The sequence below is a fragment of the Amborella trichopoda genome, chromosome 3 (assembly GCF_054954075.1).
Source record: "Amborella trichopoda isolate Santa Cruz 75 chromosome 3, AtrichopodaSantaCruz75HAP2 v2.0, whole genome shotgun sequence".
NCBI lineage: Eukaryota > Viridiplantae > Streptophyta > Magnoliopsida > Amborellales > Amborellaceae > Amborella > Amborella trichopoda.
Window position 1 is genome coordinate 47,086,389 of NC_142338.1, and position 138,385 is coordinate 47,224,773.

At 33.7% G+C, this 138,385-nt stretch overlaps 4 protein-coding genes and 2 long non-coding RNA genes across 9 annotated transcripts; 5 read left to right on the plus strand and 1 right to left on the minus strand.

Moving 5' to 3' along the window:
* The first annotated feature begins 6,178 nt into the window (after positions 1-6,178).
* LOC148782913 (uncharacterized) lies at positions 6,179-9,870 on the plus strand. The gene is made up of 2 exons (XR_016051357.1): positions 6,179-9,212; positions 9,527-9,870. It is a non-coding gene; the product is annotated as an uncharacterized LOC148782913 (long non-coding RNA).
* Positions 9,871-17,720: 7,850 nt separating this feature from the next.
* Positions 17,721-18,827, minus strand: LOC148782914 (uncharacterized). Its single transcript, XR_016052201.1, has 3 exons — positions 18,454-18,827; positions 18,175-18,257; positions 17,721-17,894 (listed from the first exon to the last, which is right to left on the minus strand). It is a non-coding gene; the product is annotated as an uncharacterized LOC148782914 (long non-coding RNA).
* A 24,279-nt stretch (positions 18,828-43,106) lies between these two features.
* Positions 43,107-51,563, plus strand: LOC18443862 (early-responsive to dehydration stress protein (ERD4)). Its single transcript, XM_006854043.4, has 11 exons — positions 43,107-44,039; positions 44,608-44,760; positions 45,119-45,254; positions 45,602-45,703; positions 45,949-46,071; positions 46,223-46,303; positions 46,506-46,846; positions 46,983-47,228; positions 48,288-48,612; positions 49,755-49,988; positions 51,094-51,563. Exons 1-11 carry the CDS (start codon positions 43,726-43,728, stop codon positions 51,319-51,321), a joined length of 2,283 nt encoding a protein of 760 aa, XP_006854105.1. The 5' UTR covers positions 43,107-43,725; the 3' UTR covers positions 51,322-51,563.
* Positions 51,564-84,746: 33,183 nt separating this feature from the next.
* LOC18443861 (AMP-dependent synthetase and ligase family protein) lies at positions 84,747-94,804 on the plus strand. Of its 2 annotated transcripts, none has more exons than XR_002282541.2 (6): positions 84,747-86,048; positions 92,199-92,388; positions 92,523-92,676; positions 93,056-93,123; positions 93,727-93,829; positions 94,586-94,804. XR_002282541.2 is itself a non-coding variant. In XM_011628702.3 (6 exons), the coding sequence occupies exons 1-6, from the start codon at positions 84,993-84,995 to the stop codon at positions 94,697-94,699; spliced, it is 1,677 nt and encodes a 558-aa protein (XP_011627004.1). In that variant the 5' UTR covers positions 84,747-84,992; the 3' UTR covers positions 94,700-94,804. The 2 variants fall into 2 exon arrangements, 1 of the variants encoding a protein (XP_011627004.1); XM_011628702.3 differs by having other exon boundaries at positions 92,531-92,676.
* Positions 94,805-98,629: 3,825 nt separating this feature from the next.
* On the plus strand, positions 98,630-103,788 carry LOC18443860 (Tetratricopeptide repeat (TPR)-like superfamily protein). 3 transcript variants are annotated; one of them, XM_006854041.4, is made up of 2 exons: positions 98,630-101,219; positions 103,311-103,788. In XM_006854041.4, the coding sequence occupies exon 1, from the start codon at positions 98,892-98,894 to the stop codon at positions 101,076-101,078; it is 2,187 nt and encodes a 728-aa protein (XP_006854103.3). In that variant the 5' UTR covers positions 98,630-98,891; the 3' UTR covers positions 101,079-101,219; positions 103,311-103,788. The 3 variants fall into 3 exon arrangements, with proteins under 3 accessions (XP_006854103.3, XP_088717099.1, XP_088717098.1); XM_088860973.1 differs by having other exon boundaries at positions 98,637-102,155; XM_088860972.1 differs by having other exon boundaries at positions 98,637-102,151.
* Positions 103,789-124,158: 20,370 nt separating this feature from the next.
* On the plus strand, positions 124,159-132,423 carry LOC18443859 (choline-phosphate cytidylyltransferase 2). The gene is made up of 8 exons (XM_006854040.4): positions 124,159-124,749; positions 126,888-127,001; positions 127,216-127,311; positions 127,610-127,652; positions 127,787-127,942; positions 128,138-128,218; positions 131,012-131,122; positions 132,069-132,423. Exons 1-8 carry the CDS (start codon positions 124,484-124,486, stop codon positions 132,162-132,164), a joined length of 963 nt encoding a protein of 320 aa, XP_006854102.1. The 5' UTR covers positions 124,159-124,483; the 3' UTR covers positions 132,165-132,423.
* Positions 132,424-138,385: the final 5,962 nt, after the last annotated feature.

The following is a 138,385-nucleotide window of genomic DNA, read 5'->3' on the forward strand; positions in this document are numbered from 1 at the left end:
ATCTTAAAATCTATTTTCATATCTAATTAGAAAATTTTAAATTAAAAAAATGCTTAAAATCAAGTAGATCTATAAATACATGAAAATCTTGAAAATTGACGGTCAAGATAATGTGTTGCAAGATGTACTATTTATAGGATTCAAAAACTTTTTTTTTTTCATATTCACACATCTCGCTGTCGAGATGATCAATTAGAGGGTTTTCCAAAATTAAAACAACATTTTCAATAGATTTTTTAGGTGCATTTGTGATTCTACATTTTAAGGTTGCAACCTCATATAAACATTTCCCTAGATAAAAATGTTATACAATATTCGATAATTTTTGTTTTAGACTTGTATGCTTAACCTCAACCACCTAATTTCATATGTAATGGTAAATGATAATTGCGACCTCTATATATTAAAGTAAGGGGTTTTGTTAGGCTACGCCACTTGTCGTGTAGACCTTTTAAGTACTCAACATTTTCAGACATTTAGATGCCTATAGTAACTTTTTGTTTAGGGGTATTTTAAGTAATTAGTCAAAGATAAACTATAAATTTTTAATAAAAACAAAAGTATTTGTTAACAATAATAGACATTGACATCACTGATATGGTGTGTGCCATCACCCAAAAGATGCATTAATTGTTTTTAACTACTAATAGAATGCTACTATTTTTTTATGAAAATATACATTCTACCATTCTAAATGACAAAAAATACCCTTACTTAAAAAATTTTGTATTACAATTCAAGGGTATTTTAGTGTCCAAAAATGCTGAACACTTTAAGGTTCTACACCACCAAATGATGTAGCCTAACCCTTAAGTAAATAGTCTCATTCTGTACAATTCCAATTTATCATGGAGTAGGATCCACACAAGATTGTATATGATGAACTTATAGGTAGTTTTATGTATAAGTTTATCTCTTAGCATAGGGTGCACCCTCAAATAGTAAAGTGCACCCTCAAATAGTATTGAAGTAAAGCGTACCCTCATATAGTGTCGAGAGATGTCGAGACTATTTAAAGCGTACCCTCAAATACAATCAAAGTAAAGCGCACCCTCAAATAATGTCGAGAGATGTGGTTTCAATACTGGAAATCTTTGTGATAATCTTAAAATATATTGTTAGTTTTAATTATAAAATTTAAAGCTTCAAAAAACGTATAGATCAAGCAAATTTATGAAAATTTGAAAATCTTGAAAATTGACGATCCAAAAGTGTGTTACAAGATGCATTATATCCATAACTTGAAATCCTTTTTTTTCTCTCATGTTCATGCATCTTGATGTCAATATAATCAATTTGAGGATATTTGGACATCAAAACAACCTCTTATAGTAAAAAATTTGAGGCAAGATCTACTTTGATTGTTTAGAGCCTCGGCTCTATGTAAACTTTTTCCTTTTGTTTCTAGTTTATTCAAAGTAATTTGTTGAAATTCACATATTTATAATTAACCAAAAATGATGAAAAAATTCCAAAAGAAGTTAGATAGTTAAATAATAAGATCCGGTTTTGGCGAGTTAGCCAACTTGTTGAGTGAGTGTGTGTTGGTACGTGTGTGTGGCCATGGGGCCTTTAAACGTGTAATATTTCTTTCTCTTATAATTTAATGCTTATCTCTAAAAAAGAGAGGCTTCTTAGAGAGAGAAAGTGCCGTTATCTAATGGCTAGAAAGTAACTACCTACTTCCCAGGGTTATAGGGCCACGTTTTTTCAGAGATTTCAAGAGGAATCCGAACGTTGAGAACGACCTACTCCATCCCTTTTTAAGAAGGGTTTCATGGCCATGGAGAGGGACACAAAAATTTACAGAGTTTTCACAGTTCTGGTAAAAGCCTAATCTTTGCAATCGATAATCGACACTGCCCCTAATCCTAAGACTGGGTCCATCTCTTCCCTCAAGTTTAAGGGAATGAGGAGAAATTTTAAAAGTCAAAAGATTAAGGTTGAGAAGACCTGTTTTTATTGTAATAAAATTGGGCACATCAAGTTTAATTGTCCAAAGCTAAAAAAATAAAAATAGGAACCAAAATAACAACCTTGTTCGAAATAATCAAAATAAGAGAAATGACTTGATCTGCGTAGTCTTAGAATCAATAGTTACCGATCATGACTTGAGAAATTGGTGAGTCGACTCAGGCTCCACTTGACATGTCTCGAGGACCAATGTTGGATTCACAGAATTGAAAGAGATTGCAGTCGGTAACCAACGGATTTATATGGAAAATGACACATAATGTGATGTGTTAGGTGTTGGTACTTTCAAACTGTGTTTATCAGGAGGAACAAATCTCTTATTGACTGATACATTATATGCACTCAATATGAGGCGCAATTTGATTTCTGTCCCAAGGCTAGACGGCAAGGGTTATGAAACAAGGTTCAGGTCTGGTCGGGTTACCCTTGGGAAGCATGCTAGAGCTTTGGTGTACGGTACTAAAGTTGACAATTTGTACCGACTGAATATTAATGAAAGTTCATCATTTTCTGATTATATTGATGCTTCTTTTGATGCTTTTATGTGTATGGATGATCCATATTTATGGCACTTAAGATTAGGACATATAAATAAAGACAAAATGAATCAAATGGTTACAAGACACTTGCTCTCTAATTTAGGAGAAATTGTGTTCAAAACATGCGAGCCATATATTTCTGGTAAATTAACTAAAAAGCCTTTTCTTAAAGGGAAAATGTCGACTGAACTACTTACTATTTGTTCACTCTGGTATATGTGACCCATTAAATGTGAAAACACATAGAGGTATGGAATATTTCATAACATTTATAGACGATTATTCACGTTATGAATATGTATACCTAATTAGTAAAGGTATTGGCTTGAGGAAAGCATGAGAAGGCTTGTGTTATTTTGGTATGCATAATATTTTATTTAGAATTATTTTATTTAATTTCTATTGATAGAAAAATGGTTTAGAAAAAGAGGATAAAAGTTATAGCACCTTTCATAAAATTGATGGCCCATCTATAGAATGGATTTTTCCAATCTCTCACCCCACAAATTACCCAAGATCGATTGTTCATATTCAATCTCATAAGAAGATGCAAGCCAAGGAAAACCCTAATCTTAAATCCTATAAAAAAGAGATTGTCTCTACCCAAAATCTTTACACCTTATATTTCTATCTCTTTCATAAGAAAGTTTATCTCACTCTCTCTCATGAAAGCCTAAAGGGGGTACGTCCCACTCTTTCATCTTTGATCTTTATCTCTCTCCCACATTGTAAAAAGGGGGTAAGGGTTTAGGCGATGGGGTTCTTCTCTCTCTCATCTCTCAACTATAGATTTATGACTAAGGGTTTTCGGGTATAGCAAAAGAAAAATTCATCTCTCTCAAACTAGGTTGCTAAGGGAATTCACTTAGGGTTTGAGTTTTTGATTAAAGAGATTCATGTTCTATTAGTGTGGCTTGCCCTAAAATTACTTTCCCGATTGAGATTGAAGGTTGATCATTGATCCTGCATCAGCGGATGGTGGTGACTCGGTATGAGGTGCAATAAGCCTGGTTGAGGTAATCTCCGACACTCTTTTTTTTTTTTTTTTTCTTGATATATTTACTTATATGGTTTCTATATTCCTAAGTATAAGAATTGTGGATTTTTTCTTTGATTAAAAGAAAATTGGTTTAGCGGCATCAAAGTTTTTAAGATATTAGATTTGTTATTTTTATTTTTCTTTTTGAAGCAAGAATTATTGTACTAAGATTACTTGTAAGTGATCTTTGCCAAAAAAAAAGAAAAAAAGACAAAAAAATGGGTGAAAAGAAAAAAAATATAAAAATATACTCCCCAACAAGTTCACATTAGTATTTCTTTCTCAATTCACCAAAACATGTGCATCCTCTTATGCATTAGATGTTCATCTTGGAGATAGATGTAAGAAGAAGGTACCTCCACTAAAGGTCAACATGGTTGGTGGAAAAAAAAAATAATAATAATAATAAATATATATATATATATATATATATATATATATATATATATATATATATTTGTTTATTTATTTATTTATCAAAGAAAGAAACTCCAGGTTCATTATCATCGTCATAATTGATATTAACAAACTCCAAAATTTTAGATCTAAAATAAAAATGGATTTTGAAGGGGGAACACACATCAACAATTGAGTCAATTGACTCACCAAAACCTTTTCCTAAAATAATATTAAAAAGAAGTTTATATAAGGTTAACACATTAAAATGTAGAATTAAGGTACAACTCTAAAAATATAGTGGTCTTCCATCCATCCTTTGTAGGCTTCATTTTGCTCCTAGGTGGAATTTTCAGATGGTGATGGTGGTGGTGGTGGTGCATGCATAGATTTGGTGACTATGTAAGCCACTTTGAGAGTAGTGAGTAAGAAAATGACCTTATATTGAATGACCTTATATTGGCATCTCTAAAAATTCATTCCATTAAGAAATCGTGGCTCTTGACTTTCAAATAAGTCATGATAGTCTCCTTGTTTTTACACATGAATATTGTTTTGAGTTATTGGAAATCAATTGGGTGAAAACGGGGATAAGAATGAATGAAATAAGCAAAAACCTTGTTGTTTTCGGATACTCATGAAGGCTTTTTTATAATGATATTTGCCTCCCTTCGATATTGTAATATGTGTGTATAAAAAGGGTAACTTGTCCTCATGATATAAGAAAAACAAAAGGTCTAATTCTCAAAGCGCTGTAAACACCAGAGTCTTATGTTGTTTAGAGAGATAAAAAGAGAAAAACAAATAGAGAGAGAGGAATGAGTGTTATGTTATGCTCTATAAAAATTCGTAGAGAATGGTGTAAGAACGTGTATTTCACGAATGGGGAAAAGGACCCCTTTTATAGAGTGCTTAGGGATTGCAAATGTGCTATTCAAGTGAACGGTTTCATGTTGTTGCACTTCACAAAGTAGTTGTTCGAACACATAAAAGCTTTTATCAATGCTTTTTAGCCGTTGAATGTAAACTATTACATGCATCTCAAGGCTGGTATCAATTTCAGGTGCCTTGAGGCTTAGACGGTTAAAGACTGTTGGCATATTTTCAAAAAAGATATCAAACATCGAGCCAAATTGTTACATGCATATCAAGGCTGGTATCAGTTTTAGGTGCCTTGAGGCTTCGACGGTTAGAGATAGTTGGTGCCTTGAGGCTTCGACGGTTAAAGACTATTGGATTTTCTACATATGCCATATTCATAAGATGTCGAACATCAAGCCAAATCGTTACATACATCTCAAGGTTGGTATCAGTTTCAGGTGCCTTGAGGCTTCAACGGTTAGAGACCGTTGGATTTCCTACACATGCCATGCTTACAAAAAAGATGTCAAACCTCGAGCCCAACCCATATGTGCACTCGGTCGATAGTCACCTCATGCATTGATGCGAGTGTGCGAAGTGTGCCATCAAGCGCCAAGCGCCTCATGTGCTCTACACATATACTATTTCTCACCTTTGTTCTAAGAGTATAAGACATGAGAGCGCCCACATGTAAAAATCAATCAATCTACACTCTCATATTTAATATGGGACTAAAAACCCATACATTTCTCTCTATAAAATAAAACTTAGAAAAAACACACAAAACACTATGTTATTTTGAAATAAGGAAAATTACAAAAAAACCCCAAGACTACACTTTTTATGCGACTTACTCCCAACCTGACTTTTTTTCTCACTTTTTTCTCCAAAACAAACTTTCTATGTAAATACCCCCTAAGGGAAAAAGTTCAATTTTTTTTAGATGGAAATACCCTTCCCATACACAAAAATCATTTTGGCTAGATTTGACGTTGACTTTTGGACCCAGTAGCACATTGCCGGACCCCACCATCACACTGCCATAGTGCACAAGTGCCAGACCACCCTAAGATAACTATCGGACTGAAATTGAGTACTGCCGGACCATCCTTTACATAGTGCTGGAGCCCTGGAATCCAGTAATATCTAGTGCCGGACCGCCCTTTGCAACTGCTGGACAGCCTTTTGTAACTGTCGGACCGCACTTTGCACAATGTTGGGGCCCTACTGCCTGGCCGCGCTTTACACAGTGCTGGAGCCCTACTGCCAGATCGTACTTACACAGTGTTGGAGCCCCTATTTTGGCGGGATAGAGAAGAGAGAGGTGTGGGTAAGGTAAAAGTAAGGGAGGGTAGTTTAGGTATTTTTTTATTTCTATTTGGTTGGGGGTATTGGCATAGAAAGTGTATTTTGGGAAAAAAAAATGAGAGAAAAAGTTAAGTTGCAATTAAGTTGCATAAATAGTGTAGTCTTTTTTATAATTTCCACACCTGAGTATTTTTCAAAACAAAAAATACTAACATAATCTTTGTATAGCATCCTCCTAATTAGTTTGGCCAACCCCAGCATCACTCTTGGATTTCATCTTAGGCGCATCCACCCATACCACTTGCTCTAATGTTGGTTTTTTCTAACATAATATTGTCTATTCCCATTCTGCTCTCCATTCTTCATAGAAGGCCCAATATTTGTTTCCTCTACCGCCTTCCCACTGCTCTCATCCACCAATTATGCTCATTTACATTGTTTGCTATGAAATAACTTTCTATTCTTGTCTCCTTCTTTTAGTCATTGTACCCTTTATCGTTGATTTCAATATATCCCTTTTATATTTTGTTTCCAATATATCTCTTCTATATTTAACATTCTTAGAGAAATGAATTGAGCCGCTCTATTCTGTATGTATTGCATTCCTATAATGGTAAACTAAAATTGTATAACAATCATCTCTAACCTTTTCACCTTGAACCATAAGTGCTTGAATCGGAATGGCAGTGACCCAACTCTAGTTTTTCTTATCGAAGAAGATAGGGAAATAAATGTACTCAGTGAGGGCCTCATATTTAGTCATTAGGACTCTTCATGATTTTGGCTGTTTGAGGATCCAAAACTCTGTAAATCCATTTTCTTGCCCACCTTAATCATTAATTTATATAAAAAGAGATTTGGAGCCTTAGATGGTTTCATTATTTGTTAGATGGTTTGTATTTCAAATTGTAAATCCCTACAATCAAGGGATCGCATTTGGCATGTATAATTATCCTTTTTTGGATCAATGAAAAAAAATTGATTCTCCTAAACTGACATGGTATCAGAGCGATTCTAAGCCCATCTTGCAAAACCTAACCCTAGCCTCTGTTTCCTGAGCTTCGTCTATCTGCAAGTCAGGTACACGCCCAATCCTCCATAGACGACAATATATGAAGCCCACGATACGTGTCTGCGTGTTCTCCATCTTCTTGTATCGCTCTTCCACGTTGTTTTTTGGTTAAACTCTGCAACCTCAAATATTTGTTTTTCTTTCCCTTTATGAAAGAGATCAATAACGCCCTTTCCCTTCTGTTTTCTTCTCTGCGTGCTTGTGTGTGATGGACAAACATGCACCTCTCTCTCCCACTCTCTCTCTCTAGAAACAGCTGCCCAACATTATAGCCTCTATCTCCTTTTCAGAAAGCAGAGTGCATTTGGGCTAGAGCGAAGCTTTTCCTCAAACAAATGTATTACTTGGTGGAAGAGAAACATTAAACTGAGATGAGAGTTTTGCATCTTGTGCCATTTCATAAGGAGAAACAGTCTTTTTGGGAGGATCCACTCACCTGCTTCTCCTCCATAGCACAATTGCCAACAGCAAACCCCATGCAGAGAACGTTCTTAAGTTGGAATTTGACAATGGCCTTTGTCTCATTCACCTTTGCCTCTAGTGATTCTTGGTGAGAAACCAGAGTGGGAAACTTCCGTGCCTTGTTGAGACCAGGACCCAAAAGCCTTGGGTTCTGCTTGATGATTGTTTCTGATGCAAGAAAGGCGTGGTAGTTCTTGGCGAGTTTCTTCATCAGCTTCTTATTCTTATTCATCTTCTTCAACCCTTCCTGCATCTGAGAATTGAGAGAAGATAAAGTCGGGTTTTATTGGAGTTTTGGAGTGCCTTTATGGAAATTTGGAGTGCCTTTGTGCCATCTCTCTCCCTCTCCTTCTCTCTCTAAATTTTCTTGTGCCTGTCTTTTGGCGTGAATGTGCCTCCATGTGAGAAGTTGGAGTCTCCAATAATAAAAGAAAGAAGCTCCAGTGAGAAGGGCCAGAAAACACTCGTTATTTTGGTGATTTCACCGCGACACTAGACGACACTTGTAATCTATTGACACAGTTCCATCAAATTTCCCTATTCCTTGCTATTGTCATGGACAATCAAATACCTCCTCTTTTGAAGACTCAACCAATGTCATCTCTGATGGAAACACTATGACCAATGGTAATATTTTTTGTTCCTCTGTTATTGATTTCACTAGCCTTTTTCATTTGACCAACAATGACAATCCTAGAAAGATTCTTGTCTCTCACATCCTTGAAGGTGAAAATTATATGGAGTCGAGCTATAACCACTGCTTTGAGTACCAAAAATAAGCTCTCATTTGTGGATGGTTCTTTAATCATACCTCCCATCTCTTCTTCTAATCATCTTTTATGAAAAAGATGCAATGACATCGTCCGATCCTGGAACCAAAATTTTGTCAATAAAGATATTGCTAATAGTATTTCCTATGAAACCATTGCTTAAGGCAAGTGGGATGACCTAAAAGATCGTTTTTCTCAAAGCAATGCACCTCGTCTCTTCAAGTTATGACGAGGCCTTGCACTTGTTTCTCGAGGTTCTTCCATAATTTCAGCTTATTATACCAAACTTAAATCTCTTTGGGAATCCATGAGGCTTATCATCCAATTTGAAGCTAGATCCTTCTTATGGACCCTCTTCCTAATGTCAATAGAGCTTTTTCTCTTCTTCTTCAAGAAGAAAAGCAGCGGCAGGTGGCTACAAAAACAACTCCTTCGGAAGATGCAGTTGTATTTGTAGTCAATACTGCTACACCTACTACAAACCGGCCGGCCCCAGCATCCTTTTAACAATACAAACAAAACAAAAGGTCATCGCAAACAACGGCCGAAGTGTGATCATTGTGGTTGGGTAGGCCACACCATTGACACATGTTATGTTCTTCATGGTTATCCACCGAGCCATCGATTGCACCAATCGAGCAAAGAGACATCTTCTAAGCCTACAATAAATGCAAAAAACACAATTGCTGCAAATTCAAATCAAAGTAGCCCACAATTTACACAGGATCAATATCGCCGCTTGCTTTCTATGGTGACTGAAGGTAATGCACAGCCAATGGTCAACTTTGCAGGTAACTCCACATCCTCTCCATCTTCTATTCCTCTCCATACTTGGATTGTTGACACATGTGCTTCTGATCATATGATTTTTGACACATCTTTGTTTCATTCATCTTACACCTGTTTCTCAAATAGCACATGTCAAACTTCCAAATGGCTCATTTTCTTCAGTAACTCATATTGGTTCTGTCTTTTTAACACATACACTCTGCTTACATCAAGTATTGTGTGTTCCTTCTTTTGGATTCAATTTACTTTCCATCAGCAACCTTACTGCATTCTATTCATGTTTAGTGACATTTATCATGATATATGCATTTTTCAGGACCGGTATCAAAAGGCGACGATTGGAACAGCTAAGCAGCTTGGTGGTCTCTACTATTTTGAAGCCCCTCCACTGAGTCGTACTACTCTTTCGTCCATTTCAGTTGGTTTTGATTTATGGCATAGATATTTAGGACATGTTTCTTCTACTCGTTTGAATTTGTTAGCTAAGACTGTTGATGGGATCTTTGTTTTCTCTCCTAGTCATTGTGATGTCTGTCCCTTAGCTAAACAAACAAGATTACATTTCGTTTCGAGTTCTATTTCATCTACTGCACCTTTTGATTTGATTCATTTTTGATATTTGGGGAGGTTATTCCACTCCTTCCCATTGTGGAGCTCATTATTTTTTAACTCTTGTTGATGATTTTACTTGTTTCATGTGGGTATTTCTTATGCAAAACAAAATTGAGACTTCATCCTTATTAAAATATTTTTTTTTCATTTTTATATACTCATTTTAAATGCTCTATTAAGCACATATGAACAGATAATGGCTCCAAATTATTTTCTAGTTCTCTTCAACATGGGGTCACCCATCAACATAGTAGCGTTTACACACCGCAACAAAACGGTGTTGCCAAATGCAAATATCGCCATATACTTGAAATGGCACGTACTTTGCACTTTCAAAGTAATCTTCCTCTTACCTTTTGGGGAGATTGCATTCTTACTGCCACATATTAATAAACCGGTTACCAACACCTTTATTATCGAATAAATCCCCATTTGCGAGTTTTTTGTTGCCTTTGTTACGCTTCTACCATTACTTCAAATCGAGATAAGTTCGACCCTCGCACACGTAAATGTGTTTTCCTTTGTTATCCCCAAGCTCAAGAGGGCTACCGTCTTCTTGACATTTCCACCAATTCTATTTTCACTTCCCGTGATGTAGTATTCCATGAGAACATTTTCCTTTTTCAAAATATCCCTTCTAACGATTCCTCTGTCATTTTACCATTACAATACTTGATGACTCCCCACCCCTTGATTCATATGATACGCCAAACACTACTGATCCCATCACTTCCCTACCTAGTTCCCCTCTTTCTCCTCATCAAGACCAATCTCATGACCCCCCACCCACCCCTGTCCCAGCACCAATCTCTATACCACCCATTCGGCGTTCTCAATCACCTTCTTATTTGAAAGACTTTCACTGCTCCTTCCACATTTTCTTCTAGCACTGGTTCTACCAAAGGTACACATCATCCTCTGTCTCATTGCATTTCTTATCAACACTTGTCTTCCTCTCATCAACATTTTGTTTTAGCCCTCTTTTCTATTCAGGAGCCAACCTCCTATTCTCAGGTATTCAGGAGCGTATGTCCTATTTTCAGGCTGTGCAAAACCCCAAGTGGCAAGAGCCAATGCAATGTAAGCTTTAGGCACTTGAGAAGAATCATACCTGGACCCTTACAGCTTTACCTCCTGGGAAAACTCCAATTGGATGTAAGTGGGTATATAAAGTCAAGTACCGATTTGATGGTTCCATTGAACGCTACAAAGCCTGTCTTGTTGCCAAAGGTTATACCCAACGTGAAGGATTGGACTATCATGAGACCTTTGCACCAGTTGTAAAATTGGTCACTGTTCGTTGTTTATTAGCCATTGCTTCAGTTCGTAACTGGTCTTTGCACCAATTATATGTGCATAATGCATCTCTTCACGGTGACTTGGAAGAAGAGGTATATATGAGTCTTCCTCTGAGATTTTCTCGACAGGGGGAGACAAGGGTTTGCCGGTTACACAAATCCATATATGGCCTCAATCAGGCATCCCGCTAGTGGTTTGCCAAGTTCTCCTCGGCCCTTATTGATGCTGGCTTTACCCAATCTAAAGCGGATTATTCCTTGTTCACTTAGAAATCGTCATGATGGCTTTGTGATCATTTTGGTTTATATTGATGATATCATTGTTACGGGCACTAATTCACATGCCATACAGTCTCTCAAATCCTTCTTACATCTCCACTTCCACCTGAAAGATCTTGGCCCTCTCAAATATTTCCTTGGTCTTGAAGTGGCACGGTCTAAACAGGGTTTATGTATCTCCCAACACAAATATACCCTTGAGATCATTGAAGAAATGGGCCTCCTTGGTGCCCGACCTGTTCACCTCCCTATGGAGCAAAATCTCAAACTACGTCATGATCATGACATACTCCTTTCTGATCCCACCATGTATCGTCGTTTTGTGGGTCGTCTCATTTATCTGACTCTAACTAGACCCGACATCATTTATGTTGTTCATATCCTTAGTTGGTATATGAGTCAACCGTAGCGGCCGCATTATGAAGCAGCCCTACGCCTTGTTTGATACTTAAAACTTACACCGGGACAAGGTTTATTTTTTCCCTCAGACAGCTATCTTCAGCTTCGAGTTTTCTGTGACTCTGATTGGGCAAGTTGCCTTGATACCAGCCACTCTACCACTGGATATTGTGTTTTTCTTAGTCATTCTCTTATATATTGGAAAACCAAAAAGCAACATACCATTAGTCAGTCTTCCGCTGAGGCTGAATACCAAGCTATGGCTACTGCCAGCTGTGAGATCACATGGTTACGCTCCCTGCGGTGTGACTTAAGAGTTCCTCAAGCACCACCTATCATTCTCTATTGCGACAATCAAGCTGCATTATATATTGCTGTCAATCCTGTGTTTCATGAATGGACAAAACACATTGAGATTGATTGTCACAACATTCGAGAAAAGATCCAAAATGGAGTTCTTCGGACCTCCTACATTTCAACAGCACGGCAGCTTGTTGATGTATTCACTAAAGTTCTTGGCCGAAACTAATTCAATTTTTTGATTCGCAAGTTGGGTGTTCTCGATATTCACCCTCCAACTTGAGGGGGAGGGTTGGACAGTTTTATTATTTGTTAGATGGTTTCTATTTCAAATTGTAAATCCCTACAATCAAGGGATCTCATTTGGCATGTATACTTATCCTCTTTTGGATCAATGAAAAAAAAATCGATTATCCTAAACTACCATTAAAAGTAACCAAAGTTAGTTTTTGGATTCAAAAATTTGGGGATGTAACCTCTTCCATCCTTGGATTAACCATAATAACTATAATATAAAGAATCTCCTAAATTTACCCTCTACGTAATTGAAAAAAATAAGTTCTCAAGATTTAATAGAGACCAACCAATTTTTAGATGGTGAGATGAAGTGATAGAAAACTCAAATTTCAATTTTTTTTAGAACAATCAATTAAATAATTCTTAAGTGGTTTCCAAAATTTCAAATTAAAAAAGTCTTCCCAATTAGATCGTTAGATCGAGGAAGTACAAGTAAAGTAAGCTCTTAAGGGAGCATTGTATATGCGCCCTAAAAGTAAATAACACACTAAACATTGTATTGTAGCATCCTGCCACCCTTACTACCAAGCCTATAAACCACCCCCAACACCCTACATTTAGAGCATTCAAAGAGCTCCAAAACCATTTTCCTTATGGTGGGGGTCAGGTTGGTAGACAATCGGGTTTGGGTCCTAGTGCATGTTTTCGACCTGACGCGTTGGGCCTAGGTCCAAATGACTTGGACCTGACCGGGGTTGGGTCCAGTTCCGGGCACCGTTTCGACTTTATCAGGTTTATAAAAAGTATAAAATATGGAAAATACTTACTACAAGTAAAAGGTCTGGTTTGCATAAGGTTGCAACCTTAAACAATCCAATTAAGGCGCATCTCTAAATTTTATTATAAATATAATTTTGATATAAAAAATTCTTAGGGTGAATTGAGAATTTATTTTCATATTTAATTATAAAATTTTAGACTCAAAAAATGATTCAAATTAAATAGATCTATAAACACATGAAAATCTTGAAAATGGATGGTTCAGATAATGTGTTGCAAGATACACTATTTTGTAGACCCGAAATCTTTTTTTCTTTCATATTCAAACATCTCAATGCCGACATGATCAATTAGAGGGTTTTCCAACATCCAAACAACTTTTTATAATGGATTTTTAAGGTGCATATTTAATTCTACATTTTAAAGTTACAACTTCCAACATCCAAACAACTTTTTATAATGGATTTTTAAGGTGCATATTTAATTCTACATTTTAAAGTTACAACTTTATGTAAACTTTTTTTAAAAGTAAATGGTATCTTTTAATACTTTTTTCATATAGATATATTTATATGTATAATCAATTATTTTCATTTTTTTTATTTCTAGAGATTGAGTCTAAAACTAGGTCCGGGTTAGGTTGCGTCCAAGTGACTTGGCAAAGTTAGGGCGTCACCAAACCCGCATCCATATATAAAATGTAGCCATAAAAAATGGACGGACCTACGGTGGGGTCAAAAAAAATAATTAAAAAAAAAATGCACGTTGTTGCACGCCAACTCCTAAAAGCAACTCCCATTTGATAAGACTTTTCATGATTGCACTATCGAATCCCATTTTATAGGTTTATTGGAATCCAATAAAGGAAGTGAATAGTATGACCCTCCCAAACCTATGTGTGTAAGACTTTAAAGGATCGTCATTAAATTTAATATAGATCTTTAAAAAAGTTACGTTTCACACCCATGTGATAACTTTTCTAAAGATCTGTATCAAATTTAATGGTGATCCTTTGGGGTCCAACACACATGGGTGTGGGAGGGTCTCATAGGATCATTACTCATTATAAAAACCTCCAAACTCTTTCTAAGGATGTTTCTTTAGTATTTTTTATAGGGAAAGTTTCTATACGTCCCCTACAGCATAGAAGATCTATGCTTCCCCTACCATCCACGCGTCCAATTTTGATCAAGAGAGCCACTCACCTTTTGATCTTAGATTCGACGTCTCAAATAATTTTATTTTTAGTTTTTTTATAAAAATTGTATTGAATATAAAATTTGGTACGTGCCATCTTCTCATTGGGGCGCACCTATAAAAAATATTAAAAATAATGTTTCCATAAAATATAATGACCAAATACCCCTTGAATCTTTTAGGGGTATTTTGGTCATTTTATTTCATTGAAAATATTTGTTTTATATTTTTCACTATTGCAAGTTTAATAGAGGATTGGATGTCAAAAATTTGGTGTCAAAATAATTTATATCAAATAAATTAAAAATAAAATAGTGTAGAGACGTGACATTGTGATTGGGACAATCTTAGCTCTCTATTTAGAATCGACGGTTGGATAAGGGGAAGTATATAAATTTTATATTGTAGGGAAATTATCGAAAGCTTGCCTTTTTTGATATCCCATCACTAACTCTAAAATTATTATTGTTATTATTATTATTATTATTATTATTATTATTATTATTATTATTATTATTATTGCACTCCCTCAAGTAAAAAAAGTAACTTTTATTTATTTATTTATGAAATACCTCTCTTAGGTATTCTTTTACTTTTTTTCTTATTGAAGTCGGTTGGCATACATTGTGCCAGAATGACGCACAGTTAATGATGTCTATTCGGCACTGTGAGAAACTGTATTTTTGTATAATTGGGCCTTAAGCCCCCCATAAGAGGTGTATTATTAAGCTTCTCAAAGATGTGAACAAGAGCCCCAATTTATGGGGTTAGAAAGTTGTGTAGTACTATAAAAACTAACATATGTAATGAACCACCTTCTTAACATGGGTACATATAAAATGAATGAATTATTATTCCTAAAGATAAGTGTAAGTTTCTATAGTTCCACATTCCCCCTCAAACTCAAGATGAGTTAAGAGAGAACATCTTGAGGTTCGACATCTGAACAAAGGCCTTAGTAAAGAAGCAGGAACAGAAGAAGCTTGAGCTGCAAATTAATGATCCACAGAAACCGACATCAAGTCTTCCGGTGCAAGGCATGACCGATAGAAGTAGATATCTTCATGCTCAGATTGCTTGAACAACAAGCACAGAAAGCGGCCGATCTCAGGAATAGACAGCCTTAAGAAACAGACGGCCTCAGGAATAGACGGCCTTTGATCATCAAACAGGAGGCCCATGGAAGAGCCAACATAAATCAGCAACGGATCAACAATTGGACATTAGATTTGGAGTTGAGAACAGTAAAATCTAAAATACATTAGATAGTCGACACACGACTTAACAGAGAGATAGATCAGAGAGTCGACACACGACTCAACAGAGAGATAGATCAGAGAGTCGAAACATGACTCAGTAGAGAGACAGATCAAAGAGTCAAAACACGACTCGACAGAGAAACAAAAATAAAAAGTCGAAACACGGCTTGGCAGAGAAACAAAAGCAGAGAGTCGAAACACAACTCGGCAGAGAAAAAAAACAGAGAGTCGAAACACAACTCGACAGAGATTTTTGCAGATAGAGTAAATCGACCATTTTCATAAATGAATTTAGAAGCAGTTTCAGATCTCGCTCACCAAGGGTCCGGCATTAGAGGGGAGCATGACAGCAATGGTTATCATGGGAAAGTTTCTTGGAAAAGCACACAAGTTTTTTTTTTTTTTAGAATGAAAAGAAAGCAAGGGAGAATGGACATGAAAACGAATAGGAAGCAGCAGGAGGTTGGCAGCCATCACTTCATGGGCCCTGATGGTGGCCGAATGCGAGTGGCCAGGCAAAGATGGGGAGAAGTGGAAAACAAGCCAAACAAAGACCAGAAGGTGAGCTCTTTTGACAAAGTTTCCGGTTATGGCGATCACTAAGAAAGTAATTTCTCAGAGGTGGAGTATGAAGCAAAGCTTGGAGAACCGAATTCATGAAACAAGTATTGCCCAGATTGTTCACACCCCGTAAACCCCATGGAAAACATGAATTACCCAAAGGGCTGGAACCCCGTTGCATCAAAAGCAGCTCTCGCGAATTGGAAGACTTACCAAAAGAAATAAAAAAGAGAAGGGGGTTTTCAGAGAATGACTCCATAAAAAGAGGAAGACTTACCAAAGAAATAAAAAAAAAGAGTGGAGAGAAAAAGAGGCTAGAGATATCAGACACAAAAAGAGAAGAGCAGAGATGGAGAGAAAAAAAGGAGAGCAGATATAGTGAGGGATTAGATGAGTGAAACAGAGGGCTGCCAAGGGCATTGATGACAGCGGTCAAAAGTTGTAGAGAGAGAAAAGACAGTAATTCTGTTTAGTAGAGGGAGAAAGAGGCTAACAGTCAAGATGAAGGCATGGAACAGAGAGCGGGGAAAGGAAGAGCAAGAGAGCGAGGGGCCGTAAAAAGAGAGGCCCGTGGAAATATAGAAACTTACACTTATCTTTAGGAACTACATTTCCACAGGCACAATGCTCACGGCCCTTGTTAAAAAGTCAGTCCAATACATATTGTGCTGAACCGGTTATGTGCCCGATTGGCATCATTGTTTTTAATGAAGCTGGTTTGATACATATTTTTGCCGAACCGCTTGGATAAGGATTAAAAAAACAAAAAAAAACATGCAATTAGAGGATGTTTTTGTCAAAAAAAACAAAAAACAAAAAAATCATGACGTAGATGCCAAAAAAAAAAAAAAAATCAAAGTTAGTGACGGGGTATCAAAATTATTTTTTCTAACGGGTTACTTGTTCATTGCAAATGGCTGTGACACAAATAAGTCTTCTCTTCATCTAATATCCAAGTGGACATGTGACTTTTTGAGAGTTGAAACCATATTCGTAATTACTCTGATGCTTTTTTGTTTTGACAAGGGTTAACTAATATAATCATATGCCTAAAGATATTGGTCAAAAAAATAAATGCCTAAAGAGGTTTGGGTGTTCCTTTTATTCAATTTGTGGTTCCTTTTTTCCTCTAGTTTCAGTTAATCTAGCAGGAGATTGTACGAGAACCTACTGATCGCAAAAATTGTGTGTATGAGTACAAAAAAAACTCATTATGATGCCTAATTCTGGACTTTCATTTAAATTTTTTAATGATTGTATTGTTGATATACATTTTTTTTGTTGCTACAATCACCCATGCTTTGCTTCCATTTCTACCCTATATTACTTCCAAAATTCAAATTAAATTACAAAATGTTCGAATTTTAATTGCAAAGGGGTGTGTTAGGTTGGCAACCAAGGCTTCTTCAATCGCCAATCGTTGCGGTGAACCCCATAACAACAATCTCCAATAACTTGAGACCTAATTGTCTATCACGAACAAATCAATTTTACGCAAAATAACCAAAACCTATATTTGGTGGTGGGATTCCAAAATTGCAAGAATACACTACAAAACACAATGCAATTTACCACAAAGACACAAGTGTATATGGTTGACAGACAACCAATAAGGAAATGACATTATTACCATGGAATATTTATAAAATTTCGTAAGTACAAAGGTTAGCTCACAATCAGCAACGCAGCACCGATTCCCATTTCCACTACCACAAAATAACCATCGAACCAACCCTTATCGATTCCATCATCATCGCTATATCTATAATAAAAAATGGTGATGAAATGAAAGTTAGTCTATGTGATCAAGTGGTGTATATAAATTAAAACTTTTTTATTTTTACACTGGCAAGATCACTGATAGTGTCCAATTACAAATAAATAACTCTTGAAAAAATAAATAAAAGAAAAGAAACGCAGTTCTCACTTCCTATCAGTATTTAATACAATTCCTTAAATCAAAACCTTAACTCCTTGCTTTTTGGGAAGAGAAGATCAAATCATATATAAAGATTTAAACAGGTAAAATTGCTCGAGATTACCTCAATCGGGCTTAGTACAGTAAGCCCCCCGTCGAGTCTCCTTCCGATGATGCTCGAAATCTATGATCGGTATCTTGATTCTCCTATATATGGCAAAACCCTCTCAATAACATATCGATCTCAATTTAGAACCAACTAACTAAGGCATCAATGCCTTAGTCTTGCTCAAACCCCTTTGGGGTGACTTTTGAGATAGATAGATTAAAGAGAGAGGGAGAGATCTATTAACACGGGGATCATCCCCTTTGCTACTCAAAAATTAAATCACTACAAGCTAACCTTAACTTGGGTGTGCGTTAGCTTGTGGTGCCACCTATAAACGAGAGAGACGACGTGGGCATGATTACTTGGGCGTGGTCCCTTGGTTTGAGAGAGATTACTTGGGCGTGTCCCCTTGGTTTGAGAGATATTTTGGTTGGGGCATGCCCCTTTAGAAAAACAACTTGGGAGAGATCACCCTTGGTTTGAGAGAGATTTTAGTTGGGGCATGTCCTTTTAGAAAAACAACCAACTTGGGAGAGATCTTGAAGCCCTAGGTGGGACGTGCCACCTATAGATAGATCTTTGAGAAAAACAACTTGGGAGAGATCTTGAAGCCCTAGGTAGAACGTACCACCCATAGATAGATCTTTGAGAAAAACAACTTGGGGGAGATCTTGAAGCCCTAGGTGGGACGTGCCACTTATAGAGAGATCTTGAAGCCCTAGGTGAGACGTGCCACCTATAAAGAGATCTTGAAGCCCTAGGTGGATCTTTGAGAAAAACAACTTTGGAGAGATCTTGAAGCCCTAGGTGGGACGTACCACCTATAGAGAGATGTTGAAGTCCTAGGTGGGACGTGCCACTTATAGATAGATCTTTGAGAAAAACAACTTCAGAGAGATCTTGAAGTCCTAGGTGGGACGTGCCACCTGTAGATAGATAGATCTTTGAGAAAAACAACTTCGTAGAGATCTTGAAGTCCTAGGTGGGACGTGCCACCTATAGTTAGATCTTTGAGAGAGAGATAAACCTTTAGAGAGAGAAGAGAAAATAGGTGTGGAGATTTTATGAGGTGGGATAGCTTTTTTTTATAGATTTTCTATGCTTTGAGGTTTACCTTAATTCGTAGGGTCTTGACCATTGATTTAGGGAGACAGTGAGATATTTGAATCATCCATCTCTTTGATCAAGAGATGAGCTAGAGCCTTATTCTCCATTTTTTATATTTATTCTCATCAAATCTTTAAATAAATGAAGTATATCTAATTTTTACTGATGGGATCAAGCAATCTACATTTAAAGATTCATTAAATATTTCAAATATTCAACTTTATCATATAAGTTGGCTATACCCAAAAGATAAGCCAACAAACAACGGGATAACTTTGACCCCAATTTTGGTGAACACGTTATCCCAATGGGTGGGGCGTGCCACTTGGCCACACGTAGGCCCCACCCAATCCATACGTTTTGAATTTGGGCCCCTATATTTTATGGAGGGTCCCATATATTTTTAGAAAATATTTTATTTTGTATTTAAAATTTTTAAATCTTATATTTTGTTTAAAATATTGAAAAATTAATTTATCTTAATTTATAAATCTAAATGATAAAAATAAAATATCAAAAGATTCACAAAATTTTAAATAAACATTATAAAAATCACATAATATAAAATTAATTAATTTTAATGGGAATCAAATCCATTAGATCTAGGAACTTATCAAGAGCACTTCACCTTCAATTGCGGACCACAATCCACTTAGCTTTCTCAAACTGACCCAGCAGTTCCCATGACCCACAGTCTACTACAGGGACTCATGATTGGACCACCAAAGTCAGCCAGCAGACTAGAGAACGTAATCCCAGTTTATAGATTTCAGATTCTCCCTTAGAGACAAAAAGTCATGGTCCTCCAGACCATAATATAATCATAACTCTACGATGCATAGGATAATCTATCGCACATGTAAACGCTTCACCCTCATAGGTGAATCGCATTATGGCTATCTATGTCCATCTTGTGTGATGATATAACGATGATGTTTTTAACCATGTCTTTAAAGGCTATTCATCACACGCAATGACCACACAGTCCCTCGGCTCTCATCTAGGCATACACCGACCTCATCAAAGGCTAACGTATTCAACCCTTTTCGATAGATCTCTATACCCAGGTATCTTGGGTTTTTCCAAACTCGTCTGGCCTAACACATCGAGCCTGGTCCAAGTATCGGTAAATCGCATTTGCCTAGTATGGTCCACAAGAGGACCATACTCCCACAAAGTTTATGTTTCACTATATAAAATGCTCTTTAAAGGCCACATAAACCCAACAGAAATGTCATTCTCGGTACTGAGCATCATAACTACGTCTAGGTACTTGTACGCATATATGTTAAAAGAGAGATTGTTTGTCTTTAGTAGTATTGTATAGGACAATTATTTTATTATTTACTCTCAAGGGTAATTTTGTCCAATGTGAGTGTGTGTGTGTATATATATATATATATATATATATATATATATATATATATATATATATATATATATATATATATATATATATATATATATATATATAATACTACAAAATGCCTATAGGCAAAAATGAACAGTGATTTCGTCTATCCTCAGCACTGTCCAAAATTCATCATACGGTCACGTTTGTCCGGTAATTTTTTATTTTTTAAAAAAATCAAAAAATGATCTGAAATTTGGAACGTGTGTTCATAAAAAATAGGTAAATCTAAAAAATATATAAAAAAAATATTTTACATGAAATAAATTAATCAAAATACCCCCTAAAGTTTCAAGGGTATTTTGGTCAAATATTTTTTTGCAAATTATTTTTTTTAATATTTTTATTAGGTGGGCCTCACTAAAGTGTGCACGAGCTCCAAATTTTAGTTTGTAGAAAAAAATGGAAAATAAAATACTATTGGATAATCATGATCATGCGGTGAACTTTGAACGGTGATGAGAGTAGAAGAAATCATTGTTCATGTTCGCCTATAGGCGTTGGGAAGACTTTTCCTATATATATATATATATATATATATCTGTGTGTGTGTGTGTGTGTGGAAAAAGCTGGGGTTAGCCCAATAGCTCATATAAACATATGAGCCAAACAGCCCAAATTGAATCATGGCCGATCTGACAATCACGGATGTCTGTTAGTGTTTAAATTTTATTTATTTTTTTATAAATCTAAATCATTTGAAATTTTATACGTATGTTCATCAAAAACAGGTTAATCTCTGAAAAATATCAGAAAAAATATTTTACATGAAATAAATTGACCAAAATAACCCCAAAAAGCTTCGGGGGGTATTTTGGCCATTTTAATTTTTACAAATAATTTTTTTATATATTTTTATTAAGTGTGCCTTGATGAGAAGAATACACACCTAAAATTGTAAGTGATTTGGATTTGTAAAAAAATAAATAAAATTCAAACACTACCAGACATCCGTGATCGTCAGATCGGCTCAAATTCAATCTGGGCCGTTGGGCTCATATGTTCATATGAGCTAGTGGGCTCACCCAAGCTTTTTAGGTGTAGCATGATGAGAAGAACACACTTAAAATTTCAATTGATTTGGATTTGTAGAAAAATAAAATAAAATTCAAACACTACCAGACATCTGTGAACGTCAGATCGGCCAAGATTCAATCTGGACCATTGAGCTCATTTTTTCTTGTGAGCTAATGGGTTCACCCAAGCTTTATATATATATATATATATATATATATATATATATATATATATATATATATATATATAAGAAAAGTCTTTCCAACGTCTACAGGCGAAAATAAATAGTGATTTTGCCTACCCTCATCACCGTCCAAATTTCATTGCGCAGTCACGATTGTCCGGTAGTGTTTTATTTTTTAAATTTTTTTTTGATGAATACACTCCTAAAATTTCAAGTGATTTGGATTTGTGGAAAAAAAATTAAAATTAAAACACTTACAGACATCTGTGACCGTCAGATCGGCCTAGATCCAATCTGGGCCATTGGGCTCATATGAACTCATATGTTCATATGAGCTAGTGGGCTAACCTCAGCTTTTTCCAATCTAGACAATTGTGATCGTACGATGAACTTTGAACGGTGATGGGGGTAGGCGAAATCACTGTTCATTTTCGTCTATAGGCATTGCGTAGTGTTTTCCATATATATATATATACATTAGAATGTAAATCGTGAATTGTATCGAATGAATAGAATTGAGGTGCTCGGTTTCCTTTCTCTGTTTAGGGTTTCATAAGTTTAACATGCTATCATAGCTTAGACCTCGCTTCTTGTCACGATCTCATTCTTGTCACAAATATCATAATTTGTAAGTGCCAATACTCTCCTCAACTCATTTTCTCTCTATCTTCCTCCTCAAGCAATTTTCTTCGTCATTCTCTTAATTTCTTGAAATCTCTTGTTCTCTCTCCAATACACCTTCATTCCTTGCTCGTTCTTCTTTTCTCTCTTTCATCATTACTGCATAAAAAGAAAAAGAAAAAGAAAAAGGGAACTGTCACTCCCTAAGAATTTACAATACTGTTATTCCAGAGATGTGACAGGCAAAACATATATACATCTATTGATAGGACAAATTTACAGTGGCGAGGTCTTACAAAGTAAATAAAGAAAGCTAGCACAACAACAGTATCTTCCAAGGTTGATCTTGACTAGCACTCAAAATGAATCCGCAGTTATCCTGAAAAATGTTTACCATAGTTTGATGAGTTTGGCTACTCAGTAAGTAATCATCATAATCCAAAAAATAATCATGTTTGAAAGATATCAATATTTTCCAAAATGAGATCTATTAATAGAAATGCATCAACAGTTTCACTTTCAATAATTGCATAATTAAGTATAATCCGAGTAATTGAAATGCTTATAACACTTTTAACGGCAGTACATAATTCAAAGGATTTCACAAAATACCCTACTGGCGTCCCAAGTAGGTCACCTATATACCCCATCAGCGTCCTGATGGGTCCACTTAATCCCTATCGGCGTCCTAGATAGGTCCACTTAATCCCTGCAGGTCCACTTATACCTCACCGGCGTACCGGATGAGTCCACTTAATCCCTACCGGCGTCCCAGATAGGTCCACTTATACCTCACCGGCGAACCGGATGAGTCCACTTGCATACTTAAATTATTTCTAAATCTCTTTAAACATTCGAAAGCAGCAATATCATGTACTCAACATATCACTAAAATCATTAATATGAATTTCACTTAAACCATTAATAACAATCACTCTATATAACATTTCAAAAATAACCAATCAAATATTTTGGGCTCAAATTTAGAAAGGTAGCAGTTTGTAAAGGCATTCTAACAAAATTGCCAATTTAATATGTATAGAAAAACTCTTATAAAAATTCAAGAATACGGAATTATTACAATTTATGGGATATCAATCCACAAATAAACATTTCACAACAATACTATAATCAATTGCAAAAATGTCAATTTTTTTAAATAATAAGACAGTCATTTGCACATGAATTTTACAATGTCTAAATATTCAAAACAGTAGAAAGAAATATCACAATTTTACTAAAAGCAGAAATATCACATTTATTTCTAACAATAAACAAGAAAAATAAATAAATTTATTTTTCTAATTTACAGCATTCAAAATTTCTAACATAGATAAAATATCACAATTTTTATCAAAAAGATTATTTTTCAAAATAATGAGGTCACGTGCGCATAAAATTTATCGCGCCTAAAATTCATGATAATAAGCAGAAATAATTATTTCATTTTATTTTTAAAAAGAATGAATTATTTTTCAAGACAATGAGGTCACTTGCACATAAAACTGATAAAATAAAGATCCTAGACGAAAATATCACTATTTATTAGAAATAGACTATTTTTCAGGAAGACGATGTCACTTACTCACAAATATTTGAGAGGGAGCTTCCAATAAAAATTCGGTTCGAGAGAGGAGTTCACTGTGTTTCGACCAGAGAGAGAGAGATCTCAAAATTTTCTAGGGTGGGAGTGCTCACCTCCCCTATTTAAACAGACCATCACCTATTTAAAAGCATCTTTTCTCTTCTTTTCTTTTTTTTTTTTGAAATTTTAGGATTGTTACAGGAACCCATTTACCTCCAGTTTCTTACTCTTCTTAATCTCCATTTTCTTTACCTCTTAAAAAGGAATAGCTTCTTATCTTCTTGGAAAGACTTCTTTTGTCTCCTTCAAAGGGAAATATTTACCAATGTTCTCCAACTTAAATCTGAATTGATCAATTTACAAAAGGGACATCAATCAGTGATTGAATATCTGAACAATTTCAAAACTATATGTGATCATCTTGCAGCAATTGGTAGTCCAGTAAGTGATCAAAACATGGTCCTCTATACTCTCAAAGGTCTTGGTCCAAAGTTTAAGTCCTTTGAGACATCCCTTTTGACCAAGCCTCCATTCCCGTCCTTTTCAGAGCTTCGATCCTCCCTTCTTACATATGAAACTTGATTTGTATCTTCATTGGTCGCTAAAAGTAAGCCTCAAGCCTTGGTGAACGCATCACCAGGGTACCGTGGTGGATATGGTTGAGTACGTGGCTGAATGAGTACACCTCGTGTAACCTATCAGTATTGTGGAAGACATGGACACATTGCTAAAAACTTCTAGGAAATAAAAATTGCTTTATCATCTCATAATGCACTAGTCCATGATTTCAGCAACGTATCGGTCACCACTCCAACTGATTAATCCTGGCTTATGGACTCTGGTGCAACTGCCTATATGAACATATGACAACTCTCAACTGTGAGGTATGATCGCTTACCACGATCCCTGCATGGTTTTTCACTGGAGATGGTACTGCTTTACCTATAACCTACATTGAATCTGTGGCTATTTCCACTACCCTGAGTTCTTTAAATATTCCCAATGTTTTGCTTGTTCCCAAACTAAAGAAACAACTTATTTCCGTATCACAATTTGCCAAAGATTTTAAATGTTGTCGTGGTTGTTTTGTGAAGGGTCTACAAAGTGGGAAAGTAATTGCCGAGGGGGTGTCAAGAGAAGGCTTATATGTTGGAAGAGAGTTAGCTCTACCTAATTTTGTTGATGACCTACCTTCCAATTCATTGTGTTCATATTGTTAGCAAGGAAAACATTCTGAGTCTACACTTGACTCAACTAATAGAAAGTTTAATGCTCCACTTGATATAATTCACAATGATGTTTGGGGTCCAGCTCTTGTTACCTCCTTATCTGGTTCTAAGTTTTATATTATTTTTGTCGATGATTATACTCAATATGCTTGGATATATTTCTTGAAACAAAAATCTGATGTGTTTAAATATTTTGTTAAATTTCATACTTATATTGCTTGCAAACTCAAGGCCTTTAGGTCTAATGGTGGAGGTGAATTTACCTCGCATATTTTTAAAGAATATTTGAGTCAACATGGAATTCATCATCAAAATTCATGTCCCTACACTCCAGCACAAAATGATGTTGCTAAGCACAAGCACCGACATATCATTGAGAGCAGTCTTCCATGATGTATGCTAGTGGCCTACCACAATTCCTTTGGCTAGAAGCTTTTTCCACTGAGGTGTATCAGATTAATAGATTACCAAACTCTACATTATCTTTCATAACTCTTTTTCAAAAGATTTTTTGTAGCAAACCAGATTACACTTTTCTTCGTGTCTTTGGTTGTGTATGTTTCTCACATATTCACCCTTCTCAACGAAATAAATGTTCTCATAAGGCTTATGAGTATGGGTTTGTTGGATACGGTTCAGAACATAAAGGTTATCCTTATTATGACAAGGTGTCATGTTATTTCTTTATTGCAAGACATGTAACATTTGATGAAACTCGATTCTATTTTAAGGACCAGGGTTCCCAACTCACACAAGTAATGACATGCCAAATAATGTGTTGTATCTATTTCAATTGCAGAAAAATACTCTCGGAAGCTCCTCTCTCCTATGAAGTTACAGATGACTTATCTCAGTAGCATCGCCCTCATCAGTCACCTCCTCACTATGACAGGTCTAATGTACAACCAATTTCCTCAGCAGCCATTTCACCACCATCTTCTCTCGCTCCTACTTCAAACCTAAATGCATCTCTTATAGTGCCACACGATTTATCTTAAAAACCCTTAGAAGCTTCAACTATACGACCACGTCGTTCCTCTCGTCCAACACAACCTCCTAAACATCTGTTAGACTACCAGGTTTACACTGCAACCATTCCTTCTTCTAACACCACCTCTAAGCCCGTAAAGTCAAACTACCTATTGAAAGTTTTACCTCAGAAGAGAGATTGTCTTCCACTTATCAAGCATTTGCAATACAAATTTCTCAAATTCAAGAACCAACCACCTATGAAGAAGCTGCCTCTGACACTATGTGGTTGGCGTCAATGAAAGAAGAGATTGATGCACTTAAAAGGATCATACATGAGAACTAGTGTTATTGCCTCAAGGCAAAAATGTTGTGGGCTCCAAATGAGTGTACAAAGTTAAGGTCATATCTGATGGTTCTGTTCAAATGTTGAAGTCCCGACTGGAAGAATCATACATGAGAACTAGTGTTATTGCTTCAAGGCAAAAATATTGTGGGCTCCAAATGAGTGTACAAAGTTAAGGTCATATCTGATGGTTCTGTTGAAATGTTGAAGTCTCGACTGGCGGCCAAATGGTTTAGTCTAAAATATGGCATTAATTATGATGAAACCTTTAGTCCAGTTGTAAAAGCCCCCACTATTCGATGCATCATGGCTCTGTCATCTATGTTTTATTGGAAACTCCATCAAGTTGATGTGAAAAATGCATTTCTTCATAGTGATTTGAAGGAGAAAGTGTATATGCAAACAACTCAAAGGATTTGTAGACCGCTTACGACCTCATCACATCTGCAAATTAAAAAGGGCTATTTGTGGACTCAAGCAAGTTTCTCAGACATGGTTTGGTAAATTCAGTTGTTTACTTCATATTAATGGCTTTCAAAGAAGCAAGATTGACTACTCCCTATTTTTAAAAATATCATCCTTAGGCATTATCCTCCTTCTAATTTACGTGGATGACATCATTGTTATTGGAAATGATATTAAAAGCATTGAATATATTAAGGAAAAATTGAAGTTGAACTTTGAGATGAAAGATCTTGGAGAACTGAAATATTTTTTGGATATTGAAATTCATCGGACAGAACAAGGGATTGTTCTCACCCAACATAAGTATATTCTTGATTTACTCTAAAAAAACAAGAATGTTGGAATGCAAGCCTACTTTCATCCGGGCTATAGTAAATCAAAAGTTGAGGACTGAAGAAGGGGAGTTGTTATCTAATCCTTCCGTGTATATAAGTGTTGTTGGTAGTCTTCAACATCTCACATTCACATGGCTTGACATTGCTTATGCAGTTAACACTGTATACTAATTCATACAAGCACCTCACCAACCTCATTGGGAAGCGATAAAACGGACTTTGACGTATTTGAAAAGGTTCTATACATGATGACTTATTTTATATTTCTTCTAACTCACTTGACCTCAAAGCATACTCTGATGCTAATTGGGCATGGTGTCCCAATAATCGTAGGTCCATTACATGATCGTGTATCTTCTTGAGAACGAGTCTCATTTCCTAGAGTAGCAAAAAGCAGGCCTGAGTATCAAAATCCGGTACATGATCAAAATATAAAGTCATGGGTATTGTCGCAACATAAATTACTTGCCTACGTATGCTCCTTAAGAAGATTGGTATTTCCACAATTAAGTCAACCACTCTAGCTTGTGATAATCAAAGCGTTATGCGACTACCAACCAATCTTATCTTCTATGCTCGCACTAAACACATAGAAGTTGATTATCATTTCATTAGAGAAAAAGTGGTATCTGGTGCTATTTCCATGACCTTTGCTCCTTCATCCCATCAATTGACAAACATGTTTACCAAGGCTTTGACCAGACCAAGACACCATAAGTCCACAGACAAGCTCTCGATGCACAAGATGCATGCTCGGCTTGAGGGGTTGTTAAAAGAGAGACTGTTTGTCTTTAGTAGTGTTGTATAGGACAATTCTTTTATTATTTACCCTCAAGGGTAATTTTGTCCAATGTGTATATATATGTATACATTAGAATGTAAATCGTGAATTGTATTAAATGAATAGGATTGAGTTGCTCTCTTCCCTTTCTCTGTCTAGGGTTTCATAAGTATAACACTATCAAGACTCTCCCTATTGAGACTCAAGGGACGGGCTTTTGTATTTAATAAGGGAAATGACCTTTACCCCCCTCCCTGAAACTTCTATCCCTATTAGCCCATAGGTTTCACCAAAATCCCTTATACCCCCTTGAATTTAAATTTTTGGGACTATTAGCCCCCTAATTGTGTGTGTGTTTTTTTTTTTTTTTTACATATTTGATCTTTTTATTTTACAAAATTTTCCCTTACCTTTCTCTTCCGTCACCTAAAACCAATCTTACCTCCGTGGATCCCACTCTATAAATTTAGACATGATTTGAAGTTGAAAAATGATTAATCAAGATATATGTTACTATTAATAGTTATTGTTATTTATTTATTAAAAAACTTTATCAAAATACTTATAAGGGATGAAATATTTAACAATTAATATATTATTATAATTATTAATTAATCATAATACTTATAAATTATTATCATTAATTAAATTTAGGGAAAATTTTGTGGTAGACCCTAATTCCTCATATTATTTCATAGTAGACCGTCTTTCCGTTTTTCTTTCAAGCGGCATAAGGAAATCCTTAAGGATTACACCGTACCGCCTCATCTCTTATCTCCCACTTTTATTTACTTTCAATTATAAAATTTAGCTCCAACAAATCTTTTTATACCATTTTATCCCAAAAGTGTTTTTAATCTTTTTTTTTCCCTTTCCACTCATTAAAAAAGTTTTTGGGTTGAAATGGTATAAAAAGATTTATTAGGGCTAATTTTTATGATCGATAGTTAATAAAAGAGGGAGATAAGAGATGAAAGGGGATATGGTGTCTTTAGGGGTTTTATTATGCCGTTTAAAAGAAAAATGGAAGGAGGGTCGACCATGAAATAATTCGAGAAATTAGGGTTCTATATGAAATTTTTCCTAAAATGTATATATCAAGTCCCCAAAAATATATGGATGCATTTTGTAAAATAAAGAGATCAAATTTGTTAAGAACAAAGAAAAATATAATTAGGGGGCAAATGGTCCCAAAGTTTAAAACTTGAGGGGGTGCAAGGGATTTTAGTTAACCCTGGTTAATATAAATGAAAATTTCAAGGAGGGGTTAGAGGTCATTTTTCCTTTAATTAATTGCATTATTCGGGGCAAATAGTTGTGATTGAGCCAGTCCCTAAATCGTGAGAAGAAAATACATAAATATAGTTAAAGCACTGTAGCCAAATCTTGTCAAAGCCCTCGTTAAAGCAAACAAAACGGCATGAATAAAACTAACTGCGAAGAAAACGTGGTGTGCTAGTGTATACGTAGGCTTCCAAGCCAGCAAAGACAAGCAATAAAATAGATGCATATTAGCACAACGGCTTTCGAGTCAAGGTGAGAGGTCAATAGAGAAAGAGAATCCATAGTGTATAGTGAGGTTAGAGATATAATTTGAAGGCGGGTCGAGAAAATCACATGCAAAGTGAGTGTTGCACCTCGAGCAAGAATAAGCACTTTTTATTCAACATCACTTGAAGCTTCGCTTCACAACTTCCGCCCATTCAATCAAGTAGAACTCCCTCTATCCAAAATAGAACTAAGTAGCTGTCAGGGTTTTGCCCAAAACCCTAAATCTCAACCTCAACAAAATCTCCTTTATGTGTAAATATCCGACCTTTCCATAATCACAAAAAAATTTCACTTGACAATGAGGAAAAATAATTGGAGGTGATATTTTATCACCTACGTAACATGCTTGAGTGGCCCATTCAAATCCAACTCTATTTGTCATCGAGGGATTCAATCAGCACAGCATTAGTATTCATATGTACTATTTTAATAGAAAATCATTAAGTAATAATATATTTCATCCTATCCTTCATTATTTGAGGGAAACTAGAAAAGTACAACGTGCTTACGATGTGGATGTTGAAAAGGCAACGGTCAAGATTATAAATAAGGAAATGAATGGCCAATAAGTGATTATACTTCTTAATCATGTGCAACTAAATGAAAAAAAAATTTGTAAAAAATTGACCAAAATGCCCTTGCATGTTCAGGGGGCATGTTGGTCAATTATTTTAATGAGTTTTTTTTTTTTCTTTTTAGGATCCCTTGATTGAAAAGTGTAAACACCTAATTTTCAATTAATATTTATTACAAAATATCAAAATTTAAAAACAAAATAAAATAATGGCAGTCAATTTTATTTCCTTGTAATCTAAACTGTCTATTCTTGACCATTAGAGATGCAACATGATACAAAAGTGAGATAATGGAACCTCACAAAAAAGAAAGAAAAAAAGAAAAAAAATAAATAAATAAAAGGAAAAAAAAAAAAAAGAAAGAAAGAAAAAAGGAAAACAAAAAAAAAAAGAAAGATAAAAGGAAAAAGTTTATAAAATGTACCAACCTTATATTTTAGAAGTACGCACCTAAAAAATCTATAGGAAAGTGTTGTAAAAACATTGGAAACTCTTCACTTAACCATCTTGACCTCAAGATATATAGATATACAAAAAAAAGTTTCAACACCTAAAAATAGAGCGTCTTATATGGACAGTCCATTTTCAAGATTTCCAAGTATTAATATTTGCTCAATCTGCACTTTTTTTTTTTTAATTTTAAATTTTACTATTGGAGTTGAAAATAGATTTTCAAGTCATCTAAAAATTTTCGATACTAAAATACCTCTTTCGGCACCTTACTTTAAGTGAGCTAAGCAATGAGTTTCGAGATAATAATTCATGATTTGAATTTTTTGTGGTCCTCTTTTAGTAGAATAATGTTGAACTACTACGCACATGTTCTCTAATAGCTACTTTGATTCTTTGAACTAGGACCAACAGGCAAGTTGTCCTAGTTTTGTTTTTTTGAGCTGGATGGGCTGAGCAAGCTTGAAGTTGTCAATAGGGAGCAAATTTCGTCAATGGTGTAATACTTTATTATTTTTAAAGACAATTTAATAAATTATATATATAAGAGGTGCGGTTTGTATAGAGCCTAGGCTCTAAACAATCAAATTAGAGCCTACCTTCAAATAGTATTGAGAAATGTGGTTTCAATATTGGAAATCTTTGTGATAGCCTTAAAATATATATTTGTATCTTTATTTATAAAATATAAAGTTTCAAAAATAGTGTAGATCGATAGATCTATAAAAACTTAAAAATCTTGAAAATAAATGCGTTAGAAAATACACTATTTCGAAAACTTGAAATCCATTTTTTTCTCATGTCCATGCATCTTGATGTCAAGATGATCAATTTGAGGATATTTGGGCATCAAAGGAACCTCCTCTAGTGAAATTTTTGAGGTAGGCTCAAATTTGATTGTTTAGAGCCTCGGTTCTATATAAACTTTTCCCTGTATATATATATATATATATATATATGGGAAAAGTTGGGATTAGCCCACTAGCTCATATAGACATATGACCCCAACTTTCTAGATTGAATCTGGGCCGATCTGATGATCATGAATGTCCTGTAGTGTTTGAATTTTAGTTTTTTTTTATTTACAAATACAAATCTCTTGAAATTTTAAGCGTGTGTTTATAAAAAATAAGTAAATCTTCGAAAAATATCAAAAAAATATTTTACATTAAATAAATTAACCAAAATACCCTTGAAAAGTTTTAGAAGGTATTTTGGTCATTTCTTTTAGAGGATAATTTGTTTTATATTTTTATTAGGTGCGCTTTGATGAGAAAAACACACATATAAAATTTTAAGTGATTTAGATTTATAAGAAAAAATAAATAAATTCAAACACTACTAGGCATCTATGATCGTCAGATCGGCCCAGATTTAATCTGAGCTGTTGGGCTCATATGTTCATATGAGCTAGTGGGCTAATACCATCTTTTCCATATATATATATATATATATATATATATATATATATATATATATATATATATATATATATATATATATATATATATATATATATATATATATATATATATATATATATATATATATATATATATATATATACACTACCAATCTTTGAAAAGCTGCGTCGCTGAGATGAACGGGTCATAAGAAAATCAACTTGGGTCATGAATTGCTGATTGTATCAGTAGTAATTTAAAAAATGGATTAGTGACCCAGATCGGGCACCCCAAAAACTGGTATGGATCAGTGAATCGGTAGTCCCGATCGCTATTTTACTATAAAAAATTATCATTTTACTATTCGGAAGTGTCGATTCCCTTCTATACTTGGTCGTTTCCCTATATACACGTAACCAGGACAGGCTGACTAATTTCTAGGTCAGACCTGGCGATTCCGTGCTGACCCAACATGTTTTAAAATAACTGGTATCAACTATTTGGTTTAGAGAATTGGGTAATAGAAAATAAAATTTTGAGAAAATAAGTCTTTTTTAAAAAAAGTAGGGCCGGATCGAACTGAGAGGTTCTTAGTGAGAGTCGCTTGGTTCCCAATATATTGAGGGAGCTAGGCCGGTCCCCCTAGCAATCAACCATGATCATAGATTCTCATCTAGATCTACATTTTCAAAAAGGTAAAGATTTCTATACTTCCCCTACAGCATAGAAGATCTATGCTTTGCCTACTATCCAGCCATCCAATTTTGATCAAGAGAGCCACTCACCATTTGATATTAGATCTGACGTCTCAAAGTATTGAATTTTTAATTTTTTTTTTTATACAAATTGTATGAATATAAAATTTGGTACATGATATCTTCTCATTGGGGAGCACCTATAAAAAATATTTAAAATAATTTTTCGATAAAATATAATGGTCAAAATACCCCTTGAAGCTTTTAGGGGTATTTTGGTCATTTTATTTCATTGAAAATATTGTTTTATATTTTTCGCTAGTACGAGTTTAATAGAGGAATGGACGTTCAAGATTTGATATCAAAATAGTTTATAAAAATACAAATAAAATAGTGTAGAGACGTGACATTGTGATTGGGGCAATCTTAGCCCTCCATTCAAAATAGACGGTTGGATAAGGGGAAGTATATAAATTTTATGTTGTAGGGGAAGCATAGAAAGCCTGCCCTTTTAAAAAAAAACATTATTTGGTAGTTGACTTTTGTGGTCCATGGGACGAGGTATATCACTGATTGATCTAGCCCATCAGGGCTCAATCAATATATAGCCTACCTTGGTCATATATAAAGGAACACCCCCACCCCCACCCCACCCAATTTCACATTCAATGGTCAAGAAATTTCACATTCAATGGTCAAGATTAATAGTTTGATTGCATACTTTTTTCTAGAGTAGATTGTATAAAAAAGTAAATTTTAAATATTTTAATTTAATTTATATTTTACTTTTATTTGGGACAAGGTTTTTATGAGTCGGCTGACTCATCTATTTGTATAAGTCCTCCCACCAAAATCCATCTTTTCAAAATATAAAAAGAGAATAATTTTAAAAATAACAATAAATTTTTTGATAAATTTTTTTGGACCATTGTTTGTGGTTTTTGGTGAGACCACCGCATTTTTACATCCATCTCCAATATGGATGTTAGGTGCATCAGGGGGCGCACATGTAGAATTGCGTCTCTTGATGCACTATATATTTTTTATATACTTTATTTTATTATAGTCATTAACTTTATTTTAGAGACACTTAATCTTCTATTTAAACTAGGAACAAGTTTGTATAAGGTTGCAACATTAAAACATAGAACTAAAGATGGATATTAAAAATCTATCGGAAAATGTTGTTTTAATGTTGAAAAACCCTCTAATTGATCATCTTGACTTCAACATGTATAAATATGAAAAAAAAGAAAAAGATTTTGAGTCTTAAAAATAGTGCATATTGCAACACATTATCTAGATCGTCCATTTTCAAGATTTTCATATGTTTATAGATCCACTTGATTTTACCATTTTTGGAGTTTAAAATTTTGTAATTAGATATGGAAATAGATTTTCAGATAATCCTAAGACTTCTTTTATACCAAAATTATATGTTATGATAAACTTTAGAGGTGCACCTAAATTGGATTATTTAAAGTTGCAACCTTATAGAAACTACACCCTTTAAACTATTTTATTTTTTTTTATTTTTCAATATAATTAGCATGTGAAGCGCTTTCAGAATTTTTTACCTTCTTTTTTGAGACAGCTCATGTTTTTTCTCTATAAAATATTTTTTTAATAGAAATTTGGATTAGAGTAAAAGGAAAGGTTTCTATGCTTCCCCTACAGCATAGAAGTTCTATCCTCCCCCTACCATCCAGCCTTTCAATTTTGATCAAAAGAGCTACTCATCGTTTGATCTTAGGTCCGACGTCTCAAAGTATTTTATTTTTAGTTTTTTTTATACAAATTGTATGAATATGAAATTTGATACGTGCTATATTCTCATTGGGATGCACCTATAAAAAATATTTAAAATAATTTTTCGATAAAATATAGCGACCAAATACCCCTTAAAACTTTGAGGGGTATTTTAGTCATTTTATTTTATTAAAAATATTTTTTTTGTATTTTTCGCTAATGCGAGATTAATAGAGGAATGGACGTCCAAAATTTGGAGTCAAAATAGCTTATAGAAAAAAATTAAAATAACATAGTGTAGAGACATGATATTGTGATTGGGACAAACTTAGCCCTCCATTCAAAATGGATGTTTGGATAAGGGGGATGATAGAACTTCTATGTTGTAAAGGAAGTATAGAAAGCTTGCCCTAGAGTAAAACATAAAAGAGATTTTAAAAGAGAGATGAGCATGTTCTATTTTTTACAACTTCATCACTTGATGTACAAACCAATCAAACATATTGTCAAGCAAAGAGATTCCAATACTGATTGTTAAGGGAGAGAGAATAAGAGGGAGGAAATCTAAAAGAGAAAATAAAAGTGGCGAAAAGTTTAAAAGTCACCATCCTATGTACTCACAAAAAGCGGGAAAAGTATACAAAAATACTATTTACTTTTTAGTATAAAGAGCGCATAATATCAATAGTTGTGTGTAATCGACTAGACTCAAAACTTAATTTTTTTTCGAATACTGTGATACACCCAAACATATCCAATTTAATATCTAATGGGCGAATGACCTCTTCGTAACAATGATTCATTTGTCATTTTTGTTGTTAGACTGTTCATTTCAATACTTGAAAAAAGATCATCAGACCTGCATTGTTTTTGTACCTCGAATTCATAAGTCTCCAATAAAAATAGATTTGCGGTGACTAATTCAATTCTTCAAAGACCTTCAGATTTATGCATCTCCAAATTCATATGTCTCTAGAACAAATGGATTTGCAGCAACTTGAATGTATTTGTGTTTTGAAAGCGCCATTAAAACCAGAGGAGAAGCATGAATTTGCTCACCCACCCCAAAAAAAAGTCTCTCTCTATAGAATATCCATATCATCTTTCTCTCTCTATATTCACGGGCCAATGAAAAGCTGATGGCTCTCAAGCAGGTGATTACAACTGCCAGCCATTGATTTCGGGAGTTGCAGGCAAAAGACAACATCAAATTATTGCATTGGCGCATTCATTCTCCATCTTTGTCTTCTCCACTTTCTCTCTCTCCTTTTCGCTTTTTTTTTATGCACTTTCACGTGCCCTAGATTCCACGCTACCCTGTTTTTAGTTTGACAAAGTTTTGCGTTCTTACGCATACAGTGATCCAAGCTGGTTCGAAACCCTAGAAAACTCACGCACCGTAAAGTTGCACAGAAATGCCAATTCAAGAAAAGAGAAGGAAAAGTATTAGGTGGATCTGCGGACTCATCTATTTATATGCGTGCCCCATTCAAAATTTTCTTTAAGTATGAATTTTGGATCTAAAACTTTGGGGTTTGTTAATCTCAGCTATGAGCATGATCATCAATATGAAATTAATTTATTTTAAAATAAAATTTAGTGTTTCTTTAGAAATTTTTTCTACCGTTTTTTTTCTATTAGAGGTACCCTTTTGTAACATCCATCGTGGAGATGGTTGTTTAATGATGAAGAGGACACAACAATATGTGAGTAAGCTAACTCACCACAACCACGTCCAAAAAAGGAATACAGTCCTTTTGAGTGTTAAGGAAAAAGTACAGTTTTCAGTTTTTCACTTTTCGGGGAAAATTATGAAATTATTATTTTTATAGTTTGTAGAAATTCAGAAGTTATCCTTAATATTTCATGTTTTAGGCTCATGCCCATTGGAGTTAGGTCAAATTTTGAATGTTATATTTCTCCCCATTATGCACTTGTACATGAAAACAAAAAAATTAAAAAAATAAAATTATGAAACCAAAATACCTCTAAAATTTGTATTAATAATACGTATAAAATTTGTATGGTTAGTTTGATCGATTTGGTTTTTATTTAATTAGTTTTATATTTTTTTACAGATGCATTAGAATGATGATGAGAAGTATGGACATGCAAAATTTCAGCTCAATATGATGCATATAAAAAGATAAAATAAAAATGTACAAATATTTTTATCATTTTATTTTTATATTTTTTACCTATGCTTGTAGTTGAGATGATGTTAAGATAGCTGAACGACAAGACAAGAAATAATGGAATTCATAATGGAGAGAACTTAGGAGTATCTCCAATAGGTGATAACATTAGAAAAAGTAGACATAGGTAGTCTGGATATTTGCAGTCGACCTAGGACAACACCAATTAGGAGGGTGCACTTTCAACCTAGGATAATACCAATTAAGATGGGTGATGTGGTCCAAGTGTTCTAAAAGAGAAAAGGAACGCCTAGAAGGTAGGGGTGGCAATGGGTCAGGTATGGGTGGACTCGGACCACGACCCAAATATATTTGGGTCTAAGTTTAGGACCCGGACCTGACCCGTCAGGTCAAAAAATTGGGCCCCTACTTGTACCCGTTAGGTCCTAGGTTTGGTTGGGTCCATTGCCACCCTCATTATGAACTTCTTTTCTTCTTCTTTTTGCGCTTACTTTACCAGCATATACCCTAATTATTGGCAATAAGGTCACGTCCCGCCATTAGATTTCAAGCTGTCTTATTTGTCATTTAATAGTTAAAGATTATGAATTCTTATTATATACGATCATTAATACACCCAAATGAATAAGGCTTGAAGTATTTTATTTCTAACAGTTTACAAGTACAGATCAAGTTCAACCATACCTGTACCTAGACCTGGACCTAGACCTAGACCCGGACCCGTATAGTGTTTGGATTCAAGTTTTGGACCTGGATCTGACCTGTCGGGTCCAAATGTTGGACCCATACCCGAACCAGTTCGGGATACCCGATAGGTCCCGGGTCGGGTCCACGTCCATTGTCACTCCTACTAGAAAGACGTGGATGGAAGTAGTAGGAAGATTTATAGTAACTTATAGTGTGACTAAGGGTATGATCATTGATAGAGTGGAATGATGGACTAAGATTTGCATAGTCGACCCAATCAGTTGAGATAAGGCTTTGATGGTAATGATGATATTTTTCATGTGTGCATAATGGTGAGAAGCATGGGTGCCTTGGGTTCCTTTCTTGAAATAGGTAGGAGACTTCTTCTCCACTCAACTAACAAAACAAAAAGTAATATTAAATGAGAAACGATCTTATAGGACTCTCCCCTACCCATGTATGTAGGATCCCAAAGGATCACCATTAAATTTGGTACGGATATATAGAAAAGTCAAGTCCTACACTCATGTGATAACTTTTCTAGAGATCTCTGCCAACTTTAATGGTGATCCTTAGGGGTCCTATACACATGGGTGGGGGAGGGTCCTATGTGATCGTCACTCATATTAAATACAAGCCATAAATATAAAGAGTAATGATCCTATGAGATCCTCCCACATCGATGTGTGTAGGACCCCGAATGATCACCATTAAATTTGGCACAGATCTTTAAAAAAGTTATTACATGGTTGTGAGACTTGACTTTTTTAGAAATCTACGCCAAATTTAATGGTGATCCTTGGGGTCTTGCGCATATAGGTATGGGGGGGTCTCATAGGATCATTACTCAAACATAAAATATGAGTAATGATCCTATGAGACCCTCCAACACCCATGTGTGTAGGAACTCAAAGGATCACTATTAAATTTGATACAGATATCTAGAAAAATAATCACATGGGTGTAAGACTTGAGTTTTCTAGAGATCTGTGCCAAATTTAATGGTGATCATTTGGGGTCCTACACACATGGGTGTGAGAGGGTCTCACAGAGTCATTTCCCATAAAATATTAGGACATTTTTAAAGGAAAAAATGTACATAAGGCATCAACTTTATATTATAGAAGTAAGGCCCACCTCAAATCCATTACAAAAGGTTGTTGTACTGCCCAAAAACCGTTCAATTATTCATCTCAACCGCATGAATATGAAAAAAATTGATTTGAAGTCCTAAAAATGGTAACATATATTATCTAAACCATCAATTTCCAAGATTTTTAAATGTTTACAAATCTGCTTGATCAAATTTAATAATTAGGGATAGATATAGATTTCCAAAGAGTTGAAGGGATTTTTGGTACCAAAACTACATTTTCTCATTGTATAGGTTTAACACCTTATTTAATCCATAATTATATCTATCAGATTGAACGATAGTCCATCTTGTTCGACGATGAATGGGTACCTTGGCCAGTCTATTCCAAAGTCAAAACTGGGTTTGGTACAAAAAAACGGTCAAATTCAATATTTGATTATGCGTTTGTCAATTTTTTACTATCAAACCAACCAACTCTTTATCAAAAAAAAAAACAAAAAGTAATATCTCGGTCAAACTTAGTTGAAAATGTCAATCGTATGCAGATTAAGCATCGTGGGGGATTGAATTCGGCAGAAATTGATTGAAACTCAGGAGAAATTAGGCCCAAGTCAACATTTGTCTGGTAATTTTAGGCAGGCTTTTTTATTGAAATTATTCACTTGAAATTCGACGAATCTGGACAAAATTCACCAAAAATCCAGGCAGAAGGATTTTCTTTACCATTTTTATTGAAATTATTCACTTGAAATTCGATGAATCTAAACGAAATCCACCAAAAATCTGGGACGATATTATTTGGACGAATTTTCAATATTTTAAAAAAAACTGTGATACAAACAGGTATTGCGTATACTTTTAAATTTTAAAATTAAAAATTCTAAAGCAAAACAACGGTATGATACTTAAATATTTAAAATTTTTAAGTTTTAAACGAAGTTTGTTAGGTTGTTAAGTTCTTTTAATGAAGTTTTAAATTTAAAAAGAGATTATTTTTTGGGTGCGGTTTGTTTACAGCTGAAACAATCAAATTAGAGCCCACCTTCAAATAGTGTCAAGAAATATGGTATCAATACTGGAAAGTTTTTTGATAGCCTTAAATTATATTTTCATCTTTAGTTATATTTAAAGCTTAAAAAATAGAGCAATGATTTCATGCAACCGTTGTATAGTAATATGATGCAACGACCTTAAAAAACCATCTTATGACCGTTTGTTTGATCCAAATTTTGAAATATACATTATTTTCATTCTAATGAATAATAAAAAAAGAAGAAAAAATTGAAAACACAACCTAGAAAATATTTTTTTAGCCCAATTAACAAAGGCCGTTCATTTTAGTGAGATGCTTAGATTTAGGCCTTAGAAGGATTTTTTCATTTTCAAATTTTTTGGATGGCTTTATTATCATTAGATAAACAATGTTAAAAAAGAAAAAATGATTTTGAGTTTATAAAGACTAAGATCTTGAAATTCACAAAATGAATGGTCTAGATTCGTTTTAGGAGAGGACTTATTTTGACCATATCTATGGTTCAAATTGAACGTTTTTTTTTTAGATTGATTATTGAGATGAAAAAAATGTGTGTGCAAAATTTGGGGTCATACAAATACCACAAACATAGTTTTCTATAAGTGTTGTTGCATTTTACTATGATACAACCACTGCATTGGATCACTGCTCTAAAAAATAATGTAGATCAAGCAGATCTATGAAAACTTGAGAACCTTGAAAATTGACGGTCTAAAAATGAGTTACAAGATGCACTATTTTCAAAACTTGAAATCCATTTTTTTGTCATTTCCATGCATCTTGATGGCGACCTAATCAATTTGATGATATTTGGGATTCAAAACAACCTCTTTTAGTGAAAGTTTTGAGGTAGGCTCTAAACATGATTGTTTAGAGTAGGCTCTAATAAACTTTTCATATATTTTTTTGCACTTCAATTGTTTAATTAACGAGAAGTTCAACCTGGCCACTCCATCCCTAAAAAAATTGGGGCTTGGGCCACAAATTGTCTTCCGAGGCCTGATTTGCTTGGCCATGCCCTCTTTTTTCCTTGTTTTTCTTTAGTTTTTCTCATTTTTTGGAACGGTTCAGTCGGGATGAGGGCTGGCCCAACCCGTTGCCACCCTTACTCCATAAATTTATCGAAAATTTTGTACAAACCCCTAATTCCCCATCGTATTTCACTTTAGACTTTCCTATTTTTCTTTCAAACTGCATAAAAAAACCCTCAAGTATTTCACTGTTCCCCTCTCCAACGTTTATTCACTTTTGCCTACAAAAACTAGCTTCAACAAATTGTTTTATTTCATCTTAATCCAAAAGTTTTTTTAAAAAGTGTAAAATAGGGTTAAAAAAGCTTTTGGATTGAGATATAACAAAATATTTTATTGTAATTAGTTTTTATGGCTAAAAGTGAAAAAACGTGAGACAGACGAGATGAGGGATATGGTGAAATACATGAGTTTTTTTTATACCGCTTGAAAAAAAATAGAAAGAGAATATAATGTAAAATAAGATAAAAAATTAAAAATCCGTACAAAATTTGCCTCAAATATATACTTTATCCATAATGACAATCTCTATCTCTCTGATTTGTTTTGATTTTATTCATGTGATATTTTACACATTTTTCCAACTTTTGCGCCGAAAGCAAATGGTTGAGCTATTCTTTTACCATTTTTTAAATTTAAAAAAATTGTTATTATTATTTTATTTTTAAAAGTTTTTAAAGACCAGCTCGTAGCAGCGGTGCAAGCCACGAGTGGGACTGTCCATTGAAGAGAGAATATTCTCTCACCGCGTGAATCGGCGATCTGACCCGAAAAAACTCGGCGATCTTTGAACTACTTTTAGAATACCAAAAATAGCTATTTTAATTTCAAAGCTACAAGTCCTCTCAAATGACCATCAGGTAGAACGAGCGTTTACAAAAATCGACCCCGAACGGTTAATCAGATATAAAGCCGGAAACGGTTTAACCAGCCTAGCCGGTAAACCGACTGGTTCAACCGTTCTAATTGGGCATGTCTTAGGCAGTCAAAAAATTGTTAAAAAAACATAAAAAAGGTGAAAAAATATATATGCTAGAATATAAAAAGCATATAAATAATGATTTAAACAAAACATATTTAAATGAAGTTGAAAATTAATTAAAAATATATTTTTTAAAAGTGAGTATTAATGACCAAAATAATATTTAATATCTACTATAATATAAAAATATTAAAAAATATATTACAAATCAAATTCCTTAATTTTAAGATTATATATATATATATATATATATATATATTTTAAAATACCGACCGATCACCAAAACTGCTTGAAACCGGAATTGGGAAGGGGTCGGTTTTGATCTAACCGGATGGTTACTGGTTTTTCTAACAATGAGTGAAACCTTATTTTCTTTTATTTTTTATTATTTTTAGTAGGTATGATGGATTGAAGCAAACAATGTCTAATTAACTTAAACTTGGCTTCGAATTGGTCATGACGAGTATATAAAATGGTAAAATATCCTAAAAGTTGAACACTATAATGGGGGAATATGACCACAAATGACAACTTGTGAAATGGAGGGAGGAAAATTGAATAAAATAGAAAACGAATATAGTAAGCTGCATGTCCCAAAAACAAAGATTTTTTCTTTTGGCATTTGAGAGGACCTTTGGCCCATTTAACATGGAATTAGAGACATCTCAACAACCCCTGAAGCCCCTCAGGGGTAATTCAAGCAAAGCATTAAACCTTACCTATTATTTTTTTAAAAAGAAAAAAGTATACAAAGAGATCACAATCATTCTTGTCTATTAAATTTTAAATAAAGTGGTTGTAAATGTATCAGTGACTAGACTCAATTAAAAAAAAAAAAGATTTTGGAATTTCATAACACACTTCAAGCTATCCAATTTAGCACATAAACGACTAGGAGTAGTTGTGACCTCATTATAACAATAGTAAATGGTCTCGTAGTATACAATCCTATTACAAAAATGCTTATGAATATTTAGTTTTTTAATCCTGAACAAGAGGAAATTTGAGCATTTTAAAACAACTTTTAAATAAGATATTTGAATAAAATGAAAATTAAAACTGAACTTTCAATTCTTAATTGAGTGCTTGATGATTTTGTAAGGATTATAACCCCCAATGATAATTTTTCCCTTTTCCAAAAAAATAAAATAAAAGGGTGTGATGGATAATTCATTTCACTCAAGGGCATTTTGCAGTCCAATTTTTTCTACTACTGCTTTAGTCCACCGAAATTGGCGGCATACAAAGTGTGAAGTGGCCGATTATTTCGCCGAATTAATCCCCAGCAATCAGGTTATCGAACTCCTTCTGTCAAGCTTCATGATATGATAACGCAGTCCACTGACGTTGAAAGGCACTTTCTCTCTCTAAGATGTCACTTTCTCTCTCTAACATTACCCTACAAACATGTCATTCCCACGCCATCCAATATCATATCTCCACGAAAGAAACTGCCCTCTTAAATTCTTCGTTTCGAGTCATAACTTCTAAGTTTTAACCAGCTGAATTCTGCTTATGAATAGTTTCTCTCTCTGCATTTAGCTGCATTGTATTGGTTCTGGATTTAAAATTTTATATTTTTCTTGAAACCCAACTCTCTATCTCTCTCTTGGCTTTTTTTTTTTTGGTTTTGGCTTATTTTTTTCTCTTGTTTGGTTTTGTTCTTTTCTTTTCTGTGTAGCTTTGTTTTATGCTCTGTATTGCAAGTTGAAGAACTAAAGCCTGTTTTAGCAAGCTCCTGCATTTCGTTTTTGTGGACTTGTTTGGAGTTTAATTTGGTTTTATTGGGTCCCTTTTCAGTTACTGGTTTTGTTCTTTTTTTCTCAGTCTAGTTTCATTTGGATTTGAATTAGTTCTGAGTTCTGAGGCTAAAGTGAAGAACTTATAAAAACTTGCATTTTCTTTTTTTTCCTGGGATTTTTCTTCTTTTTTGTTGCGTTTGATTTTGATGTTGGGTTCTGAATCAAGTTATATCCTCTTCTCTAAAACCCCCAGTCTATTATCTGTTCATTTTGAGCTGTTTCTTCCCATTTCAGTTGTTACCACCTCTCTCTTCTCTTTGATTTTGTTTAACAATTGGGTACCGAATTCTCTAGTTCGAATCCACCATGGCCACATTAGAAGATATTGGGGTCTCTGCCTTAATTAACATCCTCAGTGCCTTCGCCTTCCTTCTTGCCTTTGCAGTTCTTAGGATTCAGCCAGTAAATGACAGGGTTTACTTCTCAAAATGGTATCTTAGTGGAAGTAGGAGGAGTCCAAGGCACTCTGGTAACACCATTGGAAAGTTTGTGAATCTCAATTTCTGGACTTACTTGGGTTTTCTTAACTGGATGCCTGGGGCTCTCAAGATGAGTCAGAGTAAACTTATTGAGCATGCTGGGCTTGACTCTGCTGTTTATCTCAGAATTTACCTTCTTGGGTAAGCATACTTACTCTGTTTTTATGGTTTCCATCTTTATTAAAGAGTTTGGGGAAGTTCTTGGTCACTGAGTTGTTTTAAATGAATTCAATTTTTAGTGATGTTTTCGGATTACCTATCCCAAAATATTGTATCTGGATTTTCTTATTGATATGGATATCTGTCAATGGGGGTGATTTTGATTCAACTTGTTAAGTTTTAATTGCAGATAGTTCTGATCAGTAAAAGATTGAATTCAGTTTTCCTGTTATGACAAATATTCATAACTAGTAAAATGCTCTAGTCTAGATAACCTGGATAGCATTTGTGTTTCCATTCTGCAAATTGTGTAAAATTCTGTTCTACGAATTGTAAAAACTTTGAGGTTGAAATTTCCTAGATTATGATCTTATGCGGAGGTCACGTTTTGAAATTTAACAGTTGAAATTGTTCACCTTTTGATTTGCATCTACTATCATGTTTCCCTTGCTTGGGAATGCATGTAGAAATATCGTTGTGCTTTCTACGTCCTTCCTCCAGATGTGCTTGTGGTTCTAAATTTCTAAGACTTGCCTCTGTCCATTTGCAGCTTGAAAATCTTTGCGCCAATGACAATTCTTTCAATCTTGATCCTTGTTCCGGTCAATGTATCAAGCTCCACGTTGAATTTCCTTAAGAGAGAACTAGTGGTTAGTGACATTGATAGGATTTCAATATCAAATGTCAGTCCTGGCTCCCAAAGGTGAGTGTGTATTTCTCTTTTAACTCTCAACAAATTTTTATGTAATTAAAAACCTTATGAGAATAAATAAATGCAAAATCAGGTCTAACAATCTTATACATCTCTATGGCTACATGTGATGTCTTGCTAAAAAAGGCACATATATGTCCTGGACTAAGGAGTCTAATGATTCCCGGGGATCTTAATACCCTTTAGTATTTTTGTCATTTTTCTATTTTTCGGGTCCTTTCCAAAGTTTTAGGAAAAATTCTCTTTGGGTCAACCCACTATCTCAAATCATTTTATCAACGTCCAACTAATGATCAGTAGTTTTGCAAGGATATTGTGTTTTAATTAGATAAGCTCTGTTCTGTTGTAGGTTCTGGTTCCATCTTTCATTAGCATATCTCTATACCTTATGGACTTGTTATATGCTCTACAAGGAATATAATACCATCGCTTTCATGAGACTTCATTATCTGGCATCACAACATCGACGTGTGGACCAGTTCACCGTAAGCACCATTCCAAACATTGTTTACACTTTATTGATTCTATTGAAAGGAAAGCTCCAATTCAGCAAGTAATTGGACCAAAGTATTGTTGCTCTTATTGCCTTTGATACTACTAGACTCAAGCTTTCCTTGCGGTGGTGTTGTTTCTTCGTCTTCTAGGGAATGTGTACCATGGTCCAATGGCCAGTGGTATGTGGTACTCCAATGCTACATACACCATCTATTGCCACTGATGGACATTTGGAGATTGACTTTAGAAATTTTATCCAGGATCAATTTTTTGAATCTGACTCCATACTATGTACTAAGAATTTGCATTGAATTATTCTCTCAATACGTTTTTGCAGGTATCTGTCAAGAATATCCCAATTGCTTCGGGCCACACCATATCAGAAACTGTGGATCACTTTTTTCGGACTAATCACCCTAATCATTACATAGGGCACCAGGTGGGACCTAATTTTAAATTTTCTTAAAAGTGAAATTTTCCAAATTTTATGTTGCATGAGCAAGTTTTTTATGTTGTGAGAAATGTGAATCTTAAATATATCCCAGAGGACATTTTATGGCAAAAGATGGGTTATAGGTGATATCATATATTACTTCTGTACATCATGAGGCACCACAGTTGGCAGTTATTTTATTTCTGGGGTTAGTGCTGGAGTTCCTTACAAATGCATCGATTAATTATCAGGTGGTTTACAATGGCAACAAATTTGCGAGGCTTGTAAGGAAAAAGGAGAGGCTCCGAAATTGGTTAGACTATTACCAGCTTAAGTATGAACGACATCCTGAGAAGAAGAGACCAACTACAAGGGTGGGCCCCCTCCTTAACTTCTTTCCAAGTTCAATGATTGTTGCATTGCATTTTCATACTATACTCTATCTCAGAGAATAATTTACCTAAAAAATGGCAAGGGCTGTGTTTCTGGAATACATAATGATGGCATTAAACATTTTTGTTCCAGAGAGGTTTTTTTGGCCTTTGTGGTGAAAGAGTGGACTCCATCGACTATTATACTCAGAGGATCAATGTGCTCGAGAAGAGAGTGAGTTGTCTTTCCCGGATGATAATCATTTTGGGCCTCAAGCAGCCTGTTTTACTGTAGCTGAGAGCAGCCTGTTACTTACAGTAGCTTAAATGATGGAAAATTTATGCTAATTTTGTAAATTTCTTAATCTTTGTTTGTTTTTTCATTGTTCTATGTGGTGCAAATAGTTCTCTTCTGATTCTTCTGTTTACATTTTCAGATACAATCAGAAAGGCAAAAGATCCTAAATGACTCAAAGGGTGCTTTGCCTGTAGCTTTCGTTTCCTTTGATTCAAGATGGGGTGCTGCAGTGTGTGCCCAGACCCAACAAAGCAAGAACCCTACTCTCTGGTTAACTGATTGGGCCCCTGAACCACGTGATGTCTATTGGCAAAATCTGGCTATCCCCTTTGTTTCCCTTACCATCCGAAGGCTTATAATAACTGTTTCGGTGTTTCTTTTGGTGTTCTTCTACATGATACCCATTGCTTTTGTTCAGTCTCTTGCCAATCTTGAGGGCCTTGAGAGAGTTGCTCCTTTCCTTAGAACAGTGATTGAACTGTTAAGTATCTGTGATTTTCAAGAGACTGAATTTGATGATAACATTGAGATCACATCTGACATTTCCTTTTAATATTTTTTGGATTGACCCATTAATACCAAAATTGACTTTGGCTTTGAAAATTTTGACATGCAGGAAGTTTATCAAATCATTCCTTCAGGGCTTTCTTCCTGGTTTGACTTTAAAAGTTTTCCTATATTTTCTTCCTGCTCTTCTGATGGTTATGTCAAAAGTCGAAGGTCATTTATCTTTGTCAAAGCTTGAGAGAAAGACTGCTGAAAAGTATTACTATTTCATGTTGGTAAATGTCTTCTTGGGAAGTATTGTAACGGGTACAGCTTTTGAGCAGCTTCATTCATTCCTACATCAATCTCCTACCCAGTACTGTACTCTAATCCCTCCTATTCTTAATTACGTTGATCATTATCTTGGATAAGGTGTCTAATTGATACGATCATAATCTAATTTTCATAAAAATATTCTATTATGAAAATTTTCATGGTATATGTACCAATTTTTCACAAATTTTCTGCACATTAAAAATAGAAACTTAGGCAGGCTGCACATTACCTTCTTAGTCATACATCTTTTGTATTTCTTTTGTTTAATCATATTATAATGGTTGAGAAATCTCTGTTATTTTAAATTTTGTGTTAGCTACTGTAACAAGATTAAAACTGTCTAACTCATAAATATCAAATCTATTGCACATATTTTGAGGTGATCCTCTCAATTCTTGACAGATTTTTAGTTGTGTAGTTGTGATCTTGTGTTATCTGATGTTGTGGAAATATGACAAACATGGTGTTGATTTAATGTGGTATGAAGATTCAAATGAAGAAACTGAATTGAGACTCGAACTTAAAGTAATTGTATTTTGGATTATGTATGAAGTTAATGGTGACCGGTAAAGGCTGTCCAAGTAATGACCTGAGGCAAAGGCCTTCCAAGTAATGACAGGAGATCAAATACCAACGAGAAGTATTGGATAAGAGTAAATACCAATGTGATATTTTGATTTATGCACCTCCCACAAAAGTTATATCATTGGGGATCAGTGGGAAATGGATTGCACATTGTCAAGAATTTGAGGTATGAGTTAGAAAAAAAAGAGAGACCATTTTCTTCATGGTTGAACACTCTTAACCAGAATTTCCTTAGTAGTAACTGATGTCACTGCTTTTGTTTACTATAATGGCTCCGTTCATGTTATTTTTTCCTACCTGTCATGTATGAGTTTGTTGATTAATCTCTATTGGAACAGCTACCTCGATCTGACATAAATGACTTGCATAGTTAAACATGGGAACAGGAATTATTCTCACTGTTCCTACATCTCGTCTTATTGTATTATTAGTTTAATTGGTGTTCATGTATTTCAATTCTTCTAACTTATTGGACCAAAATGAGGAACCCAACATAGATTTCTGATCATTACAGGATTCCAAGAACTATCGGAGTATCGATTCCAATGAAAGCTACATTCTTTGTCACATATATAATGGTTGATGGTTGGGCTGGTATTGCTGGTGAGATTCTTCGTTTGAAGCCATTGGTTATATTCCATCTAAAGAACATGTTCTTGGTGAAAACTGAAAGAGACAGAGAAAATGCAATGGATCCAGGAAGCATTGAACTTTCTAATTCTCTTCCAACCCTTCAACTATACTTTCTACTTGGGCTTGTTTATGCTGTGGTCACTCCAATTCTTCTTCCTTTCATACTGGTTTTCTTTGGCTTCGCATACCTTGTTTACCGTCATCAGGTTATTACTATATCAAATTTTTGTTTCTTGGTTAAAGTTTATAAAGAAGGGGAAAAAGACATATACCCCCTATGTATTTCTACTATCCCAAATAAACCCTCAGGTCTATGGAAAGCCTATGGACCCCCTCCAAGTTAGAAAAAAGGACATTCAAGTCCCTCTGAACCTTTTTCATTGTTCAAATTTCAACATTTATTCTTTTTATATTTGCTAGAAAAGCTCCTCCTCTTTCTCCCTCTTCCTCCCCCATGAACTCATTCCCCCCCTTGTGGAAACCCCATCTCTCACTCTCTCTTCGTGTGAACCTTACAAGTAGGTTAAAAGAGGCATATCAATTTTTATTTACATGATGGGGTTATTAGAAAAAAGAAAAACGATAAATGTTGTAATCTAGACAATGAAAAAGGTTTGGAAGGGGTTAAACTCCCTTTCCTTTTAACTTGGAGGGGCCTATGGGTTTTCCATGGATCTGAGGATTTATTTGATATTACAATTATAGAGACAGGTTATTCATCTTTTTCCCTATATAGAAATTCATATGCTTTCTACATGTGAATTAACTTTTGAAAGTTAGGCTTTAATACCTGCACAAGTCATGCAGGTAATCTAAAATCTGAGCCTAGTGCCTGAATTAGTGACCCTTTTCTTTATCAGTATATGATTATATTTATCCTGGTCCTGTATTTGAAGACAAAACAACCATGACATTTTAGTACAAAGCATCAAATGCAGGAATCACATCAAATTAAATATCCATGTTTGAGTTGTTTCAAATACCTGGACCTGGGGTGAAATGGTCATGTCGGAAACACTGTCTAGGTCGCTTTCAATATTGAAAATTATATTCAGGCACTACTTTGAAATTCCAAGTTTATGGAGCACTTTCAGATGTTCCAAGGACCATCTGATATATCCATTGGAAATAAAATTTTTGGCATACTATGTAATCAACTTGATAGACACATAAAACTTTTCATTGAGTAACCAAAATTTTATTAATCTAGAAAATGGTACAATGGAAACAGGCCCATAATTATTCCATGATTCCTTATTAGGCTACAATTTCAACATTTTTTCATTTTCTTGCTTCCCTTTGCTTTTTTATCAAGTATTTTTGCTGATTTGTCTTTTTTTCATGTCAGATTATCAATGTTTATAACCAAGAATATGAAAGTGTTGCTGCATTTTGGCCACACGTCCATGGTCGCATCATTGCGAGCTTGTTGATCTCTCAATTTCTTCTACTTGGTTTACTCAGCACCAAGAAAGCAGCTGATTCCACTCCTCTGCTTATTGTTCTACCAGTATTGACAATATGGTTCCACAAGTATTGTAAAAGTCGTTTCGAGCCTGCATTCAGGAAATACCCATTAGAGGTAACTCAACAACTTTTAGTATATGTCACTTTTCTAACAATAAATTATTATATGTTGCAGATGTAATTGTTTCTGTTTAAAACTCGTGAATCTATTATGATAGATCATATAGAATTTTTAGATCATTATCGTGGTAAGAAATTATCTGTCTTGGTAAGAAATGTCTTCTCTATTCAAACTTAAGTTTGGTAAGTCTTAGAATATGGACTCCCAACTATCATATTGCTTATGTATATCATTTCCTTAGGTAGAAATATGTTATTTAGTGAGATTTACATGTCTATCATTGACTAAATTGTCTCCATAATCACACCTATGGATTATATATAGATGCTCCATGCTTTTCCCCTAACTAAGATAACCAAGTTCAGAAAGGAGAGCATTGCTCATACAAGGTATACTTGAACGAGGCAAAGCACTTGAATAAGTGAGTTACTGCAATTAGGGGTGACAATGGACTGGGCAGCCAGGTGCCCGGCTAGGCATGGGCCAGGACCAGCATATGTGGTCTGTAGGACACGGCCTGGGACAGGGCTTGACAGGCAGGTCCGGGAAATTCTTGACGCAGCCCAGCCAAATCTCATGGATGGGCTTAAGTCGGGCTCATCCTATTGTCAACTCAACTGTCCATTTCCCTGGGTATTTTCATACTTGAAGTTCTTTTGGTGTAGACAATAAAAACAAACATAAATTTCCAAATACTTCATCACAAATAAGTAAAGGAAAAAGTATACAAAGAGATCATTTACTTTTAATACAAGAAGGTCATCAACACTATTGTCCGTAAGATTTCAAAATGGGTGATTGTGACACTGTCATTTACTAGACTCAAGGTTTTAAAAAAAAATTTCTTGAACTTCATGGCACATTCCGAGCCATTAATCTGACATCTAATGACCAAGAGTAATTATGATCTCCTTGTAACAAAGAAAAAGACAACGTATCATCTACGTATCTTATAGTAGGACCAAACAGAGGCACATGATCCATAACTCATGATTTGTGTGCTCTGCTGAAATTAAACAATCCTCTCTCTCTCTCTCTCTCTCTCTCTCTCTCTCTCTCTCTTTCCTGTTTTAATATTGTTACTACTTTTTTGTTGCAGGAAGCAATGGCTAGGGACACAATGGAGCGGGCAGAAGAACCGAATCTAAACTTGATGGCTTACTTAGCAGACGCATACTTGCACCCCATTTTCCAGTCTTTCGACGACGTTGAAATGGGGGAAGTGAGAGTGGATAAGAACCTGACAGACATAGCTTCCCCCATAGACAGTGAATTGAGCTCTCCATCACCGCTTCATTATGTGTATAGCTACGAAGTGGAGCCTTGAAACTCAAGGTTTGCATGCATTGCTTTTGAACCAATGCTAATGATGCCCTCTCTCTCACCTCTAATTTCAGAGTTTTCTTTTTTTTCCTTTTTTTTTTTTTTGGCAATATACAAGTGTTGTAAATGTTGGTAGGTGTAATTCCTTGGAACACAACTGCGGAAATCACAGTTTTTCGTAGAAATAATTATAGTTTCTTTTTTGTGAGGGTTGAAAATTAAATTTATCAGTTCTTATCCAGAAAAGAATCTCTTTTCCATAAAACAAGTGCATGAATCTATCTAAAGTTTTTTAAATTTTTTTTAAAAGGTATATATGTATAGAGAAAGGAGGCAAAATCCAATAGAAAATTTTATGAATAGCGAGATGAGCCCCCAAAAAAAAATGGATTGATGACTATACAAGTTGTGTCCTTATTTAGGAAAGTACTGTACGGTGGTGGTGTTATAAAGCTATAGAAATCTTGCTGGAAAATGTAGATCTGTCATTAGAAAACTGGCAAATCGATCATCCCAACTTCTATAATCATGCATATGATAAAATGGATTTCAAACTCTAAAAATAGTCTATCTTGTACCACTTTTTGGACCACCTGCTTTAAGTGGTTACAAATCCACAAGATTTGTACCATTCAGTGTTACAAATTCTATAGTTGGGTAGAAATAGATTTGCAGGCTATCGCAAAGTTTTTTGCTTTTTTGGTGCCGGAATTGCATTTTCCCCTTGGTTTTTTAAAGGGAAATTTAAAGGGAAATTTTTTAGACTTTCATCTTGTATACACCTTCCAGTCTATGGAAAACCTGTATACCCCCCAAATTTTTAAAAGAGTGAGAACTACAAACGGCTATTGGTACATTTCTACATCATATAATCAAACTGACTTTTGGGTCTTATTATGGAAAAAATGTACTTCTAATATGGAAACATACATGGAGCTAAATGTTTAATCAACATGTTATACACAAATTTAATATTTATATGTAATTGATAATAATAAATTGATGAACGATGTCATTAGCGATTTTGCTCAATTTCTGAAATTAGTGTTAAAAAAAATGCCAATGGAATTAATCCTGCATTGGTTTGATTTTGATGGAATCTTCATTTAACCATCCATTCACTTTTTTATTATTTCTTTAATTAAAATCTCAATTTTAAATTAATACTTAATTTTTTTCAATTCATTCTCACTCCGAAGAATTGGTTCGATCTAGCCTGGATTATCAATCCAGATCGGTCCGATGAGTGACATATCTAACCTCCCCATCTGGTTTTAAAATACTGTTTAAAGCAAAATGATTAAATTTTATTTCTGAGTGTTATGTCTGTTCCATAATTTGTTTTTTTGGAATTTGTAAGATGATTATTTAAAAAATAATTTGGTATATCATGCAGAAGAACTCACTATTTTATTTTTTTTAAGTAGGAGATGAATTCTAATATTGGGTGTTCAAATTATTCAACTTATGTTTTTGTTTTTCTTAAGTAGGAATGCATGGACATCCAATGTCCAAACTAATGCCACTCAAAAAATCAAAAGTGAGCAAGGAATGCCAATATCTTAAATCACCAATATTTTCTAAAACTTGTTGGGCTATCTCTCACTTAAAAAAAAAAAAAACTTATAACTGGGCAATTTGGATGAACTACATCTAAACCCACTCATTTTAGCTTTTCTTTAAAGTAGGAGGGTTTAGACTCTCGATATCTAAAGTTGGACATAGGATGTCTGAATCCGCTCACTTATGCTTTTCTAAAATGGGAGATGGCGATGTCGAAAATCTTCTCTCACTCGAAAGAAAGTCGATGGGTTTAGAAGTCCGAAATTAGTCTACTTTTAAAAAAAACAAAGTATGGACATCTTTTTGGCCCGTATGTTTGGTATGTGTCACTTTTTTTGTGAATATTATGTGGAGATCACCCCCACGATGTGCCTTTTTTGTTTCTCCCAAAATTGCCCCCTGTCCCACATTTTCAATTCCAGACAAGTGCCAAATCTTCCGATTAATATGTTTTTTCAAAGTCTGTCCAATATCAGGAACATCCCCTGAAATTCACCCTTATGACATGCTATATTCCCCGAGGTAAGTCCCATGCGTCAGTTTGTGGATCGCGATCTCATGCACCAATCCCTATAGGTGCCATGCACTAGGTTGACCGCCCTACCTAAACTAATCATCATATCGGCCCCTAGGCCCCATTGTTGGGAAGACTCGATTTCAAAACTGTACGTGGAGCTTCCTCCTCATACAACTCCTAGGATGGTGGTTGGACTATGACCGGAGTGGAAGAGTCGGAGTTGAAAAGAGGATTGTTCACTTCGTTCTCTCATTCAAAACTGTGCATGATATTTTCATTTCGCATGGTTCCTAAGTGATACAAGAAAGAAAAAGAATTCTTTTTTCTTTTTTGATTCCCTTCCTCACATATGTATAACACCGAATCCATTTGATTTCTAACAAAAATTACTAATCCTTAATCTCCCCATAATATATGGAATGGATGGTCGTTTCGCCAGCAGTTATGTTATTTCGATCCCATCCCCATCCTTATTAGCCGATCGATCAGCCAAAAGAGAACCATGATATAATGTAGAAGTTTCGATGAGAAATAGAACGGAATATTGAAAATTCGAATGAAAGCTGAAGCAACTACTTTAAAAGTAATAGTAAGAAAAGCAATGATTGGAGTGGGAGGAAAGTATGCTACTATGAATCCGATGGCAAGAAGGCGTATGAGATACAAATAAAGAGACTAGCTATGGGAATGAGAAAGGCTGGCAAGCTTGCTAGACTAGCGGAATAAGGTAAGGCTGACAAGCAAATGGCGCACTAAACGAATGAATTTAAGCTCGGCCTTGCTGGATCCATTTGGTACGGTTCAACAACTACTTCGATCGAATTATTTGGTCCCACTCGTTATCAGTGGGAAACGAGCAGTTCTAGTAAGATTTGTAATATGAATGCCTTTCCGCTTTTTAGATATATCAAGTGCCATTCTAGGATTCGATTTCCCGGTATTTGACCACAATGAACGCCTACTCCCATAATATCTTTCAAATTGATGTTTTCATTTGTTTCGAGAAACATATTGACCCATTTCGATGCTACATAAAAAAAAGAATCTCTTCTGTTCTAGATTTAAAAGTTGTACATCATTCTTTTTGCATCAATCAAAAAATTTCTATCGTTGTTGAATCTACTGGCTTAGCCTGAGATATAAATAGCCATTTCTTAATAACATAAGGAGGTAAATAATACATGTGTTGAGCTACCAAGGAAGTAATAACCCCCAAAGAGGCTAGAGCAAGACCTAATTGGAAACTATTGATTGTATCATAAACACCTTTGTGTCCCTGTTCCAATCGATCCCAGAGGAATATGTGCAACTTGTTTTTGGGTTTCCCTATTTTGGGACTCTATGTTCATAATGACGTCATGCTTGCTTTTGGTACTCCAGAAAAACAAATCTTGATCAGAACCTATATTTGCCCAATGGTTATTTGTAGCTCCATTGTGTGCGCTCGGGATAGAAGTTTTGTATAATTGTATTGCCATGTTATTAAGTATTTTAGTTTAAATCGTGTGATCTTTGTATTGCCATGTTATTAAGTATTTTAGTTTAAATCATGTGCTCTTTGTATTGCCATGTTATTAAGTATTTTAGTTTAAGTCCTACTCTCTAAAGATCACGAGGCAGATCGAATAAGAACACTCTCGTTTTTAATTGACTTTTATTGTTTCTTGGATCCATCAAATCCATCCTTACTGGAAGAGTAAATTAAGGAATTTCATTATATCCGCTTCTTAGATTGTTCTATTTTGTATGGTACCTCATAGGAATACACGATAACTAATATAGAAGTAACTATATTGGTAAATGATGCAGAAGGTAGTGACATTGATTCCCAAGAAGCTCAACAAACTCTTGAAATAGATGAAGTAGTGTACAGTTTTATTGTTATCCCATATTTATTTTAAGTTGAAGTGATCGTTTGTTTTCCTTTTCCAACCTCTATCTTTGGATTCTCTGGTGTTTCTAATGTCCGACAACCAGAGAAGTGACCATCTTAGTAAATGATGCAGAAGGTAGTGAGATTGATCCCCAACAAGCTCAACAAACTCTTGAAATAGATGAAGCAGTATACGGTTTTATTGTTATCCCATATTTCTTTGAAGTTGAAGTGATGGTTTGTTTTTCTTTTCCAACCTCTATCTTTTGGATTCTCTGGTATTTCGAATATCCGACAACCAGAGAAGTGACCATATTAGTAAATGATGCAGAAGGTAGTTACATTGATCCCCAAAAAGCTCAAAGAACTCTTTAAATAGATGAAACAATATATAGTTTATTGTTATCCCATATTTCTTCGAAGTTGAAGTGATGGTTTGCTTTCCTTTCCCAACCTCTATCTTTTAGATTCTCTGGTGTTTCTAATGTCCGACAACCACAGAAGTTACCATATTAGTAAATGATGCAGAAGGTAGTGGCATTGATCCCCAAGAAGCTCAACAAACTCTTGAAATAGATGAAGCAGTATACGGTTTTATTGTTATCCCATATTTCTTTGAAGATGAAGTGATGGTTTGGTTTCTTTTTCCAACCTCTATCGTTTGGATTCTTTGGTATTTCTAATGTCCGACAACCAGAGAAGTGACCATATTAGTAAATGATGCAGAAGGTAGTGACATTGATCCCCAAGAAGCTCAACAAACTCTTAAAATAGATGAAGCGGTATATAGTTTTATTGTTATCCCATATTTCTTTGAAGTTGAAGTGATGGTTTGTTTTCCTTTTCCAACCTATATCTTTTGGATTCTCTAGTGTTTCTAATGTTCGACAACCAGAGAAGTGACCATATTAGTAAATGATGCAGAAGGTAGTGACATTGATCTCCAATAAGCTCAACAAACTTTTGAAATAGATGAAGCAGTATACAGTTTTATTGTTATCCCATTTTTCTTTGAAGTTGAGGTGATGATTTGTTTTCCTTTTCCAACCTCTAATTTTTGGATTCTCTGGTGTTTCTAATGTCCGACAACCAAACTTCCTAGGATGACCGTCGTTTGCAATATCAGACAAGGAAATCTTCGGCTTTAGTTTTTAGTTGTTTTGTATTTATTATATCAGACATGCTCGATTTAGGGCTCAAAATCACGCCCACCTTGTCTTCCCAGTCTCCCTCTCCAGCCCAAGCTTCTTTAGGTCCCAGATCCAGCGTCATCTGCCCATCTGATTTACATAGTTACTGGTAGTTTCTTTATTTTCGTGATGGAGATTTCGATCATTTTTTGTGGGGATTTGGACAGGGTTTTCTTAGATGCATAGAGGCCCCATTGATAGCAAGATTTCCTGGATTTCCAATTCACCTTCTACAAAAGGTGAGTGTTTTTAGTTGTTAATACTTATTTTTTAGTCTAATTCAAAACATTCAAAAATAGATGTGCATTTGCCTTATTCGGTTTATTGAATCCGGGCTTCTCAATTTTGGATGGTATTTTGAAGTTTTGGTATTTTTTATTATTTATGTGTAAATCTATATAATTGTCATTATATAATTACAATAAATTAAATATTATTTAACCACAATAAATCACATCCAAATAAGGCATTAAAAATGAAAGAAATATCCATCGTAAAACACAATAAATAAACATAATGAAAGAAAGAAAAAAAGAACAAAAGAAAGAAATAAAACTACCTGTAACTATGTAGATCATATTGCCTTCTAGGTAGAAGGAGAAACGTGGGTAGAGAAAGGAAAAAGCCATAGATTCCTCTATATGATATCGCTAATGACAAACACCCTAGAAAGTCTAGATGTCCGATATTACAAAAGCCAAACAACCCAAAAGATAGGCTTGTTTGATCTTCTTAATATCGGCCGGACTTTAAATACAAAAAAACAGAAAATGTGCGAGATTTCTCACCTGTGAGTGTTGGAAATATTGGATAGAGAGAGAATTTTGAAAAAACAAAAAAAAGGGCTTAGGGGTTGGGATGGTCTCCTTGTAATAAAATTTGAGGGACTCAAGGTCTGTTAAGGTAATGATCAAATCTGAACTGCCAAATTATCTGATTACAAAGAAGGGACATTTTTTTTTTAAATATTATTTAATCACCCAATTATCTCATTACAAAGAAGGGACCTTTCTCCTTTTGAAATAATCAAAAATAAAATAAATATAAAAAAACACATTTATCTATCTCCTACAATTTTCTATATATCTATCTACTTAGATTTCTTCTCTCCCCAATATTTCCCTCTATCTCCTTTTTCCATCACGTGAACCCCTCTCTCTCTCTCTCATATGTAAAACCCATGAATCAAAGAGGCTCATGTACTATCTCTTAACATATCCTAACTAACTCTCTCATATGTAAAGCCCATGATTCAATAAGAAATGAGGGTACTACATTATTAACTTTTATTTTTTTCATTAATTTGTGAATATTGAGATACTCTTTCCCTGTATGAACTTATGTTGACCATTAAATTTACATCACACAAAAGAAATAATAGAATTATCATGGATTAATTATATAATCATATATGGACTACAATAAAGAGTTGACTAAATCGATGAAAATTTGGCCACTAAAATCTCGAATTGGCGGAAAATCCTAATCCCCTAAAAAAACCTAAATTATTACAACCTAACTAACTATAATATTATATACTAACAATATTTTATAATTATTTTATTATATAAATAATAACAAATCCAAAATATTTTATAATATCATCTAATTTAAAATGTATTATTGACAACTATAAGAAAAATAGTACACTAAATGATTTATAATACAAAACTTAATAAATAAAATAAAAGATTTGGTTATCAATGTAGAAATTATTAGATTGCGTACCAATTTTCTTTAATTTTTTAGGTTTCTAGAATAAATTAGTAGAAAAGATTGTTAGTAGAAAGAGAGATTTCAAATGGCCTTATTGTGTGAATCCTATCTTTAAATTAATATTATTAAATTTATGTTAAAGATCATCATGTTATAAAAAATATAATTAGACCATTTATTCCTAGGTTGTATTAAAAAATACCTTTTATTTTTTGACAAGAAATACTTATTGTGTTATCTTTTTTTTTTTTTTACAAGAAAAATATGATACTTGTTGATTATCTTTTTCTTTTTTTTTTGACAAAAGAAGAAGACGTTGTACTACATTTTTTTTCTTGTAGTATTACTTTTTATTTTTTTTTACAAGAAAAATAAAAAAATGTTGCTGCCAAAGTACATTTTATTTTTTTATGCCTTTTGTTTTATATTTTTGCAAGAAATACTTGTTATATTACCTTGTATTTTTTTTACAAAAAAAATAAAAAAATATTGTATTATATTTTTTATTTTTATCTTGAAAAGGCTTTTATTTTTTATTTTTTCTAATTTTTTACAACAGTATTTTCTGCCTTTGTTTATTTTTGTTGTCAATTTTTTTTTTATGCATTTTGTTTTATTTTTTTTGCAAGAAATACTTTTTATATTACCTTGTATTTTTTTTACAAGAAAAAAAAAAATTGTTGTATTATATTTTTTATCTTTATCTTGAAAAGCTTTTTATTTTTTAATTTTTTAGGCTTTTTTTACAACAAGAAAAGCTTTTTATTGTTTCGATTTTATTTCAAGCTTTTTTATTAAAAAAATGTTGTATTATATAAACGATGGCGCACAGAGGATTCGAACTCAAGACGCCTGCCTGAAATTCAAGGTTGTGAACGAACACCACCACATCGCCTGATGTGATTCATTAGCTTCTATAATATAGTACATATTCAATCATCTTGCTTCAATGGCTTTTTGTGGGAATTATCCCACATCGAAAGATGAGTGATCTTCTGTTCTCTATAAAATTTTGTGTACTAGTTCATCAGCTGCACGTGTAGAAAAGAGAGGAGGGTATACGAGTGAGGTGAATTAGCACATGTGGATGATTTTTAGGTACCACGTGTCACTCTCGTGAGGCTGCCATGTGTCACTCTAGGTGAGACTCGCGATTCACTATTGGGAATCATCGAGAATCTCCCGGTTCTCTCTGGACACGGGTGATTCTCGATTTTTTAGTGGAATCAGCTCGATATCAGACGATTCCCGAGTCGAACCGGGCGAGTCCGGCTCGACTCGGCGAGTTTTTAAACATTGGTCTTAACTTAAGAATCTCGACTTATAAAATAAGCAAGATAAATATAATTAACTCAAATTTTTTTTTTTTGTATTAAGTTAAGAATCTTGACTTATAAAATAAGATATATGAAAAACGTTTGGTAGAATAGGCTTCAGAGAGAAAAAAAGAGGAAAGAAAAATTTAAATGGAATGGACTATTGGGAGAGAGAGAAAATAAATGGAAAAATATCTTATTATTCTTTATTTTTAACTTCTATATCTCATGACACTTAAGAATTGAAAATATTTCTTATAAGCAAAATGACTCAATCTTTTATATCTTCCAACCCTCTAAACTTTTTTAACCACGTATTATTGACCTCAACAACTTATGAAATGACTATATATATATCACTCTCTCTAAAATTCTATTTCTCTCTCACATCATCGTCTTTCCCTAAAAACTCCATCTCTCTCTAAAACCCAAACTCCATCTCTCTTTAAGACTCCATCTCTCTCCTTCAAACTCAAATTCCATCTCTTTTTCTCTCTAAAACTCTATCTCTTTCTAAAACCCAAACTCCATCTCTCTTTTTAAAACCCATATCTCTCTAACACATATAAGAAGGTGTGCCTGTGTTCTAGCTCAAGCTAAACCCATTGACCGGTAAACTCATCGAAAAGCAAGAAATAACTCATCAAGTCGGATAATTTTTTGCTTTGGAACTTTGTGTCTATTTAATGATACTCTTACAATCACTCATTTTGAAATTTAAGAGACAAGAATGATTGCGAAATTTATGTATAGAAGATAAATGGTCATTTTATTGACACTGCCTTTGTTTTATTGATTGCAAAAAATTTCTCGTTAAAAACTGTATACCTTTTTTTTTTTTTTTTTTAAGTATCTATTTTTTATCTATCCTAAAAGTTGTGTTTTATTCACTTTTTCAAAATACAGTTCAAAAAACCTTTTTCATTTTATTGTTTGCTCATTGTTTGCAAATAAGTTTGAACCTTTTTCATTTTATTGTTTGCAAAATATTTCTTGTTGAACGCTATATACCTTTTCCCTTGTTTCGAAGTTTCCATTTTTATCTAATCTAAACAATCGTCTTATGTTCACTCTTTTCAAAAGGTTCAAAAAAACTTTATTTTTATTGCTTGCATAAAAGTTTCTAGTTGCAACTATATATCTTTTTCCTTTTTGTGAAATTTCTGTGTTTTATCCAAACTAAAAGAGCATGTTATATTCATTTTTTCAAATAAAAATGTCATTTTATTGCTAGCAAAAAGGTTTCTTTTTTAAAGCTATAAACATTTTTTTTTTTTTGTGAAATTTCGATTCTTTCTAACCTAAAGAAATGTATTATGTTCATTTTTCAAAATAAATCATTGATTTTTATTGCTTGCAGAAAAGTTTCTTTTTGAAAGCCCTTTTTTTTTTTTGAAATTTATATATTTATCTAACATAAAAAATTGTGTTATTTTCTTTCCAAAAAAATACATTCCTGGCCAAAAAAAGTGTTTCCCCAAATATTGGGTTTTGCCCTGGCTTTGCTAGGGTTTGACTCTTACAAAATAAACTTTATCCCAAGTATTATTCTTCAAAGTTGTGGTTGCATAGTAAAGGTATGAGTTTTTCTTTAAAAAGAATAAAAAATAAAGGCATGGTTTTTTCATTGAATATGGTTGCGGACTTCAATATCTATTGTGGAAAATAACTATGTAAAATTCATATTTTTTGTATTGAATTTTATTTTATTTTTGATTTGGATTGGTTGAAGTGTTGAACTTATATTATTTTGTGTGATCTTTTAAAGTAATCTTTTTTATTTATGATTTTAATTAGCGGTGATTATGGACAACAACTGGTAATGCTCAATGGATAGGTTTTCCTCTCTCTCTCTCTTCTATTGACAGATGTTTTGGACCAAAATCGATTTAAGTCTGATTTGTTGGTGAGCCGATTTTTTGGATATTCTTCGACTTGCTAATCTGCTTTAGACCCAAGGAGGTCACAATTGCTCTTGGCTATTAGAAGCGAAATGCAACAGCTTGAAATAGGATATAACCAAGGTTTAAAAAAATAGATTGATGACCTGGATCAGCCACCGCCTTAAACCGTATTGGATCGGCGGATCGGCGGTCTGGATCGAAGAATCGGTCGAATCAGTCGGTTTCATTTAATTTTTTTTTTCAAAAAATTACTATAATTTTTCAAAAATCTAGTTTTTTAGATTCCTAAAGAAAATAATTGACAATTGCATTATGATTGCTTATTATTATATCAAAAGTATGTAAATACTAAGAATCTATCTTATGTTGAGTATTTGTTGTCTATTGATTTCTTTTTATAATCAAAATGAAACTTAAAATGCAACTCATGACATATAATATATATATTTAACTCAATTTTTTTTTTTTTTTTGTATTAACGTAAGAATCTTGACTTATAAAATAAGCAAGATAAATATATTTAACTCAATTTTTTTTTTTTTTTTGTATTAAGTTAAGAAGCTTGACTTATATAATAAGCTATATGAAATAAGTTTGGTAGAAGACGCTCTAGAGAGAATAAAAAGAGAGAAAGGGAAATTTAAATGGAATGGACTATTGGGAGAGAGAGAAAACAAATGGAAAAATATCTTATTATTCTCTATTTTTAATTTCTATATCTCATTAGATTTAAAAATTTAAAATATTTCTTATAAGCAAAATGACTCCATCTTTTATATCTTCCAACCCTCTAAACCTTTTTAACAATGTATTATTGACCTCAACAACTTATGAAAAGACTATAAATATCACTCTCTCTAAAATTCCATTTCTCTCTCACGTCATCGTCTTTCCCTCAAAACTCCATCTCTCTCTCTCTCTCTCTCAAAACTCCATCTCTCTCCTTCAAACTCAAATTTCCACCTCTTTTTCTCTCTAAAACTCTATCTCTTTCTAAAACCCAAACTCCATCTCTCTTTTTAAAACTCTTATCTCTCTCACACACATAAGAACTTTTTCTCTCTAAAACTTTATCTCTTTCTAAAACCCAAACTCCATCTCTCTTTTTAAAACTCTTATCTCTCTCACACACATAAGAAGGTGTGCCTGTGTTCTAGCTCAACCAAACCCCTTGACCGGTAAACTCACCAAAAAGCACCAAGTCGGATAATTTTTTGCTTTGAAACTTTATGTCTATTTAATGATACTCTTATAACCACCCATTTTGAAATTTAAGAGACAAGAATGATTGCGAAATTTATGTATAAAAGATAAATGGTTATTTTATTGACAATGCCTTTTGTTTTATTGATTGCAAAACAGTTTCTCGTTAAAAATTGTATACCTTTTTCTTTTTTTTTTGAAGTTTCTATTTTTTATCTATCATCAAAATTTTGTTTTATTCACTTTTTCAAAAGACAGTTCAAAAAACCTTTTTCCTTTTATTGTGTTTGCTCATTGCTTGCAAAAAAGTTTGAACCTTTTTCATTTTGTATTTTGCAAAAAAGTTTCTTGTTGAAAGCTATATACCTTTTCCCTTGTTTCGAAGTTTCCATTTTTATCTAACCTAAACAATCGTCTTATGTTCACTCTTTTCAAAAGGTTCAAAAACACTTTCTTTTTATTGCTGGCATAAAAGTTTCTTGTTGACAACTATATATATTTTTCCTTTTTTGTGAATTTTTTGTGTTTTATTCAAACTAAAAGAGCATGTTATACTCATTTTATTGCTAGCAAAAAGGTTTCTTTTTGAAAGCTATATACATTTTTTTTTTTTGTGAAATTTCTATTTTTTCTAACTTAAAGAAACGTATTATGTTCATTTGTCAGAATAAATTATTGTTTTTTATTTCTTGCAGTAAAGCTTCTTTTTGAAAGCCTTTTTTTTTTTGAAATTTATATATTTATCTAACATAAAAAATTGTGTTATTTTTTTTTCAAAAAAATACATTCCTAGCCAAAAAAAGTGTTTCCCCAAATATTGGGTTTTGCCCTGGCTTATCTAGGGTTTATCTCTTACAAAATAGACTTTATCCCAAGTATTACTCTTCAAAGTTGTGGTTGCATAGTAAAGGTACGAGTTTTTCTTTAAAAAGAATAAAAAATAAAGGCATAGTTTTTTCATTGAATATGCTTGCAGACTTCAACATCTATTATGGAAAATAACTATGTAAAATTCATATTTTTTGTATTGAATTTTATTTTATTTCTTATTTGGATTGGTTGAAGTGTTGAACTTATATTATTTTGTATGATCTTTTAAAGTAATCTTTTTTATTTATGATTTTAATTAGCGGTGATTATGGACATCAACTGGTAAAGCTCAATGGATGGGTTTTCCTCTCTCTCTCTCCTCTATTGATTGATGTTTTGGACCAAAATCGATTTATGTCCGATTTGTTGGTGAGCCAATCTTTTTGATATTCTTCGACTTGCTAATCTGTTTTAGACCCAAGGAGGTCACAATTGATCTTGGCTATTGGAAGTGAAATCCAACAGCTTGAAATATGATATAACCAAGGTTTAAAAAAACAGATCGGTGTCCTGGATCGGCCACCGCCTTAAACCGTATTTGATCGGTGGATCGGCGGTTTGGATCGGAGAATCAGTCGAATCTGCCAGTCTCGTTCAAAATTTTTTTTCAAAAAATTACCATAATTTTTCAAAAATCTAGTTTTTTAGATTTCTAAAAAAAACAAATGACAATTGCTTATTATTAAATCAAAAGTATGTAAATACTAAGAATCTATCTTATGTTGAGTATTTGTTGTCTATTAATTTCATTTTATAATCAAAATGAAACTTAAAATGCAACTCATGATAGAAAATAAATATATTTAACTCAAATTTTTTTTTTTTGTATTAACTTAAGAATCTTGACTAATAAAATAAGCACGATAAATATAGTTAACTCAATTATTTTTTTTGTATTAAGTTAAGAAGCTTGACTTATAAAAAAAGCTATATGAAATAAGTTTGGAAGAATAGGCTCTAGAGAGAAAAAAAGAGAGAAAAAGAAATTTAAATGGAATGGACTATTAAGAGAGAGAAAAAACAAATGGAAAAATATCTTATTATTCTCTATTTTTAATTTTTATATCTCATTTGATTCAAGAATTTAAAATATTTCTTATAAGCAAAATGACTTCATCTTTTATATCTTCCGACCCTCTAAACCTTTTTAACCATGTATTATTGATCTCAACAACTTATGAAAAGACTGAAAATATCTCCCTCTCTAAAATTCCATTTCTCTCTCACTTCATCGTCTTTCCCTCAAAACTCCATCACTCTCTTAAACCCAAACTCCATTTCTCCCCCTCTCAAAACTGCATCTCTCTCCTTCAAACTCAAATTTCCATCTTTTTTTCTGTCTAAAACTATCTCTTTCTAAAACCCAAACTCCCTCTCTCTTTTTAAAACTCTTATCTCTCTCTCACACATAAAAAGGTGTGCCTGTGTTCTAGCTCAAGCTAAACCCTTGACCGGTAAACTCACCGAAAAGCAAGGAGTAACTCACCAAGTCGGATAATTTTTTGCTTTGAAACTTTATGTCTATTTAATGATACTCTTGCAACCACCCATTTTGAAATTTAAGGAACAAGAATGATTGCGAAATTTATGTATAAAAGATAAATGGTTTTTTTATTGACACTGCCTTTGTTTTATTGATTGCAAAAAAGTTTCTCGTTAAAAATGGTATACCTTTTTTTTTTTTTTTTTTTTTTTGAAGTTTCTATTTTTTATCTATCCTAACAATTGTGTTTTATTAACTTTTTCAAAATACAGTTCAAAAAACCTTTTTCATTTTATTGTTTGCTCATTGTTTGCAAAAAAGTTTGATCCTTTTTCATTTTATTGTTTGCAAAAAAGTTTCTTGTTGAAAAGCTATAAACCTTTTCCCTTGTTTCGAAGTTTCCATTTTTATCTAACCTAAACAATCGTCTTATGTTCACTCTTTTCAAAAGGTTCAAAAAAACTTTCTTTTTATTGCTTGCATAAAAGTTTCTTGTTGACTACTATATATCCTTTTCCTTTTTTGTGAAATTTCTCTGTTTTATCCAAACTAAAAGGTTTCTTTTTTAAAGCTATATACATTTTTTTTTTTTGTGAAATTTCTATTTTTTCTAACCTAAAGAAACATATTATGTATATTTTTCAGAATAAATTATTGTTTTTTATCCCAAGTAATATTCTTTATCCCAAGTAATATTCTTCAAAGTTGTGGTTGCATAGTAAAGGTTGGAGTATTTCTTTAAAAAGAATAAAAAATAAAGGCATAGTTTTTTCATTGAATATTCTTGCAGACTTCAATATCTATTGTGGAAAATAACTATGTAAAATTCAAATTTTTTGTAATGAATTTTATTTTATTTCTGATTTGGATTGGTTGAAGTGTTGAACTTATATTATTTTGTGTGAACTTTTAAAGTAATCTTTTTTATTTATGATTTTAATTAGCGGTGATTATGGACATCAATTGGTAATGCTCAATGGATGGGTTTTCCTCTCTATCTCTCTCTCTCTCTCCTTTATTGATAGATGTTTTGGACCAAAATCGATTTAAGTCTGATTTGTTGGTGAGCCGATTTTTTTGATATTCTTCGACTTGCTAATCTGCTTTAGACCCAAGGAGGTCACAATTGCTCTTGGCTATTGGAAGTGAAATCCAATAGCTTGAAATATGATATAACCAAGGTTTAAAAAAACAAATCGGTGACCTGGATCGACCACCGCCTTAAACCGTATTGGATCAGTGGATCGGCGGTCTGGATCGGAGAATCGGTCGAATCAGCCGGTCTCATTCAAATTTTTTTTTCAAAAAAGTACTATAATATTTCAAACATCTAGTTTTTTAGATTCCTAAAGAAAACAATTGACAATTGCTTATTATTATATAAAAAGTATGTAAATACTAAGAATCTATCTTACGTTGAGTATTTGTTGTCTATTGATTTCATTTTATAATCAAAATGCAACTTAAGACATAAAATAAATATATTTAACTCAATTTTTTTTTTTGTATTAACTTAAGAATCCTTACTTATAAAATAAGCAAGATAAATATATTTAACTCAATTTTTTTTTTTTTTTTTGTATTAAGTTAAGAAGCTTGACTTATAAAATAAGCTCTATGAAATAAGTTTGGTAAAATAGGCTCTAGAGAGAAAAAACAGAGAGAAAGAGAAATTTAAATGGAATGGACTATTGGGAGAGAGAGAAAACAAATGGGAAAATATCTTATTATTCTCTATTTTTAATTTCTATATCTCATGAGATTCAAGAATTGAAAATATTTCTCAGAAGCAAAATGACTCCATCTTTTATATCTTCCAACCCTCTAAACCTTTTTAACCATATATTATTCACCTCAACAACTTATGAAAAGACTTTAAATATCTCTCTCTAAAATTCCATTTCTCTCTCACATCATCGTCTTCCCCTCAAAACTCCATCTCTCTTAAACCCATACTCCATCTCTCTCTCAAAGCTCCATCTCTCTCCTTCAAACTCAAATTCCATCTCTTTTTCTCTCTAAAACTCTATCTCTCGAAAACCCAAACTCCAACTCTCTTTTTAAAACTCTTATCTCTCTCACACACATAAAAAAGGTGTGCATGTATTCTAGCTCAAGCTAAACCCCTTGACCGGTAAACTCACCGAAAAGCTAGGGGTAACTCACCATGTCGGATAATTTTTTGCCTTGGAACTTTGTGTCTATTTAATGATACTTTTACAACCACCCATTTTGAATTTTAAGGGACAAAAGTGATTACGAAATTTATGTGTAAAAGATAAATGGACTTTTTATTGACAATGCCTTCGTTTTATTGATTGCAAAAAAGTTTCTCATTAAAAATTGTATACCTTTTTCTTTTTTCTTGAAGTTTCTATTTTTTATCTATCCTAAAAATTGTGTTTTATTCACTTTTTCAAAATACAGTTCAAAAAACTTTTTTTCATTTTATTGTTTGCTCATTATTTGCAAAAAACTTTGAACCTTTTTCATTTTATTGTTTGCAAAAAAGTTTCTTGTTGAAAGCTATATACCTTTTCCCTTGTTTCGAAGTTTCCTTTTTTATCTAACCTAAACAATCGTCTTATGTTCACTCTTTTCAAAAGGTTCAAAAAAACTTTCTTTTTATTGCTTGCATAAAAGTTTATTGTTTACATAAAAGTTTATTGTTTACAACTATATATCTTTTTCCTTTTTTTTAAAATTTCTTTGTTTATCCAAACTAAAAGAGCATTTTTTAAAATAAAATTTCATTTTATTGCTAGCAAAAGGGTTTGTTTTTTAAAGCTACGTACATTTTTTTTTTTTTTGTGAAATTTCTAGTTTTTCTAACCTAAAGAAACGTACTATGTTCACTTTTTCAAAATAAATTATTATTTTTTATTGCTTGCAGAAAAGTTTCTTTTTTAGAGCTAAATAATTTTGTCCCTTTTTTTAAAACAATTTTATATATTTATCTAACATAAAAAATTGTGTTATTTTCTACCAAAAAAATACATTACTGCCCAAAAAAAGTGTTTCCTCAAATATTGGGTTTTGCCCTGGCTTTGCTAGGGTTTATCTCGTACAAAATAAACTTGATCTCAAGTATTATTCTTCAAAGTTGTGGTTGCATAGTAAAGGTATGAGTTTTTTTTAAAAAAAATAAAAAACAAAGGCAAGGTTTTTTATGGTTTTTTTATTGAATATGGGTGCAGACTTCAATATCATTGTGGAAAATAACTATGTAAAATTCATATTTTTTGTATTGAGTTTTATTTTATTTCTAATTTGGATTCGTTAAAGTGTTGAACTTATATTATTTTGTGTGATCTTTTAAAGTAATCTTTTTTACTTATGATTTTAATTAGCGGTGATTATGGACTACAACTGATAATGCTCAATGGATGGGTTTTCTTCTCTCTCTCTATCTCTCTCTCTCCTCTATTGATAGATGTTTTGGACCAAAATTGATTTAAGTCCGATTTTGTGGTGAGCCGATTTTTTTGATATTCATCAACTTGCTAATTTGCTATAGACCCAAGGAGGTCACAATTGCTCTTGGCTATTGGAAGTGAAATCCAACAGCTTGAAATATGATATAATAAAGGTTTAGAAAAACAGATCGGTGACCTGGATCAGCCACTGCCTTATCCCGTATTGGATCGGTGCATCGGCGGTCTGGATCAGAGAATCGATCGAATCAGCCGGTCTCATTCAAATTTTTTTTTCAAAAAATTATTATAATTTTTCAAAAATCTAGTTTTTTAGATTCCTAAAGAAAACAATTGACAATTGCATTATGATTGCTTATTATTATATCAAAAGTATGTAAATACTAAGAATCTATCTTATGTTGAGTATTTGTTCTCTATTGATTTCATTTTACAATCAAAATGAAATTTAAAATGCAACTCATGACATAAAATAAATATATTTAACTCGAGTTTTTTTTTTTGTATTAACGTAAGAATCTTGGCTTATAAAATAAGCAAGATAAATACATTTAACTCTTCTTCTTTTTTGCATTAAGTTAAGAATCTTGACTTATAAAATAAGATATATGAAGTAAGTTTGGTAGAATAGGCTCCAGAGAGAAAGAAAAATTTAAATGGAATGGACTATTTGGAGAGAGGAAAAACAAATGGAAAAATATCTTATTATTCTTTATTTTTAACTTCTATATCTTATGACACTCAAGAATTGAAAATATTTCTTATAAGCAAAATGACTCTATCTTTTATATCTTCCAACCCTCTAAACATTTTTAACTATGTATTATTGACCTCAACAACTTATGACATAACTATATATATATATCTCTCTAAAATTCCATTTCCCTCTCATATCGTTGTCTTTCTCTCAAAACTCCATCTCTCTCTCTCAAAGCTCCATCTCTCTCATTCAAACTCAAATTTCATCTCTTTTTCTCTCTAAAACTCTATCTCTCTCTAAAACCCAAACTCCATCTCTCTTTTTAAAACTTTTATCTCTCTCACACACATAAGAAGGTGTGCCTCTGTACTAGCTCAAGCTAAACCCCTTGACTGGTAAACTCACCGAAAAGCAAGGGGTAACTCACCAAGTCGGATAATTTTTTGCTTTGGAACTTTGTGTCTATTTAATGATACTCTTACAACCGCCTATTTTGAAATTTAAGGGACAAGAATGATTGCGAACTTTATGTATAAAAGATAAATAGTATTTTTATTGACAATGCCTTTATTTTATTGATTGCAAAAAAGTTTCTCGTTAAAATTGTATACCTTTTTCTTTTTTTTTTGAAGTTTCTATTTTTTTTGTATCCTAAAATTTGTGTTTTATTCACTTTTTCAAAATACAGTTCAAAAAACCTTTGTCATTTTATTGTTTGCTCATTGTTTGCAAAAAAGTTTGAACCTTTTTCATTTTATTGTTTGCAAAAAAATTTCTTGTTGAAAGCTATATACCTTTTCCCTTATTTCGAAGTTTCCATTTTTATCAAACCTAAACAATCATCTTATGGTCACTCTTTTCAAAAGGTTCAAAAAAACTTTCTTTGTATTGCTTGCATAAAAGTTTCTTTTTGACAACTATATATCTTTTTCCTTTTTTGTGAAATTTCTGTGTTTTATCCTAACTAAAAGACTAGGTTATATTCATTTTTTCAAATAAAATTTCATTTTATTGCTACCAAAAAGGTTTCTTTTTGAAAGCTATATACATTTTTTTTTTTTGTGAAATTTCTATTTTTTCTAACCTAAAGAGACGTATTATGTTCGCTTTTTCAAAATAAATTATTATTTTTTATTGCTTGCAGAACAGTTTCTTTTTTAAAGCTAAATAATTTTTCCTTTTTTTTTTTTGAAATTTATATATTTATCTAACATAAAAAATTGGGTTTTTTTTTTTCAAAAAAATACATTCCTGGCCAAAAAAAAGTGTTTCCCCAAATATTGGATTTTGCCCTGGCTTTGCTAGGGTTTATCTAGTACAAAATAAACTTTATCCCAAGTATTATTCTTCAAAGTTGTGGTTGCATAGTAAAGGTATGAGTTTTTTTTTTAAAAAAATAAAAAATAAAGGCATGGTTTTTTATGGTTTTTCATTGAATATGCTTGAAGACTTCAATATATATTTTGGAAAATAACTATGTAAAATTCATTTTTTTTTGTATTGAATTTTATTTTATTTTTGATTTGGATTGGTTGAAGTGTTGAACTTATATTATTTTGTGTGATCTTTTAAAATCTTTTTTATTTGTGATTTTAATTAGCGGTGATTATGGACAACAACTGGTAATGCTCACTGGATGGGTTTTCCTCTCTCTCTATCTCTCTCTCTCTCCTCTTTTGATAGATGTTTTGGACTAAAATCAATTTGAGTCCGATTTTGTGGTGAGCCGATTTTTTTGACATTCATCGACTTGCTAATCGGCTTTAGACCCAAGGAGGTCACAATTGCTCTTGGCTATTGGAAGTGAAATCCAACAGCTTGAAATATGATATAACCAAGGTTTAAAAAAACAGATCGGTTACTTGGATCGGCCACCGCCTTAAACCGTATTGGATCGGTGGATCGGCGGTCTGGATAGGAGAATCGATCGAATCAGCCGGTCTCATTCAAAATTTTTTTTCAAAAAATTACTATAATTTTTCAAAAATCTAGTTTTTAAGATTCCTAAAGAAAACAATTGACAATTGCATTATGATTTCTTATTACTATATCAAAAGTATGTAAATACTAAGAATCTGTCTTATTATTATATCAAAAGTATGTAAATACTAAGAATCTGTCTTATGTTGAGTATTTATTGCCTATTGATTTCATTTTATAATCAAAATGAAACTTAAAATGCAACTCATGACATAAAATAAATATATTTAACTCAATTTTTTTTTTTTGTATTAACTTAAGAATCTTGACTTATAAAATAAGCAAGATAAATATATTTAACTCAAATTTTTTTATTTTTTATTTTGTATTAAGTTAAGAATCTTTACTTATAAAATAAGCTATATGAAATAAGTTTGGTAGAATAGGCTCTAGAGAGAAAAAAAAGTGAGAAAGATAAATTTAAATGGAATGAGCTATTGGGAGAGAGAGAAACCAAATGGAAAAATATTCTATTATTCTCTATTTTTAACTTCTATATCTCACTAGATTCAAGAATTAGAAATATTTCTTATAAGCAAAATGACTCCATCTTTTATATTTTCCAACCCTCTAAACCTTTTTAACCATGTATTATTGACCTCAACAACTTATGCAAAGAATATATATATATATATATATATATATATATATATATATATATTTCCTTTTCTTTCTCACAACATCATCTTTCCCTCAATACTCCATCTCTCTCTATAACCCAAACTCCATCTCTCTATCTCTCTCTCTCTCAAAACTCCATCTCTCTCCTTCAAACTCAAATTTCCATCTCTTTTTCTCTCTAAAACTCTCTTTCTCTCTCTAAAACCCAAACTCCCTCACTCTTTTTAAAACTCTTATCTCTCTCACACACATAAAAAGGTGTGCCAGTGTTCTAGCTCAAGCTAAACCCTTGACCGGTAAACTCACCGAAAAGCAAGGAGTAACTCACCTAGTCGGATACTTTTTTTCTTTGAAACTTTGTGTCTATTTAATGATACTCTTACAACCACCCATTTTGAAATTTAAAGGACAAGAATGATTGCGAAATTTATGTATAAAAGATAAATGGTCTTTTTATTGACAATGCCTTCGTTTTATTGATTGCAAAAGAGTTTCTTGTTAAAAATTATATATCTTTTTCTTTTTTTTTTAAGTTTCTATTTTTTATCTATCCTAAAAATTGTGTTTTATTAACTTTTTCAAAATACAGTTCAAAAAACCTTTTCCATTTTATTGTTTGCTCATTGTTTGCAAAAAAGTTTGAACCTTTTTCATTTTATTGTTTGCAAAAAAGTTTCTTGTTGAAAGCTATATACCTTTTCCCTTGTTTCGAAGTTTCCATTTTTATCTAACCTAAACAATCGTCTTATGTTCACTCTTTTCAAAGGGTTCAAAAAAACTTTCTTTTTATTGATTGCATAAAAGTTTCTTGTTTACAACTATATATCTTTTTCCTGTTTTGTGAAATTTGTGTGTTTTATCCAAACTAGCAAAAATGTTTCTTTTTTAAAGCTATATACATTTTTTTTTGTGAAATTTCTATTTTTTCTAACCTAAAGAAGCGTATTATGTTCACTTTTTCAAAATAAATTATGATTTTTTATTGCATGCAGAACAATTTCTTTTTGAAAGCTAAATAAGTTTTTCCTCTTTTTTTTTTAGAAATTTACATATTTATCTAACATAAAAAATTGTGTTATTTTTTTCCAAAAAAATACATTCCTTGCCAAAAAAAGTGTTTTCCCAAATATTGGGTTTTGCTTTGGCTTTGCTAGGGTTTATCTCGTACAAAATAAACTTTATCCCAAGTATTATTCTTCGAAGTTGTGGTTGCATAGTAAAGGTATGTGTTTTTTTTTAAAGAAATAAAAAAAATAAAGGTATGGTTTTTTATGGTTTTTTCATTGAATATGGTTGCAGACTTCAATATCTATTGTGGAAAATAACTATGTAAAATTCATATTTTTTTTCATTGAATTTTATTTTATTTCTGATTTGGATTGGTTGAAGTGTTGAACTTATATTATTTTGTGTGATCTTATAAAGTAATCTTTTTTATTTATGATTTTAATTAGCGGTGATTATGGACAACAACTGGTAATGCTCACTGAATGGGTTTTCCTCTCTCTCTCTCCTCTTTTGATAGATGTTTTGGACTAAAATCAATTTAAGTCTGATTTTGTGGTGAGTCGATTTTTTTGATATTCATCGATTTGCTAATCTGCTTAGACCCAAGGAGGTCACAATTGCTCTTGGCTATTGGAAGTGAAATCCAACAGCTTGAAATATGATATAACCATGGTTTAAAAAAATAGATCGGTGACCTGGATCGGCCACCGCCTTACACCGTATTCGATCGGTGGATCGGTAGTCTGGATCGGAGAATTGGTCGAATCAGCTGGTCTCATTCAAATTTTTTTTTCAAAACATTACTATAGTATTTCAAAAATCTAGTTTTTTAGATTCCTAAAGAAAACAATTGACAATTGCATTATGATTGCTTATTATTATATCAAAAGTATGTAAATACTAAGAATCTATCTTATGTTGAGTATTTGTTGTCTATTGATTTCATTTTATAATCAAAATGAAACTTAAAATGCAACTCATGACAAAAAATAAATATATTTAACTCAATTTTTTTTTTTTGTATTAACTTAGGAATCCTGACTTATAAAATAAGCTAGGTGAAATAAGTTTTGCAGAACAGGCTCTAAAGAGAAAAAAAAAAAAGAGAGAGGGAAATTTAAATGGAATGGACTATTGGAAGAGAGAGAAAACAAATGGAAAAATATTTTATTATTCTTTATTTTTAACTTCTATATCTCATGAGTCTCAAGAATTGAAAATATTTCTTATAAGCAAAATGACCCTACCTTTTATATCTTCCAACCTTCTAAACATTTTTAACCATGTATTATTGACTTCAACAACTTATTAAATGACTATATATATATATATATATATATATATATATATATATATCTAAAATTCCATTTCTCTTTCACATCATCGTTTTTCTTTCAAAACTTTCTCTCTTTAAAACCCAAACTCCATCTCTCTCTCAAAATTCCATCTCTCTCCTTCAAACTCAAATTCTATCTCTTTTTTCTTTCTAAAACTCTATCTCCTTCTAAAACCCAAACTCCATCTCTCTTTTTAAAACTCTTATCTCTCTGACACACATAAGAAGGTGTGCATGTGTTCTAGCTCAAGCCAAACCCCTTTGACCAGTAAACACAAAGAGGCAATTTTTGGTAAAAAATGGGAACATTGTGTTTTCAAATTACAGGGAGCGCACCCCTTTGTCCTCGGGCGTTTATTTTCCAATTTACTAGTGGACCTAATAGCTATTTGATGTCCCGAAATCCAGCCAACCCTCTTTTAATGCAGCAGGCTCAGCCATGGTGTCTCTCCAAAAAATTCCCCTCTCTAAATCATATCTAACCGAACCAAATCTAAATATTCCATTTTTTTGTCTAAATTTTATCTATTTTTGCAATAACAGTCTAAACCAAATCTAAATTCTCCATTTTCTGGTCAAAATTTTATCAATTTTTGCAGTAACATTGTATATAGAGCTGGCTGTTCTTTGATTCTAGAGAGAGAAAAATGAGAAAGAAAGAGAAAAGGGGTAACAAATAGATAAACACTTTGATTTCAGACAGAGAGAGACGGAGGGGTCAATGGAAGGGGGCTACAAAGCTACGGGGAGGAGGAAAAGGATGAGGACCTCCGTTCTCTTTTGGAACCCAACCCCTCAGAAAGGACCAGTTCCTCGATCTTCTCCTTCAGTTGTGAGATACACACACGCTCTCTATGGATTGCTGCTTGCCACGCCGTTCAAAGTTCATGCTTCTAAAGCTTCCTGCTCTTTTATCTTTCTTTTGGGTTTTGTTTTAGAGGGAGAGGGAGAGATGAGATGCATTTTGATGGGGGGTGGGGTAATCCTCTTTACATCAATCCCAATGGATTTTGTTTGTGATGGGTTTTTTTTAGGGGCGAGGAATTTGACTTAGTTTGATTATTTGAAGGTAGGCTTTATTTTGATTGTTTAGAGCCTTGGCTCTATACAAACTGCACTCAATTTTTTTTTTTTTTTACAATTTTTCAGTCCATTATTGACAGAACCAGTACTATTGACAGAACCGGTACTATTTTCAGTCCATTATTGACAGAACCAGTACTATTGACAGAACCAGTACTATTTTCAATCCATTTTTGACAGAACCAGTACTATTTTCAGTCCATTATTGACAAAACCAGTACTATTTTCAATCCATTATTGACAGAACCAGTACTATTGACAGAACCAATACTATTTTCAGTCCATTTTTGACAGAACCAGTACTATTTTCAGTCCATTATTGACAGAACCAGTACTATTGACAGAACCAGTACTATTTTCAATCCATTATTGACAGAACCAGTACTATTCACAGAACCAGTACTATTTTCAGTCCATTATTGACAGAACCAGTATTATTTTCAGTCCATTTTTTACAGAACCAATACTATTTTCAGTCCATTATTGACAGAACCAGTACTATTTTCAATCCATTATTGACAGAACCAGTACTATTGACAGAACCAGTACTATTTTCAGTCCATTTTTTACAGAACCAGTACTATTTTCAGTCCATTATTGGTAGAACCAGTACTATTGACAGAACTAGTACTATTTTTAATCCATTATTGACAGAACCAGTACTATTGACAGAACCAGTACTATTTTCAGTCCATTATTGACAGAACCAGTACTATTGACAGAACCAGTACTATTTCAGTCCATTATTGACAGAACCAGTACGAATATATTATTAGATCTGAAACGGTCAGGACGATTCTTAATCTGGATCAGGCGATTATGATATGGAGTGTCGAATTTTTAAACATTGGATACAACATTAAAGAAATTTTATTTTGGAGTTTGTGCCTACTCAATTACCCATCCTCATGATTTCACATTTAACGATTAATAATGATTGTAATCTCCTTGTACAAAAAGTAAAGTATCAACTTTATATATATATATATATATATATATATATTTGTGTGCTGGTGAGGATTGTACGGTCTCATCTGATGAGACCGGTTTTCTTCCTGCTTCTGCAAATATTTCCTTCATTTGTTGTTCCAATGTTTCTTTGGAAGCATTCGGGTTTGATTGGAACATATTTCTTAAATATGTAGGGAAGTCAAATGAAGTATTGGCTGTATTATGTTCACTTGAATTTGGGTTATATATGGGTTTTTGTGGAGGTATTCTTTTGAGAACTATGGTTGTGGGATCCATATTAAAGATGTCCCACCATTTAACCGAGATGGTTTTGCCCAGTCTTGGAATATAGGTATGGTCGGCTATATTATTGACAGAGATTGAGTATTCCCATTTCATAATCTATGGGAGTTGATATAGTGCAACAATGTAGAAGTGATTATCTGTATTATCATCACTATTATTAAATGTCACGAATTGTTCCTGCACTTTTTGAAAAGCAGGTGGTAAAATTGCAGTCGTTGATCTCCAAACTAAAAACCAATTTTTAAACCAATTGGGGAACCTTTCGAAAATGGGTAAACGAAACTGAATATACCAACTATGAGTATTGTTTGGATTTTGGTAAAAAAACATTTTATGCCATGCTTCTATGTATTCGGCATACTTGTAGTATTTGTACGAAAAATCAGGATTATGTAGTTTTTTACCTTGAGCAGGATTGCAACCCCACTCATCATAAGAAAGTAATTTTTTGATCTGGATTTTCGAATATGCAATTACTCTAGTATTTATTGGTAATAATGGACAACAAAAATAGATCCTGTTTCCATAAAGATTGCTTCATAGTACTCTCGAGTTTTGACTCCATTGGTTGGATTCAAATGGTTTATCAAGTATAGTGGAGCAAGTTTGATAGGGTCCATATTCGTATGGTGGTCATTGATGGTAATATCCATAAGGTATGTTCTTTCAATATATGCAGATTTAGGAAGATTAGGCCTTTGGTTTGGTTTTGATTGCGCTGGAGTATAGGCGGGAGTGGATGTATTAGTCTCTGGATAAGTGATTTGGTGAATAGGAGAAATAGAAGGTGAAAGGGTTGCCAAGGGCGGGTTATCACCTTCAAATGATATTATTGTCAGAGGGTGTTTCTCATTGCGAGAAGAATTGCTACGAGAGCCCATGAGAGTAGGTGGATTGGACAGAGTATTATTTTTATTAGCTGCAAAGAGCTGTAGTGCAAGTGATAGTGGTGAATCGTCGTTGGCGTCAGTATTGCCCCCTGCAAAAATTCACGGGTGAAAAAAAGGAGTACTAGTCAAGGATACCATCCCTGTACACACCGACATATAAGACAAAAGGAGACTATAGCCACTCAAGCAAAATGACAAAGCCTATCGACACAAGAAGACAAAAAAGATACTATTGCAAGATGCCATTTTGTCCTATTCCCGACAAAAAATACTATTTGCTTTTTCTTTTTGGTTTTGTTTTTTCTCTTTTGTTCTGACCTTTTACTTTATCTCTTTTCTCTCCTCTTTCTGTCCCATCAAAGGCATCTTCTTTTTTTTTTGCTTCGTCCTTAAGTTTCCTCACTCCGCCTATAAAAACCACCTTTGACCTTCACAATCTCAGGTCGAACAAGTTCCCCTCTCTTCTCAGGTCCCTGAAGCTCTCCCCTCTCATCTCTTCTCTACTTCTCTACTTCTCTGTTCTCTCCCCCCGAAGATACTCTGCTATACAACAGCTATCCTGACCTCATAGCTCATGCATCCCAGGTTACACTAATTCACTTTGAGTTCCAAGTTCTATCTTTTCCTCCTTTCCTTTATACCTAGCATGTGTGACTGTAATACCAATTTATATATGCAATCTCTAGGAAAACAAGCAGAACATATATAACGCTTAGTTACTCCTCAAACTAAGGGAATAACTCCTAAAACAGTTTTGTTTAAACCACCTCCAGAATTAAATAAAAATAAATTCCATATCTGTGAAAATAATAAAACCTTAATGGATCAGTTAATATCCATAGATCGATCCATATAGTTTGCTGATAAATTTCCTGACCAAATACTAGATAAGAAAGAACTTCAAAGGTTCTTAGGATGCTTAAACTATATTAGTGATTTTTATCCCAATCTTGCTATGGATGCTAAGCCTTTACATAATAGATTAAAAAAGAATCCTCCACCTTGGACGGATATTCATACTAAAGCAGTTCAACTAATCAAACAAAAAGTCAAAACCCTAGTTTGCCTTTCTCTTCCTCATCCTACTGCTTTCAAAATAATTGATGTGACGCATCCGAATTGGGATTGGAAGGTATTCTCAAACAACGTATTGATGGTCATGAACAACTACCCAGGTATACCTCTAAAGCTTGGAATCCAACCCAACAAAACTATTATATGGTCAAAAAAGAATTACTTGCCATAGTCCATTGTGTTACAAAATTTCAAAGTGATATTCTCAATCAACAATTTCTTATTCGAACTGATTGCAAAGCTGCTAAAGATATTCTGCAAAAAGATGTTCAAAATCTTGTTGCAAAACAAATATTTGCTCGCTGGCAGGCTATCCTGTCCGCTTTTGATTTTACTATGTACTGATCTTAAACTCAATGGTATCAGAGCCATACAGTAAAAATAGTAAACTACTAAGAGTAAAAGTTACAATATTACTGTAGAAACCTACTTAAATTTACATCCCAGAAAGTTGGTCCGAGAGTCAAGGCAAGAGACGAAAGGAAAAGTCTATGCAAAGTACCCGCCAAGGCCAGGAAGAGCCGCTTAGGGGAACACGTTGGACCCTTGATCGTCCAGATTGTCATTATCCGCAACCTACAGATGACAAATTTAATTAGGAATCTTAAAGGTAATACTGCAACTCAATCTCAAACCTTAAGAGTTAAAAATAAAGAAGAGATCATTATAAATGATATTGAACATCATATCCAAAATTGGAATATTTCTAAGGTACCAATAAAAGATATTTATCAGAAAGGATCATTCAAATTCAAATTAGTTTATACTATAAAAATAGTAGAAAAAAGTCTATCTGTAATCCAAAACCAGGAAGACTTTCAATTATTATCAAGAAAAATTATTGACAAACATAAAGAAAATAATTATAAATATTTGCACATTGGATTAATCCAAATAGCCATTAAACCTTTAACCCGTCTAGGGTTAAACACTTCAGTGCTTGTATGCCTAAGAGATACAAGACACAATAAGTTCGCAGATTCACTCCTAGGCATGGTAGAATCCAGCCTATGTAGTGGACCCATATATTTTAATTACTTTCCAAAATTTTCTGTTTCTTTAACAGACCCAAATATATTAGATATATTAACTATTAATTTAAAAACTCATCGATTCAATATGATACATGGTTCTCAGAATTTAGCAATAGTATACCAAATTTATCATAAAGTAATGAATACTTTCTGTCCTAATATTATGCAAGTTGACAAAATGGATCAAACTATATTATTTCAAACAAATATAGAGAAATCAAATACAATTTGGATACCATTTAGATAGAAAAAATAAACTTGAAAAGTTATACAAGAAAAAGAAAAAATACAAAAAAGACAAATATAAATCTAAAACCAATAAAGTACATAAACAATATAAAAAGTCCAAGCAAAAATTTATAAACAAATTCTCTCCAAATACTAAAAATAAAAGAAAACTTTTAGTATGTTACAAATGTGGAAAAGTAGGTCATTACAAATACCAATGCAAATTAAAAAAGAAAATAGAATCATTACACTTAGATGAATCAATTAAATCAAAATTATATAATATAATAAATTATGATTCCATATCCTTAGACTCTACTGAATCACATATAGGAAACATACAAGATGACGACCTTTTATGAACGGAGTCATCTGATTCTTCAGATTCTTCTACAGCTACCGAATCATCACATCCAATGGAAGAATCTAATTGCACTTATCCTATACCTACTCATAATCTTTATATGCTTACCCAAGAAGATAATCCGATCTTAGATCTTATTGAGAAAATTACAGATTCAAAAGAAAAAAGATCTGTAATCACTAAGTTTATTACTTTAACTAAAACAAAAGCAAAAACACCTTCTATTAGTAAAACACCTGATGAATACAATTTTGCCTCTATTATGAAAAGAGTAAGTGAACAACATATTACTAAACAAAAAGAACTTTCTATTTCAGACCTAAAACATGAAATTAAAGAAGTCCAAAAAGAGGTTCACCAATTAAAAAATATAATTAAAACTTTAGAATTACAAAATTTATCTCATCAAGATTCAGATACAGATGAACTCGAATTCAACCATCTTATTACAACATATAGTCATGATCCATCGGAAGAGATACCATAAACCTCAGAAGCTAAACCACTTCTGATAACAACTCCTTCTGTAAATCTGATAGATAAAATCATAATTCAAAAATAGTTTGTTCAAGTCACTATAATAGTAGCAGAAGATTATAGGTTTCAAACATCAGCTTTAATAGACTCAGGTGCTGACCTTAATTGCATCAATGAAGGATTAGTACCAACAAAATATTTTGACAAAACAACTCAGATCCTAAATACTGCAGATGACAGTAGACTATTTATCAATTATAAATTATCAAATGCTTCTGTTTGTAATAATCAACAATGTATCAATACACCATTTATCATGGTCAAAGGACTAAGCCAAGCGGTTATTCTTGGAGTCCTGTTCCTTACATTACTATATCCCTTATCAATAGATCAAACAGGAATATCTTCTAATTATCAAAATGTACCAATACACTTTGATTTTATCCATAAACCAAAATTAAAGGAAATCAATAGCGTAAAAAGTCAATTACATAATAAAGAAAAATTTCTTTATACTTTAAAATAAATAATTAAAAATAAATATATAGAAGAACAAATTCAGAATCCTTTGATCCAACAAAAGATTCAATCAATTCAACAACAAATTGAAACCTCTATCTGTAGTGAGCATCCCAATGCTTTTTGGAAAAGAAAAAACATAATATTAGTCTACCATATGAACCTGGATTTGATGAAAAACAAATACCTACAAAAGCTAGACCAATACAAATGAATACTACCGTATTAGATATGTATAGAAAAGAAATTACTGATCTCCAAACAAAAAAGTTAATAAGACCATGCGCATCACCATGGAGTTGTGCAGCTTTCTATGTCACTAAAAATGCTGAAAAGGAACGAGGAGTTCCTCGATTAGTCATTAATTATAAACCCCTCAATAAAGTATTAAAATGGATTAGATATCTTATCCCCAATAAAAAGGATTTATTAGATAGAGTAGCCAATGCTTGTATCTTTTCCAAATTCGATATGAAATTAGGATATTGGCAAATACAAATTCAAGAAAAAGATAAATATAAAACAACATTTAATGTACCTTTCGGACAATATGAATGGAATGTAATGCCATTTGGCCTAAAAAATGCTCCATCAAAATTTCAGAAAATAATGAATGATGTCTTTAATGCTTATTATCAATTTATGATAGTTTATATTGATGATGTCTTAATTTTTTCTGAATCCATAGATAAACATATTAAAAATATTTATACTTTTATTCATTCAGTCAAGAATGCTGGATTAGTTGACTCGGCAAGAAAGATTACTTTATTATATATATATATATATATGTGTGTGTGTGTGTGTGTGTGTGTGTGTGTGTGTGTGTGTGGGGGTTTTGTTAAGCTACACCACGTAGTGGTATATACCTTTAAAAGTCTTCAACATTTTTTAACACTTAGATACCCTTATCCTATAGTGTAGTAATTTTTTTCTAGAAGTATATTAAGTAATTAGACAAGGATAAAATAGAAATTTTTAATAGAAATAAAAGCATTTATTAAAAATAGTGGACCATTACATCACCCTCAAGATGTATTAATTATTTTTTAACTACTAATAGAATGCCATTATTTTTTTTATAAAAATATCCATTGTACCTTTTAAATGACAAAAAATGCCTCCACTTGAAAAATTTAGTATTACAATTCAAGGGTATTTAGTGGCAAAAAATGTTGAGGACTTTAAGGGTATCCTATCAGCTCATAGGCTAACAGCTACAGTGTCAGCCAACACGGCTCAGATTCAATCTAGGTCGATCTAATGGTTACAACATTATTTTGTATTTGGATTTCTTTTTTTCTACAAATCCAAATCACATGAAATTTTAGACGTTTATTCTTCTCATCAAGGAGCACCTAATAAAAATATTTAAAAAATAATTCAAAAAATATTAATTAACCAAAATACCCCTAAAGTTTTTTAGGGATATCTGGAGCAATCTATTTTTTTTGATATTTTTTTAATTATATTTTTATTAGATTTTCCTATTTTTTAAAAATAGATACTCAAAATTTCAAGTGATTTTGATTTGTAGAAATAAAAGTAAAAATTCAAATCGAAAATGAGATCATGACCATTGGATCAGGCCCATATTGAATCTGTGCCGTTGGTTGACACTGTAGCTGTTAGCTCGTGAGCTGACACTCAAATTTTCAAGTGATTTGGACTTGTAAAAAAAATAAAAATTCAAATAGTTAATGAGGTCGTGACCATTGGATCGGGTTGGCTACCATTGTAGCAGCTCGTGGGCCGACATGATCCATATATATATATATATATATATATGGAAAAGTTTATATAAGGTTGCAACCTTAAAAATGTAGAATTACAGATGCACCTCAAAAATCCATTAGATAATATTTTTTTAATGTTGAAAAACCCTCTAATTGATCATCTTGACATCGAGATGTATGAATATATATATATATATATAAAGATAATGAGTCCCAAAAATATTGTATCTTGCAATACATTATTTAGACTGTCCATTTTCAAGATTATCATATACTTATAGGTTTACTTGACTTTAAAAATTTTTGGAGTTTAAAATTTTATAATTAGATATGCATATAGATTTTCAGATAATTCTAAGAATTTTTTACTCCAAAATTACATTGATGATAAAATTTGGAGGTGCGCCTTAATTGCATTGTTGAAGGTTGCAACCTTATAGAAACCACTATATATATATATATATATATATATATATATATATATATATAGAAAAGTATATAAAGAGAACATTTACTTTTAACACAAGGGGGTCACAATAATTTATGTCCTTTAGATTTCAAATTGGGTGGTTATGAGCATATCATTGACTAGACTCATAGTTTTAAAAAAAAAAAATCTATCCAATTCAACATCTAATAGTTAAAAATCTACCCAATTCAACATCTAATAGTTAGAAGTAAGGACATTGTTTTTATGAGTCCATGCAGAAATGAGTCACTTATTAAAAATTTATTTTTAAGATGGATGTTTTGACTTAAATTTTAAGGACATGTAATCTCTAACGAAGATGAAAAACGAAATAAATTTTAAAATATATAAATTATAATTTTATATAAAAAAAATTGAACTATTTATTTAAGAGAAATGACCTTTTGAGACCCTCTCACACTCATGTGTGTAGGACCCCAAAGGATTACTATTAAATTTGGCATAGATCTCTAGAAAAATCAAGTCCCTCTTTTCTAGATATTTGTACCAAATTTAATGATGATCTCTTGAGGTCTCATAGGATCATTACTCTTATTTCAATTGTTATTAGATGGACCACCTATTTGTATCCATCTTTAAGATGTATGCTTTATACTTCAACCGCAAATATAGAAATGCAGTCCCCGCCACATGAAACAATTTTCCTAGAGTATGTGTGACCTAAGAAAAGATAAATAGTCTCATGATATTATAATACCCTTTCAAGATAAGGTACTGTTTGTATAGAGCTGAGGCTCTAAACAATCAAAGTAAAGCACACCTTCAAATAGTATCGAGAAATATAATTTTAATATTGAAAATAGTTGTGATAGCCTTAAAATATAATTTTATTTTTATTTATAAAATTTGAAACTTCAAAAACAATGTAGATCTATCAAAACTTGCAAATTAACGGTCCAAAAAATACGTTACAAGATGCACTATTTCCAAAACTTGAATCCATTTTTTTTCTCATGTTCATGCATCTTGATGCCGATATGATCAATTTGATGATATTTAGGCATCAAATGAATTTCTTCTAATGAAAATTTTTAGGTGGGCTCTGATTTGATTGTTTAAAGCCTCGGCTCTATATAAACTTTTTCTTTTAAGAAATATAATGTGATTTACATTGTGTAGATATATGCATACGAGTCCCTTAACCATTAGATGTTGAAAGGGACAGTTGGTGCTTCATTCTCCAGTCCAAGCACGCTTCACAACCGTCAGTGCTTAACGTCTGACGGTTGATGGAGGTCTTTATATTCACACAAAATGGAAAACAGACACCATGTGCTGTACAGAAATTTTAGAAACTTTCAAATTCAACGCTTTGCTTAAAACTGCAACTCCCCTATTTGTCTCCTTAAAAAATGGCGCCTACTTCTTGCTATTTCTGCTCTGCCTTAACATATCCCTTCTCTCTCCACACAATAAAACCAATTTCCTTCTCTCTTTATACCCTCCTAAATTTGGAAATCATCAACAGTTCATGAATCATTATTTTTTCTTTGTCTCCATATATCATTCTCAGACTGCATTCCCAATTTCATATATTTTTCAATATCTTTCTACCCTTCTAAATTTGAAAATCATCTACCAGTTCTTTTTTTTCTTTTGAACAGTTACAGTTCATTCTTCTTTGTCTTCATATATCCTTATATCTCTGTACTCCCAACTCCATAGATTTTTATCTCTGCACATTCCCCTGTTCCTGTATCATTCTCTCACTAATCTCTATAAATTTGTAAACCATATGCATCCCATTACCATTTCAGTCCTGCACAATACCAAGTGATTAAACCCAAGAAAAACCCATTTTTTTTATTGATGGATTCTTCCAAAAACTGGTATTCTGATGAAAATGGTGTTTATAAAAGCACATTCTCACCTGTTGACCTCCCAAAAGATCCATTTGTGGATGCGACTTCCTTCCTTCTCTCTCATAAACACCATGGAACTACAGCTTTGATAGATTCTTCGACTGGGTTTAGTATCAGTTATACACAGTTGCCACATATGGTGAAATCCATTGCCTCGGGGCTCCATGAAATTGGGGTCTCTCAAGGTCAGGTGGTGTTGATGCTCTTACCAAATATGGCATATTTTCCTGTCATTTTTCTAAGCATCATCTCTGCAGGTGCCATTGCCACCCCTATGAATCCTCTTAGTACTTTTAATGAGATTATGAAACAGATTAAATACTGTAATGTTGTTCTTGCCTTTACTGTTAGTGAATACTTGGGAAAACTTGAAAAAGCTGGTATTCCAGTTGTTTTAGTGAGAGAACATGAGGAGAAAAGCTCACATTTCGTTAGAGGAAAGGAAGAGAAAATTTCATGCTCAGGCTCCTCAAAAGTGGTTTCTTTTGATTGGGTTTTGTCCTGTGATCCCATCCATGCAACAAGGCCTAGAATTAACCAGAATGATATTGCGGTGCTGCTAAATTCGTCGGGTACCTCTGGCCCAAGCAAAGTTGTTGCCATTACACATCGGAATTTGATATCTACAGTTGAACTTTTTGTAAGGTTTGAAGCGTCGTTGTGTGAGAATGAGTACATGGGTTGGGAGACTGTTTATTTGGATGTGATACCCATGTTTCATATCTATGGTCTTGTTCTTCTGGCCTCTGGTTTGCTCTCATTAGGTTCTAAGATTGTAATTATGCATAAATTTGACGAGAGAGAAATGGCTAGATGTATTTCTGGGTATGGAGTCACGCATATCCCTGCTGTTCCATCCTTAGTGGTTTCTCTCACCAAAATTGGCAAAATGGACAATTATAGTTTTCGTTCCCTAAAGCAAGTAGTGAGTGGAGCGGCTCCACTAAGCAAGAAATCTATAGATGAGTTTCTCAAGGTTTTCCCTCATGTTGAACTCGGACAGGTAAAGGACTTCTCTATTGGTTAATTTCTTCTTTCTTCTTGTTGTTCATTCTATGACTGCTATTACAATTACTTGTCTTGGAACTTTATGTATTGTGATGTATGTAACTACGTATCATGTTGGGTTATTCAACAAGAATGTACAATAGATTCAAATAAGGGGCATTTTGATATTTGGTCCAGTTGTTTCTTTTCCAAAGAAATGTTGGTTTGGTGTTTACCTTGGCTTTTGGGTCTCCGAAAGCCATGTTTCAGAGGTTTTTCCTCTATCCTGGGGTATTAACTGCAGTGAAAACTATTAACCTCTTAATAAGTGCAAAATATAGAGAAAACCACAACATTGATCTTGAGCATATGGCTCTTAATTATCTGTAAGAGTGAAAACTAGGTTCAATGCTGAGTTCAAAGTTCGGGCTTTTCTTGAACCTGAACTTTTCTTGAATACAAGGTTGTAAGAGTGAAAACAAGGTTCAATATGAATACAAGGTTGTAAATTAGCCAAAAACCTGAACTTTTCTTGAACAACTGACTTGATCTTTTGCTTCAGCAACAAACCAATAGGCACAGGATGCTCTCTGTTTTCAAGCCTGACTTGGATATCCCTGAACGCGATCAGGTCCTCGTGAATAAACCCCCAAGATACAATTAAGCCTAGTGAAGCACTATGAAATCTTTTCTGAGTTTTATGCTCAGTAGAGGCCTATGAAAACATAGTCATCCAATTGATTTGCCTTCTATGTTCACTCTGCTTATATATATATATATATATATATATATATATATATATATAGTTCATCATTTAGGGATGATGTTTTAACATCTATTTGGTGAATCTTTAGAAGGTATAGCAAAGCCAGTGCAGTAGTACGCATCTGGTAGTTATCCTAACCTCTGGTGCATAGATATCAAAGAAATCTGCACGTTCTATCTGTTTGAACCATTAATAACCAATCCTTGCTTTGATAATCTCAATGCTACCATCCTCTTACTTTCATTTGGAAACCCATTTGCAGCCTAAAGCCTTTGAAAGAGGAGGTAATCTCACAGCTCCGAAGTTATATTGACCATTATGGAGTCCATCTCATATTATGCTGCTTCCCTTCAAAATGGAGGATATCACAATGACAGATCTTCTTAGAGGCTTCTAGCTTCTTCTTCAAGAAGATATGCATAAATGTCAAGTCCGAAGTCTGTTTCCTAGCTCTTTTACTTCTCCTAAGTTTTAAGTATTCATGACCATCATGCTTCTCATGCCTATGTTTTATACGCTTATCTCAATATTCCTAATCCTGCTCACCCATGAAAATATCTTCAAAAAGTTCTGCATCTCTAGACGTCAAAATTACATTTGTGTCTAGGTTAAGAAATCTGTAGACTTTGTTGTTCTCAACACACCCTGCGAAAGTACCTCAGTATTAGGGCTTAGTCCACTTAAGGTCAAGGAGTCTTACATGGGCCAGGCAACTCCAAACCTTGAGGAAACCTATATTACGTTATATGTCTTTCCAAAGTTCATATGGTGTAGCAGAGGACTTAGAACATGGAGTTGCTATTCATATGGTGTAGCAGAGGACTTAGCATGCAGACACTGAGGCTTTTCCACACAAATTAGGAGGGAGTTTGGAATTGATGATGATAACCATGACATTAAACATATCAATGAGTATGTGTTTTTCTCTTTTGACCGAATCATTTTATTGTGGTGTGTGTATGTAGTTCCTTTGTGAAAATTTACATTTTCTTGACAGAACTTAGTGGATGTTTGGGAATGATGTCCGCATTCTTTGTCACTTCTTCAGATTGGCATTTAAAACCCAAACACGGGTGTTGGATTGGCCCTCCACTGTGTCAATCTGAATCGGTGATTACAGTGGCGTTTGACCAAAAAATAATAAAATATTCAAAATGGAAAATATTAAAAATTGAATTGGGTAGGAGTGGCCTGGTTCTTTGACCTTTGATCATTGATTCTACTGATATAATCACCCCCAGGTGTTTGACATAACCGGGCTATTCCCATGAATCTGACTGTTTCATAAAGGAAGAGTTGGTCCCCCACCAAATCCGATCTGAATTGCTAATTCCATATCCTGGTTGGTGATTCTTGAACACTGTTTCAAATTAATCACTTAGAAGCAATATATGCAACCAGTGTATGGGAAGTATCCACCACCAGTCAGACTAAATTCATCAAAATTACAGTATACTACTATTATGCCTTCAGTTGGCAAAATACCCTCACACACTAAAAATTTACGTTGTGACCTCATCAGTTGTTTAGAGTTTGTGTGTGTGTTAATTAGTCCATGATTTGTACTTCGGTTATTTGGCTAGTTCTATCATTTGAACAGTGGCACCCAGTGTTAGAAAAACAGACCAGTTAGATCATAACCGCTAGGGCTTCAAGTCCGCTTAGGGCCGGTTTCGTGTGTCTAGTAGCCTAGGTGATAACATCAAAAAAATTTCAGCCCAAAACCGGCCACTTAGGGGTCGAACCGGCCTTCAAACCTACCAGTTTTTAGCTAACCGGACCAGTTCGCCGATATAACGGTGTTTTTAAGTAAATAACGGTAATGTATACATACCAGTGTTATTTTAAAATAAGGGCCGTTATATGTAGGGGGAAAACTGTGAACCCAAATTTTCACTTATTTTTTATTCGTTTTGCGGCCATTTTTTTGTTTTTTTCGTGTTTTAATGTATAATTAATATCAAACAAGTAATTCAAACAATTAATTTGGATTTAAACAACAAAAAAAAAAGATTTTATTGGATTGAAATGGCGGATTTTTTAGGTTTTTGAAAATTTCGGCCATTCTTTCAATAATCTCCTCAATACCTAATGGATATTAAAGAAATTTGAGGGGTTTGATTTCTATTTGAAGTATTTACTAGATTCAAGTTTTAATTTGCTCATAAAACCAATGATCAAGGGTTGAGTTTTACCAAAAATGCTGCTGTTCAGAGAACCTGTATTGGATCCAAAAACACAGATTTTTTATCCATTTATTGGTCTTTTTTTATCAAATTGAGTTATGGACTTCGATCATTGAGGTTTCATATCTCAAATAAAATTGGTATGTTTATTTATGATTGATTAAATTGTTTTGTATGAATTGTTTTTGCACGAGGTCATGAAAATTGCATAGATCTGAAATGTCCGCCATTTTTATCAATCAAATCCAAAATACCGAATAATTTTTTATGAGATTTGGAGCATTTGAAAGAAGATCGAAGCCTTTACAATGCATATGCGTTGATTTTTTCGATTATCAGAACATTGACGGTCGTTTCTTGCTCCAAATGTTGCTCGATTTTATGGGTTTATGAGATGATGATTTTTCTAAAAAAAAAAATCATTTTGCTCAATAAAATATATATTTTTTAGCAAGCTTTTCTATATTTCTTAATAAAAATATCTTTTTAATAAAAGGGAAAAGTTTTAATAAGGTTGCAACCTTAAAATGTAGAATCATAGATGCAACTCAAAAATCTATCGGAAATGTTTTTCTTAATGTTGAAAAATCTAATCGATCATCTCAACATCAAGATGTATGAATATGAAAAAAAAAAATGTTTTTGAGTCCCGGAAATAGTGCATCTTGCAACACATTATTTAGAGCGTCTATTTTCAAGATTTTCATATATTTATAAATCTACTTGATTTTAACCATTTTTGGATTTTAAATTTTCTAATTAGGCATGAAAATAGATTTTAAGATAACACTAAGAATTTTTTACTACAAAATTACATGTTATGATAAAATTTTAAGGTGCGCCTTAATTGGATTGTTTAAGGTTACAACCTCATAGAAACCGCACCCTTGATAAAATTATGTTTTTTAATAAAAAATATGTTTTTTTAATGAATATAGGAAGTGTTTTTTTTATTTTGCTTAGCAAAATTATTTTTTGATAAAATTATGGTTTTTTAATAAAACTATGTTTTATGATGAATTTGGGAAGTGTTTTTCCATTTTGCTCTTAATACAATTATTTTTTCCATTAAATTTTGGTTTTTTAATAAAATTATGTTTTATGACAAATATGGGAAGTGGTTTTCTATTTTTTTTTAATAATTTTTTTTTTTGATAAAATTATTTGTTCTACTGTTCTTATTTTTTGATAAAATCAATGCACAACACACTGATATATATATAGGGTAGATACATATAAGAACAATAGAACATATCATTGTGTTGTGCATTGATTTTCGTTTTGTTGCATCTCATGAGATGTACTTTTTATGAAGTACGCCTTATTTAACTTCATCGAAAAAGCATTGTATGAATTGTGCTTTATCTAACTATATGGAAAAAGTCCTTTTTGTTTCATGTCTTAATTAGTTGGTGTTTTTATTTGATTTTATAGCATCAAGCTACTTTTGATATTTGCAAAAAGTGGATAAATTTTCATTCCTAATGTGAGCGATTTTTGTACAAAAGACACTAGAAAGTTTTTCATGTAAGGTATGGGATGAATATGTTAATTCTTGGAAGAAGATGTTACACGACAAAACAATCTTCAAAGAATATTCTAATCTAGGAAACAAAAAGATTTATGTGACCTGCTTGGGATCATGTACAAGACCATAATATTCAAGTATTAATTTATAAAAGGTTGTTTGAATTTTTTTTTGGTAAGATAAATATATGCAATCAGATATTATACACTTAATCTAAGTTTTTCTATTTTATTTTTTTGGGAGGGGGTTTTTGACCCATTTAAAAAAAAAAAAAAATCTACTTGACCGGTTAACTACCCCCGTTAGTCCGGTTCCGATTCAAACCGCTCCCAGCTGCATGTCCGGTTAACCGTTCCAGTTCGATTTTGTGTGTGTGTTAATTAGTCTATGATTTGTGCTTCAGTTATATGGCTAGTTCTATCATTTGAATAGGACATCCTTGGTTCCTTAGATTTCTGGTAACACTGATTTGTTCAACTGTTTGTAAGTTGTTTCTTCTACTTAATCTTTAGGAGGCCCCACACAAAGAGTTCATACTTTGTGTTATAACGCACCCATCTTCAATCCAACATAATTTATCAGCTTCATGAAATCCATTCTTCTAGGCTTTTTTTATTTCTAAGTATTCCTTTTGGTAATTGTTACTTGGTTCTCATATTATCAGACCTTATCATCAGTAATTGCTCCCACTTTATCTCCTAAACTCCATTCCTCACTAGTTGAGATTGGCTTACAGCTGTTAATGTGGGGATCCCTGAGTTCATTTATGTAACACTTTTAATGGTTTTATTCAAATAGGAGCAACATTTTTTATGATGAACAACTTATGCAGGATTTTGCTTGCACAGAGACAGTCGACTGGGATATGTTGTGCCATCCTACTACTTTTTCAATGTTAGTAGTGGTAACTTTGGGATTGACTCGAATTTGGACTTCAAATTCTGGTCATCGCCATTTTAATTGTTTTATAGACATGTTTCCTAACATGCCATTTCTGTTCAGCGATTTGCTCAAATTTGTTACATCGAGGAAAAAGGATGTACATCTATTTTGATAAGCAAATACAGCTAGTTGCTTTGAAGATGTAGATTAGGATATTTGGGAACAACACAATATCGCGTATAGATCTGGTTCTGGATATGTGTTTACTTCATTGGTAAATTTCCTTGACATGCATATGGGTGTACCATCCCTTTTTTTTCTTTTTTAGCAGAACATAAAGATAGGCATATTCAAAGAGATTATTAATTTATCTGAATATTTTGCAATCTTTGGGGATGGGACTGTTTAAATTGTTTTTATTAGTTAAATAGAATGCCACTGTTTTCTCACAAATACATCTTACCAAAACTATGACTTGAAAAATGACCATAATGTTGTGGTCTTTAAAGGTTTTCTTTTTCATAGCTACTTCTGGTTGATCTAATCTTCATTGCACCTCTTCAAAAGGGTTGTAGGTGCTCTGATCCTTCCAGTGAGCATTTTATTTCTAGAAACCTTACTTTTATCAATATTATGTCTTTATTTTACTAAGGTTGAGAATACCTTACCTGCAAATCAATAAGATGCAACAAGGAACTGATGCTTAGATAATTAACTATGTGCCAGATGAGGAAGAGCACTTAGAATTGTGATTATCCCTTTGCTACTTCTCTTGTGACAAGTTTCAATGAATTGTGGAAATAGGGCTATGGGATGACTGAGACAACCGCAGTTGGGTTTCGGGGTACCACTAATGCAAAAGTGAAAAAGTATTCCTCTGTTGGATTGCTAGCCCCTAATATGGAAGCCAAAGTAGTCGATAGTGCACAAGGCTCATGCTTACCTCCTGGAGAAACCGGTGAGCTGTGGCTTCGTGGACCTGGCATAATGAAAGGTAAATGCCTTCATCATCTATCAACAAAACACAGTTTCCATGCTTGGGGGAAGAGAGTGTTTCCACACTTGTATATAGAGGTAGGAAGGGCTTGTTTCTGCCAGTTAATTTTGTTATCTGATTTCTTGTGGTAGCCATGCAGAGTACTTCAATAGCCATACAGCGACATTGTCGACCATTGACAAGGAGGGTTGGTTACATACAGGGGATATTGTTTATTTCGATAAGGATGGCTATTTATATATAGTTGATCGCTTGAAAGATATTATCAAATGCAACGGTTTTCAGGTATAGTCTTCCAAAAATTCTCTCCCCCACTCGCTCTCTCTCTCTCGCACACACAACAATCATGACTCCTCTCTCTCTTTTACACACACACATACAACAATCATGACTCCTCTCTCTCTCTCTCTCTCGCACACTCTCTTTCACCCAACATTCATTACATTCTCATTGCCAATTTGCTATTTCCTTCTAATTCTAAAGGTAGTACGGATTCTCTCACTCTCTAGGTAGTAGAGATTCTCTCTCTCTGGGTAGTTCGGTGGTAAAAACTGAATTTGGGATGTAGTGTTGCAATTCCTCAACAACTAACCAATCGGGCCCAATGTCTTATTCCATGGTGGTTTCATTGATTTCTGCAATGGTTTTAAACTTGTGATTGCAGGTTGCGCCAGCTGATTTGGATGCCATACTAATCTTACATCCACAGATTCTTGATGCCGCAGTAGCAGGGTTAGCACATTATCAATGACATGCATTTAGCTCTTTAAAACATTTATTCATCTCTTTCTTTTTTGGGGTAGTTCTGCTGGGAAGTGGTCACCTACTTATGATAGGAATAAAACTTAAGATGTATATTGTGGTGCTCTGCTACCCTGACCACCTAAAAACATAAGTTAAATTATAAATAAATAGAATATTTATTTACCAATTTGATTGTATTAACCTTTAGATGTGTAGGCATACATTGATTCATATATATTCACATAAATAGATACATGATTTATGTATGCATGTTTGTATTGTTTTAGTATGCATACATATATGTATGTATTATGTAATATTCTTAGTTTCAATTTTATTTTTACGTTTTCCAACATACATAGATACATAATATATACATTGATTCATATATTTTCACAAAAGTAGATACATGATGCATGTTTGTACTGTTTTAATACGCATACATATATTATGTATTATGTAATATTCTTAGTTTCAATTTTATGGTTACGTCTTCCAAACGTACTTAGATACATAATATATGCATGTATGTATTTACATTCCTAGAGTTGTTATTTCTTAATTTTAATTTATTTATTTCTGTTCTTTTAGAATTCCTAATGAACAAACCGGAGAAATACCCGTGGCATTTGTCAAGAGGTCGATAGGCAGCAACTTATCGGAGGCAGATGTAATCGACTTTGTGGCAGCACAGGTGAACTTGTGTCATTATTTATTACAATATAATGAAATTTTAGGATTTGCTTGCATGTTTTATCTACTAGAATATATTCAAACTTGTGGCATTTGTATTTTTCCCTATTATATTAAATGGGAAAATATAGCATGATCAGGACCCATATAGTCCACTGGGGTCATAGTTGTCCAATACAGTGATGGACGATGATGGAGAGATAATGGGACCCGTCAACGGGTTTCTCTCCATTACCATCTGTTGTAATTGGACCTGATGACGCCAATGATATGTGAGCATACATAGTCCATTGAATCACTATTTACTTTCCCGTGTGGAAGACTCCTAAGAATTTCATTTTTCATAAAGAAATTGATTATGCATGGGACTGAAAGATGATTCCAAAGATTCAGAAATGCAGTAAAATGGACGGTATTTCTCTTTATGAATCTACATTCTACATATACTTGGGAAGTTTTGAGATCTATAAAGAAAAGAGTTTTGAGGAAGGAGTTCGGTCATTCTAGACCAAGATTTAGAGTAATTAAAATCAAAATATCATGTCATGGAATTCAGGGTTGCTCACATAATTGAGCAGATGGTTGTAAAGAGCAAAAATTTCTCTCTCTGCTGTGCATTTATGGACATTTTATGATACTTATTACTTACTGTATGACATACTCTTTATAATGCTCAACACTTGATGAAGCATTGCACATTTAACTTATGCCTTGCCCCTCTCTCTCTCTCTCTCTCTCTCTCTCTCTCTCTCTCTAGGTTGCACCATACAAGAAGGTGAGGAAGGTGGTATTCGTGAATTCCATTCCAAGGTCAACAGCAGGAAAAGTTCTTCGAAAAAAGCTGAGAGTATCTTGTGTATCTAAATACTAAAGAGACATGATACAAGATTTAAGTGTTTTGACACTGCTATATTCATTGGAGTGTTGTTTAAAATTAATGGAAACTCTGTGTTGGTGGTGCCACCCACATATAAAATATATATTACTATGTGGACCGCTAGATGGTTTCAGTCACAATGTCACGCCTAACACATCGCCCCTTTGACATGTCAAATTTTCCTAAAATTGATTTGAAAAAAACTAAATTCAAATACTCTGAGCCGTCTAATCAAGACAAACACTTAGAGAATATGGTGTGATGCCGTTCAAATTCAAAAAGCTATGAATTGCAATCACATCATATGTGGGTGTAACTACACGTAAAGATTTCCCAAAACTAAAAAACGTGGATCACTGGGCAATGAAGGCAAACAAACACAATCATCATTTTCAATAATGGGTTATTTTAGACAAAAGAAACACAATCATCATTTTCAATAATGGGTTATTTTAGATTTTTTTTTTGGTGTTCTATAGTTTCAGTTATTTTTGCATTGTTTTGGTTTTGTAGACAATGTTTGATATTATATTATATCCCTAATACTTTTAGTATCACACCCATAATCTTGTCATTCTTTTTTCCATGCTTTTACCTTAGGCAAAACGTAAATATTTTAAAAACTAAATTACCCTTCCCTTCACTTATTCCCTACTCTCTCTACTTGTCCCCTCTCTCTCTCTCTACCCGCTCTCTCCCTCTTTTTCTCTCTACCGAAAAGTGTGTGGGACCGGCCTCTGGCTTTTAAAAATCCAAAAAAGTCAAGACTGGTCCGGCACATTTTTGTTTCCTTGATAATCACTAAAATCTGCTTACCCCAAAAAACTAACTTCACATAAAATAAGCCCTAAAATTTTCAACTACAAATAATATTTCCGGACTGGCCCCAAATGTTTCATAAAGTCTAGATCCAATCGTTAGATCCTCTATTAGAGGGTAGAGATTGTCACCACTACAACAATGGGAAACTTTCCCAGGAAGCACAGATAATCTTTTCTTATGATTGGGATTCGACAGTTGCGATTACACTTGCATAAAACCTGTTCGTATAAGAACATTTCTAACATTTCTCAACAAATTACCCTACCATGCAATGACAACATCCTTAATTAATCAAAGAAAGGATTAGTGGATTTGCTTCCTCTAATGATCATTTTGATTTATTAAAAAAAAAAAGCTTTTTTTTGGGTGGTTTTTTTTTTTTTTTTGAATAAAAGCCCTTTGATTTTAGTAAAATGACCTTTTCCACCAAATAAAATTAATGCGCCATAATTTTCTTCAAATATACCTTCGGGTCCAAAAAAAAGCCCATGGATCCCCTCAACTTTGATCGTGAACCAGAAAAAAAAAAAAAAGCTTCTGGTAGCCCCAGATAGCATTCGGGGAAAGAGAAGGGATTTGAGAGTTCAGACACATGGGCAGCGACCTGTCACTCAGACTCACCTTATGGGCGAGGTGAGTTTTTTCCAAGTCGGTTTCGCTTTACTGGCGTGGTGAGTTTTATCCAAGTCGGTTGTATATCATGCAGTTATTAACTTTGTTGCTAATCAAATCGTCTGCTGGGTGGTATTGTTTTTTATAATTAGCCGTTTTAGTTAAAAAAAAAAAATTCCAAAACCTCAAGTTTGGGGATCAAGCCCAAGAGTTGGGGATCGAGCTCAAGACCTCTTGGGCTGAGATGCATGCAAAGGCAATAAAGATAATAATTACTACGTTACTTTGTATTGAAAAAGTATGTCATCAGATCATCTACCTTTGGTACAAGGTGGTCACAATTAATCTTGACTATTGGATGTGAAATTGGGTGGCTGCATGTATTTTATTGACCAAGCTCAAAGTTCAAAATGAATTTTCTCGAACTTTGTGACACACCCAAGCTATCAGATTCCATATTGGATAGTTATAAACAACCGTGACCTCTTTGTACCAAACGTATCTCATTGTATACAATCCATTGAAAAAAGTTTTAGAGAGCTGAAGCCCTAAACAATCACATTAGAGCACACCTAAAAACTTTCACTTGAAGAGGTTGTTTTGATGCCCAAATATCCTCAAATTGATCATCTCAACATCAAGATGCATGGACATGAGAAAAAAAGTGGACTTCAAATTTTGGAAATAGTATATCTTGTAATGCATTTTTTACCATCAATTTTTAATATTTTTAAGTTTTCATAGATCTGCTCGATCTAAACTATTTTTTAAGCTTTAAATTGTATAATTAAAGACGAAATATATTTTAAGGCTACCACAAAGATTTTCAATATTGAAACCACATTTCTCGACATTATTTGAAAGTGAGCTCTACTTTGATTGTTTAGATCCCCAGCTCTATACAAACTGCACCCTTGTATTTTATGTAAATATATTGAAGATTATAGGACATATATTAAATTTTTTATTTTTATTTTTATTTTTTTCACTGGGCTTGGACTTGGAAGAGTTACAAACTCGTCAGAGTAACTCACATCTACCACGAACCGAGTACCTTAGCCGAGCCGAATACTGATACATTGCACGTGGGCAAAAAGTAACCCTAATTTTCCTTCCAAGTTCAATCGAGGTTTCTCCAAATGTGGTTTACATTTGTTTTTTTTTTTATGTTTCTCCTTTTATCCTTTTCCTCGGAATGATTTTGAACGTGTCTATCAATTGATACTGAGCAATTTTTTTTTTTTACAATAAAATGAATAATATTATTTTTTTTGACGAGTTACAATTGATGCCGAGCATTGGGAAAGAGATCTTAGAGCGAGAAAGCTTACGATGAAGAGAAGAGAGGAGCTTGCCGTGAAGATGGAGAGAGAGTGGTGCATGGGTAAATTATTAAATCTACAGATTAATTTCAAAAAATAAATAAATATTATACCCTCTATGTACTTGGAAAAAAATAATATATTGAAATTAAATAGATACCATACCCTTTATGCATTTGGAAAAAAATAATATATTCAAATTAAATAGATACCATCTAATGTTTAGATGGTCAGTATTAGAAAGTTCAAATTTTATTTTTTAAAAATACTTATTTTCCTAAGTGATTCTCAAATTTTCAAATTTTCAAATTGAAGAAATCCTCTTAAGTAGGACGGAGCTGAAGCAAAGTATGCTCCAACAGTGGTTTTGGAATTTGGACCATATTACTATTAAAAAACATAAAAAGGTGTGGTTTGTATAAAGCTGAGATTCTAAACAATTTTAATAGGGCTCACCTTTGAATAGTGTCAAAATATGTTGTTTTAATATTAGAAATCTTTATGATAGACTGAAATTTGTTTTTATCTTTAATAATAAAATTTAAAGTTAAAAAGTAGTAGATCGAGAAGATCTATAAATATTTGAAAATCTTGAAAATTAACAGTCTAGATAATACATTACAAGATACATTGTTTTTTATATTTGAAAACTTTTTTTTTCTCATGGCCATATACCTTGAGGTTGAGATAATCAAATTAAAGGTTTTTTTTGCATCAAAATAACCTATTTAAAATATATGCCTTTCATATAAAATGTCAATCTTATACTGTATGAGTAAGGTGCACTTCAAACACCCACTAGAGAAGGTTGTTTCTATGCTAAAAAACCCTAAAATCGATCGTTTCAACCTCGAGATTTATAAACATGACAAAAAACGGATTTCGAATTCTAAAAATAGTTCATCTTCTAATACATTATCTGGTCCGTCTATTTTTAAGATTTTCAAGTGTTTATAGATATATTTGATCCTAACCATTTTTTAAACTTTAAATTTTATAATTGGGGGTAGTAATAGATTTTCACGTTTTGCGGCACCGAAACTGCATTTTCGGCATAGTTTTGAGGTACGCCTTACTTCAATATAATAAGGTTGACGCCTTATACAAACCTCACCGTAATTTGATTGGTTAGAGGCTCACACTTATATAAACTTTTTCCAAAATAAAATAACGTTAATGTAATTTTGCAAGTACAGGGGAACATAGCGGGGTTACGTCTATTTCTTCCCTTAAACCGTGGTATTGGGTTTTAGGGACCAGGGATTTGAAGTTCGAATTTCTTCAATGGAGATTTCTGGGTTATCAGTAGAGCTCAGTTACAGGTCCTTTCTACCTGTTTCCGGTAACTCCCTTTAATTGATAAATAATGAGAAGAGAAAGCTGCGGTTTTGGGTCTTAAGAACCAGTGAGATGAAGCTCCAATTTCTTCAATGGCGATTGTCGGAGTCTGCAGAAGAGCTGTCTTACGGTTCTCTTCTTCCTATTTCAGGTACCCACTCTGCTATTCTTCACTTATTTCCGTTACCAATCCTTCTTCAACGCCTAAACCCCTGGAAAAACCAGACTTTTGCCTCTCTTCCTCTGAAAATCAAACAGTCGGTAGAGTTCTCCATTGTTTAGAATACAAGAGCTCTGATTATTTGATGAATTTATCTACTGGGTTGAACCCAAACATAGCAGTTAATGTATTGTTCAAGTGTAGCCACAATCTTCTGTTGGGTCAGAAGTTTATAGATTGGATGACCCAACAACCTGGTTTTAAGTTCAATTCTATTTGTTTGAGTGCAATGGTTCATATTCTGGTAAAAAGCAGGAGACTTTCAGATGCTCAGGCTTTTATCCTTCGAATGGTGCGAAAGAAAGGGGTCTCGAGACTTGAAATTGTTCAGGCATTGTTGGGTACTTATGATTATTGTGATTCCAATAAGCTGGTCTTTGATTTGTTAATAAAAACTTATGTTCAGGCTAAGAGGCTTAGGGAAGCTACAGAGGTGTTTAAATTGCTAGAAAAAAATGGGCTTTTGCCCTCGATTCATGCCTGTAATTGTTTACTTGGAGGTTTGGTTAAAGTAGCTTGGGTTGACCTTACATGGCAAATTTACCATGAAGTTATTAGAAATAAAATCCCTGTAAATATGTATACTCTGAATATTATGATGAATTCTTTGTGTAAGGAGAGGAAAATTGAGCCTGCCAAGTCATTTTATACAGAGATGGAGAATATGGGTTTTGCCCCAGATGTTGTTACCCACAATACTTTGATTGATTTGTATTGTCGAGAAGGCCTTTTGGAGGAAGCATTTGGTATACTGAACTCTATGCCGGTTAAAGGATTGAGACCTGGTATTGTAACTTATAATTCAGTTATAAATGGGCTATGTAGAAGAGGAGATTACTCAAAATCCATTGAGATAATGGATGAAATGCATCGAGTTGGTCTTGTTCCTAATACTTCTACCTATAATATTATGATCAGTGGGTCCGCCAAAATGGGGAATTCAGTTGAAGCCACACGGAATTATGAGAAAATGAAGAGTAAAGGTCTTCTTCCAGATATTGTGACTTTTACGTTGCTGATAGGCTTGTCTTGTAGGGAAGGAAATCCTGATATTGCTTTAGGATATCTTGGGGACATGAAAAATACAGGTCTGGCTCCTGATAATGTGGTCTACACTATGGTTATTAATGCATTTTGTAGAGCTGGTAGGACCACTGAGGCCCTCAGGTTGCGTGATGAAATGGCGGAGAGAGGTTCTCTTCCCGATGTAGTGACTTACAACACAATTTTGAATGGGTTGTGCAAGGAAGGGAGATTGTCAGATGCTGATGATCTCTTTAAGGAAATGGCTGAAAGAGGCTTGGTCCCTGACTATGTTACCTTTACCACTTTAATTGATGGGTATTGTAGAGATGGATCCATTGAAAAAGCCCAAGATTTATTTGATGAAATGAGAGATAGGAATTTGAAGCCTGACATTGTCACATATAATACTTTGATAGATGGCTTTTGCAAAGAAGGGGACATGGAGAAGGCCAGAGATTTGTGGGGTGATATGATTAACAGGGGTATTCTACCTAATCTTGTTACATATAGCACAATGATTGATGGGTTTTGTAGCAAAGGGAACATGATGCAAGCAGTTGGTTTATGGGATGAAATGGTGGAGAAAGGCATTGCACCCAATGTTATAACATATAATTCTGTTATAAAAGGCTATTGCCGATCAGGAAATTCTAGCAAGGGTGAGGAGCTCTTGGCTGAGATGACAGGGGAAGGCCTTGTTGCCAACAAGATAACGTACAATACTCTTATTCATGGGTTTTGCAAAGAGGAAAAGATTCCACAAGCTTTTGATTTGGTTGTTAAAATGGAAAATCACGGGATTCGCCCTGATGTTGTCACATACAATGCACTTTTGAATGGGTTTTGTAGGCAGGAAAGAATGAAAGAAGCTAATGTTGTCTTTCAAAAAATGGTTGAGAAGGGGGTAATGCCTGATAGGTTGACATACACTTCTTTGATGAATGGATATGTAGCTGTGAACAACGTGAGAGAGGCATTTCGTTTGCATGATCAAATGCTGCAGAAAGGTTTTATACCAGATGATAAATATTAAATATACCTTGTTTTGGTGCAGATCAAGATCCATATTTTTGTAGGCAAGGGCTGCCATATACGTTCAGTTATATCCATGCTGACATGATGCACAAAGTAGCCTTCTTAAGTGATTCTTTTTGTGAGCTAAGACTATTTATTGGTAAGTATTGCTACTAATATTGTTCTTCAAGGATTAAATTGGATAATCCCAAATTTGAGATATTTTTGGATTTCAAGCCAAATATATACTATTGGTCTAAGAAGGGTGAGGACCTTAAACTTTCCCTTAGCCCGTCCCAAGCCTGGATAAAGGAGGTAGGTTGTGTTAGGTAGGCAGCCAGAGTAAAACTTTGCCATATCTTATCATAGCTGACCCCAATTATTTGGGATAAGGCTTGGATGATGATGATGATGATGATGATTTATCTCTTTCAAAATAAAGCCAAATATCTACTAATAGGGGCCAGAAGCAGTTTGGGTTTCTATATCTTTCTTTCTTCTCCATCTAAAAACCTTGCATTTAACCCAAAAAGCATCATCCAAGAAAAAATTTGAGTGAGAGACAAATATTTTTGTATAGCAGAAAATTTCCCTTTTGTTTTGTCGAGCATCTCTCGCTCTTTGTACAAAGGGTTAGCTTCAAGTCCAACTCCTACTACCCAGCTGCATCTCTCTTTACAAAATTAGCCCCCAAACCTACTGAATTTCTTTCTCTTCTGTTAGAAAACTCTCTCTCTCTCACCTACTCAATCTTTTCCCCACCCAAATCTCGTCATCTACAAGGCACTGAGTACTGACTCCCTTGCTGCAATTATTTCTCTTCAGAGTACTCCGCTCTTATCTGCTTCTTTTCACCCCTTCTCCTCTCAGCTTAACCCCATCTTGCCCTAACAGTTATGCAAATAGACTATGCCACTTTAGGGTTCCAAGGGGTTGAAGAGGGTACTAGGATTTGGTACTTAGTTCCATGGATTTTGTGGATGACATACACGATGCGAGGGGAGAGATGCCCATTAGTGTTGATGCTGGTGGAGACTATGACTTTGTTGATAAGCATAGAGATCAGTTAGAGAATTGAACTTCACATATGCAGTAGGTATTTTGCCATAATTCTTGTTAAGAATGATTCTTAGCCTGCCTTTCATTGCGTTGCTTTGTGTAATGTTCTATGGATCCATGGTTCTTGCACCAAATTATGGAACTTATGTTGATATTTATGCAAAGTTGCTTGCTTTTCTGTTAACCATTTATTTAACTGATGGATGGTATTGGAATTCTTGTTCTATCAAATCTTCCACCTTGAGTCCGTCCTTTGATGTGATATTCTCTAAATCTGGTGGTTTTTTGCATTTAGTTGGTGACTTTAAATAAAATTGATGTTTGAGTTGATGGTTGTTGATGTAATTCTTATTGTGATTGTTGATTTTGATGTAAATTGCGATGAGAGATATGCCAAAAGGGCTTTGGGGGATTTATGCAACTGGTGCTTCTTCTACCTCTGAGTTTTGTTAAAATAGAAATTTGGATGTTTGTGGTGTTTTTGGCTTTTGCTTTCTTGTTTACTAACTGCATATGAACTGGTACAGATATATGGATATGGGTTTTATTTTCCCCTATTTTTTTATTGGATAAACGGCAAATGATACTAATGGAAGGGGCTCAATGGGATGCAATCACCCTCCACTGACTTTTGGATATTCTTTTGAAAGGGATTTGAGGAATTTATGTGTCTTGTGTTTTCTCTTTTTAATGATTGGAAAATATGTTGGAAGGGTTTTTAAGTTTGATTATCTTTTAGCATTGCACCTCAGCAGGTGAATTACACCCAAAAGATTTGAGGTTTCTTGCTGGACTTTGGGTTCTATATTAATAATGTGGGTATACACAAATGTGTATACACATTATTATATATTTCATGAATGAGTTGGTGGTTTGTATCACTTCCCTAGATGCACTTACTACGCTTATCATCTTACTCTTGACTCTCTCTTCCGTTATAGTGCTACTCAAGCAACTGTGTTACTCATTGTTTGTGTGTGTGGAGAGAGAGAGAGTGCTTATTGCATTGTTGAGAGAGAGAGAGGATATTTGCTATTGATATTTTCTCCACTTTTCTCTATTTATTTCTATCTCCTCTTCTGTGGAGAGAGTTTTTCATAGTGTGTTGAGAGAGAGAGAGAGGGTTTTGTTGCATTATTTATTGTTTTGTTCTGGATATTTATGAGACCCCATGTCTGTTTTCTAATTCCAGGATTTTCGATATCCACGATGCCTTGTTTGGAGGAGTTACGCTCAGCATTGTGCTCAATCCCTAGCAAAAGCTTTACGAAATGGAAAATGATTTGATCCCCTACTGTGGATGTGAGGAACATTTAACTGAAGATAATTCAACGGTTGTAGGGGACGGGAGGCGAACTGCCAAGTGCCTGATTTTCATGAACAACTTGGCAAACCATATATATGAATTGCAGAATAAAAGATGGGCTATATCAAAGTGGGTCAAGATATATATGACCACAAGGGTATCATCCAGTATAATTGTGTCAATAGTGATTGGTTGGTTTTCGTTTTCCTTTTTTTTAACTGTCCCAACATCAGTACACAGTGGTGGGATCCTCGCCCATGCATTTTGTAATTTGTGATTGGTATTCAAGTCTTTTGTACGAGGTATGGCCATGCATCTAAATCAATTGGTGGTGGTTGCATATAAAGATAGAATTCATGCTCAACGCCTTAAGACTCTCACTCTTTAATCTCTTCGCAGAGCCTGAGTTTGCAAAAGAATGTTCGAGTAATGATTCAGTCATCCGAAGTGGACCATGGTATTATTGCATAACTCAGAAATTGCCGTTACCATCCTATCAATGTCAACTGTTACTTGTTAGATATTCATGTCGTTTGCTATGCCTTAAGCTGCCATATGTGGACCACATTACTGCATGACTAGAATTTATATTGTGCATCTATGAATGGTTGATGCACATTAAAAGGTGCTACAGTTTTTATAAAAGAAGGGGAGAGAGACAGAGAAAGAGATATCCCCGGTGGGATTTCCATCATTTTTACTGTGTTTTTATATCAGGAAAACTTTAAATCCTGAAAAGGACAAAAAAAAAATTTCGGAGAACTTTCTTTGGTTGAAATCTTGAGTTTAACCGTGAAACTCCTTATAATTTAAAGGAAAGGGCTCTATACTTCCCCTACAGCATAAAAAATCTATATTTCCCCTCAAGTCATTCTCCGACCATCAAGTCATCCAATTTTGATAAAAAGAGCAACTCATTGTTAGATTATAGATCCAATGTTTCAAATATTTTATTTTTAGTTTTTTTTATATAAATTGTATGAATATGAAATTTGGTACGGGCCATTTTCTCATTGGGGTGCACTTATAAAAAAAAATATTAAAAATAAATTTTCGATAAAATATAATGACTAAAACACCCCATTAAAATTTCAAGGGTATTTTGGTTATTTTATTTATTGTAAATATTTGTTTATATTTTTCGTTAGTGCGAGTTTAATAGAGGATTGGACATACCAAATTTAGTGTCAAAATAGTTTATAGAAAAAAATTAAAAATAAAATAGTTTAGAGACGTGACATTGTAGTTGAGGCAATCTTAGCCCTCCATTTTGGACAGTTGGATAAAAGGAAGTTATATACTTTTATGATATAGGGGAAGCTTTTTATGCTCATTATCGCTCTCTCTCTCTCTCATACACACATTATGCATAAGTCTCTGTTTTTATGTACGATGAGTACAATTTATGTGTACTTGACTGTTTATGAATGGTCACCATTGAGAGAAGACCGGTAGCAACTCTAGGGTGGTGTTTTTTTTTATTTGGAAAAATTAAAAAAACTCCCAAATATACACTTCATATGCACCCCACCCAATTTTTTCTGTCATTTTTTTCTCCAAAACATATTTTTCTAGCAAATACCCCCAACACAAAAAAAACAAAAAAAAGACTAAATTACTGTAATACTTTTACCATGACTCTCACTCCTCTTTTCCTTGTTTTTCTTCAAAACTATGGTCCGGCAGTCAAAACAAGTGGTCTGACACTTTTCGTTCTGGTCAAAACTGCGATCAGGCAGAACAAACATGCGATCTAACACTTTCGTTCTGGTCAAAACAGCGGTCCGGCAAATTGAACAAGCGATCCGGCACTGATGTTTATAGACAAAAGTGCGGTCCGGCAAAACAAACATGCCCTCTAACACTTTTGTTTCTGGACAAATGTGTGGTCCGGCAAATTGAACAAGCGGTCTGGCACATTTTTCCTGGACACAATGCGGTCCGGTAGAGAATGGATGTGATCCGGCATGTTTTTTAGTTTAATGGGATCCGGCAATGGGTTCATGGTGGTCCGACAACCCATGTGGCTTTTGGTACTGTACGTATGCCCACGTGAAGGTCTGGCCAAAATTATTATTTTTCTGTGTAAAAAGGGTATTTTCGTCAAAAAAAATGTGCCTTTTTGTATTTTGGGGGTATTTGTTAAGAAAGTATATTTTGAGAAAAAAAATGAGAGAAAAAATTGGGTTGGGGTAAGTTGTATAAGAAGTGTATTATTGGGTTTTTTTTTGTAATTTTTCCAATATCTCAAGTGTATAAAGATGGTTTTCTAGCTGTAATAGATTTTGTATAATTATTTGCAAAAGAAGTGTATTATTGGGTTTTTTTTTGTAATTTTTCCAATATCTCAAGTGTATAAAGATGGTTTTCTAGCTGTAATAGATTTTGTATAATTATTTGCAAAAGAAGGTGATTTAGCAATACCACTAAAAGAAGCTCAAGTAAATTTTCACTGAATAGGGACATAATTGAATGGGGAGTGATGATTCACATTTTCAAAATTGATTCTAGTCATTTACATTTTACACCTCTGCCACTATGGTTTTGAGATGCAGGTGATGCTATGCTTCTGTCTCTTCATCCTGAAACGAGAGTCTTAATCTCGTTTTTCATTTTATTGTAAATGTAAGTACTTAATATGAGCTTTTTCATAAAAACAGAATGCAACATGTGGAGGTATCACCAAATGTTGAGTTGTCAAATGATTTTGTTGATATCAAATTAAAGAATTGCAGTGCCAGAAAGAACATAAATAGATTTTTCTCATGCCGAAAATTGTTATTCATGTCCCCTTTCTACAAAAGCTTATAAAAGCAGTAATGGCTAGTGTTTGCAACATTATCATTGTAGAGAAGTCATCAACCAGGAATATTACTTCTGCAGCACTTAGCAGTTGGACATGCTTATCATCTCAATAGAACCATTATTGCCGGTTTTAATTTTGTGAATCGACATCCAGTGGCCTGTTGCCCAAGAGGGGTTCAGAAATGTCCAACTTGTTGTTTTGATAAGTGTGAACATAATGCCCAACTTGTTGTTTTTCTATCTCCGGCGAAGATTCTGTTATCTACGATCGAGTACATTGTTTTGTTACTCGATCTTGTCTAATTGTCTTCAGCTGTTGAATGGGTCTTGGATTTGCACCGAGTTTTGTTAGCTCTTTCAAATATCATTCTTTTTTTTCAGTTGTCTCGACTGTTTTTCTATCTTTGGCGAATATATGAAGTTTTTGTCTGATTGCTCAAGCCTACTCTATTATGGCCGTCTGTTTTTTAGACCTACTGATTTGTTGTTACTCAAACCTACTTTGTTCGAGGCTTCTATTTATGAGGATCGTTGATTTGCCATTACTAGAGTTTCTTATGTTGTTGCCTTGTTTTCTAGGCTTGCCATCTGTTATCCAAACTCCAACTACTCTCTCTTAAAGCATATTGAGTTTGCGAGGGAATATGAATATATATTTGAAAGCATTTGAGTTTAAGGGGGAGTATGAACATATATTTGACTTTTGTACATATTATATACAGCCTATTTGTTTGACTCTTTACATACACGAGTTAGGAAGATATGAAAACCTATACAACTTGTACACATATTACGTAGGCTATGTAATACATGTTCTATGTGGGGTTTAAGGCTCAAAAATATAGAAAATACAAAAATTTCTAATAATAAACTATAAATTTCATTGAGAGGAACCTTTGGAATTTCTCAAAGTTTTGTTCTAGGTGAGAACTTCAGAGTTCTTCTTCCATGGCTTGCTCCTGTTTGGGGGAAGGTTTGGTTGATGGATGGACAAACTACCACAGTGGATGGCTTGCCAGTTTGGCTTTTTAAAGATTCTCATGAGTCCAAAGAAAAGACTCATTCCATTGGCAAGGAAGTGATGAGGAAGAAAAAAGGCATCTCTATTGCATCTTTCTACATGGCAGCTTACCAAAGTCTTTATGATGTAACCTTTGACTAAGGCTCACTATCAGTTTCACCATCTCTATTAGGCTGATTAACTTTGTCACGGCTAGTCCCAAGTCCAACGAGAAAAGAGGAGGGTTGTGTTGGGTTGTTAACCAGCATAAAAGTTTTGCGACATCTTTGTCATGAATCCAGATATATGGTTGAACAAGTTTTGTGTAGCCAACTCCAAATAGTTGGGATAAACTCGGCCATGGTTACATTTAAAGTGGGGTTTTAAAGTTGGGGTTTATTTATTATATTAGTATTGGGATTTCAAAAAATTTTCTAGTACCTCCCCAACCATCCGATGTCAACAATGGACAGTTCCTGAGTGTTTACTCTCCACACGAATTGCGTTCAATTTTTTTTTTTTAAAGGATAATTCATATTTCATAACTACTTATGTTGACATTGGGCAATCAGGAAGGTGCCGGCAAATTGATTGATACCCAGGTACTGGATTCTTTTCCTTAAGGTTCTAAGTGTATGCAATTGGGCCTTTAAGGGGACACATTCACCTTTCTTTTGTCTTTCTTTTGTACAAAACTTAGGGTGAGTTTCTATTAAATTATTTTTCTGAACTAGAAAAAATACTTTTTTCAAAATTTATCCAACTTTTTGGAAATTTATTTTGAATGAAATTAAGCAATAAAAATTGTCAGTCAATTGGACAAGATGCACAATTATACTCATCTCTTTTAAGTGATTATTGCCTCCACTTTCTCTCCAAAATGAATGCAAGCCATTAGTAATCTTATTTAATAATTTATACTATTAGTAATAAATGCAAATTATTATCTCATCTAAGGACGTGGTTTTCATGAGTCCTAGGACGCATATGTAGATATGCATCCCCTTTTTATGATCCCTTTTTTAGATGGTTCTTGAACTTAATTTTTTAGGTATATATAATCTCTTACATGAATATCATTAGTATATAAAATTAATAAAATTTAAAAATTATAATTTTTTGAAAAAAAATTAAAATGTTGGGTTCTATCATTGGAAAATGGTTTGAAAGGCCTCCAGCCCTATCAAAACAAGTAAAGCCTCACCTAATAACGCATCCAAAATTACAATTTAAGCAAATAAACCTTTACATCAATTATCTCGACCTTAACATTATGGTTGTGAAAGAAAATTAGGATTTCATGCTCTAAAAATTATGTATTTTGTAACAAATTATCTAAACTATCTATTTCGCCCTAAAATAAATGTTCACATAACTGTACCATTTTTTTAATTTCAAATTTTATCGTTGGAGTTAGAAATTGATTTTAGAGTTGAGGTGAGGCTTTATTTTGTTTTCATAAAACCTAGGCGTCATAGAGACCTCATCCTTTATCATTTTTGGAGAGACCATCAGTCTACATCCATCTTTAAAATAGATGTGAGACATTGTAGTTGGGCGTCCCTTCATGAATAAGACACTACTCCTTTTCTAATATGCCCTCCACTATAACGTATTGAAATTGAAATAATTTACTCTTTTTCGACAATGAAACAACTCCCACTCATCTCAAAGAGAGGCCTTGCCCTTTGTAAAAGTGTCCCCCTTGAAGAACTCTATCTAACTTTTAAATCATTTTCAAAAGCGCTTAGATGGAGAATGCAATAATTCTTGTCCCTTATCTCAAAAGATCATGGTTTGAAGTTGAGGGAAAAACGGAAATTTGCTAAAAGGAAAGGAAAATATGGTATGTTACCTATGGGTGACAATGAATAGTGCTTTTACCCATAGGCGCATCACCATTCGAAAAAATCGAGTGGCGTGTATTTTTTGACTGTCACGGGCTTAGCATGTCCATAATGGTACCGTCACGGACATACTAGAAATAAAGTTGCATCAATATATGGACACGTTTTCTGAGAGTCCATGGACTCACATGTAGAAATGTGGGTCTCTTAATATTTATTTTTGAAATATAATTTAATCCTAATTTTTAAGGAATATATAATCTTTAACATGGAGATTATTAATCAATCAAAAAAAGTAAATTTTAAAAATTAGAAATGGTATCATTTGGAGAAAATATTTGAACCGTTGATTTTACTTTTTCTTTGCAGGACTATTATATATGAGATCTAGTTTTGGCGGATGGTGTGGATCTCCAAGCCCCCATAGTAAAAAGTGTGGGTTGGAGGTGCCAAACAATTTTCCTTAATATATTTGGCCCTAGGTTCTATTTGTAATATTTTTTGCTTTACAGCCTACAAACTTGCTATAAGTGTACAACTAATTGTTAGGAGTGGCAATGGGCCGAATTGTCTAGGCCCAGTCGGCCCCGACCCTAAAAAACTAGGCTTTGGGCCATAAGTGCGGCTTGAGGGTTGGGCTAAGGCCCAACCAACCAGATCCTTAGGGCCAGAGGAGCACAATAAGGCCGGCCAGTTAGGCCTTGCCAGGCCCAATTACCGATAAGCTCTTCTTTTTTGCTTTTTTGCCCCTATCTAATGTTGCAAACATCTTCTTGGATAAATCCAATGCCCCAGGCAAACTTTTTTTTTTAGAGTGATCTGATATTAAAAACATCAAAATGTTCTATACTTAATTTTCTTTTTTAATGTATAGAAAAGTCTGATGTTCCGATTGTAAGTTGGTTTTAAAAATTGAAGGAAAAACATATTGGGAGGGTCCTTTTTTCTAATCACTATCCACTTTAAAGGAGATCATTGACTTAGGTTTTAGGTGTGGTGAAGACATTTTTTATTGAACATTTTTACAATAGACTAATTGGTTGAGGGGAAACATAAGAAAAGAAAGAAACAAGAGCAAACATCATACTGACCTAATTTGATTCTTTTTTTTTTCTTTTTTCTTTTTTTTTTAATTGTAAACGCAGTTTGATACTCAAAACACAAACTGGTCCATATGTAAAACTAATAATAAAAAAAATCAATCACTATGGATCTGATGTTTCTAATATCAGACCGCCGAAAAAAGAATCGATCCAATATTTAGGCACATCGAATAACCCCATAAACTACCAAAAGAAAAGAAAAGAAAAAAGAAAGGTTTGATGCTTACAACATTAGACCAGTATCAAAATTATAAAAAAAACAAAAAAGTGAAAAAGCAGGGCCTCCATGTAAAATTGCTCAAAATAAGGACCATTCATGATGGAAAAGGTTTATATAAAGTTGCAACCTTACACTATAGAAGTAAGGTGCACTTCAAAAATCTTATAGAAAAGAGCGTTGTGAAGTTGAAAAACCATCAAATTGACCATCTTGACCACGAGATATATAGATACAAAAAAAAAATCAATTTTTAAAAATAGTATATATTGTAACAAGTTATATATATTGTCTATTTTCAAGATTTTCAGATGTTTATAGATTTGCTCGGGCTGCACCATTTGTAGAATTTTAAATTTCATAACTAGAGTTGGACATGGATTTTTAAGTCATTGTGAGGTTTCCTATTAAGGTACATTTTCCAATAGACTTTAGAGATTTGTATTACTTGTACATTTTAAGGTGGGCACTTCATACAAACCCCACAATTTGGGGATTTTTCTTCTCCTTAGGGTAAATATGTGGAGGAGGTCACGTGCCCTAATCCATGTTAGAAATAGTAAGTGGATTTCAAATGCATCAATGAGAATGGAAACCCATACATACTGGAAAAAATTTCTAATTCATATGTAATGGACATGTGAATCTAGGGCAAATTTTAAAATATATCCAACAGTTTGTCAATGAAAATCTAGGGCTTATAGTTATAGCCTATGCATCTATCAAGTTCCCATCAACAAATGGACATATGAGAGAGTGACCTGTAATTTCGTCATGTCCTATTCTAGTAGGTCCTAATCCCTCATTACCATGAGGAAAATTGTTTTGTACGGGTTGGACGGTTAATCTTAATAATGAAAATTAATAAATAAATAAAATCGATAAATAACTTACTCGGATTTGTCTTTAAATCACACTAGGGACTTAAGGTTCATACAAAAACCTATAGACCAAGCCATCCGGTGACAGGCTTATCTTGAGAGTCCTCTTTGGTGAATCGCATGCACCTCTTTTCTATTATTCTCACTCTTTTCTAGAGGGGTTAACCTCTTTTTATATAGAACACCTTTATTTAGTAACTCTCACATTCATGGTCTATAGGAGTTAAGATCCAAGTGTAACTTCTGTCTTAATTCTCTTAAGTGCAGCTAATTAGTATTAACAAGTTGTCACCAAACTATTAATCTTATGTAATGAACTAAGCCTGTCATTATTCCACTAATGACTCATATAATAGGATGTCATCCAAGCATTTCCACAATTTACAAAGAATCCAAACACACCACTGGGTTTTCTCTCCGGTGATACTAGGTTTTTTCCTCCATTGATACATCTTATTAAAGCTCAAAAAATGGATCCATGTATATGTCATTACCTCATATTAAACACATGGGATTTCACATATACTTCAATATAGCTTTTGTATCATTATTGAAAAAAATGAAGTTTTGAAAAAAAAAAAAAAAGGGCTTGATAGGCCACATTTCCAACATGGACTGCACTTCTACAATATGCGATCCAGAGGTATAAAGCGTCCATTTTAAAGATGGATGCAAATAGGTGGTCCATCTAAAAACAAGTGTAACTAATGGTTCGAATGCTTTTTTTAATATAATTATTATTTCTAGTTTTCAAAATTTATTTATTTATTCATATTCATGATCGCCATGTTAAATATTATATATGCTCTAAAAATTAGGATCAAATTATACTTAAAAAATATACTTATTGTGAAGCCTGCATTCCTACAATATACGGGCTAGCTGCATAGAAACCGTGTACTTAACATCATCTCAAATGGATTCTAAAACTGTAGATTTTCTATGATTATACAAAGGACATGGTTTCTATGCGGCCGGACCATGTATTGTAGAAATGTGGGCTTGGCAGTAAATATATATTTTAAATAGAATTTGATCATAATTTTTAGAGAATATATAATCTTTAACATGGAGATCATGAATATGAAAAAAATAAAATTTCAAAAAATAGAAATAATAATTATATTAAGAAAACATTTGGATCGTTAATTACAATTGTTTTTAGATGGACCACCTATTTGCATCATTGCTAGAAAAAACAGGTGATCTAAGTATTAACCACCTGGTTAGATCGGATTACGGTTTTGAGCGGTTTTGATGATCAACGGGTATTTAAAAAAAATTAAAAATATCTATAAATTCTTAAAAATAAAAAATTTGGTTCGTAATGTATTTTTTAATATTCTTTATATAATGGTAAAGATTAAAAATTATTTTTGTCATTAATACTCACTTTAATTAAAAAATCGATTCGTTAAAATCTATTTTTTCATTAATTTTCTACTTCATTTGAATGTGTTTTATTTTAATCATTCTTTATATGCCTTTCATATTTTAGTAGATTTATTTTTTTGTATCTTTTTTATTTTTTCAATACTTTTTTGACCGCTCGGGACTTGCCCAAATAGAACAGTTGAATAGGCCAGTTTACCGGTTAGGCCGGTTCAACCGCTTTTCTGAGCCCATGTCTTATTAACCGTTCTGGTTCGATTTTGGAATACTGATTTGCATCCATTTTAAAGATGGATGCTTTCTACCTCTGGACCGCATATTGTAGAAATGCGGTTTAGCTGGCATGAAACAATTTTCTTTGTACAAAAAATCCTAGTACACTTTCCCTTCTTTTTGTTCTAAATTTATTCAAATTATCATGCTAACTGGTTCGAAACTTCCAAGTTGCAACTTAATACGGTGAACTTCTTGTAAGAACAGGTAGGGGTGATAACGGACCGGACCGGGTACGGGACCTGAAAAAATGATGGGGACCTGGACCCCAACCTGATCGAACTAGACCCAAAAATATAGTTTGGGACATAGACCAGACCCAAAAATTAAAATATTTATGTATTTAATTATATTTAAATATATTTCATATATTAGGATCCCAAAAAAATTATTGGACCTGGACCCGACCGGACTTGGACCCTAATAGTATTTGAGTCCAAGATTTGGAACTGGACTCCACCCGCCGGATCTAATTTTTAAACCCATACCCGGACCCTAATCAGGTCTACCCCTCGAGTCCAGGTTCATTGCCACCCCTAAGAACAAGTCCAAACGATAGGTGGTCATGTCGTGTGCCAAAAAGGTGAAGTTTTTGGTTCTTTTCGTTCCAAGTCCCAATTCAACGTTCCATAAAAAGGTGAACCTCCTTCCTTCTTCTTCTTTTTTTTTTACAAATTATCACAAATATATTTTAATTTTCGTTTATTTAAAAAAAATACCCCAACTTTTATAAACCTTATCCATACCTTTTTTTTCCAATTTTAGATATTTTGTGACCAAAATAACCTTCACGATCAGTACGGTACTTTAATTACTGTAATGAATACCCCAGTTTATATGGTACTTAAAATACCATGATGCATACCCCAGTTTATATGGTACTTAAAATACCATGATGAATACCCCAGTTTATATGGTATTTAAAGTATTGTAATGGTCCTTCACGGAAATACGACTACCGTGAAGGTCAATTTGGTCACAAAATGCCCAAAATTAAAGAAAAAGAGTCTGGATGAAGTTTAAAAAGTTATTGGGTTTTTTTTTTTTTTAAATAGATGAAAATTAAAATATATTTGTGGTAATTTCTTCTTTTCTTTTTTTTTTTGAACATTACCAAAGAAAAAAGGTGAACCTACTTCCATTCTCATGATCAACAAGAATTAGGCATAGTTAGCAAGTCAGCGTTTAAAGCGCTACTTTTTAAACAATACGAAGTCTTTTTCAAAAACTTTTAAAACTGCGACTTTTTGAAAAGATCGACAAAAATACGCGTTTTTTTCACATAAACGTTTAAAACATACCTTATTGATCTTTATCCACAAAAACTGTCTTTTGTACCTGTATTTTTTTTCTTCTAAAAGATGAAAACTTTTTTCTTGTTTTATATAAGTGTTATTTACATGCTTTCTAAAAAGTATTATTTCCAAAAAAAAAAAATTCTCTAAAAAATAAATTTTTATCCCCAAGTATATTGTTAGGGTTTATTATCTTAGGGTTTATGCTCAAATCCATTGAATCAAATTAGAATAAAATACCATAAAAACCATTAAATAAAAAATCCCCAAATTTTGACTTGGCAAAATTCCACCAAAAAATCCATCCAAATTAGGGCTCAAAGACTCAAATTATCAGAATTCATACAACATCTTAAATCCTTAAAACAAAAGCTTAAAAAAAAATACAAATTAAAGCTCAATCCCCAACCCAAATTCATGACGGGAAATCTTGGATTAGTAAATCCCTAAAACAAAAGCTTAAAAAACAGACCAGATTAGGGCTTAATCCCCAAACCTAATTCATGACTGGAAATCTTGGATTAAGGTTTATGTCCACCGTGTTCTTCATCTTCTCTGAGATTTTATATCCATCTTGGTTCTTTGTGCTTATACATGTTATCTCTCTCTCACTTTGCGTTTCTTTATAAAAGATTTTGTGTTTGCTTCTCTCTCACTTTACGTATTGCTCGTCTTCGTGTTCTGTGTTTCTTCTTGGTCTACTGTGTTTGTTGTTCGTCGAACCAAAAAGGTGTACATCTTCCCATTGATTAACTGTGGTTATAAAGGGACGGTCAGCATGCTGAGAGAGATGAATATACCCAACTCAATTCTACTTATCTCACATTGCCTTTTTTTTTTTTTTTACGTTATGTACTAAGTATGTGTGATGTTTGTTAGCATTTAATGAGAAAATTCATATCGTATATATATCATCAATTTATTACTTTATTTTTTATTTCAACTTAATTTTATTTTAATTTCTACTTAATTTTATTTTAAACATGTCCGTTTTTTTTCACTCCGATTTTTTTATCCTAGTCCGATATATTTGCGATATTTTTACGTAAAGTATTTATGCCGATATGTATTTTTTACCTGATTTTTTCATCCGAATTCTTAAAAAAAAAAAAACAATTTATTTTTTATTTTATGAGGAGCGGATATATTGATCTCCCTTGACTTGCCAACTATGGAATTAGGTAAGTTGAACTCATGACGAGGGGTTGTACAACCCCGAGAATTTCCAGCCTACCAATTTCCTTGCAAATTTGTGCGTGTGCGTGTGCGTGTCTGGTTGGTGGACTTTGGTATGCCACCTTCTCCACCGACATCAAATGCTCCACCTTTCATGAGTTAGCAAAGAAGCCTCGCTGTGGTTTTAGAAGCCGCTGGGAAGGGGGGACAACGGGTCCGGCCGGTCCCCGATCCCAAAATATGATATGGACTCAAATTCATGGGATCTAGACCCAGATCCGAAAACATAGTGTCGTACTTGGGCCCGATCTAAAAATTAAAATTTATATATATTTAATTATATTTAAATATATTTCACATATTGGTACTCAAAAAATAGTATCGGACCTGAACTCATACCCAAACAGTGTTCGGGTCCAAGACTTGTAACAAAAATAAAGTCTCCTTTTTATATTGCCCTGAAGCACTCAATTGTGAGTACAAAAACAACGTGAACGTCCTAGTCACATAGTAAAGATTCGATCGACTTTGCGGGGTTCAATTCAATGACTTTGTGGAAGGAATTAGATAATTGACCATTTGATTTGGGTTTAATTTCTAATGCATGAGGAGGATTTAATATTTTGAGAAAAAGTAGTGTGCCACCATTTGGAGGGTATTTTTTATAAAGGAACAAAGTTTATATTGAGCCGAGGCTCTAAACAATCAAATTAGAGCCCACCTCAAAACTTTCACCAGAAGAGTTATTTTGATGCCTAAATAATCTCAAATTGATCATCTTGACATCAAGATGCACGGACGTGAGAAAAAATAGATTTCAAGTTTTAAAAATAGTGAATCTTGTAACGCATTTTTGGACCGTCAATTTTTAAGTTTTCATGGATCTGCTAATCTACACTATTTTTAAAGCTTTAAATTTTATAATTAAAGATAAAAAATATATTTTAAGGCAATCACAAAGATTTTCAATATTGAAGGTACATTTCTCGACACTACTTGAATGTGTGCTTTACTTTGATTGTTTGGAGCCTCGGCTCTATACAAACTGCACCATTTAGAGATGTTATTTTTTGGGATAATGTCAAAAACCCACTATTTTGTCGGCACGAGAATCATTAATGAAATATCTGTCTTAGAAGTTATGAGGAGAAGAGAGAGTGATGGGTGGCATGCATTTAAGGAAAGGGAAATAGAGAGAGAGAGAGACGGATGCAAGGTGGGGGGAAGCAGTATTTTCAAAGCCTGCCGAGTTTGGATCGGGATTATTGATTTGGATCGAAAATTAGTCGGTGCCAAACCAGCTCAAGAATGATATGGGTCCTCAATCGCTTTCCCCCTAAATCAACCCCATTTCTTTTTTTTCTTTATATGTTCGTATTTTTTTCTTCAAGCTTAACTAATGGTGTTATTGGTTCCCCCTCCCAATCCCATTTGCCTCTATTTTAGTTTTGGTTATTTTTTAATTTTTTTTAGATCACCACTCCAGATGATTCGAGATCGATCTGGATCACTAGGCTGGCTAATACGAATGGGGGTTTGTGGTGGACGATCCATCCCACTAATCTGTTTTTTCAAACACTACGTAGGAGCACAAACATGCTTGTGGTCTTGGGTTATTTTCCAAAGCAGCTAGACGGAACATAGTATATCTCTACTCCCTCTTTCAGAATATCTACTTAGAAGGGTTTTTTCAGTAAAAAAAACTTTGGGAACCATCTAAGAATCACTAGATGATTATTCCTAAAAAAAAAAGTTTGAAATTTGAATTTTCTAATATTTAGATTTCACCCTCTAAAAATTGGACAATCTCTATTCTATGTTGAGATATTATTTTTTTCAAACACATAGAGAGTGCAATTAGGAAATTTTTTATTGAGATTAATCTACACGTTGAAAAGTTGCATCCTAAAATTTGGTGTCCTAGAATTTATCTCAAATGGGGTTTTACGCAACGGAGTAAATAAACTCCTACAAGATCATATATATTTTGGCCAAAAAATAATCGTATCAATAGATTGAATATAATATTTAAAATTTGAAGACAACACATAAAAATTTCAAATGAAAGGACCTTTAAATTGAATTCAATTCTTAATTAAATTATTTGTGTCAAAAAATAGACTAAATATGATATAATGTAAATTAAGAAAAGTAAACAATGAGATCATTTATTTTTAGTACAAAAAAGTAAGTCATTCTCGGCCATTAAATAAAATCAAGCAGTTAGTACTTAGTAGCAGTGTTGATCGAGTGGATTGTCCACCTCACATATTTGTGTCAGATCGCTGGATCACCTGATTGTCGATCCAGATTGGTTTGTCCAAAGCTATATCAAACTAATCATCTCAACCTCCTGATTAATAGAGATGACAAAAAAAAAAAAAATTGGATTTCAAGACTTAAAAATAGTTCGTATTTTAACACATTATCTGGACAGTTCATGTTTAAAATTTTCAAGTTTTTCTAGTTTTACTTGATTGTCATAACTTTTAGAACTTTAAATTTCATAGTTAAGAGTGGCAATAGATTTTCATGTCATCACAAGACTATCCGACGCAAAAACTGCATCTCTCGGCATAGTTTTGAGATATGCCTTACTTCAGTAGCATAATGTTGACGCCTAATACAAACCTCACCCAAAATTAATGGTCTTGTTTAATCCTAATTGTTATTCTTTTCAGGCACCTCTACTTTACTTTTTTTTTTCTTTTTGGTGAGATTGGTTATTAAATCGAGGAAGTTATATCCCTAAATAGGTTTTGCTAGATGGAGCATATAATATATTCACTTACTCCATTTGAAAATTGAAATTCATGTAAAAACTAATCGTTAATTTTCTATAAAATACAAGAATAAAGGACAATATTCAAAATTTTATTTAGGCACGTTTTCATGCGCATATTTGAAATCTACAGGGCCCCTGCTTCATCATATTATTGTAAGACGAGAAGAGACTCCAATCAAGCATTATTTTGCCGTAAATAAGGGCATGGTTGGTTAGCATGAAAATATTTTCGTAAATGTATTTTTTTTGAAAAATATTTTCATGCAAACCAAATGTGCCTTGAATGGGCCCAAATCTCACCTATCACAAAGGATGGAGATGATTTCCATATCGTTAAGGCAGTATGGTCCCTCAAAGTTACATATCTTCTCCATCATCTTTACCAAATTTCAAGATTGGGATAACTTCTCAATCATCTTTACCAAATTTCAAGATCGTTACCAAATTTCAAGATTGGGATATCTTCTCCATCATCTTTACCAAATTTCAAGATTGGGATCTCAATTGTGAAGACCAGATCTCACTAAATCATGCTTGAATCATGCTTTAAAAACAACATAGAGGGCAACATGATAACCATTAGAATGGATGGAGGAATGGGCTCATGGCGTGGTGGTCAAGGTGGCAGGAGTATACTGTGCTTCTATTAGGAATCTCATCCCATGAGAGAGGGACATCAATATAATTGTCATATTGTTAAAGGAACCGTTTGAAAAATTGGAAGATGGTCACTTGTTTATCAAGTCACCATCCCAAAAAAATAGGATCTCACGTCGTATTTTGTTACGAGAAGATATTCATCTTATCTATTTTTAAAAAGAGATAGAAATGGTTCTAAAAAGAGACATCCTTTTAGGAGGTTATGGATAGACTTTTAAACATGGCTATTATCCTTCATCTCATACATAAAAGAGAATACGTGAGGGTTAGTGAGTGCTCTTGGTTAGTTTAAGGGCCATTTTTCTTTTGTAGAGAGAAAGTTATAAGTAAGGAAAAGTTATCATTCTCTTGGAGAGAAGAAGAATAGAGAAAGTTATCATTCTCTTGGAGAGAAGAAGAACAGCTAAAGTTATCATTCTCTTGAAGAGAAAAAGAAGATAGAAAATTATCATTCTATGAAGAGAGAAGAAAAAGAGAGTTATTTTTTTTTTAGAGAAAAGAAGAAGATCAAAGAGAGCTCTTCTCGAGCCTTTTCTTTGTTGAGAGAAAAAAGAGAGAGAAGGGAATAAAAAGGAGAGAAGAGTGAACATTTTCTTTTAGAGAGAGAAAGCCTCTATAAAGTATCTAAGATGAGAGATGAAATCCTAGAGAGAGAAGTCTCTAGATGAAATCGGTGATCCCAAGAAAAGTTGTTTTTTTTTAGGACTAAAAATTGAAACTTATTTCTCTAGATAAAATCGATGATCCCAAGAAAAATTGTTTTTTCGGAGGATTAAAAATTGAAATTTGAGTTTTTTAACAAGGAGATCTTATTATCTAAAAATTGAACAGTCTCTATTTAATCTCAAGACATTAAATCTCAAGACATTATTTTTTCAGGTGCATAGAAGGTATAATTAATAAAAAAAATTGATTGATGTTAATCTATGGGTTGAAAATGTTATATCCTCAAAATTTGGGAGCCTAAAATTAGTTTTAAGTGGGGTTTTACTCGAGGGAGTAAATATCTACTGTCATGGGAATAGAATATCTTTAAGCATTAAAAATTACCAATTTGTTTATAATTTTTATTTAGGCTTTAGGTCAAATGTAAATTTCCTAAAAACGTGTTCACTTTTTTCTTTTTTCAAAGTAAATCGGTATGTTCCTCATTCATGCCAAGAGCATATTTAGAGAATATTCTTGCTTTGGTAAGAATTGTAGATTTATTATTATTTTTTAAAATCGAATCCAAGTTGCAAAATGCTTTAAGAATAACATTGAAATTGCTGACCAAACAAGAAATTCGCAGTCTCTAACCCCAAGGGGACTTTTGTAATCGACATAATTTAAGATGGATCCAAAATAAAAAGATAAATTTATATTTTATTTAATTGTATGTTTTTATAAGGCTTAATTAAAATTTATAATAATCTTTGTCGAAATCATTTCCATTCAGTCCATATTATTGAAATATATCCATTGACATTTATAGTTGTTATCTGATTTATTCATGGTTAAGCATATAACATGTAGTGTTTGTGCGGTACTTTTGCATTTTCTTTTAAATCCAAGTTTCATGGAAATAAGAAAGTATATCTTCCAATAATAGAGCAGTACTTGCAATGGGTTTTAACTATGAAAAGTATACCATAGATTATTTATTTTTGGTATAAGGAGATCAATATCGCCTTTGACCATTAGATGTAAAACCAAGGGGCCGGAGTTATGCCCTACACTACCTCAAAATCGAGAAAAAACTTCACAATAAACTTTGTGACACCTCAACTTGTGAGATTTCACATTACAATCTCGAATTACATGGCTAGAGTTGATTGTGACATTTCTTGTGACATATATTATTTGAAGATATGTAGCATTACTAGCCTTAGAATATATTTTTTCAGGAAATTTATCAAAATAAAGTATTTAAAAATTTGTCCAATTGCAACTATTCCCACTCGAGACTATGTTTTATTATGGGCATTTTGAAATTAAATCAAAAGATATGAGTAAAGTGTTAAATTCATCAGCTCACAAGAGTAATTTGATAGATATCCGTATTTTCTATTTACTTATTTGGTAATTTCCTTGGAACAAACATATAAAGCCATCGAAGTAATTCAGTTGAAGGGTTTCACTGGAATAAAAACATGGGTTTCACAACAAAAAAAACTACCAATATTTTAAATCTCGACTTCCATTCCATACTTTGGATAGAAATCAATTGGAACCAAACCAGTCTCAGGACCGTGCAGGTCCCGGCCTAATTCCTCCCTAAAATCGCCCCTCATATGTTTTTAATATTTTTTTAGTTCCCTTTAAATCCCCACCCTATAAACCCATATTTTTTATTTTATTTTATTTATTTTTATTATTATCAGAATCACAATTTCGGAAGCAAGGATCCAACTCGGGTCTATGGGGGAACTACCTGCCCCACGGACCTAGGTTTTAAAAACTAGTGACTGCAATTGCTTCTTTTGGCCTCTTTTTATTTTATACAAAAAATTACAATCGTTTTATGCACTCTCATGTAAAATTTAGGGTGGGATATAGTATGAAGAAAAATAAAAAATAAAGTCCTTAGGATTTGTACCGCATTGACGCACCCCCTTGACCAACTTTATTTATATCAGGCAACTTGATCTACCAATGACGTTAGTATACAAAAATAATAAATATCCGTACATGGTTGCATTCAAATCCGTACAAAATGCTCCAAGTTCTCAAACAATCAAGGGCCTTGTGACTGCTCGGATTGCTAACCGCTACATTGTTTGGTATGATATAAAGAAAAAATTTAGTTTGGTTAAAAATTGTTAACGTTTTACCCGTTTTAGCTCTTTAAATTGTCTAGTGTTTATAATATATTTTATATTTTAAAATAATTATTTTTATTTTATTTATATATATTTTAAAACTTGTCGAAGTGGTTTATTGAACTAGGCCCCTCACCTATTTGGTAGATGTGCTTTAAAAACCAATGTTATCAAATTCGTTTTATTTCGAAAGAGGCTGAAGCTTTTGATTTTTAAGCATAAATTGAAGTGAAGAGAAACGTGGTGCTGCCGCTTCGGTCAAATTTGGGCTGCTTCGATCAGATTCGGATCTGCTTCAACCGAAGCTTTGGGATGCTTCTGTCATAAAATAAATACCTATATAAAAATATTTATTTTATTTTTTATTTTAATTTTTTTAATATCTATTTCATTTATATTAAAATTTTGTAAAAAAATCCAAAGTCATATCCCGAATCGGCATAAACATCAAATTGCTTCATTTTTCTCACCAAAATTAAAAAGACACCGAAGCGAATATGGACAAACTCGAAGTTGGTCTCTCTTTTAAAACATAAAAAAAAAAAATTTTACATCTACCAAACGAAATTGTCTAATCTCAATAGATGGTAGATGCAAACCAGTTAGCTCTCCTTGGCCCATTGGACTCAGGTAGCACGACGCTTCTATCATAACTGAGAAAGACTATAAGCATGGAAAATAAGAGCATGAGCCACAAAGTGCGGCTCGAGGAATGAGCTAAGGCTGAGCCTCCACGCCCCGTGGATGAACCAAGTCAGGCTTGGTCCAAGGCTACAATAGTGCTGGCCTCGGCTAGCCCATGACACTCTTATTATTTTTATTTTTTCTTTGATTCTATTCGGCCGAGCCCAACTAGATCCAGGGCCATTCAACCTGGTTCAGGCCGGGGCAGCAGGCCCATGCTGGTCCAACCCATAGCCAACCCTAGTTCAATCGTGTCATGATTTACTCTTGTATTGTAGGTGCACTCATTCCCCCTCTCTCCAACATTTACCTGGCTTTTGAAAGTCTGAAACTTCATGCATACTCTCTCCCTCTAATATCTTGCATTGAGGAAAAGAAAAGCTACAAGGAATCAGCTTTTCCAATGCACATCACATCACCTCACCTCACCAGTGTTTCAGTAGAGAGAAGCCACCAAAATGTGGAATCCTATTTCCATCAAACAAAAGAATGCTTACCAGCTTTTGGAATCCTTTGCTGTATAGAAAAAACAACGTCAAAGGCTCTAACTTAAACCAAAACCAAATTGGTTGTCCAACTCCCAACTCAATCTTCACCCTGTGGTTTTGAAAACTACTAGAAATTAAAACTCTAACAAGAAAAAGTTTATATAAGGTCGCAATCTTAAAATGTAGAATTAAAGGACATAAAAAATAAATGTTGCTTTAATATTGAAAACCCTCTAATTGAGCATCTAGACATCGAGATGATTGAATATGAACAAAAAAAAAAAAAAATTAAGCCTTAAAAATAGTGCATTTCGCAACTCATTATCTAGACTGTCCATTTTTAAGCTTTTCATATGTTTATAGGTCTACTTGATTTTAACCATTTTTGGAGTTTAAACTTTTATAATTAGATATGAAAATAGATTTCCAGATAATTGTAATAATTTTTTAAACCAAAATTACATGTTATGATAAAACTCGGAGGTGCACCTTAATTGGAGTATTTAAGGTTGCAACCTTATAGAAACCACAACTTTCTAACAATAATGTATATTGTAATACAGTATCTAAATTGTTCATTATCTAAATTGTTTAAACTTTAAATTTCATAATTAATGTTGGAAATTGGTTTTAGAGTCATCATTTAAATTTCTGATGCCCAAAATCTTTCATCAATGAAAATTCGAGATGAGATTTTACTTTATTTCATAAAAGCCTAGGCCCAAATATCCATTCCAAAAATATTTGAAATAAATATAATTGAGTAAGAAGACTACAAATGACGACCACGTGTCTCGTATGAATGTGCTCTTTTGTTAGGCTTTTGATACAGGACGGAGGCACATGAGAGAGAAGGTGGCGGATTCGTTGTAGAGAGAGAGAGAGAGAGTAGCGGATGGCAGGTAAATTTCTAAAACCCATGGAGGGAATTTTGGTTTAGGAAAAGTGATTTGTGGTTTAAGATGAATTTCTATAATTAAAGATTTTGAAAAAAATTTAAAAAAAATTTTAAATTTTATTTTATTTTATTATATTTTTTATATTCATGACAATCCTCGATCTCGATCTCTACAAATTTAAATCCAAGATCTATATTAAAAATGTACGTTAGAGGGAGCCCGCATGAAAATATTATGAGTCCGGGGATTCATAAAAACGGGGTGTGATTAATGAGGGTAAGTTAACAATTTGAAACCTTGTGATATTCTTTCTCGTATGAATCCACTAAAAATATCAAGGGCATTTTGGGTAGTTTACTCATAAAATACAGAGAAATGAAGCAAAAAAAAGAAAAAAAAAGGAAAACGTATTTTTCTCTCTCTCAACGCGCTGGATTAGTTGCTCTGGTTCCCCGAAGCGGAATCATTCCCTCCCTCTCTGTTTTTGGGGGGTCTCACCATTCACCACCCCCAATTTACTCTCTCCTCTCTGTAATTCCAACCATTCTCTCTCTAACCCGCCTCTTCTTCAAGCCTTAAAACCCTTGCTTCTTTGCTCTGAATTGAGCACCTTTCTTTCTCTCTATCTCTATGTTCTATATCTCTATCGTTCTCTCTATTGCGTCTCTGAACCCTAGATCCCTGTAATTCTACCCCGTTAACCTCTCCATTGTCGTCAAATTCTGTAAATTTGATCGTTTGATCTCGGATTCAATGGCGAGATTGCCTCGGAAAAGGCAGGCTTTAGCAGATGATCTTTCTGCTTCAGAGGACGAACAAGATAAATCGAGCAATTCACTCTCTGAGAGTTTGTCGAGTGAAGAAGAGGTGGAGGAAAAGCCCACTCGATATGAACCGCACCCTTCTCCTGAGAAATCAGAACAGGCTCCTGAGGATAGGCCTGTTCGTGTTTATGCAGATGGGATTTATGATCTCTTTCATTTTGGCCACGCTCGATCCCTGGAACAAGCAAAGAAATTGTGAGTTTCTGGTCTCCTTTTATATGTATATATGTTATCTTTGTTTATCAAAAGTTCATTGGTGGCTTGATTTTTATTTTGTCGTTCTTGAATCTCGATAACTGGTTGAAATTTGATTTTTTTGTTGTTAAGTTTTGTTTATGTAAGAGCTCGTATGGTTAATCTGTTTAACTGGATTTTATCTGGTCGATCTAACTCATTTTCATATCTTTATTACCTTTATTTTGGTTTTCTTTGTTTAGTTTTACGGCTCATTATACTTTCCTTCATATTCCATGATTGTTAGATTTGTGTTATTGCCTTGATTGGTGAGAATATGCCGAAGTAATGCTTGATTGATTAGAATCTGCTGACTTAACTAATGCAAATTGAAATTTATGTTCCGTTGTATAAAACTGAATCTGTTCTGAATTTCTTTTTGTTTATTATTTTGGAGCCTATTTATTTTGGGTGTGATCAGTAAGAATTTGGTGAATTAGTTCATGTTGATATTCGTCTCTTCAAGGATAATTTTTAGTTTTTTTGTAATTAGAACATGTTACTCCTGATTCAAATATGCAATCATATCTAACTTGGCTACCTATTTTATTTTTATCTATTATGAACCTGTTTTCATGGATTTCCTCTTGCTTTCTGGCATACAAATCAGGATTTTGGTTCACTATATGAAGGGGAATCTGTTGTTTTTTCTTAATGCTCTATTACAATTTCAAAATAGTCTTCTTCTTTTTTTGTGCAGTTTACTATGCTTTTGTCCTTTTTTGTGTCACTCATTCGACAATCACAGTTATTGATTGATTAAATTCCTCAAACCTGAGGATCCTTTTCAGATGTTTGCACACAATTGTTTCCGAATTGTTTCATGTATATTTTGAATTGTATTTATTAGATATTCTTTTTTTTCTGGTGCCATGGTTTGGGCTGATTTTTGACAAAATTTTAGCATTTGTATTGCTTTTGTGTTATAGTTGTAGATGTTTATCACTAAAAGGATCAAGAGGCTATCTTTCTCTCTTTAAACTTTTCCTAAGCCTTTGCATGGATTTTTTTTTTTGGGGCCCTTGAATGGAATTTTTTTTTGGTGTGCATAATTGAATGGAGCTGGGGGTTTATATTCAAGGATTCCGTGTTTAGTGTGTGTGTCTTAATTATTTGTAATTACTGTATTTGGTGGGATTTGGAGTTTCTGTTTGCTACTATTTATCCTTTATGCTAAGTTTTTTGCCTTTAAGCGTATAATTTATGTCTAAGAAGATGCATACTTCTTTGTATGATGACCCTATGATGCGATTGCATCATGGTTCCATTTAGGCTTGTCTTATTATGATAATATGATGAATACATGTGATATTTCCCTTGGTTTCTTTTCGATATTAGTGTTTTGGTTTGAAACTGAACATCATCTTCATTATCCTCATTGTCCGAGTCTTATCCCAACTATTTGGGGTTGGCTACACAAATCATGTTCTGCCAATTCCGCTCTATGGAGGGCGCCTTATCCCAACTATTTGGGGTTGGCTATACAAATCATGTTCTGCCAATTCCGCTCTATGGACGGCGCCTTATCCCAACTATTTGGGGTTGGCTATACAAATCATGTTCTGCCAATTCCGCTCTATCGAGGGCCATATCCTCAGTCAGACTACAGGATAACATCAGATCAGGATTCATAAAAAGATGTGGCAAAATTTTTACATTGGCTGCCAACCTAATACAACCCTCCACCTTTCTCATTCAGGCTTGGGATTGGCATGACCGGCTTGGGACTGGCGATGGGGGAGTTTGGATTGAAATTGAACACCTGATTTAAATAAATAACAAATTGGACTTTTCCTTTTTTGTTTTTATGAATCATGTTGATTCCATTATAATCTTTGTTGTTGTTATTGTTCTTAATAAATAATAATTAATTATAATAATTATTATTATTATAATAATAATAATAATAATAATAATAATAATAATAATAATAATAATAATAAAATATTATTATTATGATGATGATGATGTTGTTGTCGTCGTCGTCTTGGTTTTTTGGGGCTTATTTGGTACTATCACATTGATCATTGGTTTTGAGTTAAAAAGGTTTTTTTAACCTGGAAAACTTTTGACTGACTCTTTGTTGTGCACAACCTCAGGTTCCCCAATACGTACCTGCTTGTTGGTTGCTGCAATGATGAAGTAACACATAGATACAAGGGAAAAACTGTTATGACTGAAGCTGAACGATATGAATCTCTCCGCCATTGCAGGTCTTATCTCGACCTTATCTTTTCTGACCCACTTTTATATCCGTAATTTATAGCGATTGGGTGATTCTTATGATGCCTTTTTTTTGGGTGAATAATTCTTATGATGCCTTAAGAAATAAGGATCTGGCTTTGAAAAAAATAATGCAATAATGGATGTTAAAATACTGTTGCTCGTATTGTTGTCAAGTTTAGCATGCTTCTGGTTTTTGTTCAGGTGGGTTGATGAAGTTATACCTGACGCTCCATGGGTCATCACTATGGAGTTTATTGATAAACACAATATAGACTATGTGGCTCATGACTCTCTTCCGTAAGTTGGTTCAGCTTTATTATTTAAGGTCTTCCTGATATGATAGGTGTCTTAACATGTTTTAAATGGTCATAAGAAACTGTAACATTCTTGCCCTTGTTCTGTTTTGAACTTTGGATGCTTTTCTTATGTTGCCTTATAGCTTAAGGAGCTCGGTTCATGTCAGGCATAAGTGTCAAGGATTTAAGTTTTTGAAGGATGACCTCAAATCTAGATGAGAGAATTTAATAGCTTTTCTGTTCATAAGGCATATTTGAATTTTTTTTCATTTTTTGTCTTTTGAATTCTTCCCATGTAGATATGCAGATGCCAGTGGAGCTGGAAATGACGTTTATGAATTCGTAAGTTGTCTCTGTTACTGAAGTTTTAATAGTTTAGTGGTGAAAGAAGTACCTCTATTATGATATTGAGCTGTTGTTTTCCAGTTTCTCTTTCTATTTTACACATTAGTCTGACTAAATTATCTTGGTTATAGGTTAAAGCCATCGGGAAATTTAAGGAAACAAAACGAACAGATGGAATTTCTACATCTGATATAATAATGAGGATCCTTAAAGATTACAATCAATATGTAATGCGTAATTTGGCCCGTGGATATACGAGAAAGGATCTTGGTGTGAGCTATGTAAAGGTAAGATATTTATTTAGCACTTTACTAATCTTATTTCTCCTGAATGAGAAAATCCACTTGCACTTATGTGTATGACTGAAGGTACACTATGGTCCTGTTGATGGCCTATGCTGTGATTGGTGCGCTCCCCAGTCATAGTTGTTCATTATTGTGGATTTTATGCTGATTCCTTTTCTCTGGTTTTGTTATTATCAGGAGAAGCAGTTAAGGGTTAACATGGGAATAACTAAGCTGCGTGAAAAGGTTAAGGAACAACAAGAAAAGGTGGGAAAAAAGGTAAGCATATTTCCGCACTGACCTATATCAGTTTTAATGAGCATATATCTGCTAAGAATGGGGATCTTAGAGGGATAATTCTAGTGGTTATTCTTGGTACGGCATCATTAACATGGTGGTCACTTGTGGTTTTATTTATTTTTTATATTTATCTCCCAAGAGTAATAACTTTAAGAGATTCCTTTTGATCATTGCTTGTACTTGGGTATATTGTAATTGTATGCAAAGTCAATGTCAGTTCAATTTTATGACTAGACCGGTTATTGAACTGGTAAGGGCAAAAGTGGGTTTCGAACTAGTTGAATTAACTGGCTTACCTAGGGGTGGCAATGGACCTGACCAGACCCGGGACCCGATGGATAGACCTGACCTCGTGTCTGGGTATGGGTCCAAATTTTGGACCCGAAAGGTCAGATCCGAGGCTGGCCGGACGTGATCCGGACCCGACCTGAATAATATAAATATTTAAGTAATATTTAGAAATATTATTTAGAGTTTCACCCAAATAAGCTTTCTCTTTTTAATCTTCAAAAGCAATAAATATTTCACCTTGCATCCTTTTTGGCTGCAACTTTCTCTCTCATCTTTGCTTCCCTCTCTCTCCTTAAAGGTGGAGTTAATTGTTTATACCAATGCTCAATGATTCCCAATCGTGGTAAAAAAAGGGCAAAAAAAAGAAAAGAAAAAAAGAAGCTCATAGTCATAGCCCACGTGTCTCGCATAAACTAAAGGGACCCACAATTATTTAAAGGAATCCAAAGCTTCTATTCACACAATAAAGAATCTATTTAATCAGCACACAATCATTTCCCCTTGCCAACAGCCATGTGGCCAACATGCACTTGTACCAGGCGCTCTCTGTCTCGGGTCCGGGTTCCATAGTAATTTTTGGGTCCAGGTCCGGGTCCGGGTCCAGTGACTCTAGACCCGGTTGGGTCTAGGGTCCCATAATGAATTTTTGGGTCCAACCGGACCCGACCTGTTGCCACCCCTATTCACAAAATATAAGCTTAAACCAATAATAAACGACAAAATATTCCATCTACAAAAATGTACAAGATATCAAAAAATAAAAAAAATAAAAGAATACCAAATCAGAACGTATTATACAAAAAATAATAAAATAAAATTCAAACACATTCAAATATTGTGTTGCACTAAGATTTCAAAATGAATTTGATAAAGGTCCAAACTAGGAAATATTTACAAAATATTTAATTTTTTTTTTGGGAAAGAGTGGCTCCTACCCCTTTTTATAATAGATTGGGGAGTTACGTTTTGAAAGTGTTAATTGGGGGTGTTAGCAGTAGGAATGGACACCACGATGTGGTAACTAGCTGTGGGGATGCTACCACCAAAAAAAGAAAATCAAATAATAGTACATTATAAAAGAAAGTGAAATGGTTTGATAGGGCAGCAGTCCTATCAAAATAAGCAAAGTGTCACCTCAAAGTTCAATAAATATTGCAGTTTTGGCATCGAAAAACCTTCAAATGGATGATCTCCACCTCGACCAATATGGTTGTGAAAGAAATTAGAATTTCAAGCCGTAAAAATAGTATATATTGTAACACAAATATCTGTACCATTTTTTGAGCTTCAAATCTCATAGTTGGTGTTAGAAATTGATTGTAGAACCATATGGAGATTTTCGATGGCCAAAGTGGTTTTCGGAAGATTTGAGGTGAGGCTTATTTTATTTTTATAAATCCTAGGCCTCATAGGAATTGCATCCTAAAAAAAACACCGACCCCCAATTCAAATCTTGTGTTGCACTAACCCTTTCAAAATGAAACCAATATTTGCCCAAATTGGTGATCTTTGGACACTAAAAGTCCTCTTATGCGACCACTCTAAGCTCCAAAAGGTATCAGGAAGTATTATCTTTTGACTTTGCAAGAAATCGAAAATGTTGAATTTTTTTTTGGTCTTGAAAAAAAAAATTTCTCAAAACCAGAGTTTTTTTGGGAGTTTTTCTCTTTAAAATACATAAAAGGGGCTAGAATGCTCCCCGAAACCCCTTTCCCCCATTGATAAGGCGAGGGAGAACCCCAAAATACCCCTGGCCAAGGGCTTTTTTCTGCCCTCGGCCAACCTGCTTATGCCTAGTGCCTGCCTAGGCAGCGTATCATTTGGACATCCTACTATATTTGTTAATGAGTTTGTCACATATATACAAGTGTACCATGTTTAAACAACAGACAATTAGTGGAACTAAATAAAATTGAAACATATCCATGTAGTAGTGTTAGATATGCAACTCTTTTCTCAAGGAAAGAAAAAAGGGTGACTTGCTCTTTCAGTATTTACATGTGTAGGCTTTAATCATATAAACTTCCTTCACGCTTGAACTTTAAAAAGGTCGATTATTGGAATGAACATAAAGCTGCAATTATTTTTGGCTCTTCTTTTTCCTCTTGTTCCTTGGATGCCGGATTATTACCATTATGGTTGCACTTCAGGGGTGTAATAAATACTTGAAGAACGTAATGAATGGTAACCAATGATTGATTCTTTGATGAATAATTTTTGTTATTGTTAAAAGAATGCAGATATCATGTCCTAGTACTACTGTTAAAATTAAGATGTATTTGAAATTGAAAAGGGGAAGTGGAAAGTTGTACTCTAACGAAAGAGCCATTCTACCCACTTCCTTTCCAGCTTACATAGTGTAGCACACGCATCATGTGTATGCTGTACTTTCCCTTTCCCTTTATGAAAATTTATGTTCTCTTGCAGGTAATGTTTATACACCTCATTGCTATTTTGTTCTTTTTTTTTTCTTGTGACCAGTTGCATACTGTATCAAAGACAGCTGGTATGCATCACATTGAGTGGGTGGAGAATGCAGATCGCTGGGTTGCTGGTTTTCTTGAGAAGTTTGAGGAAGGATGTCACATAATGGTAGGCTCTACGCATAATTTGTTCTCTTGAAATATGATCCTGCAAATCCTTTTTTTCAGACAATGTCAAAAACTTTGACAAGCTTTTTCTTGTTTTTGAAAGAAATGCATGCTTCCTGAGAATCTCATGGCAAACTATACATGCCCCCCTCAAATAAAAAATAAAATATAAAAAGAACTTCCCAAGCCCTCTGTCTCTCTGATAAACAGGATAAATTTGGGAGGTTTTCGCAGACCATCCTCTCTCTTTCTCTCACACTCAACACACACACACACACATGTATGCGCACACAGACACACACATGTACTAGCAATAAAAATACAAGAAAGTATCAATCTCTAACTCCCATCACAAGTTGGTCCCAATAACTGCAAGAGTATGAAGTCATCACTTCATGTACGTATGTGACACAAGGTAATTAGGAATCATTTCGGATCCAGGTTCCTGGGGAGTGCTCATTCTCATTTTACAAGTTGAAATTTTTGAACAAATGACAATTTATCCATACAATTTTCTCATGGATTTTCGTGAAATGTAGTGATTGTCTTCAATTTGCAGTCTCCTCTTCATCTTTTGTACTTTCACAATAAAGGCTGAGAACTTTAATTTCTCTTCTAATCAGAGTTTATGACATGCTTGCTGACAGTGAAGATATGCTTTAGTTTTCTCTTAATAAAAAAAAATGGGGCTAGTTTGGCCACCCATGCTGTTAATTAATCCTCCCAAACTGGTGGATTACAGTGGATGATCTCATATAAACATCCAGCAAATAGTACTGAAGCCCATTTTTTTTGGTGGCAGAATAAGAAACAACAATTAGATTACTGAAAACATGGGTGGCGAAACGAACCCCCATTACAGAGTCTGGTCCCTTTCTAGTTTTCTAAACAAAATTTTATCTTTTCTCCTTTTCTAATAGAAATGATCCTGATTTGTTTTGCAACAGGAAACAGCCATCAAGGACCGTATCCAAGAGGGTCTAATGAGACAACAGTCTAAAGGAGCGCTCCGTAACTTGCGTCAAGTACGAGAAGCACACTGAGCCCTGTGCAAAGCTTCCACCTCTTCAGAAAGGGTGGGCGGGTACATCTAATAGGATGTAATCGAGGCGGCCATGGCCAACACTGTTTCTCTCTCTCTCTCCTCTTTGTAATATGTTGGTATTACCACTACTGATTCTGCCAGTTTGGAGTCTCTCTCCTGCTATGGCTACTAAATGCGGTTCTTTTCTTGTGGACTGATTCCGTTTTATATATGTTTACAATGTTAATTGGGGCGGTAAGAGCCGCCCAGTTCTTTGATTTGTGTTTTATTCGTTGTTAGTGTTTCTTGTGTTGGTTCTTTGGAGGATACCGTGCATGGGCACTCTCTCACACCCTTAAATTGTCTTTGTGAGTAGAGAGGAATGATACAATTGTTATGCGAGGATTACGATGGCTTTACAGCTTGAGCAATTAGCTCACTTTAATCTCTCTCTCTCTCTCTCTTCGGGTGTTGTGAGCGCATTCAACGGTTTGCGATGCTCTAGAACGTCCCTTAGAATCTGTAAAAATGGCGATTTGGATTATTTTTTTTTAATCCATAATAATACTTTGAAGAAATGTTGATTTGGATTTTTTTTTTTTTAATCTGTAAATATGGCGATTTGGATTGGCCTTGCCTAATTGGATTGGGAATTGTCAATGATGAACTACGTCCTGTAAAATTCAGAAACCAGCCGGTTTTTCCATGGCACAACTGGTTCTTGCCGGTTCATTAATAGAGATAAAACTACGGGTATTTTTGTTATTTAAATTTATGTTCTCAAATCAGGACAGCCAAGGGTAATTTCTTATTTTGCTCAAGGATCTTGGTAGATCAAATTACTAAAATACCTCTTGTTCTTCAACATTCTCAACCATGAATAGGGGTGATAGGATGTTTTATGTAACTTTTTTACAAGGTACCTTTATGAAATGAAACTCAAAAAGTAAACCTCATAATGCCGGTAGGATATTTTGAGCCCTCCATTGATTTTGTAATACAATTTAAGCCTTTTAATGATATTTTCTTTTTCAAATGCTGACAGTACAAAAAAAGTGATGACAAATGTCTCTACAATGGTTTCGACAAAACTCTGACAGAAGGAGTTCTGATTTGGAAAGTCCGTTCACCTTAGAGGAGATTAGACGATAGTTTTCTCACGTCTTAGAATAAGCTCCTGGCCTAGATAAGGTTATTAAATGGCTTCTTTCCCAATTTTACCTGGAAATCATCGAAAATGACTTGGCGAAGGTGTTTGAAGAATTGCACCATAGGGGAAAGATAAATCAAGTTGTGAGCCCTACTTTCATAGCTGTGTTTGCCCAAAAACATATCACAGTTGTTGAATGACATTAGGCTGATCAGCCTACTTGTCAAGCTTGCGGAAAATATTTGCTAAAGTTTTGGCTATTAGACGTTATAGAAAATATTTGCTACAGTTTTGGCTATTAGACTCAAAGGTGTACTCGATGGAATATCAGGATCAGGACCACACAACCTTCATCAATCCTTGACAAATTATGAATGGCATTGTAACAGCACAAGAGTGTTTCAGATTGCTGGGAAAGCAAGAGTAGTGCGTAAATTGGACTTCAAAAAAGGTTATGCTAAGGTTGAGTCAGTGTACCTTATGTAAATAAAAGAGATGGGACTTGAAGATAGATAGAGGACTTGGATCAATGGTTGTCCAATTAACACACAATATTCAGTTTTGATATAAGGGAAAGTTGTGGGCTACTTCCGGGCTCTAGGGGTATTTGTGAAAGAGGGCCCTCTCTCCCCTTTCTTATTTACATTAGTATCTAAGTCATTCAGCTCAATGTTCAAAGTAGTGAATGACAAAGTTTTGCTTAGCGGATTTGAATCATCTATTGGACGGCCAATAATATCTCATTTGTAATGTGCAGATGATACGTTGGTCTTTTCGCGATGCCTTGCTTTCCCCGGATAAAAAATTATGATCGTTTCTAATTGTTACGATGTTGCTCTAGGCACGAAGATAAACAAGGAAAACAGGTCTTTGCCCAGTGTTTGGATGTGGCTCTCATTCTCTACTAGCCAAGTATTTAGGGATGCCATTGCTATCTTACGAGTGCAATTTGGGACAAAGTGAAATAAAGATTTCATACCAAATTAGATATGCAGAAATCAAGGTACTATCGTTCGGAAGTAGGATCACTGTAGTCAAAGCCATTTTATTAGATATGCCAATCTATAATTGTTCTATGATCGGAGTACCAAACACAGTGTTCAAGAAGTTGGAATGCATAATGAGGGATTTTCTTTGAAATGGTTTGGATGAGGAGAAGTTATATATGGTAAGTGGAATTCTGTTTATGCTCCAAACAAGTATGGAGTCCTGGGCATTCACAAGGTAAAGCCTTTAAACGAGGCTTCATTATCGAAATAGTGGTGGACAGCAGCAGAGGCCCGAGTCCATGTAGAAATCTTTGATTAAAAAAAAAATAATTACAACAGAGAGGGGAATAGGATCCTACTGAAGAAGTTAACAGCTTGAAAGCCTGCCTCATGTATAGATTACATAAAGCCTCGTTTCATTCGGTATAGTAAGATGCCGAAGCTCTTTTCTCACAACTTTCTAGTAAGGTGCAGAAGGTGAATGCAAGAATTATGGAGGTGGTCTCTTGGGCTAGATGACAAATGCTGCAGCACATAAAACTGAGATCCAGGGAGTCTTCTCTGTGAAATCCTTGTACAATTTAACATCAATGAATGGGCAATCCCGAACCGATGCTGGTCCCTCACAGAGTTCATGCTTTTTGCTTGCATTGTGATTCGCAATGGAGCCCCAACAATCGTATTGCGAGAAAAGGAGATGCTTCTCAATGACATTTATCTAATGCAGTATTCACAAACTCGGCTGGTTCAACAAGAAAGTGCTGAATATTTATTTTTTTACTTTCTCATCTTTGTTTTTAAAAGTTTTTACAAAAATACCCTAAGCACAAATAGATTTTCTAAAATCCATTTTTTTTACTATATGCTTTGTTTACCCATACTTTAAATATATTTTTTATATTTTTTTAGATTTTTTTACTTTTATTTTTTTAATAGTTCTAATACAGGTCAAGACCTACCTGATTAGGCCGGTTGAACCGGCCAGTTTACCAGTTACTTGGATCCCTTTTGATTTTTTGAATACTGGTATGAAGGATTGAACTCTTGTGTGTTTCGTTCATTGCCCCTTCGTCTAAGACATAGCTTTGTAGTACATTGAACTCTCACTCATATCCTTATATAGTTTATAACATCAACATAGCTTTGTAGTACATTGAACTCTCAGTCATATCCTTATATAGTTTATAACATCAATAGGTAACAGACCCAAACCGATTATCTGAAAAAAAAAAAAAGATAACAGACACAAGCACTTTGATCTTGTCGGTCCACCACAGAGCTCAGACTTTTGTTTGGATTGCAATTTGCAATAAAGGCCACCAACAATTGATATGTTGCCCGAAAATGAAATGGTTCTCGCTAACATTTTTCTAATGGGCAAAAATGATGAAGAACTAAACTTTCATGTGTTCCTTCATCGCCCCTTTGTCTATCCCCTATAGAAGTAGATTTTTTAGTGCCTTTGAATTTAGCTGGTTCTCCCCACTAATTTTTTTCTCCCATGATGTCTCTCTCATTTGCCAAGTTGGGGATCAGTGTAAGGCTGAGAATGGGTCTGATCGGGTATGGATCCACCAAGATCTGGATTTGAATTCGAAAAGTATATGGGATTCGGATCCAGAGTGGACCCGATTGGCTCCAGAATATTTGGATTTGGATTTAGATCCAAAAAGTATGCATGGGATCCGAATCCAATTGGATCCAAAAAAAATATTTTACATCTATAAAATAATATATAACAAAAAAATAATATAAAATATATTTTAAAAATACCATACAACATATATTTGTGTATGCATATAAAATAATATATAATATTTAAATAATTAGGTCGCATCCAGATCATATCCACCTGTAACTGGATCCAATTCCAAATTACCATTTGGATCCGGATCTCAATCCAAATCTTGGACCCATACCCAGATTTGGATTGGTTCGAAATTTGGGTTTCTGGTCGGATCAATAAATTCTCAGCCCTGGACCGGTCTATGGAGAATTGCTATTGGTAGTTTAAAAAGAGTAACAGTAGAGTTTTTTTAGCAGAGATCAGGTTTTCATTTTGCGTCTTAAGACATGGCTAGAACGGAGTTTTAAGAAGTTTCCATAGAATATCTTATAAATAAGTAGTTTTATTTAAGCCGAATAGCTTCCCCCTGCTTTAGGTTGGATAAAGCTCAATTTTGATAGAAGTGTATACAAAAATCGTATTATGCTCGAGATTGGTGATGTACTTGGGGATCAAAATGCAAGTACTCGTTTATCCTACTTCCGTCTCTAGGGGACATGCATAGTGAATGAAGTTGGACTTTTAGCTCTAAATAAGGGGTTGAATGACTCCCTCACAATTCCTGTCTAGTAATTATAGAAGGGAATTCAACAAATGTTATCTCATGGTGCATCTCGTAGAAATTACCTCTTATGCTTTAAAAAAATAAATAATGTTCGGACTGAATGGTCTATTCGGAGAGGAACCAAACAACTAATTCTTTTATTGACAAAATTACAGGCCTATTAGAAAAATAAATAAATATTCTAATTTAGATGATGAAAAAGGTAAGAGGCTTTCTCTTTGTTCTTTTCTCTGGCCTTGGAGTAGGTCTATGAGCTTTTCATGGACCCTTGGTGCTACTTGAAATTCTGATTTTCATTAGATGGATATACATCTTTTTTACTTAAAACTTTTCCAAAGATAGAAAAATAAATAAAAAATCTCTATAGAAGTATCTGTAATAGTTTATCTAAGAGAAAAGATTGTTGAGATAATCCTAAATTGGAAAGAAAGTCGTCGAATTTGAATGCTTCTTGAGATTGAAACAAGTAGTGAATAGAGATGGCAGTGGACCCGACCAGACCCGGGACCCAATTGTTGACCCGATCTCGGGTTTGGGTATGGGTCTAATTTTTTAACTCGAATTATCGAGTCTGGGTCCAGTCGGACCCAACCCGTATCCGTAAACCGTTGGAGATAAATAAACCCTATATATTTGGGTATATTAAGGATTGCATACAATAAGAACTCGTAGTCATCTTTAGCTATTAAACGACAAATCATAGGCTTGAAATCTGATGGCGGGTGATAGTGACCTTATTGCCAATAATATGGGTATATGATGGTAAACAAAAAAACAAAAAAATAAAAATAAAGATCTCATAGTCATAGGGTGGCAATGGATTTGACCAGACCCGGGACCCAACAGGTACGAATATGGGTCCAATTTTTAGACCCGATGGGTCAGGCCCATGTCCAATGCTTGGACCGGAATATTATTTGGGTTTGGATCCAGGTCAGAGTCTGAGTCCAACCAAACCCGACCCATTGCCACCCCTAGTAGTGAAGGAGCAAAATTAAGAGAACATGCTCGGGGATGCAATTGTAGCGTAATGCCCTCCAAATAACAACACTTCTTCGTTGTTTTTTTTTTTTTGGGCTAATCAGCGGGGATAAAGCCCCTACCCTTGGTAGGAATTGAGCCTTGGACGTACTATTGCAAATCATCAAGTAAGGATGGCAATGGACCCGGACCAGCCGGGTGTACCCAACAAGGGTTTGGGTATGGGTCCAACATTTGGACCAGGGGGTCGGGTCCTATTGGAACCGACCCATACCCATAAACTGTTGGAGATAAAATATTTCAATCCCTATTTGTTTGAATGTATTAAGAATCATATTCAATAAGAACTCGTAGTCATATTTAGCTATTTAATGACAAATCATATGACTTGAAATCTAATGGCAGGTGATTGTGACCTTGTAGGAATATGGATATATGATGGTAAAAAAAATGACAAAAAAAGAGCTCATAATAAGGGACCCTTACTATAGGCTTCTTTTTTTCTTTTGCTTTTTTTTTTTTACCAAAGGTGCAATGGACCCGACCAACCCAAAACCCGAAAGGATAGACCTAAGGCCCGACATATATGGGTATGGATTCAACTTTTCAACCTGATGGGTCGGATCTAGGTTCAAAACTAGACCCCGACTATTATTCAGGTCTGGCTCCAATCGGACCCGACCCGTTGCCATCTCTATTATTGTCGAGCGCTAACCAATTAAGCTCAAGCTTTTTTTTTAAAAAAAAGTGATAAGTCAATAAGGAATTG

Excerpts from the sequence above, each read along its gene's own strand:
- LOC18443862 (XM_006854043.4), top strand. The coding sequence starts at position 43,726 with ATGGCCACATTAGAAGATATTGGGGTCTCTGCCTTAATTAACATCCTC. Across the intron at positions 44,040-44,607 it reads CTCAGAATTTACCTTCTTGG|CTTGAAAATCTTTGCGCCAA; the intron begins GTAAGCATACTT and ends GTCCATTTGCAG. Across the intron at positions 45,255-45,601 it reads GACGTGTGGACCAGTTCACC|GTATCTGTCAAGAATATCCC; the intron begins GTAAGCACCATT and ends ACGTTTTTGCAG.
- LOC18443861 (XM_011628702.3), top strand. The coding sequence starts at position 84,993 with ATGGATTCTTCCAAAAACTGGTATTCTGATGAAAATGGTGTTTATAAA. Across the intron at positions 86,049-92,198 it reads CTCATGTTGAACTCGGACAG|GGCTATGGGATGACTGAGAC; the intron begins GTAAAGGACTTC and ends TTGTGGAAATAG. Across the intron at positions 92,677-93,055 it reads TCAAATGCAACGGTTTTCAG|GTTGCGCCAGCTGATTTGGA; the intron begins GTATAGTCTTCC and ends TTGTGATTGCAG.
- LOC18443860 (XM_006854041.4), top strand. The coding sequence starts at position 98,892 with ATGGCGATTGTCGGAGTCTGCAGAAGAGCTGTCTTACGGTTCTCTTCT.
- LOC18443859 (XM_006854040.4), top strand. The coding sequence starts at position 124,484 with ATGGCGAGATTGCCTCGGAAAAGGCAGGCTTTAGCAGATGATCTTTCT. Across the intron at positions 124,750-126,887 it reads CTGGAACAAGCAAAGAAATT|GTTCCCCAATACGTACCTGC; the intron begins GTGAGTTTCTGG and ends GCACAACCTCAG. Across the intron at positions 127,312-127,609 it reads GTGGCTCATGACTCTCTTCC|ATATGCAGATGCCAGTGGAG; the intron begins GTAAGTTGGTTC and ends CTTCCCATGTAG.